The 118,404-nt window shown below is 43.4% G+C and overlaps 6 protein-coding genes across 9 annotated transcripts; 4 read left to right on the plus strand and 2 right to left on the minus strand.

Annotated features, from left to right (window-relative positions):
- Window positions 1–7,151: 7,151 nt before the first annotated feature.
- On the plus strand, window positions 7,152–58,491 carry fam20cb (FAM20C golgi associated secretory pathway kinase b). Its single transcript, XM_034570221.1, has 11 exons — window positions 7,152–8,510; window positions 8,762–8,937; window positions 12,604–12,682; window positions 49,334–49,426; window positions 52,911–53,026; window positions 54,023–54,203; window positions 54,806–54,915; window positions 55,095–55,176; window positions 55,571–55,630; window positions 55,805–55,955; window positions 57,202–58,491. The coding sequence occupies exons 1-11, from the start codon at window positions 8,002–8,004 to the stop codon at window positions 57,316–57,318; spliced, it is 1,674 nt and encodes a 557-aa protein (XP_034426112.1). The 5' UTR covers window positions 7,152–8,001; the 3' UTR covers window positions 57,319–58,491.
- A 333-nt stretch (window positions 58,492–58,824) lies between these two features.
- On the plus strand, window positions 58,825–67,298 carry foxl3 (forkhead box L3). Its single transcript, XM_034570222.1, has 4 exons — window positions 58,825–58,958; window positions 64,222–64,455; window positions 65,674–65,842; window positions 66,102–67,298. Exons 1-4 carry the CDS (start codon window positions 58,951–58,953, stop codon window positions 66,573–66,575), a joined length of 885 nt encoding a protein of 294 aa, XP_034426113.1. The 5' UTR covers window positions 58,825–58,950; the 3' UTR covers window positions 66,576–67,298.
- Window positions 67,299–71,698: 4,400 nt separating this feature from the next.
- Window positions 71,699–85,600, minus strand: tom1l2 (target of myb1 like 2 membrane trafficking protein). Of its 4 annotated transcripts, XM_034569856.1 has the most exons (16): window positions 85,479–85,600; window positions 84,937–85,021; window positions 84,150–84,228; window positions 83,663–83,812; window positions 82,464–82,598; window positions 82,191–82,337; window positions 81,875–81,991; window positions 81,581–81,714; window positions 81,360–81,411; window positions 79,784–79,792; window positions 78,919–79,087; window positions 77,566–77,692; window positions 77,100–77,178; window positions 75,897–75,956; window positions 74,226–74,271; window positions 71,699–74,114 (listed from the first exon to the last, which is right to left on the minus strand). In XM_034569856.1, exons 1-16 carry the CDS (start codon window positions 85,528–85,530, stop codon window positions 73,966–73,968), a joined length of 1,590 nt encoding a protein of 529 aa, XP_034425747.1. In that variant the 5' UTR covers window positions 85,531–85,600; the 3' UTR covers window positions 71,699–73,965. The 4 variants fall into 4 exon arrangements, with proteins under 4 accessions (XP_034425747.1, XP_034425748.1, XP_034425749.1 ...); XM_034569857.1 differs by lacking the exon at window positions 79,784–79,792; XM_034569858.1 differs by lacking the exon at window positions 75,897–75,956.
- A 337-nt stretch (window positions 85,601–85,937) lies between these two features.
- Window positions 85,938–90,034, minus strand: atpaf2 (ATP synthase mitochondrial F1 complex assembly factor 2). The gene is made up of 8 exons (XM_034569862.1): window positions 89,653–90,034; window positions 89,514–89,558; window positions 89,230–89,378; window positions 88,471–88,568; window positions 88,078–88,158; window positions 87,837–87,949; window positions 87,577–87,692; window positions 85,938–86,937 (listed from the first exon to the last, which is right to left on the minus strand). The coding sequence occupies exons 1-8, from the start codon at window positions 89,750–89,752 to the stop codon at window positions 86,800–86,802; spliced, it is 840 nt and encodes a 279-aa protein (XP_034425753.1). The 5' UTR covers window positions 89,753–90,034; the 3' UTR covers window positions 85,938–86,799.
- Window positions 90,035–90,134: 100 nt separating this feature from the next.
- On the plus strand, window positions 90,135–95,339 carry LOC117752509 (glucose-induced degradation protein 4 homolog). The gene is made up of 6 exons (XM_034569861.1): window positions 90,135–90,598; window positions 91,059–91,118; window positions 92,302–92,409; window positions 92,497–92,598; window positions 92,695–92,825; window positions 93,837–95,339. Exons 1-6 carry the CDS (start codon window positions 90,209–90,211, stop codon window positions 93,898–93,900), a joined length of 855 nt encoding a protein of 284 aa, XP_034425752.1. The 5' UTR covers window positions 90,135–90,208; the 3' UTR covers window positions 93,901–95,339.
- A 10,625-nt stretch (window positions 95,340–105,964) lies between these two features.
- LOC117752508 (NADPH oxidase organizer 1-like) lies at window positions 105,965–108,759 on the plus strand. Its single transcript, XM_034569860.1, has 8 exons — window positions 105,965–106,083; window positions 106,189–106,269; window positions 106,365–106,437; window positions 106,732–106,915; window positions 107,024–107,226; window positions 107,326–107,442; window positions 107,715–107,832; window positions 108,040–108,759. The coding sequence occupies exons 1-8, from the start codon at window positions 106,006–106,008 to the stop codon at window positions 108,695–108,697; spliced, it is 1,512 nt and encodes a 503-aa protein (XP_034425751.1). The 5' UTR covers window positions 105,965–106,005; the 3' UTR covers window positions 108,698–108,759.
- Window positions 108,760–118,404: the final 9,645 nt, after the last annotated feature.

The raw sequence follows: 118,404 nt of genomic DNA on the forward strand, positions 1-118,404 counted from the left end.
CTAGCAGCACGGCTCCAGGGATCGCAGTTGGCTTTGGTCAGTCCACGGTCCACCAATTTGGTCCAGACTGAAAAATCTCAAAAACTATCCAATGGATTGCCGTGTTTTTATTTTCTTGGGACATTTGTGGTTCCCAGAAAATGAATCACACAGACTTTGTTGATACCCTTTTCTTTTACCCTGATGCCACCAACAATGTTTTTTCCCTGCTTGACAGATTGGCGCAAACATTTTCATTAAGATAATCATGGTTCCAAGATGCTGAACCATATATTATAGCCATACCTGGATTTTTCCTAATTTGTGACTTTTTTTGTGGAATGTCTCAACAACTATTGAACGGAGTTCTATATTTCCATGGAATTTGATACAGATATCCATGGTCCCCAGAGGATAAACCCTGATGACTTTGGTGGCACCATGAGTTGATGGCTCCGCTAGAAACGTCTGAATCGATTGCTATTAAATTTGATAAAAATGTTCTCATCCCGCTGAAGATGAATTCTCATAAATCCCTTAACTTTTCATCTGGTGCCATCTTTGATGTAATTTTGATATTCACTGGCAACCTGTCGTGGGTGAACCCCGCCTCTCGCCCAATGTCAGCTGGGATTGGTTACCTGTGACCTCCCAAAAGGATAAGCAGTATAGAAAAGGGATGGATTAACTTTGGTTTTCATAAAATCATCAAACTAGCATAAAATATGGATGATGGATATTTTTAATAATCAACCCACTGTGATTTTTCCTAATGAGAAAAAAAAACCAGCCCATTTAATTCACAGTTTGTCACATTTTGTAGATAAACTAATAATAACTTAGAACCACTAATCTGTTAAGAGATGAAAAGATGTTTTTTTAAGCCTCCAGGCATTATCACACAAAACAATGAACTCTGTGTGAATATTGCGTTTTATCTAAATGAGATGGCAATTATTTTTATAAACAACTTCCATCCCTCTGCAAGTGGAAACAAAGTGCAGATCACAAAGAAAACATGCATCTCTCTCACGCACCCCGAAAATGCAATCAAATAGAATGTCAGCGTTGCTTTGTGCCGGCACCCTCAAGTGATAATTGTGCAAACAAAAATCGCATCATTCATTCAAACATTATAGGAAAATAGATGAGAAGGGACGAACAAAGGGGGATGACAAAAGAATGCAAACAGTATTAAGAACAACAAAAGCAGAACAGCTTTGGGTGCGAGCGATTCAGTGGGAAGTCTGGGGATTCGAAAATGCCACTTGGTCTCCCGCAACTGTGGAATATTTTTACACAAGTGATTTTCACGGCAGTATAAATATGTTGGGCTCCCTGAACTGAGCAACCGTCGATGGGTGGCGAGGAGGGGCTGAAAGAGGAGGAGGAGGAGGAGGGTCAAGGAGATGGAGGAGCAGTGAGTGCGGCGTGAGGCTTATTGGGGCCAACAGAGGGCATTGTTATCTGTAATATCCATTCAAATGTGCCGTATCAGATGCAGCGAGTGTGGCGCTGCTCAGGGATGGAAATTAGTCTTGTTCCCCACTCGGCCCTGGTCACGCCAAGGGCAAATTCAGACAAACGAATTTACTCAGACAATACATATGGAGCGCTGACAATACAGAGGGATGTATGAACTGCGGAGAGAGCGGGGGGATGTGAAGCAGAGAGGTCCACGCCTCAGTTCAACTTCCGACCTGCTCTAGCTCTTTCCTTTTTCTTGAAATGCTAAACAACTGTCAGCATTTTATTTCTGTGCAGCTTCAGGGTGACTTTCACATTTTAACATGGTACATTTCTAAAGCCGTTTAGGCTTTGCCCACTGCTGCCATGGTTACAACTGATGCTAAAATCATAGCTGAATCTCACATGATAATGATTGTTGATCTGTGTATTGTTATTGTCGTATATTTTCCTCCTACTTCTAATGGAGCTTGATGCAGTCCTACTTGAGACTGGAAGTTAGAGAGAAGTTGCTGTCAGACGTGAACTCCAGATATTCTCCTGAAATGATCAAGAGGGGCTGTCTGCACGCAAACGTCTGAGTCAGTTGTTTTGGACATTCTCTGTATTTTCTGATAATTATCAGACGTCACCCCTTCCCGAACGCTGAGATTTTTCTGCTGTTGTAAACGCGCCTCACCAAAACACTCTCCTTTTGCATTCTTCGTATGTGAAGCTCAAAGTTCAATGACCTTTTCAAAAGAGTTCACAAGCTTGCACTGAGCTGTCATATCTTCTTGATTCTTCGAAAAGTGAAAAAGCTCAGCCGGTAAAAAAAAAGCAAGCAAACCTGTTTGGCCTTTCCTGGTATTAAAAAATGATAGGTACAAGAAGAGATAATGGTGTTTTGTTGTAGAAACATAAGGGAATGACTGTCCGACACTTATTCTCATCACAGAGTAGAGTGTGCTATGATGTAAAATATCATGTAACAAAACTGAAATTTGTCTTTTGTTGTTTTCATTCCAACTCAAATCACATGTGGCTCTGAGACTTTGAACAGTTGCCGACCTCACCTGTCACAGTGTGAGTGCAGATAGGAACACGGATATGGTGCTATCTTGCTATCGCCCTGTGATATCTCACCGGGAGACACAGTGAAGTGTAGAGGACATAAATCTTATGTATTTATGACCTGTGCTGTAGTCAGCTATCTGTTATGGTGCCCCCCCCCCCCCCCCCCCCCCCCCTCCATCTTCTGATCTTGTCTGTGCAAGGTGCTTTGAACGCTGTTGTCAGGTGGGATATCGGCGGATGGTGTTTCTCAATCAGTCGGTTATGTCACTCTTTTGAAAAAAAAAAAAAACATGGTCATGGAGGATATGCATGCTGCAGACAAAGGGCGAAATTTGACACAGGAAATCCCTGAGACGGATCCTTTTTGTCTGTGGCCCCTTTTGTTTTCTCATGCTGTGCGTTGTCATGATGGCCCTTGTTTTTCCTGCCCAGTAACAGAATGAGATTATTAATTTGGAGTCGCAAATTGTCATCTCACAACAGTCCGCTTCTATTAGTACATCTGAAATGCTGATGTCATTTGACAGCATGAGAGAGAGAGAGAGAGAGAGAGAGAGAAAGACAATGAGAAAGAGAAAGACAATGAGGGAGAGAGAGAGAGAGAGAGAGAGAGAGAGAGAGAGAGAGAGAGAAACAATCGAGCAGCCCGAGAAATTCCTCCTGAAAGGCTCAGCTACAATTGCACAAGACAGGCCTTGTGAGGAGCCATTGACCCATCGACTGCTGTGATCCATGTCTGACTGACATCAATACACATTCATCTCTGCTTGTTTCACCTCAGGCTAGTAGGCCACAGGGTACGGTGGCTGGCATGAGATCTGGACAGGCAACAAGCATCACTTTGTCTTCCACACTCGCACTATCACTGACATCTAACACCAGAGGAGGCAACCCCATGGACATTTTGCTTTGTTGGGAATTAGTCACTGTTAAAAGGCCCCCGAAATGTCAATGGTCAGTGTATCTTCTGTGGGTAAACCCTCCATTACGCAGTGATTCAGAGGGGAAAAGGTTGTGGGTGGGGCGGGTACTTCCTCCAGTAGAAATACAACAATCCTTTCTTGTATGTGTGACACACAAAAGACCAAGTTTGACACCTGATGCTTCTTTCTGGAATGAGCCGCTCACTTCCCGCTCACTGTACCGACACACACTTGTTAGAGCCTGAGATTAGCCAAGATCTCCACATTCTCAACTGATGTTTTGTTCCAGTTGGTTAATCTGCCGGTGAAAAAGGTTTATTTTACAGATACGGTATTAACTCTTGAATGTTGAATGAGCATCTTTAAATGTCGAAATAAACTTGTTTGTCTCAGTTCGTGATGCGATGTGATGCTCTGCTCGTATTTACATTTATAGGACAGGCTGGGCTGTTCCTGCTGCCCTCTCTCTCTCCCCCCTCTCCTCCGCCACAAGCGCAATGCATGATGGTAGATACTGCTCGGTTAGTGACCATCGATTGTGCACTATTTTTTCATGATGCATTACGGGAAACAATGAGTGCACTATATAGGGTATAATGTATATATGTGTCTCAATGTGACAGCACCTAAACTAACTAACCTTAATATTTAATACATGATTACCAGTCATGATAAACAGAGCACTGACCCACTTGACATGTGAATTAAGAAGTGTGGTTTCCCAAGCACTGGCAATACAACAAGAAAACCAAAGCAAAGTAAAAAAAAGAAAGTTATTGAAAAAATAGAATTTGAATCAAACTGGAAGGCATACGCATGCTGGTTGCAAGAAGAACATTTGAGGGACAGAATCCACAAACTAGAAGCTGATCTGGACGACCACAACCACAGCCAGCACCATCATCATCATCTGCCCAAAAGGCGCAGCCAGATTCACCTCAGCTCCACCCGAAGCTTAGCAGCATGAAAGGAGAGGCATGAGGGATCAAGCAGGAAAGCAGACCCCCACTGTTCGTCTCCTCTGATGCTACAGCAGCAAGACCACCAGGAACATGGCACCATCTTCAGGCAGGATACAGCTGTACTCGCCCTAGCTGCTGAACATCTTGAATATATCCTTATCAGTGGAGAATTCCAAACATTGCTCTCAACTCTGATAACAACACCCTCACACAAGAAGCTAAGCACAAATTGAACAAATTGGTTTAAAATTTGTGAAGAACCAGGGCTGATATGAATAAAAGCTTTTCCTACTGTGTTGATAAAATTGAGAGCAATGGTAAAAAAAAAAACACAAGTGGTTTTAAACCCTCTCATACTGCACTTGTCAGAAAGCTCGACATCAGGAAAGACAACATCCCACAGTAACTTAGTGTGAAGATGAAATTGTGTTGTTGAAACCCTGTCCTCTTCTACCGCAGCTTTCGGCAAGGCTGTCTTAACCGGAGAGCTGTAGAGAAGAGGATTCACACTTTGGAACCAAGTGACTTTATTGTGGTAAGGGACCCTAGGAGGAAGAACTGAAGAGCATGCAGGTGGGAAGGATCATTTCAGATACTGTTAACCATAGAAACGGCAGTGTAGCAACTATGTGGATTCATGCCAACAATCACAATGGGTTCCCAAACCATTAAACGTCATCTCACCAGAGAGGCACCAATGACTAAGCGTTCAACACACAATTAGAGACACTGAACTTCCACCTGCTCGGAACTTGGCGTGTGGGGGAGGGGTAGAGAGACCGCCCTAGGTGCTTGAGGGCGGGAGAGAGGTGACCTCATTGTGAGAATGGCAGAAGACGATTTGAGGAGACATCCACGGCACCCCCTCAGACACCAGGTAGCACACGGAGAGAAACCTGCTCTGCTCCTGCTTGCTGTCATCATTATCCTAACTCTTCTATTGTATATGAGACATATCTTGCAACACCCTAAACATCAGCAACACCCCTGGGGCCAAAACCAGAACAACAAGAGAACTATTTTATGCTCAGCCTGAAGCCCTGACCTAAAGACGACACCCAGCTGTGCTGTCAGTGGTGAGGAAAGAGACCAGTGTGAGCTGTTGTGTTTGTACACAGCTCCCCCGTGGAGTTGGCACCGCGCTGCCCCGCGAGGTCAAGCCCACTGACTGTCTCGGGAGAATTGAGGGGCCCGTCATGACAGCAAATCTCACAAGGCAAACTGGCACTGTTTATTTCACCATGCACATATATAAACGAGAAACCTGACCGCCCCATGAGCAATGGTTTTCCCGCCCCAAGAAGGAATCTGCCACATCATCTACAAACTGCACACTCCGGAAATTCCAGATGACATGACTGGTTAACCTGCTTTCTCCCGCCTAATGATCTGCTGCACAAAGACAAAAGCAAGGAGTCTCCAACTTCCAAGGGACGGGGTGTGTGGAGCCTGTTGACAGCATGTGGGTGGAAATTGGCCAGTCTGTGCAACAGCCAGAGAAAAACACCTGCCCACCAGAGGAATGGTCCCCACTGTGGTGTGAGGAAATCAACGTTTGAGTTGATTATTTTTGTTTAACTGTAATCAGGTGAAATTGTGATGGTTTTTCATTAAAACAATACTTCTAATGTTAGTGATAATAATAATGCGTGATGATGATATATTATTTTCCTGAGTATGCTAGCTTTTGATAAGTTTTACCTACGTTTTAATTACGCTACTACGTAGTAAAGGAGTATAATATATAGTAATGAAAGGTTTTTATGAGCATTGAATGTGTACTGGGGATTTCTAGATCCTATGTATCCGGCTGTATCACAGGGACCAGACTTTCCACTACTTTATGCAGATATCAAGTTCCTATAAAACATCAGTCAATGTCCAAAGATAGGACAAGATGACCTGTAAGACACGTCTCACTGTGAAGAGGGCATGCAACTCAGCATTTGGTACCATGTGATCCAAACCAGCAGGTATAAAACACCTGATATGTCCTGTTCCTTGTGCTCATTTGTGCATCTCGACCGGCGTTGACTGGAAACTGCCCCCACTGTAATCACAGACAGGATGACAATCACTCATGCATGTCCCATATGCTATGAAACATAAGAAGTTTATTCCCTGTATCTGCTGCCTATTAACATCCACTAAGAAGCGTGGCTGCAGGCATGATGCTGTGCCAATTAGCAGTCAAAAAGAAGCCTCCCTCCCCTGGCTGCATGTTGGAGATGGCTGTGTTTGGCTTTCATGGTAATCTGTGTGCTTGCATGAGCTCCATATAGGTTAGAGGTCAGCTGGAGAGCAGCATGAAAGGTCAGCTTATTTCCCTGCTACACGAAGAGCTCAGTGCTGAAAGGCGCTTTGTGGTTTTCATTTCATGCAGCCCTTTAAACATTATTGAAGATGTAATTGCTGCTGAGTGGCAGCGGCGCAGGATGGAACTGGATCCTCAGACTGATGAGCGCTCTAATAGGCCTGTCTAATGTATCATCGATGGATCGACTGTCGTCCCGGAGGAGACGTTTCAGAGGGATTCCAGCAGATGAAGGAAAGAAAAAAACCCACCACACGGCGTTGATGCTGCGTGTGAGCCAGACTGAAAAATGTTGGCCGGTGAAAAGACGCCCTCTTCTTGCGCGGCCGGGATGTGCAGGGGAGGATTTCAGTCCGAGATGAGCACAGACGAGCGGTTATGCGCTTCACATGGTCGCAGTGTCTCTCTCTCTCCCTCTCCCCCCCTCAGCCAATGTGCGCACGGTGACGCTGCGCAAAGGCAGGATCTAGTCCCGACTGCGCCGTCGTATTTAACACACCCACCCAGATCCACACATGCTACAAGAGGTGCTGTTCTCTCACACCGCTGCACTCCTGGAGGCTGCCTGGCCCCGCGGGGAGGATTCCTGTCTCCTGTTACCCGATGTGCGCTTTCTCATCCCGCTGGCTCGCGTCGGGTGATTAGCTGCGGCCAGATGTGACAGAATTACGCATCCCGCCGAGGATCGCCGAGGTGGATGAGAGCGCACACGTCGGCTACTTTGCGGGGACTTTCCCTAAAAAACAGTTTATTGCGAAGAGCTGCACTCCCCGTACAATTCTATCCCACGTCCCAGCTGGTGCGCTGCTGCTGCCGCCGCGCTCCCCCTCTCGGGATCGGGGCTGGACGGTGAGACCTCTGCGCGCAGTCGGACCTCCCGGACACACGCGTTTAATGGATCCATTTCCTCAGCTGGTTTCGGACCGTACTCACTTGTTCTGCACAATATCCGGTGGTCGACGGGAGCGGCTGTTTGAGAAGAATGTGGTTTGCGCCAATCCAGCGCTGGTGTGAACCCACTCGACCTGCTCTACCTGGACACTCGCGGGTGGTTTTTGCGCTCCTGAACCAGCGCCCGGACACGCGCGCGCACTGAGCACAACTCGGATGTTGAAGATCCAAAGGCTGAACACTGAATCCTCCACTCAAGACGGCAAGTGAAGATGGCTCCTACGTGTTTAATGTATATTTCATTAGATTGGCGTCCAGTCTAATCAACATCATCAGCGATGTAGTCAGCCTGTTCATCTGCGTGCTGATCATTTGCAGTAAGTACTCACATCTGCTCAAACGGGAGACCATGAAGATGATCCTCCTGCGCAAATTCCGGGTTCTGATCCTCATGGTGTTCCTCATCGCATGCTCCATGCACATAATGATAGACTTGCTACCAAAGCTGGAGAGGCACGGCAACAGCGGCTGCTCCTGCTCCCACACGCCGAGCGAGGAGCCCCAGAGCTGGGGGAAGCAGCAGGGCTGGCCCAACAAGCACACCCTGCGGATCCTCCAGGACTTCAGCAACGAGCCCAGCTCCAACGTGTCCTCCCACTCCCTGGAGAAGATCCCGGTCACGGGCGACAAAACGCAGGCTCTCCGGCGGCTGGAGCTCCACGGGCTGCGCGGTGACAGGAAGAGACAGTTCATCCAGGACGCGGCCAAGAACATGCCGGTGAAGGGTTCAAGGTTGCTGGCTCTCTATGAGCACCCCTTATATAAAAGAGCCCTGCCGCCTCTGACAGACGAGGACACGCTGTTCAACGTCAACACGGACATCAGATTTGACCCCAAAGCAGCAGAGGATCAGGCATGGTAAAAAACCTGAAGCATTTCCCAGCCAGCCTCTCACCCACGATTAAACATTTTATAATTTGTCTAAAAAGCCAAACATCACATGAGAGGGCTTACAGCTCTGCCCAATCACATTAGTCTGTGTTTATGTGCTGACAACACCTGTCACTCTTTACACAAAAACCTGAAAATCCTCTCTTTCTTTTTCTCCCCCCCCCCCCCCCCCCCCCCCCCCCATTCTTTCTTATCTCACTCCTCCTCTTCTCATCCAGGAATACTGAAGGCAACGTAGATGAGTTTAGCCCCACAGGGGAGCTGACAGCAGAGTCCTACCCTAACTGGCTCCGCTTCCACATTGGGATTAATCGATACGAGCTGTACTCCAGACACAACCCGGTCATCGATGCCCTCCTGAAGGACCTGGTCACCCAGAGGATCACCAGTGTGGGTGAGTCATGAGCAAAAGAACAAAACAACAGATGGGGTGACTCAATGGCGGCAGCAGCAGCAGCCGCCAACAGGAGAGTTTGGGTGCACAGATGGAGGGTCAAACTTACACACGTCTTTTGGTCACACTCAAATCAAACCTAACCTTAAGGTGTGTTGAGCTTTAAAGATGATCGTAGATACTTTGCAATGACACTCGGACAGATCACTTGCCTGCAGACGCACACAGACATTAGTTTTGCTCACGGATTGAACCTGGGCCATATTGGCTGTACAGTCATTAGGGGACAGAAGAGAGGTCAAAGTACGAGAAAGGACGTCAACAAAGTTGCCAGATTTGACTTGATGCCAAGTTGCCCAATCGGATCTCAGAGTAGAACAATCTTAAATATTTCTATAGAAAAAAAGACTTTCAACTTCATGTTTTTAAACATCTCAAGTGGGTCACAAATATCTGTTTTTAGACTTCAATAAACAGACTTTATTAGGTTTGTTCGGTGGTGCTAAAAAAGGCATTTAGTCCTTCACACCCTCCATGTTACAGCGTGAGGCTGAATAGAAGTAACCAAAACCACGGTTACAGGAATAAAATAGTGTCTTAAATGTAAAATGGTCATCATTTGCGAGAGCAGGCATGAGACTTTTAAAAGGTTTCTGTTACACAGCAACGATTTAGTAATCGAATGACTATGTAAAAAGGAATTGAAGCTATTTAACTAAGTGCCCTGTTAGCCTCAGTGGTAATACCTGGAGAGGAGAAGGAGCCTGCTCATTCGAATAAGACGCAGCCCAGGTCGGTGGAAAACAGTCCAATTTGGCAGCACTGAGCGTCAGTTTAAGAGTAAGCCAAAGAGGAATATTTGCACGTAACATGCAGGAACACAGTCTACGAGTCCAGAGGGACAGGAAAGCCTGCTCAGTGATGGACAAGTGTGTTCCTCTCCGCCACAGACACAGATGATATAAACACTCGCCTAACCACAACACGCAAGAATGCACGAAGATGGAAGTCAGCTGCAGGCTATCGTACGACAGCGCTGACTCTGATCAGCCTGCACACTCCTGCCGAACGAGTCTGCAGGAATAAGAGGTGCCGCTGCAGAATGCATCAAGCTGTAGATAACACCTTGTTCTCAATGCAAATCACACAGCTACTGTACATTGGGGTTTGATTCATATCAAATTCGGGGACTTTTATTTGAATTGACAAGCGCACAGCAAATCTAGCTTTCGACAGAAAACGCCACAAAGCCTTTGCTGCAAGTGCAGGTGGATACCTGACGACGGCAATAATCCACCCTGGGGCGTTTATATGGAATCTATTTCTGCTTTTTTTTCTCTCTCTGGGGAGATTGTCTTCCTTTTTGGCTCCGTCCAGCTCCCACATTCCAAGAGTGCTTGTCGACTCAAGGTCTCGCATCTGGCACTCTCTGTAAAAAGTGATTGCAGATTTCAGATTTATCTGCCAATGACAAAACTGTTACTGGCCCGTAGCAAAGATTAAATACTTATCGGGGGGAGCAGGATTAACTGTTTGTAGAACTACCTGTGCTGCCTTGGTCACTTCGACAAAGACTTTCTCCCTTTCTTTTTCTGTCCTTTCTGCTCAAGAACTTCTCTGTTTTTCCCAGATTTGCTCCCTCGTCTGTCGGCCTCGGTGGGTAGAGGAAGCAGCTCTGCAGCGTCTCTAGCCAGCTAAATACATGGTGGCTCAGTAATTACAGAGCCTTAACACAGGCCTGGGGCAGAATACCAATAGAAGCCAACAGCAGTCAGTTATTATCTAAACTTAAGGATAGGACTGCTTGGATGTATTTTGTACTAAAACCTCTTTTGACCAATGTTCATCAATGGAGACATAGTGTGCAGCAGCCGCGGCAGCAGATATGATAGGCACGTAAGATTTGAACAAATGTTTTGCTTACTGTGAGTGGAGGTTAAAATGATACATTAATTTTCATGATCTTTGAACTGCCGCTCCACATGCATGAGTTCCTATCGAGTAAATTTAAATGACCCTTTTATTTGAAACGTCTCTAAACCTCCCCGTGAACACAGTCCCCAGCAGGTGAGGGCAGGCGGACATTGATCCTTTCCTCTTGTAATTTTTTTCTCTGTAAACATTTGGCTTGTCCCCGTGATTCCCATATGTAGAAAATAAATGAGAGAATTGATCGAGAGGGTCGTTCTTTGGCAAAAGGCCACCGAAACGCCGTTTCCAATCGATCAGTTGAAGAAATAACAGGCGCAGATTGTTTTAGCTCTGTGTAGTCCTCGCCCCGGCACTGAGCCCATGCAGTCCCGCGAGTGCCTTTAGACGGCATTAGTATGTTCAAAAAGGGACGCAACATGAAGGACAGAGGGATGATTAGAAACACAAAAAGACAGAGAGCGAGAGAGAGCGAGAGAGAGTGAGACATCGGCGCCCCAGAGAATTCACACAGAGAGAGTAAACAGCGGAGGAACAGAGAGCGACGGTCGAGCACTCGCTGTCCTTCACCCTCTCTGTTTCCCTTCCCATCAAACAAACACTGTGACATCAGTACTCGGTCTTTTCAGACTGCAAGCACACACAAATACAGACATATGGACAAACACGCATCTATGCACACACACACACAAGCTCACATTCACAACAGTGCGCTTCATTTAACCGGGCAAAGGGAAATCGATTGTCTAGGCATCAGGTGTGCCTTGACATGTCAGTGTCAGTCAATATTTCATTCAACGAAACTATGGAAGCCTGCGAGCAGATTAGTGTTAGCCGGCTCACGGTGTTTGTTTTGCTTTGATTCCAGCTTAAGTGGGTATTTTCTAGAAATAGATGGAGCCACACTAATAATGAATCATTAAGTTGTTATGAAAGGAATCAATGGGGGGTCGCTGCATACCCTGCGTGCGCATTGTTTATACTATGAACACACATTCTATATTTGCCCTGCCACACTTTCATAATGATACTTTTTTTTTAACACTAACCTTGCATTTTGAGCCGTTGATTCATTTCAGAGCTGCTGTACATTGGTCTTTGTTGCTCACTCGCTCTCACACACAAACATATTGACATTACAGTCAGACTGACCAGTAGCAGCACTGGGAGAAATCGCGCCCCCGCATCGGTGGCCCATCTCGGCTTGCTGGTTAGAATCAACACACAACTTCAGAACACATTCACATTGGGTTTAGAGAATTTGTGAAGGTTACATTTTTATTGTTTTCTGATATTGTATAGCTATTCATTTCCGTGTAATTTCTGTGTATCTTGTTAATTTGTTTTAGAGTGAAGTTGCGTTAGATTTTTTGTGTTGGACAGAGCTACAGTTCCAGATTAACTGAACTCCAAACCTGAGCGGGCAAACAAATCACTGGTAGAAAAAAGGGACGGCAGCTGCTTGTTTTATTTATTAGTTTATTGATATAATTCAGGAAGTGTTTTTTAATTACTGAGATAAAATGTCGTATGATTGTTATGAATGTCAAAGGTCAGATTGGCTAACCAGCTACTAGGTAATACCTAGCGTCCAAACCTTTGTGAAACTAAAACTCATCTCCAGTGGAACCATTTTTATCAGTCACTGTTAGTTTACGAGCTATGTGAAGTTTTGCACTAACAGTAAATGCATTGTATATATTGTTAATAACAGTCTTATCTGTTTGACTCCGACAGCGATGAAGTCTGGAGGCACTCAGCTGAAGCTCATCATGACCTTCCAGAACTACGGCCAGGCTCTGTTCAAACCTATGAAGTAAGTTATTTTGCTCTTCAGCAAAAAATGCATTTTATGCTTCACATGTGTTAAGTGATAGTTTCCTCGAGCAGCGTTTTCCTCGGGTTAAACTGCCCTCACTTCTCGCCTGCTCCACCAGGCAGGGTGCCTGTGTCGGGTTCGCCCTCTTTAAACAAAAGGCAATCTCTTTTGCATCGCGTTAAACCTTGTGTGCCATTTCAGCATAAAACTCCAACCATGCAGCCTTCGACTGACTTCCTTTCTCGCATCCCACCAACTACTCATTCTCCACACAACATCAATCTCATTTCCTCATTCTCCTCTCTGGCTATATCAAATTGCTTTCATTTCAGCACAATCATGATATCAGACTGACGGCCTGACACCGTTCTGCTGTGTCAGAGCCAAACGTTAAACAGGCATTTCACCTCGCGGTGCTTTCAGGTGACACATCACATCCTTCAGTCGCCCCGTTGGAGGTCGCCGGCCCTCGGGCTCCGGCGACTTTCCTTTTATGACTGATTCATCTGATCAATTTTCAGTGTTTTGAGGTTAAAACTTCTTGTCAGCTAAATGTCACAGCCTTGTAGTCAGCACCTGATTTGGCTGATCCTACAGCCTGTGATGCTCTTAACACAAATCACAATGAGTTTGTGGTTCTGAATTGAACTTTCATTGGATGGATTACCTCCAAATGTTGTTGCTACAGGCATCTAGCTCTTTATAATTGTGATATAAGAACATCCAACCAGTGAACTAAAGCATATCATGAATGTCTCACATAAAGAGGTGAAGAGCGGTGAAAACAACACGTTCCTGTTCTACCTAAGCCTACCCCTGCGCACCTTGTAATACATATTGGCTTAACTGGTAGAGGAGATAAGTCTCCCCAGTGGTAAAAAATACCCCGGTAGATACTGTGAAATATTTGATTAATTCACTTGTTCTTTATCCACGCTGTCATATTTAGAAGATAAGACATCCCAAGAGGAGTGCTCTTTGCTTCTAATCCCTTCTCGATTGGTGGATTTAAATGTCACCCGTCCTTTGTTATGGTGATTGTAATTTAATTGTGGGTTAATGGTTTTCTACACAGGCTGTTGTCTGGCCCCTGCATGTAGGCATGGAGAGCGGGGTTAAGCCTGTGGATGATAGGTAGTGAGGTTTTCAGTGGGAGGAAAGGCTATTTAGAGACTGGTGTAATTACCGCTTCAATCGTACCACACTAAGTCAGGCCAGACGCAACAAGCCTGAAATCATGCTGACAGGCCGAGGAAGAGGAGAGATGAGAACGAGGCGAGAGGAGGGTTAAAGATTGGAAAGAGGGGAGGTCTGCAGTGCGAGGGAGGAGGGAGGAGAGGTGAGAGGCCAAGGACCGGAGGAGATGGCGAGGGGGAAGGAAGAGAGACAGACGAGGAGACTCAGGCGGAGAGTGTTGTCAATACACGCACAGAGTCAAAATCCACAGATTATCTCGGTGCACTGCCTCGAATTTGAACCCAGACGGAAATGCGAAATGACATTTTCTGAGAAAAGCATGGGGTGATGGGTTTGGATGTAAATCTGTTGCTTGACAGTTGTGGTTGTCAGAGCCGCCGTGATGTTTGATAATCCCAAAAAACAGCAAGAGCGAGTGGGGGGGCTTTCTCATTCCCTGTTGCTTGAATGCACTTGACTTTAACAAAGTAGGGCAACCCATGCTGGCGTGTGTGTGTGTGTGTGTGTGTGTGTGTGTGTGTGTGTGTGTGTGTGTGTGTGTGTGTGTGTGTGTGTGTGTGTGTGTGTGTGTGTGTGTGTGTGTGTGTGTGTGTGTGTGTGTGTGTGTGTGTGTGTGTGTGTGTGTGTGTGTGTTCATTTGGACTCTAATCAAGGTCTTGACAGATTTGCACATTCATTGTCATTCCAGCTATATACATCATTGCAGAGATCACACACACCTGTACGCATGCACCCACGCACGCACACACACACACACACGCACCCACACACACACACACGCACACACGCACACACGCACACACACACACACACACACACACACACGCACACACACACACACACGCACACACACGCACACACACTTAACACCCAACATCATCCCCTCGTTGCCAAATCTGCTGGTGTGTTTCTGCATGGTGCATCAAAGAGACAGAGGCTGAGAGATCAAAGACTTCTCCGGCTGTGCTCTTCTGCTCGGCTCCTCTCAACTCTAATGCAAATGTGTGCCAGGCAATCAGGCAGCGAGGGGGAGGCAGGCAGGGAGGCATGCATGCGGTGTCTGGCTAACCATCGACCCTCCAACCTTCCATATCTGTGGAAACCTGGACTCTCGCTCCTCCGCTCTACCTGGTTATCGGCCCCGCTGTCTCTTTCACGTTCTTAGTACTCTCCATCATTCAACCTCGCTCTCTGCAACTCTGTCTGTTTGTTTTTCTCTCGCGCAAGGTCTTTACTGAACAGCACAGATGAAGAAATCCATTAACAGGCTTGCCCTATCGATTCTTCAGGTATTCTCTCTTCTTTCTTTTGCTCTACCTCTCAGAGAGAGAGAGAAGAAGAGAGAGTGATACTCAGATACTACAGTCAGTGATGTTGTTTAGTGATGGCGTGGTTCCTCTTTATGTGTCTGCAAAGCCTCACACACCTTAGCATGATGTATAGGAGATTTAATCAGCTTCTGCTCTATTGAGACACCACAAAATGGCTCACAATACCTGTCCACTATGATGTAACATAGATGAATCAGCCCATTGAACTGCTGTCTGCGGTTCACTTTTCCAGACATGGAATAAACACAGTCTTAACAGGTCTAATCTAACTCAAGGCCTGTTGGGCAACGTTTCTGAAGACTACAGTCCATGTGAGATCAGAGAGACTTACTGGGATGGGCCCAAAAATCCCAGTTGAGTCCCAGCCCTGTGTTGCATAAGCAGACAGTTGAAAAACATTATATCCTGAATAATACCCAGTTTGATGACTAAGCACAATTATCATCTTCGTCATCCTCTGCATCCTGTTATGCTTATGGCCGGGACTGAATTGCAGCATTTCCATAATTTATTCTTTTATTCCCATTAACAAACGCTTTGCACTGTCAAGTTTGGGCCATTTTCTAAACATGTGTGTGCGTTAAAAACATGGTCTTCAAATATACGCCTGTGGAAGTCAAGGTACAGGGGCTCAGCTTGTGAAGATGCGGCTTTTTCTTCTGAATCAGCGTGTAATGAAATGACCATGTCATCTGCGTGCATTTGGATATGAACAGGCAGAAGATAGATTATCTCTTTAAACACTGAACTAGAATTACTGCCTCATGATTATTTATATGTATGTCTCCACCAATCAGTGAAGTCACAGTTTAAATCCATGTCTGTCCAAACTCATGTTATATCTGTAGTGAAGCCATAAAAGGAAGGAAAGTTCCTAAGTCACAGCCAAATGTGATTTATGGGGTCACAGGGACCTTGACCTTGGACCACCAAAATCGAATCAGTTCTGTCAGGCCAAGAGAATGTTTGTGTCAAACATTAAGATATTACCTTAACTTAAAAGCGTGATGCTTCCGGCCACAGCTCTCGCCGACTCGGAGGCATAAAACAGGAATAAGTAGTCAAGAAATACTCTTGTTGTTCTTGTAAATGTTGTTCAGTGTGAGTCGAGTAGTGCCCCTAGTTGTCCCTGTCTGGTTATGTATGAGATAGAGATAAGGCAGAATCCAGTGTTGCCTGAAAGGTGAAACTCTAAAGCCTTGTGTGCTGCTAATGAAGCTTAACACTACTGCCAGTGCACAATGTTTGATCTTGGATTGATCGTGCTGAAAGTCCCCCTCAGTTTTAACTCACATTGGCTAACTGGATGCTATGTAGCAAAAAAGAGTCACAACTGTGGCCATCACCAATTAAAAAAGAAGCACTACAAGGTGGAGTGGTAGCCCATAGCAGCGCTCTGTAGCCCTGAAGAAAGAAAGTGTTCCCTTTGAAAAGGTACAGTCCCTCTGGGAGGACCACTCCAGCAACAAGACATTTTGTACCTTCAAAAGCTTACCCTCAAGTTCAAATAATACCACATATATATATATATAGTGCACCTATTGCTGTCAGAAATGTCCATGTTCCTTTTAGTGCAAATAAAGAGGTGCACATATAAAAACTTAAGGACAACTAGGGACCTTTGTTACAATCACCTGCAGATATAGAGCCGCTGTACGGTATGTTTGAGTCCCAGCTGTAGTATTGTACTTGCTGAGCACTTTGAACCTGAGTGTCTTGGTTGTGAAAACAATCTTTTACTTTTTCCGTCCGTCTTTGTCTCTTCCTGCCGTTATGGCTTTGTGCCGCTCTGAGCTGGAGAAGCATGATTGTAACATTTGCAGTGAAATTAGTCTCCGAGCACACAAAGCCCATTAGCTGACGAGCGCGGATGATCGACGAAGGGAAGGCGCGATGATTGATATAATGATGGTCTTCCGTTTCTTCTTGCTTCTGCTTAATTGTATCGCTTGTCAATCAGACGACTCTTGGTTCAGTCACATGGGAGCGTTTCACAAATTAGATATCTGCTCTTTCCGCTGCCCCTCCCCTCCGAGCGATCCATATCGGTGCCGCGTCGGGTCCCTGAGTAATTTTTGATTGACACATCGGGGAGACAAGAGACGGGAGGCACATAATGTCACATCGTTTGTGTCAATAACATATTGACGGGAGCGCAAATAACAGCCTGGAGAAAATGTCTGTATTAAATGTGAAATATGAGTGGGAAATTGGCTGCATATAAGTGTTGATGCCGTTTCATTAAGCGGCTTCAGCTGTGGGAGGTGAAAGAATAAGATTGAGGGAGCTTTGTGTGAAGCCAGGGTGGGCATGTCTTAACAAAAAGCCTTATTATCCTTGTCTAAATTTGCCTTTGAACGAGGCAAACAATAAACACTGGGAGACTGATGAGAAAAGGACAATCCAGCCCTTGTTCCTGTATGTTGCCAGGCAAAATGGACGTCAAAAATACTAACCTCTCTGTGGACGGGGCCTCTGTTTTCCCCGTCATTCTTTATATATATATTTTGCTGGGTTGGTATGTCGGTTGTCAGCTTGTCTGCATTCTGTGCTTGTTTACTGTGTGATGTTGTATTCACAAGGTCTTCTGTGCCTGTGCTGCGACTTTGAGTCAGAAAATAAAGGGATGAACCGCCTCAGGACAAGTCATTCAGAGCGCAGATGATGAGTGTGTCTCTGTTTGGAAAATACAGGACATTCACAACAGCACAGTGGCAGAGCTGAGGGCCACGGCACCACGTTAACCCTCACGCTGCCGGCCCACGTACCTGGAAATAATGCAACACACACATCAGCGGCCGCAGTGAACCGTGGCATAAAGCCTTATAACACTATCACGTGGACATGTGCAGTTCGTATAGTAATTACAATCTATACTGTACACGCTTGCGGCATTAAAGTAGGTAGCACATCAGTGAAATCCACAGTCAATGCATTTGCATGGATTACATGCTTTTAATTCAAGGAAAGTTTACATCTAATATAAGCTGTTTTTATGCGTGCTCACATTACACCCCTATGTGCACAAATTAACGTAATATTCAGAATGTATTGAAAAAGAACTGGGACACGTCAACTCTCGGCAATCCTCCAACTATCACAGTCCAGTTTCTCTTAATCAAAAGGCGTGTTTACGTTGACTGCATAATACAACGCAGCGTGCACGTGCTCCGCTTCTCAAACCCAGGAACTGTGAATAATAGCCGAATATTATAATCGCTTGTAAAAAGCATTTACTGACCTCAGGAAACGTCTCTGTTCGGTTCTTTTCTGCACCACCACCTGGCTCCTGCTCGCTGGAAGAACCAGTTGAATAATTAATCTAAAATTACAGCCACTGTGAGACGTGTGATTTAGCAGCGTAGCTCTCTGCTTAATGTTCTGGCTGTTTCCCCTGCGCTATAATTGTTTCACCGGGGTATTATTGTCTGCCCTACAGTTTGTGCCGACGCAGAAATTAAAGTGTTTACGGCATATTTGTGTTCAAGTGCTCAGTTTAAAAGAACTGCTCACACAAGCGCATGAGTGCAAGCGGGTACATGCACACACACACACATCAGTCATCACATGTAGTAAAGATGAGATTTGCAATAGCTGAACATATATTTCCGTGTGCAGCAGAGTGAAACATATAATCAAATGGAGCCCTCAGGCCTGGTAATCTGACCCCCTTACTGTCTTCTCTGCAGAGACTGTGACACACTGCTGGTGCACCAGGGATCATGTAGAGCACATCTGCACTGTTTTCACCCAATACAGCGTGTGCTGGCCTGGCTGTTCCCAGCATGTACAGAGAGAAATGAAGATTTTAAAAAAAAGTGGTGAAATCCACCCACATGCTACCGAACCTCCATCATATAATACTATCAGCACTTTTGACTGAGGCTGGATACCAAGCTAAGAACACCTCTATTCATCGCGGATAAATAGGTGAAAAGAAGAGAGGTGTGCACTTGCAGAGCACTGTTGCTAGGGGATGCTGAAATGACAGCCGTGTCAGGGAAACCTTGGAGAAGTAGACAGATTTAAATTGGGCTGGACTCACATTATGGAACATTGTTAACCCTGCACATTTTGATTCTCTCGAGATGGTCTATATTGTAAAAGGTTGTCTGCTACCAAAAAGGTCAGGGCCCTGAACGTGGACTTATACAGTTCCTATGAAAAGCGTTTGCATTTGCATTGCACTGCTAGTTCACAGCAATGGTTATTGTATTTCCATAAACAGATTATGCATGTGAATACGCAGACTCAGGAGGCGGGGGACAAGGGCTTCCTGGTTTGCGTTTCTAGTTCGACCAATCACGTCTGAGCAAGCTTTGGTTGCCTGCACGTAAACAGTCCATGTGGAGAGCACGGTGGAAACACATTGACCGAAATGCATCAGCTTTTCAGTTGAACTGCGTTCATATGCAGATAGCTGTGAATAGAAATTAGCCAAAAATGTTGTCTGGACCTAAAACTCCTATAAAAAGTATGACTGTTTCTTGTGCGGCAAACTCAAGTCTTTTCCCAGATAATCCACTAAGCCCCAAAATATTGGCCATTGCCCCCAGAGGCTAATTCAGATGATTGCTGATGGGCTCTTACATCGCTACATAACAAAACTCTTATAGATGAAAAACATAATTCTCTCAATCCATGGTTTTACAGGACAAAAATATCTCCCGTTAGCTTCCTGTATTTTTCTTACTGCAGATGGACTATTTAGTAATTGAAAATAAAGGCTAAACTGACTCACCCTGATTATAATCTCTTAATATGGGGTCTGAAGTTGTCGTGGTAATGGACAGCAAGCGGTGCAGACCTATGGCGCACTATGCTATAGGAAAAACATGCTATGAGCACTTAGTGACAGAAGCTTATGCAACTAATCTATGGTCCAGTGGGAATAGAAAAGAAAACAAAGCTCCACATAAGGAAGGAGCTCACTGTAATAATCTGTTAATGTATTGTTGGCGTTCTGCCATCCCCAGTAATCAGCCATCATGATTTATGTAGAATGTAGATATTAGTAAGCCAGTGATGTTTTCCCCAGGAATGTATTCTAACGCTCGGTGCCATTTTTAATCAGTGTAGTTGATTAGCATAATCATTAAGTTTGACATGTCTGTAAGATGCCGGCATCGACTTCTCTCCTTTCTATTTCCTTGAGACTTTTTTCTGCTTTTGAAAAAAAACCCCCTCCACATCAGCATCCATTCATCTCAGGACTTCCCAGCGCTGCACTGCTGTCGCTGCAAGTGAGATCTCAGCGTGCATGTGTGTGCGAGTGTGCGAGCAACCTCTCACGACTTTCGACACGCGGCACTCCAAACTGTCACGGCATTCATACTGCAGTTGCCTAGGAGACAGAAAGTGGTGATATTTTTTGTTTTTGCATGCTGATCTATGTGTATTTGTGTGTGTGAGTGTGTGTGTGTGAGTGTGTACGTGTGTTTGTGCTCATGTGCCCGTGCATATGATACTGCTCGCTCGGGCCTTTCCAGGAGCAGAAATGTCTTGACGATACTATCAGTCAACTGCCCCCTTCAGGTAAATGTTATCAGCTCTAATGTTGTGTTGGAGGAACGATAACACAGTGTTGCAGCCAGCAGAAATGACAGAGCCAGAATCCAATCTGCATATCAAAGCCTCGGCTAAATTCCTCTGCCATCTGTGTGTGTGTGTGTGTGTGTGTGTGCACGCTTGTGTGTATGCGCCCGAGCGAATGCCAGAGCTTCACACACACTTGCACACACATGCGTGCAATTCAGATGCGTGCAGTCTCACAGGCAAGTCGTTCCCGGGTCGTCATAGATAGACTCCTTCATTGTTTCTCAGAAATAATAAAAAAAAGAAGCTTAATTACTCGCCCGTCAACATTTCAGAAAAACCTGATCCAGCTCTGTGTTTCTTTGGGAACGTGGGCTTTGATACCATCTGTCATCTTGTCTCTTTGCCTCGGAGGAGCCGTCAGTCAAAGGCACGCTCTAGTCTCTGCCTGGACACAGTGCACCTCGACAGATGATGTGACAATCACCGCAGACATTGAATCATCGGGGCTGCCGTCCTCATTGAAGAGAGACGAGGCGCGGAGGGTGTTTCATAACTGGAAATGAGCCTTTTATGTCTTCTCAGCGTCAATGAACAAAGGGAGAGCGGGACGGTGTCACGTGTCCCCGTGTTTATTATCACCCACTCCAGTTAAGTGGAATCACCAGCTGCTTTACATGCAAAATATCCACGAGGCCAAAAATGAGCATTACGGGAAATATATGAAGCTTTTCACACATTTCGCTGCGTGATCACACCGCGCGCCGTCTTTTTTTTGGCAGCTTCATTACATTCTTACTTGTCGGTCATTCACTCTCACGATGCATAACACAAACAAACCAGGTCTTGTAAACAAAACTCACACTGACTCACAATGCTCCGGTTTGCTGGACGGCGTTTTGGAAACCTGTCATCTTACGAGGTTAGACATTTTTGGCAGCAGGGCGAATCTAAATAAATCCAACCGCAGCCCCTTTAACATTTGGCCAAAAAGCATGGACCCATTTACTTGCTGAGCTGTTTATACCAGTTTAGGAGCATGTGAAGAAATAACAGAGCCCCGACGGCTGTTTGTTTTGCTCAGCTGCCGGCTATCAGATGTCAACATCCGTCTTCGTGTACCATTCAAACCTCGCGTTTTCTGGGTTGCTCCCTGCAGCTGGCCTACATTTTCACTTTTCACTTCTTAAAAACAGCCCAGCACTTCTCTTGGAAGAAACATTTTCACTGGTCTATGTCTGGTTATTTGAGTCTTAAAGTTCAGGCCAAAAATATTGCTCCAAACAGGTTCGGGGTGAAGGTCCCACTATTTTCAATAATCCGGAGCTGTTTTCAGACATGAACTCAACAGAAAATATACAGAGATTTGAGTCCAAACACATATGAACAACGCAGCAGGAGATGGGTCAGGGTCAGACACGGGGACAGGGACATTTCCAGTACTTTCAGGACGCCAGGGTAGATCATGTATTTGTTGTTGTTGTAGGTTTTTCTCTTTTACTGAAGATTGACACCAACATCAGCCTTTATCGTCAAAACTTGTCAAGTCTTGTTGTCTTTCTAAGTTGACATCCTTGCCAGCCTCTTCTACTGGTATGGCACCGCTTTTTCATCTTGAAATATTTGTTATTCCTCCAGTTTTGCGTCCGTCGTTTGTTTGAAACTTCATCAACACGCTGCTTTATTCTCTCATGGGCTCTCGCTAACATTTTCCTGACATTTTGCTCAGGGGCCTGTGTGAAAAGCTCCGGAAAATTTGCATTCTCATATGCAGTCGCTCTAGAAAATTTCAGGAAAATGTCCAGAGTTCAGTGGGACAATGTGATTTGATTTAGCAGTGAAGCAGGAGTGCACTGCATGGTGCAAACATATACCTTCAAGAAGTCAGTGCTTTTTCAAGTAAGAGCGAAGTCCTGGGGAAACAGCTGTGCTCTGTGGTTCATGTAAAAGACACTGAATTTGTTTCGCTGCCACAAAGAGACGCCGCTTTAGTTTTACTGAAGTATCAAGTGCTTTTATAGTTCGGTGGCACTTCGGGTCTGGTCTGCAGAGCTGAAGTTTCCTCCCGTGATCCTCCTCCTTTCTTTCTGTCTTTACCTTCACTCGCCATTAAAGCTCCCGCTCTCTTCTCAACTGTCCCCACGGCAGAAAGTGATCCCTTTTATAAGCTGCAGTTAGTGTCAGGGAAAACACCTTGGGGGGATCATTAGACTGTAATGAAGCAGGAGGTAAAACACCATGTTCACCCGTCGCTCTCCAACATTCCTGATTGTCAGGTTTAATTATAGCACTGCGAGGTCTTTGGGCGTTTCTTTACTGCATTTATCTCATTTCTTCAACTCACCCTCCACCTCTCCCTTTCCAACAGACGGACACTTGGTCTAATTAGGCTCCCTCTTCCCCCCCAAAGAGTCGGCCCGCTCAGGGAGGCATTCCGGAACGTGGCATTATGAGGGCATGTTGTGATATGTAATTAGCAAACAGCAGAGAGGCGACTGGGGTTACGGAGGGAAAGAGGTTGTGTGAACCACAGCTGTCAGCACTCTGGTTATGGTATAGATGCGGATTAAACAGCATCTGTTCCACACTGGACGAATGCTTCATGAGCTTGATTAAAGTAGAAAGCTCTGCTCTTACAATTCAATGTCCCCCCCCCCCCCCCCCCCCGAGCCTGACCAGTGACGTCCTCCTCGCTGGAAAAAGAGGATGTTGGATAGTCAAAACAACTGAGGCAACCAACCTCAGATGGGGAGATTAAAAAGCCACCCATAACGGCCAAGTCTCAACATGAACTGCTGCCTCACATGAGTGGAAAAAGGTTGGGATGTGCTGCACCAGAGTGAGGCTCTGCACTCAAACAGCACCGGTTGTCTTAGAAATTCACATAATTTTTAAACGATGACAGCATGTAATTTGTTTCACTGGGGTTGTGCTGCTTAAGTGGCACAATAATATACTCAGACTGCGTTGGCTATTTCTTATTGCAGCATTTTAATGTGCTCTATTGGCACGGAATGCAAATGTACTCACTGCTGAAACAAAAACATTAAGTAACAGATTATAATTGACTTAAAGAGCAACTGTTATGCGGTGTGACAGAAATGACATCAAACACAGCGATGCTGTGTTTTATTCTCACTGTAACAAAATAGATTACTCAAGAGTGTAAAATAAACATATTCTTTCATTGTGAATCACTTATTTTTTTGACATTGTCGCAATTAAGATATTTTTCATGTGTGCAAACACTTATTAAAGTTGTTTCCACTGATGTTTGGCCACTGGGGGGCAGCACGACAATCTGTAAACTGCAGGCTGTGTATAAAGATGGACGACATGACAGCTCCCCAAAAGTGAAGCCTGAAGCTTCTCGAGCACCCCCTGCTGGCAGACCGCAGTATAGGTCCCACCTCATCCATGTTAGTGGATGGGACGTGGGCCGTGCTAAAAAGTATGCGTCAAATCTCTGTACTACTTTTAAGTTTGGTTTACTTGCAACTGGTCGAGCGCATGTATCGTTGGGACCACGCTACCACAGCTCCATCACCTGATCGCTACTGCAGAGACTCTGGCTCCAAATGAGAAAGTTAGCAGCGTCTTTTTTTGGTCCCCATACCAACACATGAGACAAATATGTTAGATAATAATTATGGGTTTGTAACAGCAAGCGAGACCTTTCTAATCATTATTTATGAAATTATTAGTAAAATATCTAAATAGATTAGTGCAGCTTTGAATGTTGCGCAATTAATCATCTAGGACAATACAGTATAATATAGATTTCCTCATTATTTTTACAAAGATATTGTCACATAAACTTGCAAAACACTCAACATCAACATCAGAGCCAGTTGCAGCTTTAAAAAAAAACGTACAAAGTGACACCAATATTATTTGAATGCTTTTTGTGTGTGTGTTTTGGCCGTCATATAGCATCTCCCCAGCCCCACAGATTATTAATGTCAGTGGAGTGTGGATAAAGAAAGGATAAAGAAACGACCATACGGTTGGGCTCACCAAGGGATTATGATTTGTTGTTGTTTGCACAAAAAAAAAAAAAAGAGAGAGGGAGGAGAAGTGACTTCAGCATTGTTGGGCCCAGCAAGGAGAAAGCAGCTTGGCAAAATGGCACGGATTAGTGTGCTGGGAGAGCGCACTTCCCTCCCAACTGCGATGCTGTCCCTGTGTGTTCAGTTAAGTCAGCATGGGGTGGGTGGGGGAGCAGGGGAGGGAGGAGAGCGGGGAGCATTTGGGCTGTTTGTCCAGCGCTTATTCAAATATGAGCTTTGGAGTCTCAGTTCTTGTCCAAGCACGAGCTATCTCCAGAGCGGGGGGGCGTGGCTGCCTCGTCATTCAGGGTAATGATCCGCTGAAGTCGTAGCCCCGAGTGCGGTACACCTTTATTTCCCCACGTCCTCCCCCTAATTCCACGCTCATGAACAGCTCAAGCACGCGGCGCGCTTAAACATGCAGCACGCACCACCCTGAATATAAGAGTGCACCTCATAATTTATCAGACAGACTGAAGAGGGGCTTTCACATCTGTCGTACCATTTAAGGAGACATTAAAAGCAGTTTGTCTGAGCTCTCGGCCAATATACCCCCCCCCACCCCTTCATTCTGCAGAGCAGAAATGGAGGAGCTGCAGTTAAGTGCAACAGACTTCTGAATAAAAACACATATTAAATATTACACAGATCTTGTGTTGGGGGGGTGGGGGGGTACAGGGTTAGTTACTGCCGCTCGCTGCATTCAAACAGTTTTTTTTCGCACAGCAGAAGAGACACTGGAATGTTACAGTTGGATTTGCTGCTTCGTTCTCTTGATGGAAAACAGCAACTTGTCGATGGCCGGGTCGCCGCTGCACTTTTCTCCCTCTTTACTTGCAGTTTCTTGGCAAAGACATTTTACTGCATGTCACTGATGCTGACAGCCATCAATATACAAAGGACAAAAAACGTCCTTTGTATACTGCCCTCGCAGGATTGTAATTAACATTCAATCCAAATGAAATTACCAACCCCAGTTTATAGGACTTGGCAATACAGCGAAGTCAATAATAATCGCAACATAATTTTGATCAATATCAATTTTAAAAATGGCCCAATAATGCGATATAAAGCTCATGCATTGTGTGAGCACAGGGAGGAGGTATAACACATAATTGACTTGTACAATGTTTTGCTGTTTTTTGTCATTCTCAGCTCTTAAAGAAGAGTTTAAAACCAGAACCGTCACTGGCAAGAATCGGTCTTTAAACTTAAATGAATGATTCATGTGACATTCACGTGAAATCTTTGCTATAATTTTTCACCCAGCCCTACTTGAAACACTACTGACATGCCCGTGTGTACACTGCAACAGGCATTTGATCAGTGTGATTACTCCTCCTGACCTTGCTGATAGTGAATAGATCCCTCACTAATAGAATTTCCATGTTCACAGGCTAATTAGCGCTTTCATATCTTTGGTAGGATAAATCTGCGAGTATGAGCCCATATAAAGTATCCCACATCAGTTCCTTTTATCAGCACCTTTTATCTCTCCTTTCTTCTCCCCCCTCATTCTTCATCTTCCTCCCTTCTGTTTTATTTCCCCGCTCACCTCTCTTGTAACCCTCCGTTGGCCATTTCCTGTTTCCCTCTGTCCCTTTTCTCTACCCTCCGTCACTCCTTTTCACCATCACCCCGTCTTACCCCCAGCCACACATCTCAATCCCTTGGTCTTGTGAGAATAGAAAGCGAGAGGAGAGCGCAGCACTCACTCGCTCCTTACAAGACCCTCATCTTCTCATTTTCTCCGGATATGATATGAGGAATTCAGCCGAGAGATGCAGGCTCGCTGTGCAACACACTGTCCCTCCCCTCCTCTCCTCTCCTCTTCTCTCCTCTCCTCTCCTGTGAGTTTCTTTCTTCCCTCACATCCCTGGAAAATCTGAATCTGACATTTATTGTTCCTCTTCTCGCAAAACTTGTTTTTCCCTGCTCATAAAGCCTCCCAGACAGGCCACATAAAAGCTTAACAAGGTCCGTTTTGTATTGTACTTTCCAGCGGCGTCCATCCATTTGGCCTCCACCTATATTTGTGAGGTTATAATGGTGGTGCAATAAAAAAAGAGGATGGCTCCTCTGAGGTTGGAGGGGAAAGATACACCCTTTACCTTCATTTACTGCTCTTATGTAACAGAAGTGACTCATGCTGTTACTGATATCTGATCACGTGTGCTGGTGAATGTTTTGCTTTTAAATTTTTCCTGGCCACCTCAATGTTTGTTCCTCTTTCCCTCCTTCTGCCTCTATCCACCCGTCGGCCTCTTTTTCACTGTGTTTCCAGTGTGGAGCTTTACCTCACTCCCGCTGCACCCTTGCCATGCTAGTCCCATGGCTACAGGGTTTCCATGTGTGTATTTATAGTGTATTTATAGGTGCACGGCCTTATTTTCTATCTGCTTATCAACAGCCACCATGTACCCCACCCACCAATTTACCAGACACTGCCCTGGGATTTCAGGACGCCACAGGCCGTGGCTGCAGTCGCTCACAGCTCACCAGACCTTGATGTTTGTCCTCCCCTGTCTCTCATCTGCTGCTTTTTATAAAAGTGTCCTGAAATCACTTGATTCCTGTTTTTTTGGTCTTTTCACCACACGTTTTTTTAAAAATAATTTTCTCTGTCTTTTACCCTCTCTCTCCGCTAACCCACTTGTTTGACTCTCATCAGTCAGTCGTCTCACATAAGCAGTTTTTAGACATGAACTCCTTTGCCTTCCACATGTTTGTCAAAAACTCTTGAATCTCTGTGTCTCTCCAATTTGATATCTTCAGCAGCATCTATGTGTGGGACACCTCCTTTTCATTCAGAGATATTTGTATTCTCTGTCTTTTTACATTCGTTTTACATCAGTCACGTGTACGAAATGTAATTTACACGCCCCCCTCACGCACAGGGAATTCTCCAGATATTATCCTGCTGTATTCTCACATGGGCAGGTAAACTCCAGAGAAAGTCCAGAGCAACTGACTCGGACATTTGCGTTCTCACATACAGATCCCTCTGTTCAGTGCGTGTGTGAAAGCAGCTGTAGAGCGAGTGCTCATCCGCTGCCACTCAGTGGTTTCCTCCAGCAGCACCAGTAGAAAAACCTGCTGTAACACTCCTCGCCTTTGCTCTTTGTCACGTGTGTATTACTTTAGCTGTGAGCTGTGAACTGTAATCCGTGGAGATTTGAGTGTCATGAATCATCCACGCTGGCCGGTCACTCACCACGTTGCCAAATCACATCCGGGCCCATTTTACGTCTGTGTTCCTTCATTTGCAACAACGTGTGAGTCTAGACTGAAGTCACACAGAAGCGCACAAGTTGGGTCCTGTTCCAGTGGCATGCAACTGCCTTCTAAGCCAGGCGGCAAACAGCGTAATTACACTAATTGTCTCAGCAATAAATTTCAATCCAGACATGAAAGAATTTGGGGGGGGGTTACATTGCTAATTGCTCTCATAGTTTCGCAGCCCATGTTCAGAGACAAGACACAGGCTTAATGTGCAGTGGTGAAGGGTAATTTTAAGTTAGAGTCGATTAAAGTAGCTCTCAAGTTGAGGCCCAGTTAAATGAAATTGCGCACAGCAGCCACAGGATTGAAAAAAAAGGCACCTTGGTTGTTTTGTAGTGAGCCGGGTGACGCAGAGACAGAGACAGACAGAGAGCGACAGGGTGGGCAGACGGATGAGGCGCTGCCTGGCAGAATGGGACACTTCCACTGGATTTAATGGGGTGTTATACGCATGTATGAATGGTTTATCTTCTCACGTCTAATTCAGCGCCGCTCCGTTCTCATTGTCAGTCGTTGTGAATGAGGCGAGGCACTACAGGTGAATATGAGGGGGGAACAAGCGCTTTCGTCCTAATGACATTTTATAAGTTCAACATCCCCACTTGTTTGACATATTATACTTCCTCTAATCAGGTTAGTGAATATATCATAAAAAATGCACGACTTTGTATTTGTGGATGTTTTATTTTAGCAACAATACAACAGTTTCTGTAAGAATAGGAATTGTTCATTTGGGAAATATAATCACCAGGTCTCTAGACACGAATATCTATATCAGAACCGCGCAGACAGACAGGATATGTCGGGAGAGACAGGAGGGGAAGTACATGAGTCGAGCCACATGGGCATTTACGCCTACGCTCGTGCGCCCAACACCCAGGCCACCCAACTCTTCCCCGACTCTGTCATAAATCTCAAGATACAGCCACAATACAATTAGCTTAGCTGAGCATAAAGATGCTTAGGGCCTGGTTCGGTTTAGAGGTAAGACAAAACAAAATATCTCTGAGGATTAGAGGCAATACAAGATGTTTTTGATGGCTGATTTTGTTTAGTTTTTCTTGATACAGAGCAGATAATATTATATATTAATGAATTTCCACCACACTGGATGGGGGATGGGGACTGAACCTACAGCATAGGAAGACCTCTAGACTATAGGTAAAGATGGACGACATGATGGCTCGTCAAACGTAAAGCGAAAGCATCTTGATCGCCATCTAGTGGCTGGTTGCAGTAAAGGTCATAAATTCCACCTCCTCCATGTTAGAAAATGGGACAAGGGCCAAACCCCAAACTTGAAAAGTTGAAAAAAAAGAAATCTCGATAATTTTTGTTTTGTCATTTGTTAGTTCTTAACACACTGATGTTTGTTCAAGTGTTTATTTTTGCGGGTAAGTTTGGTTTTAGTTAGTAATTTGATGCGATAAAATCGAGGGGGAAACATCATGATTGACAGCTGAGACTGACTCACGATTGGCCGAGCATGTGTATCTGCAGGCACTCGCTACCGTAGCTTCATTCTCAAAAGCTACTGCACATTCTCCAAATGTGCTAGATGGCAGCATTCATATCAGATCAATAAATTGTTGAGTTCATAGGACCACTTCCTTTTTTATTTCATATTTCTACTATAAGAACTAGACAATCATGTGCAGGATGGTTCGGCCTTGGTGTATGTGCGTTATAGAGTTTTACCTGTGGTGCTGTACATTTACCAGCCATCCGTGATAGAAACGTGTCGAGAGAAGATTTAATTATTTAGCAGCCGCACATTACAACCTCTGTGGTTCTTAACTCAGGCTCCCACATTAAAAACCAGTCAGCCATGATCTGAGATGGCCCGATCTGCTGCATTAATCATTTCCAACTCCAGCTTATGCTGATTCAAAGATAGCAACTTTTTTGTCTCCAAATTATCTCTCTTTACAAATCAGTACTCTCACCCTCACCAGCATCTTTGTGATTTTTTTTTTTAACTCTCTTTCAAGTCCAAAGCCACAGGAAATGAGGAAAATCCATTAGCTTGGTGGTTTTAGCCCCCTCCACTCTGTACTTTAGCTTGGTCCTGCCCCGTGGGCCTGCATGACAAGGGCAGAGGAAATGGCCGGGCATTAATGGCAGCTTTGATTACTCTCCTGTCACTAATGTAGCCAACATGAAACACAAGAAGAGGAGAGGGATGACTTCAGCCTCAATCAGAGGCAATCTGATGGCATCTACATGCAGCCAGGCCATACTTACTGTGCCATTTGGAGCACACACACACACACACACAAAGGCTCCGGGGAGTTACAATATTCAGTCACTGCATACCTCCAAGCACACAACTCTCATCCGTATGTCTGGATAATGATTAGTTGCTGGGGAGATTACACAATCTTTGCTCTCATCTCTGTCCTTGATCTGCCGTCTAAGTCAGAGGGCTCGCTGTGCTGCTGTTGGCTGGAGGTTGTTAGTGTTGTCGGCTGCTGGGAGCAGGAGAGATGTATAGTGTGAAACTCCATATGGACGTAAAGCCACACGTAGGTGTGACAGCCAGTGGTACAACTTGCTTTAAAAGCTGGAGAAACTGGAGGTGGAGTAAAATGAATGCTCACATTGTGTTGAGTCTGGACAGCAGTTTGTTTTTGTGAAAGTGTGTGCCCAGTTTTGAATGAGTTTCCATGGTGCACCTTTGTGCATATGAATTAAATGGACGAGACAAGACATGTTTCTGCCGAATTCATGTGTCTGCTGTCTCCATAATAAAATCTTTGACTGTGCCTTAAGAGAGAGGATGGTAAAAAGTAAAAAGTGAGTTTTCTAAGGCCAGCTCATAAGGCTATGTGAACCAAACTAGCAACTTTACAAATTTCACAATTTTAATTTGGACTGGACAAAACAGGATACTGTTTGTTACCATGAGCTCTAGAATATCGCAGTGGACATTTTTCACAATTTTCCTACATTTAATGTGTTGTTCACAAGGAAATTGGTGAAAATGTGAAGGTAAGTCCTGGCTCTGCCCCTTTGTCCAAATCAGTGCAACATTTAATGGATTCCTTCTTGGCACACGTCCCATCCTTACACTAAAAACACTTTTTGCGTAATCCTGCTGTCAAACAAATAAACCAACCAATATACCAACAAATGAACGGGGCAAAAACATAACCTCCTTGACTCAGATAATTGTTCACAATTACCATGTCACGCACTAATGTAAACTATTAACATTTTTAAAATTTCTTTGATTATTGTTATTTCTCAGTTTCGGTTCGGGATGTAATTTATCAGCTCGACAGCTGTGGTGCAGCAGCTCTGCCCACCGATGCTAATCTCAGCCAATGAGATTAGCTCTGCCTTTATCAAGGCTCTGGCTCCTTGAAACGTTTGGATAATTACATTTCCAATTTGCCATATGCACGTCCCCAAGCACAGTGGTTTGTCATAAAAACCCTGATCATGTGCCGAACTGTTATCCTCCCAGTTCAGAGCAGGAGTCTGCGCTCAGTGGAGTTGTCTGTGAACTTGAGTCATAAAAGAGCAGCGTGGTAGTCTACGGTGTGATACTATTAAATTCAAACTAAATTTAAATTCAAATGGCTTTGCTCCGTCCATTTTGTAGATAAAATATGATGATGTCTGATGTGGAAAAATACCTGTCGTATCAGTCACACATAATGGCTTCAGTATGGAAGAACACACTGTCCTCTCCCTAATGGAGATGCTGGGATTTGCCTTCTTTGCCCACACATGCGGGAAATCCTCCCAGCACGCGGGGTTGATGAATGGAAAGTCAAGAGCAAAACACAAAGCTGTCTTCTAAACAGCAGCAAGCTCGCACTTTGCAGGGAGGAAACTGGACTCAGCACACCTGCTGCGACCAGACTCCTTCCTGTTGAGTGTAATCGCTTAACCAGCCGTCATTTTGTGAGGAAGTGTGTTTGTGAATTCTTATTTTACACTCAAATGATACGATAACATACGAGCAATTGCTTTGCACGTAGGGCCATATTTTAATTTGACTGCTTGGAATTGAAGCACATTTAGGAAAGGAATGTTCCTCAAGCAATAAACGCTCTGTAAATGCATTTTAAATCATTTTAATAACTTAATGACTGAGTTAATAAAGGGAGACAGGACACCAGTGCATTATAAACTATTAAAGCAAACCAGTGTTTCCTGACTGCTCAGCCTCAGACGTTCTTCTGGTGGAACACACACACTCTTTACCCACATCAAAGAGACCTGTGTGTGTGTGTGTGTGTGTGTGTGTGTGTGTGTGTGTGTGTGTGTGTGTGTGTGTGTGTGTGTGTGTGTGTGTGTGTGTGTGTGTGTGTGTGTGTGTGTGTGTGTGTGTGTGTGTGTGTGTGTGTGTGTGTGTGTGTGTGTGTGTGTGTGTGTGTGTGTGTGTGTGTGTGTGTGTGTGTCAGAATGCTGGTAGCTTTTGTGTGTGTGTGAATGATTTGAAACTCCACTTTTCCACCTGCTCACTCAGCGTCAAACTGGAAATAGACTCGCCTGCAGTTCACATCTCCCTCCGTCTCTTTCTTTCTCACTCTCGCCTGATCCCTAATCACAGATGTGGATGTGACTCCCGTGGTTGCTCTTACCCCCCCCGTGCCTGGCAGTTCATTTAGTGTCAGCCGCGGCCCTATTGACTGGGAGGCTGCACGATGCCTACAACATATGTCCTCGCGACTGCCGCGCTCCTCTGCAAGTGAATCGGCTCTCAACAGAAACATTGCTGCCATTCTCTGCTCCCTTTCATTCCCTGCTCATAATTCTATTAGCGCATCCTATTCAGGAATGGCCCGATAAGTCCGCGACACAATGAGCGGCGCGATGGAGAGGCTCTTGTGGGGTTTGGACGGCGCTGGCCTGTGTGGTGTTCCACAGAGCCCTGTCTTTGTTCTCGCCAGTGCAGCTTCTAGTGGCGGCTGCTGCTGGTACAGTAAGCTGCGGTCTATCAGCTCTGAGAGCGGCTTGATGAGCTTAGGAAAGGCCCGTGTCTTTTCCGGGGCTTTCATGCGCCGTGTTTGATGCCGCAAATGGCCCGACGTGGCATCTTGTGTTTGTTTTTGTCACTAAAATGCATTTGCAGACACATAATTGAGCAAACCTAGTGACACATGTGCAAATGCAATAGCACACGCACACTCGGCGACACACTTAATCACACTGACTCGTCTCTGCCGCCTCGGGGGAATATGCGTGTTGGTGCTTTTGTGCGTGTTTGTGTGTGTGAGTGGGCCTCTCAAAGGAAGATTAATATGGCCCATGTCTGTCTGCACTGTGTGGTTGTGCCATTAAGCTGTGTCTAACAGAGAGAGATAATCTGGGCTGGACAGTGTCTGGCATCAAGATTTTCTGACCTGGTCATCATTACTGCCCAGCCTTCACTCCTCTCCCCTCCTGAGGTTCCCGTGGTTTATGTGAGCGAGGCCTGGTCACTTTATATGAACAGCGAAGAGACCAAAACAAAGATGCAGTGAAGGTTTGATGGATGAGTCGAATCTTAGAGGGAAAGGAGAAGGCAGATTTCCGGCAGGCTCAGTACAAAGAACTCAGGATACTACTCATGTTACTACAAAACAAACTGCATCATCGCACCCGTCTTGTTGCAGAGTCGCCCCCCCCCCGTCATCCCTCATGAGTCCTGTTTGTGTTTTTACTCCTCCCTGGTCTGCTCCTCCTCCTCTCCATGAATTCCTCTCATTCCTCCTCTCCCGCTCTCACCTCGCTCCCCTCTGCATCTGGTCCATCAGGATGTAAGATGGGCCTTCTCTGTAATACCGTCTAATAAATCCACTGCACGCTACGAGAGCAAAAGGGGCGGATGAAGGGATTGAGGGGAGAAAAGAAGGGAAACTGTGACAAGGCGGTGGGCGGCCATGAATAATGAAAAAAGCGCGCAGGACTCACGCTGTCCCGTCAGGCCCGGCAATCCTCCTGTGCTGTTTTGGTAAGAGGCAGACGGAGGCTGCGAGGGAGAGGGAGATAGAGGCGGAGAAGAATGGGCCCGAGAGGTGAGCGGATGGAAGTGCGCTACGTGCTCTGAGAGCTGAGGGCAGAAGCTGAGGAGAGCGGAGCAGCTGATAATGAGCAGTAATTGTTGTTCAGTCGGGGGGGAAAAAAAGTCCACTTGGTTGGAGGTTGATTTTAATGTTCTCGTGTATTTACATTGGAGAGTTTCTCCCGTTTCTCCTGTTCACCCCTGTGTTTGCCTTTAACACTTTATATTACATTTTACCTGAACACAACACACGTCTATTTTAACTAGTTGTTATATTCATTGTAGATATCTGGCAAAAATTGTTTCAAAAGATCCTCACATCGTCCCCCGAATATATACGGTTTATTTAAATTTTAGAGAAAGAAAATCAACAAAGTCTGATGATTATGAATCAACAAATGTTTGTCCTCTTTGCTGGGGAAGTCAAGCTGTTCATTTGTTTTGGACATTTAATAATTTCAGAATAATTTCTTATTTATTTTGTATCATATTTTCACCCATGCAATTCAAACCAAACTGTGGTAGATAAGGACACTTCGTCCTTTGCTGTAATGTGAAAGACATGAAAATTAAACATGCAGATAGGGATGATGGAGATGCTTCCGTTTTGACTGTTGCCATGGTAATTGATATCAGTATTTGAATACTGCGTTCTTAATGGGCTGTTTTGCTTGGCCTGTGGTAATGCTGGTTGCAACTTTCTTTTCTGAAACTGCACAACTGCAGTATTTGATCTGAAGCAAGTAAACACCCGCTGCAGGACTCAGTCCACAGAACCATGAAGCTGCTCCGCCGCTGCTGCACAAAGAGCTGTTCATGTTTATTCAAAGTTCAGTGAATATTCAGTACACAGAATCCCGAATCCATGATGTTCAATTCACATATGACCACACGACAGGCTTACAAGTTTCAACAACGCTCGCAAGATGTCATAAAAGTCAAGTGTCCGGAGTATATTTGAGAAGAGGAAGCCCTAAAATCTGAGTGCCAGTTATGCCAAAGGAAACTGGTTAGTCACAAAACTTCAGTGAGTTCAGCAAATTACCTGAAAACCGTAAGTAACAGCGTTGTCCACTCCCCTCCCTACGATTTAAAGTCCCTCGGATTTCATTTGATCGCTCAAAAGTGGACATAACTTGAAATGAAAATGAAGCGGGATGGAGCTGTCGAGGACTTGGCCTCCACTTCCCCGCTTTGTCAGATCCGGGGAGGAAGGTCAGAAGAGAAATGAATATATTAGACCTCAGCCACATTAGTAATAGGGCAACTTTTTTTTAATAAAGGTCTTTCGCTGACTGAGATCCAAATATACACCTCTGACCCATGATATTGGGTACATTGGAATAGGTGGGGTCATCCTGTCACTCAAAGTCAAATTTCATTGAATAAAGTTGTGTACATGTCCCTGATATCAAGATGAGTCGTATAAAAATTGCATTTGCTTCATAAAAAAAGAAAAGAGATGGATTTTAGTTTAAAATATACAAATATAAATGTAGTAAAACAGCATTTAAACGTTAGACATCGTCTTAGATATAACATTTACACACAGTTTGTCTGATTGCAGCCAAACTGCCCGAAATGAACTTTTTTGCATAATACCCAGCTAATGAGGGATTATGATCTTGTGAAGGTTTGAATATTCATTTGCATTTTAATCGCGGGCTGCGTGGACTGAATGAGAAAACATGCAAATGCATGAAGCCTTGTTACCTGACCAACAAGGCACCCAGTGAGGACCTGACACATCTGCACTGTAAATACAGAGCTGCAGAAGCAGGCTTCCCTCCGCACACTTGACTGCCCTGGGGAACGAGAGAGCAAAAGAGAAGGTGAAACAGACAAAAAGCAAGAGAACGAGCGGCCATGGCGGTGCTGTAAAAGAACGGCCCTGGATGTAGTTACACGAAGGCCGGGGCCGTAAGCTTTTGTGGCTGCACACTGGAGAGGAAAGCTCAGTGTAGGTGAGTGAGCTCACAGACGATGGAGAAAATTGCAGTTGAGTGTTGAGCAAGAAAGGGCCAATTACACACGCTGAGAAACTTACGAGACAAATTCCTCCCCTCTTAGGATTACACTTCCAGCGGCAATGGGAATCCTTCTTTAATTATTCATCCCAAAAATGCTCAGCTATGTCATAATACATATATTTGAAAGGAATCATTTAGAAGAACACTTTCATCAGATATCAAGCATCGAAGATCATACACATCTTGTAGTCGGTCATATTTTACATTTTGCATATAAGGATAGAAAATGATTGTTTTTGCAGTTGACCAGACTATGGCCTGCGTGTATTTTTTGATGAATGGGTTATTGCCTTCCACAACTAACCTTTAACCCCAAGGCGTCCACCTGCATCTCATTATAGCCAACAATAGCAATCGTTTTTCTAACCCCACCACAGTTCCATGGAGGAGCTGCTCAATTCCAATTATACTGCAGTGATTGCAATGGCGTCACAAAGGCCTACAAAGGCTGCTCAGTGGCGCACGACCGCAGACACACACACACACACTGGAGAGAAAGAGTGGCTGGCTATTGTTGATGCAAGGAGAATTCCGAGAGGCTACATCAATCTTGTCATCAAAAATCAACATGCTTGTTAGTCTGTGTCTCCGTGTTTGTGTGTGTAAGCTCGGTTGGTCCTGGGTGTGCGTTCGGGGTGTGTGTGTGTGTGTGTGTGTTCAGAAATGAGATTCACCTTTTGGTCTGAGCGAGGTTTTACTGGACTGTGGGTCGATAGATCAATGTTGAGTGGAAGGCACACACTCAGCAGAGCCAGAATAGCTCTGAAAAGGCCACGGCAATCAGTCTCCGCCGAGCCTGTCCCCTAATCATCCAGTCGAGATTCTCATTCTGAATGGAGGCTATTTTTATGAAATGACACTTGAAGTGATTCCAATGAAGTCGAATATGCGGCAATTGCAGATATGGATAATTGAATATGATGATGCATTTGGTGTCTGTCTTAAATGTCTGATTGTTTATTGTGGAGTGTGGGACATGTATGTTACCGCAGCAGGTCGGACTCAAAGTCAGTCGAACAGCAATCAGAGGCAGAGGGCAGCAGATATAATCTCAGTGCTTGACTTGAACCCAAAGAGGCAGAGCCAAAACCACAGATCACGAGCTGCCAAGGCCGACTGGCAAATAAATAACTCTGATCACAAACGGCTAGCAGTCGCCGAGCCAGTGGGGCTTCATGATAATATTGTAGCTATCGTTCTCTCCCCCATTCTGCCTCAGAGCAAATGTTTGTTCGACCAAAGCAAAGCATTACTGACTGCATTTCTTCATCTGCATTTGTTATCATCGCAGCTTTAATTCTAGTGGTTTCATTTATAGATGTTTTGATTGTGTTTTGTTGTCACAATTTGTAAAAAAAAAACAATGAATCACATCGTTAATGAAACACTGATGAAACATTATCCTTAACATCCGCTGTTAGCATTGTTATTATAAGCATGTCAGCACTTAGCTCATACGGCGGTGTGCTTGCATTGCTGCTAGCATTGTTTTGATAAACAGAAGGGCTCACTGCATTTCAAACTACTTTTAAACTAAGGAGTAACTGTTTACTAAATAGAAAATGCTAGCTATTATATAAGCACCTCCACGGCAAAACCATAGATGTATATAGAAAAAAGAATAAACATCTCCATCGCCACCTGGTGGCTCGCTGCAGTATAAGGTCAGTAATGCCAACACCTTCATAGTGGATGGGACATGGAACAAAAAAAACATATAGTACGCGTCAAATAAAGATTGTATGCTCTTTCATGTAGTTCTTATCACATTGAATTGTTTTTCAGGTAAGTTTGGTTTTAATTAGTTATTTAATGCCACAAAATGGGGTTGACACATCATGTTTGACAGCTTAGCCTGACTCGCGATTGCTTGAGTGTGTAAATCAGCAGGACCTTGCTACTGTGGCTCCATCAACCTATCGCCACTGTGCAGACTCTGGCACCAAATCCCCAATATGGCATTGTTTGTATCAGGTTTATTTTGGCTTCATATCTGCATAGTGGTGACATGTGTCGTCCATCTCTACAGTCTATGGGCAAAACCTCCACAATCAAACCAAAGCATGAAGTTGTGTTGCATACATGTAATGCGATTATTTGGTCAATACGTGGCCCTGCGTGCAACACTGTGAGGCAGCTCGTGTGAGCCGACCGACGGTGGCACCGCTTCACCGATGTCGTCCGTTTGAAAGCTGAAGGAATTCTGCAGATTAAGCATCATCTTTTATGTTGTGTGGTAAAATTCATCATCTCCTCTTCCCACTCAGCGGGACGCACACGTGTGTAATCCACCTCTTCTTTAGAAATGGAGATTAGAAAACAGTTTGTCCTCTTATATGGGAATTCAACTACACATGTTTACGCTTCTGTTAGCCTTCGAGATTTAGGTTCAATCTTCTGCAATGTTTTTATCGTGACTTCATGTTTTATTTCCTGGTGTGGTGCGTGGAAATTGGATTTCCCCTCCTCGTGGGAAAACTCGGAAATATTTGAATTGCTAAGCAGAGAGGTTTTCATCTATCCATCTATTTGCATGAATTGCATTTATGTATTTCTTTCATCCTCTCCTTAAACCTTTCTTCCATCGATTCTTGCCGCTTCACACTCGACTCTGTAGGCTCCATCCATCCGGCCATCTATCCTTGCCTCATTCTGTCCATCCTTTCCAGTCCAAGACGGAAGAAATGGCATTAGGCGTTTTGCAGTGCTTAATTGCATTCCCAAACTCAGCTTTTAATCAAAGGCAATTTAATTAACTTGGAGCCCTCCCTGAATTCTTGCTGGCTTTGATGCCTTTGGAACTAAACAAGAAATGATTGGATATTTCCAAGACATATTTCCCAGCACTGGAAGGATGACTCACTGCTTGTTTTCTGGTCTATTCAAATCACAAGAAACATATTGGGGGGGGAAAGGAATTCAAGCCTTGAATGTCTTTTTTTGAGCGGGAGATCCAAATGGAGACAGAGATGAAGAGAGGGAGCGACAGACAGAGTTAGAAGGGCAGTTTTTTTTTCTAATAAAGAAAGACTTATTGGGACAGTGAGGAAGATAGAGGTGCTGAGATGTGGGGTGGTATCAGAACATGTACTGTTGGAAAGAGGCATCCTGTTCTGAGATAAGGAGATCGAACTGGCTGTCAGAGGCGGCAGTATATCTGTCTCAGATTATGTTGAGATGATGGCTTCATCTTTATGGCCTGTTTATCTGCACAGGATATTTACAGGATGACATGACAACAGCTCAGGCAAGAGGAGAGGAAGAGGAGGCCGGATGGAGCGTTGTAGCTGCTGGGATGTAACTGTGCACTCTGCCTCCACGCGTGTGTGTGTGTACTGTATTTACACACTCCTGCCTCTCCGGGATTAATACAAAGGAAATGACAATGCAAATCCTTGCTGACTTAAACTAATTGTCCGCACATTTCACCTTTCGGTCCCTTGTCTCTTGCCATCATCTCAAAACCCTCTCAGTGATAATCTAGAACGTCCCTCTTCCAGCGTCTCCCTCCTCCTTCTCCTGTAACAGCTAACACTCGTCATGGTGTCTTGCCACACGCTCTAATAGCCGTGTTTTGCTCAGTGATTTTCATTTAGGACTTTTCTTTGCTTAAGCACAGGCCTCTTTGAAGTGGCTCCAGATAGAGTAAATAAAATAGTCTGCTGTGTTCCGAAGGCATTGGCTATTTATTCAGGATGGCTGCATTTACATGGTGCTGGCCCTGAGGAAACAGAGGCTGAACTTAAAACAGGATGAAGTAAAAAACATTAAAAAAATCCTTTCTGATGCATAATTCATTATATTGACATTGTTTTTATTCATACACATTGTGATGTATGTGAATCATGGTTGTGTTTATGAATTGGTCTCGGAGGGGAGCAGCGTTTAACATGAATGCACATGTAGTTTTTCATGTAGATTAGAATCAGGCTGTTAAATGGGTTTTGCAGTGTGTGTGTGTGTGTGTGTGTGTGTGTGTGTGTGTGTGTGTGTGTGTGTGTGTGTGTGTGTGTGTGTGTGTGTGTGTGTGTGTGTGTGTGTGTGTGTGTGTGTGTCCATGTGTGTGCATGTGTTTTACTCTACTTTCCAGCTCATACTTTCACTTGCCATTGTGTATCTATGTCTCCTTGTGTGTTGACTATGTATGCAGCTTTGTGGCTTTCTCCTTTTTATTCTGTGTTCATCATGATCTGTCTCTCTCTCTGTGTGTGTGTGTGTGTGTGTGTGTGTGTGTGTGTGTGTGTGTGTGTGTGTGTGTGTGTGTGTGTGTGTGTGTGTGTGTGTGTGTGTGTGCATCAGTGTGTCAGAGAGAGAGAGAGAGAGAGAGAGAGAAAGAGAGAGAGAGGGAGCTTTGCTGGAAGGAAACAGCTGTCTCTCTGTATGTCAGGCCTGGGATCTGAAGAGGTAGGGGACTAAAAGGAGGAGGAGGACGAGCACTGCAGGGCCTGGGGAACAATGACAGCCATCACACTTAGAAACTGCAACTCACACAACCCAAGCCACATGCAGAGGGACGACACACACACACACACACACACACACACACACACACACACACACACACCTGGATCGCAGTGTGAAGGTTACTTTGACAGCCCCTGGGTGTTTGTGGTGAGCTAGTTAAAAATCCTGAGTGAAATTTTTTACCACTTGACTCATTATGCCTGCACACACATACAGTTTGACCTGATGGGCTTTTGAAAGCCGATGCTGTTATTTTTTGATTTGGACTCTGTTTTATGTTTGTCTGTTTTTGTTTTAAAATCTTCAGGCTTTTCTTTGGTTTTCTAATTGTCGGTGCAGAAAGAACAAGCTCTTCAACTAACGCAGTCCAGAGACTGTTTATAAAGATGGACGACATGACAGCCCCCCTCAACTGAAGGCAAAGTGTCTCCCCCATGTTAGTGGATGGGTTATGGACCAAACCAAAAAGACAAAATACACGATGAATAAAAAGTTCTCAAAGATGGTTTCTGCCATTTTAGGTAGCCCGTATCACACTGATGCAGGATTTCTCATTAAATATGTAGCTATAGCGGCCCACCATATTCTAATTTAGTTTTTACTGTCCATGCAGACAGTTAGACCTCATGGTTGCAGTTTTGCTCGTACCCACAAGTGGCATTTCTCTCTCTTACACAAGATCTTGTCTTTCACTCTTTAGTCTTTGTACCTGTTACTCGGAATCCCGTTTGCATGAGAGCAATTTTTGTGTATGTGCAGCCCTGGTACCACCATAGATTGAATTTAAACGATGCTGAAATATGTCCAAGTGCTCATTTTTTCCACCAAGTTTGTTTTAAATAGATATTTGATATAAAAATGGATTGAAATGATATGATTGGCAGCTGAGACTGACTCACGATTGGTCGAGTTCATCGGCGGGACCTTGCTATGGCTCCATCCCTTGATCGCTACTACGCAGACTCTGGGTCTAAATATTTTGGCTTCATTTATGGATAGTGGGAGGAAGTGGGGACGCATCATCCATATTTATATACAGTCTATAACTGAGCCTTCGAATTGCTAAAGAAAACAATTTATATTTACATTTATATGACAGGTTTTCATGTTGTCTTTTAATTTGTTTGTGGTCGGGGAGAAACCTCCTTAATAGGCTAATTCTCCCCTGTAATAAAAAAAATATTCTCCTGTATATCCTTTCACACACAGACACACACACACACAAACACACACACACACACACACTCAAAATGTCATCTCCGCGTACACCTGCTTATACAGTTACAAAATACCCTCTCACGCTTTGCCATTTGCGTGCCAGATCCTCATCGCGGGCATGAGATGACAGCGGAGCGTTACGGCAGCGAACGACCAGTAAACGCTAACACGCATTGTCAGATGCAAACGTGCAGGTACGCTCGCTCTCATATGCTTGTGAACGGCTTTTTTTCCCTTGATTTATTAAATGTCATTGCTCAAAAGGTCAACCTTCACACACGTTATGCTTGAGATAAAACAATGCACCGCCTCCGCTCATCCCCAGTCTCCCTGTGGTGGTGATGGGGATGTTTTTCTTTCCTATTTGACCCCTAGGTGGGAATCGCTATCTTACGCTCTCATGCATTTAAGGCTCACCTGCTTCTCCGCAGCTCAGCAGCCCCCTCTTGAGGTTTGCGGTAAATGTATTTATATAGCACTTTTCTAGTCTTGATGGCCACTCAAAGCGTTTTACAGTACAGTTGTTAGTTTTTTTATACACACACATTCATACCTGTATGAAGCACTTTTTTCTATGAGGGGCAATTTGCGGTTCAGTATCTTGCCCAAGGACACTTCGGCGTGCGGATGGGGAAGACCGGGATCGAACCGCCGACCTTCTAGTTGGAGGACGTTTAAAAATCTCTTTCAAGCTGTTCTCTGTGCGTGTGTGTACGCGTGCATGTACAGTACAATTTGATACTATGGGTTTGTGTATCTGTGTGTGTGTGTGTGTGAGCGTACACGCGCTTTGCCGTGCCCATGGGTTTGACAGATGATGTGTGACAAGTGTGTGGAGTCAGCCCTTTGGTGGGAACCCGCTGGGGCTGGAAGATGCCCTTGTCCTTTTATATTTTACAGCATATCTTTTTTACTCCTCCGCTCTGCTTCCCCCCCCCGCCCGCTCCGTGGCCTACGACCATAGTTATAGGCTCGCGGTGATCGATTGGCAGTTTGACTTTGAAACTACATAAAACATCCTCTCCCTCGCTACGCCCAGATGCTCCGTGGCACGGTGACACCCGGGTTATTAACTATCACGTCGGATAAGCTAGTCCCTCTTATTATAAAGTCAAAGGCAACAACATTTTGACGATGTTTCGTTTCCATAATTCAAAAGAAACAGAACTGTGGAGCGGGGTACAAGAGCCGCGAGCGGGCGCCATTCAAGCGTGAGCAGGTTGGACAGTGAAAAACATGCGAAGCGAGAGTAAATCAAACCCACACTGTACTCCGGATTCATTTGTGTGGAAGGAATTCACAGTTAAATGCTTTGTGCATAATGTGGTGCCGTCTTCATAATGAATGACTTGTAGTCACTGAGATGCAACATTGCTGTCTTACAAAAGGGAAACAAGGATTTGTGGTGTGAGCTCCCAGAAATGCTGGAAGGATTTTCTATATCTTAGGCAGGATGAGGCAGGAGGACAGATTTTAGATACGGAGATGCAAAGTGAAGAGACATCTTGCTCATGTTTACAATTTTGTTAAATATACATGTGCCACAGCTAACAAATTGACACTAAGCCATATACATTCTTTTGTTAGTAGCTGTAATTATGGAGAGAAGAGAGAGGTAAAGGTGTACATGCAGTTCACTCATTAATAGGAGTGCTTCTCATTCTGTTAATACAATATTCTTTTCTGTGACTTGGCAGAGAGCCTATTAAAATCTGTGAAAACAAAAGTTTGGGCTTGTAGACTAAATTATAAAAAATGAAGTCACAAAACTGGGGCAAGGAGTTTGCAGGCATTTACCAGGCAGTGGAACTCTAATAAAATATGCTAACAAACTGCATTATGGGGGAAGTAGGACCCAGCATGTTTGAAGGTTTAAAAGCAACTTAAAGTCGTAATATTTTGGTCTCTGCGGCTTCAATTTGGAGCTCTCTTCTTAAAATCTCACCCATGCATGTCTCTCAACTATGTGAAAAAAAAGCAGCTCTCCTTTCACTGTGAAATGTCAGAATTTACCCAGAAATCCCGCAAGTGTATCAGCGAACTGCACGCTGCAAACATTTACATGTTTCACTATCCTGGTCGGTCTGTGATGATTTTTATGCCGAAGGGACGAGAGATGTAAACTTGCTGCTGCGTGGGAGTGTGTGTTTCCGTTGCAGCCGATCAATGAATGCAAGAAAGTGACCAGAATTTTTTTTGAACAAACATAAATCTGAAAAGTGTTTTTCTTATTTTTGCAGCTCGAGGCAAAAAAAAACGATTTTCCGATCTGATGTCAATACCAGGGCAAAAGGAAATGCCTCTTATATTATTTCCCCTCCTGTCTCCCTCCCTCTCTCCTGCTGCTGATGCAGAGGTCAGCTGTGTGCTGTTTGCTCAGGTAGATTTTCCAGATGCACCGCTCTAATTCACCTTTATATTCTCACACTGCTGTGTGTTTGCTGCTCTAGACCTCTGCTGCCCCGGTGGCTGCTGGGGCCCCTTTGGAGCAGGGAGCAGAGCCAAGAAACTGTCTGGCCACCCAGTGTAAACTATCTGTTTACAGCGGGGGCCAGGGTCACTGTGGGCGCGCTCGGCCCAGCACATCTCACCTGCAGCCGATGATAAAGGATCTGATGTCGGTGCAGACAGACGGACCGCGGTGGCGCCACCGAAGCTCCTTCAAAAATATACAGTTTCTCCCCGTGCTCACAGAACAACTTTTGTCAGTTCTACTGTGCCTCGCGGATGAGCGGAGGCAACGTGTGCTCCTCCTGGCAGCTCGCCAAGCGGGATCTCTATTCAGCATAAATCCGCTGTGGATTTGTAAATATTTTAAAAGTTAAGCTCGACCAGGCAGTCCAAAGCGAAAGGAGGGAGTTAGCTCTTGAGCAACCAACGTCTCTGCCCTCCTCTCTGTTTCCTCTGAGCTTAGTGCACGCTGTCTACTCAAACATTCAGAGGCCGCGTGGTTGTGCATTTATGTATGTTTCCTCTGCCTCTCGCCGAAACAACGGGCCTCCAATGGTTTCCTTCATCAGAACCTGCTCAGATTTGCCTGGACACAGGTGCTGCTGTTGGAGGCCTCGGACACACTGTTACGTAACGTCTGTGACAGCTGCATGTTTGTTAGTTCAAAGAACAGCTAATAGACATTGACCGTAGTTTGCCCCTGGTTATTCTCCCTGTTTAACAGCAGCACCTTTGTCACATTGATCTCCCTTCCTCTCCTCCCTCACTTCCCTTTCTTCTACTTGTCCTCTGTCCCGGACAGGACGTGGGAGGGGGGGTGTCATGCCATGCTCTAAATATCTTTATTGACATTTCAATTGGATGTGGATCATTGTAATTATCCAGGCTTCCTGCTTCCTGGCTGGCATTCATTGAGAGGAGAGCATCGGTGCAGCCACGTCTCGAGCAGGCCCACACGCACAGGCACTTCTCTCTCAAACCACTAATATCATCATTGACTGTTCCTTAAAGACACAAAACATGAACACCGAACACATTTCACTGAGACGTGTTTTTGGGATCATATCGGAGCTTTGGGATCGAAACGCGGACAAAGCAGCGTATTGTGCTGTTTTCCCCATATGGAGACAGCAATGTAGCAGGACTATGTAAAGTATGCTTGTGGAGTTCTATAAGGCTGAATGACCGTGAATCACTGCACCAGTGTTTGGTCGTACTTATCCTTCAAGGAACCTCCATGACTACGCTCCTGTATGGTCAGTGTGGTCATGAAATACTGAAATACTGTTAGACTCCAATATCAGACAATTTGTCTCAGTTTTATCCTCCTGAGAAAAGCTTTTCTTTATTTTAATATAAAATATTATCTCAGAAAGTGCTGGAATCCAGATGTCAAAGGATGGGTTTCATAAGAACATCCTAAATCTTGATGTAATAATAGAACTTACAGTTTTTGCTTGATGGCGTTCATCTTTTACATCATCCAGCAGGTTTTAACACAATTATTTATAGATTTATGCATATAGTGAAGCACTATAATCTTAAGGTATAATTTGACATTTTGTGAAACACACTTATTCACTATCTTGCTGGGAGTTAAATGAGAAGATTAATACCACTCTCAGTCTTAGTCTCAGTCTAATCATGAAGCTATAGCTGGCAGGCAACTAGTATAGCTTAGCATAAAGACTGGAGACAGATGGAAACTGTTAGCATTGCTCTGCCCGAAGGTAACAAAATCTGAAATCTGTTAACAAGCACCTCTTAAGCTCAGTGATTAAGACACCATCACTTAACACGACTTCTCCATTGGTCGTCTGTTCACACCGTTAGGAGGTAGAGAGGGTCGTCCACGAACCAAAAATTCGCTGGTTTGATCCCCAGCACCTCTAGTCTGTATCTGAAGTGTACGGCAGAAAAAAGCTCTGCCTAAATAAGTTGTTTTAGTGAATTTTCCGTGAACTTCACTTAAATCCTTTCACCTCACACTCACCTTACTTCTAAAAGTTGAACCCAAACTTTTACGGCTTTACTGATACATCAGTGATTCATCCATCCGAGACTAATTCTTCCGACATTTGGCGGGAAATAAATTCAGGCCCTGACTTTGCGCAAATGTCCCCATCAATAAAACAGTTGTAGTCACTTCATATTCCGCACTCAATGATATTGTCCCGTTGGTGTAAATAGACACCGCTCTCCGCTTTCAAAGTCAGCGTCATTTTTCCTTGAAGTGGAGCGAGACCTGCGTCCCTGAAGCAAGGCTACATCCAGGAGAGGAGACGCGATACAATCAACAGACAGCGCTCGGCCTTTACTGGCAGAGAGCCCGTCACGGCCGCTCAGGAGTGAGGGATGAGCCGGGGCCAGGGGGAGAGAGCGGGGAAAAGGGAAACATAAAAGGAGGACTAGGTTACCCTCACGTACAGTTTGTGTTAAATTTTGATGTTGATCATAGTTGTCGGCAGAGAAAATTGGAGCTAAGAACCTTTCTAATGAGCTGATGGCGTATCTGGGATTTTTCTAAATCAGGGTCCCCAATTTACACAGTGGGTCCAATTACATGTCCAACGTCCATGCACACTCCCCTGATTCATTAAGGGGAACATTTAAGTCATTCCTTGTTTACTGTGAGCTCTATAGATTTGAGGAAAGCAACATATATTTTAATTCAGTTTTCAAGCACATTCTGTATTTCATACATTAGAATTGTTAGTAAGTGACTATTTTATACAAAAAACACACTACTGACAGGACAGGGGCACTTCAGGGGCCAATCAGACTTCAGCATGGGCCCAGTGCCCCCCTGGCCCCGCCCCTGGGCCCACCCCTGTTATTCAAAACTATTTGAATCCAACATTTATCACCCTTATCATACTTTTCTGCTTACTTTAGTCCAACGGGTCTCCCCATTTGTACAGTAAGCGGCTGTCTGTCACGCGGCGAGATTCAGCGAAAGACACAATGCGAGTGATAAAGAGAGGAGGAAATTGAGGAGTTTTCAGCGGATGAGTGTGTTTCTGGGCTCCGTGTTGGGTTAGTTAATGACGGTGCAAATGTCAGCCACACAGCTGTGGAGGCGCAATCAGCCAGCCAGCTGAGGAAGGGATCGGAGGATGGAAAGGAGCGAGAGAGAGAGAGAGAGAAAGAGAAAAGGAGTGAGGCAGACAGATATAAAGTATTAAGGCCGTGGATGCACAGAAGAAAAGCAGAGAAAACAGTTCTGCATGAGGGAAGAGGGAGAAGCAGAGGAGGTGAGATAGAGGACTTTGAGTGAAATAAACAGCGAGAGGCATCCGGAGGGAATAGAGAGAGAGAGAGAGAGGAGGAGAGACGGAGAAGTTGCCAAGATAGTTTCCATTCTTCTCATCCTCCCTCGCTGTAACAGAAATGGCAGAGGCTGCGGTCCAAATCATTACACACTGCCTTCCTGGAAAGTATTTACTGTTGTCAATAAAAAAAAAAAAGCAAAGAAGCCAGTGTGGATAAAAGGAAGAATGACTACAAATATGCAGCTCCTCTGTAGAAAGATTGCGAGCTGATGATGGACCGCGCTGCTCCCCTTGTCCCCCTTCAAAGACATTTACATATTTGAAATACCCAGCACCTATTCAGGGAGTCTTTTCACCTCCACTTCTTTTGACTTCGCCTTTCTCTTTTTTTTTTTACCCCAGCCGCCCTGTCTGCACTGCACCGTCCTGGCCCGTGTTCCACCAGCTCTGGAATTTAAGCCTTTAAGAGCCTCTTTTCCCTCCAGTAAGAGCTTTAAGGCAGAATGTGTGAGAAAAGCAGTTTTTTGGGGGGGGGGGGGTGGGATCAGAGCCGGACAGAAATAGGTACAGATCGAGAACAGGAGTGGACGCTTCAGGAGGAAGTCTTTGACCTTGACTCGTCCCCTCTCTGTCTTTGTTGTCCCACAAAACAACTCAGTCGAGGGCTTTTTTCCCTGCGAGGCAAGGACACTTCACTTTATCGTGCCTTGGTTATTGCTCACAAATGCTGTTGGCAGTATCAGGTGTAGAGCCGGGCTGCTGTTTGAGTGACACTCAAAAGTGAAGATGTCACATTGTGCCAATGTCAATGTGTATTTTGTGAGCTGTTTATATTCTAGTTTACTACTTCGGGCTTGTTTTATGGTGTTTATTGTGTTTTTTACACTCGTGGGAGTTTGAACTGTCTCTGTCATGTGCCTTGTCTGCTCTGTTATCCGTTTCTAATTTCTACATAAGTGGACAATACAGATTTTCTATTCTATATACAGGAATAACTAGAATTCCTTCACCAAGGACCAACAGTCCCTTAAATTTAATCAAATGTCATCAAATGGATGATTTGTTTTCGTCAAGATCAACGATGTAATCCCTGGGAAAATGGAAACGGTTGAAAAACACTGTATCTCGCAACATTTCTTACATCGGCTCTCTTATCCTGACATGCACCAAAATGTAATGGGTTCTCTACTGACACATGCCGCAATCGTTCTGTCAAGTTTGGTGGTAATCCGTCCAGTGGTTTCAGTGTAATCCTGCTTACAAACAAACAAACATACAGACGGACAGGGGGTGAGAACATAACCTCTTTGGCGGAGGTAATGAATTCTTGTTAGTGTGAGATCTGCTGCTCTATGCGTTGCTGGAAATTAAGACCCACATACCTCAAATTAAATCAGTTTATTATAAAATTATTGGTCAATTAATGGTTGATTCAAAGAAAATAAAGCCACCATTGATATTGATGTCATATTTAAAGCAAAACTGACAAAAACATCTCTTAAACTGTGATTTATTCCCTCTGGTTTTACTTTATTTCTTGAATATATTTGGCTTTTGGACTGCTAGTCTGAAAAATACATGTAATTTGAAGACATGTCTTTGGGTTTTCTACTGTTTTCGGATGTTCTAAAGCTTTATCAATCAATTGAGGATATAATTGGAACATCAATCTATAAGGAGGATAAAGGGTGGTAGCTGCTCTATGTTCTCATGTCGCGCTGTGAGGTTAACACTGTTCCTTTAGCATATTGCTGACTGTCGGCTTTGCGCTGCAGTTATATCAAACCTCTAAGCCTTTTTTTCCTTTTGTTGCTCACGCAGGCAGACCCGGGAGCAGGAGACGCCGCCAGACTTCTTCTACTTCTCTGACTTTGAGAGGCACAACGCTGAGGTCGCTGCCTTCCATCTGGACAAGTAGGTGAAAATAAGCCTGTTCAGTGGATATGTGTGTGTGAGTGTGTGTGTGTGTGTGTAGTACAATTTTAAGGAACTAATGATGATAGTTTGGCACACGAAGCTAAATGAAGGTTAACTAAACGAAAACAGCAATTTCAGTTAAATAGTTAAATAAAGTAGAATCATTTTACATTATTGAACTAATCATTAATGTAATAAATTAAATAATCAAATTACAAATAATAAATAATGAGATGTAATAATCAAATAATTCTTCTTCCCTCCGTCCTGGAGGGCCGGCATCCTGCAGGTTTCTGTTCCTCCCTGATTGCAAACGTGCTTCTTTCTGTGTCAGCTCATTAACCTCCCAGGAGGAGCACAGGCCCTGGAGAGCTCAGCAGAGCTGCAGGGCCAGAGCTCGGTACCTGTGTGCGACAGTAAAGCTTTATGATATGTGTCCCCTCCTGTGTAGTAACACTGATACAGTATGTGTGTGCACGCCCAACTGAGAGCAGACCCATTTCTCCTCTTTGCCGTCAGAGCGCTTGAGATTTTCCGCGCCCTTACTTGTAGATGCTCGTCTCCTCTCCGCCGCGGCCATCCCTCAGAAGCTCGTCTCTCTTTCAAACGCAGCGAGCGCTGTGAGCCGGGCCCGTACAGTAGAGGCTGCGAGCTCCGAGAGACCATGAGTCATAGAGAATAAATGCCTCCCTCCCGCAGCTAGCATCTGACTGAACAATGACTGCAGCCTCCTTGCTTTGCTAACCGCCACACTCTCTGACTTCACTGCCTTTGCAAGGCTAACCCTTTATGGCCGGGCCTGCCCGCCTGCCGGAGAGACTTTAATGGAAAGAGAAAAAGCTCATGAGGCTCCCTGATCGACGACAGAAAGCAATGAGTCTCAGCAGCGGCGTCGCTGTTAAAGTCAAGGTGACGCCACCGTGGCTCCGTGTAATTGTGAGCAGAGGGATTGTGTTGTAGTGAATGCTGGTGACACAAGATGATACTGAGGTCACACACGCACACACGCACACACACACACACACACACACACACACACACACACACACACAAAGGGCCAACAGAGGATAGGGATGTTGAATCTGCTTTCGCTTCAGGCAAAATGACACAGTTCACCAGCAATTGCATTAGCAGCAGCTTTCTATACACCAGTCTGCTACACATCTGGTCCTCCTCTGTACACACACACACACACACACACATGCAAACGCGCTCACACACTCCAGGCATATGTGTGGGTTAAGGCGAAGAGGAGGAAACCAAAGGCATGAAAGGCCCTGTGCCCATTCTAAATATAAGCCAGGCAGGGTTTGCCAAAAGCAGCGCTTTATTTTTTTTCCCCTTATTTTGTCTGTTCTAAATTAGAGCCTGGCTACAGAGCTGCTGGTGCAGAGGCTGAGGCTACACTGCCTCCCAGGGGGCCCACAGACACACACAGGCTCTTTTCAAAGCAGCACCACTCGCACAGACGTGTGCACAAATACCCACAGAGACACACTGTCTTTTATTGTATAGGCTGCACAGCTTTAGGCTTCATTAATTAAATGATTAGATTGAAATGGGAAGTGCACTTGGCTGCATTAGGTAGCCAGCAAATGTGCAGACAATACAAGGCACAATATCACCTTAAAATAGTAAATCATATCGCTCCAAATCCATGACACCCACTGGGGTCTTATGCACTTTACAGCAGGGTTGGATGCTCAGTCTTAGCCGGCCTCTCTGTCCCACTCTGAATGTAACACAAGTTTCTAACGGCCAGTGTGGGAATAAGGTTTATGAAAGAATCTGAGGGGAGCCGTCTTCCTTTTTACAGCAGCAGGCCCAGCAGGCCCGACGCTGCTCTACAGCGCTCCATCCTGCGTCCTTCTATCTGTTTGACAGCGAGGAAGAAAGACACATGACTCTGTGCGTCTGTCTCACTTCACCCGTCGCCACCATACTCGATGGCATCATTTGTACCACGGGCTCTCGATTAATGGCCGACCCCCTTTTCGCTATTTCTCCCTTTCTCCACCTTGTTTTCCCCACGTCTTGCTCGCTCAGTTCTCACTCCCCTGCCTCCATCTTTAATCTCAGCCTCTCCTCCTGTGTCTCTCTGCCCTCGGGCCGTGGCCATTAGGTGTTGTCAGGGGCATCAATTTTTAAAGAGGCCGAGCTGAAGTTGTAGCTGCATGGGATTGACGACAGGGGGCTACACATGCATAAAATAGGCATGTGGCACGCACACGGGATGACAGCCACGCTATCTTTCATTAAACAAGCCGACTTTTCTTCACCTCTTTTCCCTCCCTCCATCTCCATGCCCATAAATATTCAAATAATGCAAACACAATATCACAATATGCTCCAGAAGTAGAACATAGATGTAAATTCCCAACATGGGCAAACTTTATACCATGAAGGACCATAAAGCAGGAACCTATGTGTGGAAGTTAAAATATGTGTCTGGTGTAAAATCACAGCCAAATACAAACCACCGGGAGCCTATACCACCATGTCATGGAGTTGACATTACTTGTGTCACAGTGCCCCCTGTTGTCAGTGACAGGGACTTTCCATCTCTGGGGAAATTTTGTTTTTTCCCACATTAACAAATGGATTGTCCTTGTAGTTGTTGTTCAGTACTTTAAAAAACTATTTTTAATTTAAAGAAAATACATCAAGCAAAGCAAGTTTCATGGTTAGAGCCGATAATTAAAAAACACAGATGCATCATTATCCTGATATTTTGACATCTACTGTGATTATGTTACTAATGTGTAGATGTGTCATTTTGAGGCAAACCTCACTGGCTTCTGGAAATGTTGGCAACATTTCATCATTAAAAGAATGTCTAGTCAGCTATTGGAAAAATCCTGTTTGATTTGTACTCATGGGAGTTACTTTGATACTGATCAAAAATTTAAAACAAAAGGTTTTTACTGCAAATTCTGGAAGTTTAAGCTCTTTTTTTTAATTTGTATACATGAATTCCATTTTGTTTGGTGTAGTTTTATTTATTTAGCTCCAAATCACAGCATACATCATCTCAAAGCACCTTACAATATTACAAAGAGAAACCCAGCGCCCACAATGATATAAACTCCTTTTAAACCGCAGACAGATCCAGACTGAGAGTAGGAGGCAGTCTGCCCTGTTAGACAGAGGAGAGACCAGAGTGTCAGCACAGGTTGTTATAGTGGTGTGATATACTGTATATATGGATGAGGAGAACAGAGAAGTTCTCTGTGTGTCGTGGGAGTTCCTCGAGCCGCCGTGGTCTATATTTGTTTGTGATAACAGAGATATTGATCGCCTGTGAAGGTGTAGGTCACACTGAACAAAAAGATGTGTTAATCATTTCTGATTAGTTCATATTTAGCTGAGACTCCACAGAGGGGGTTAGTGCTTCTCCTGCACTCCCCTGGAAGTTTGAAAAAACCTCTGCTCTGCACCGAAGGCAGAAGGTAACCCCTCAGTGTTTGTCTCCGTCCTGCAGGATCCTGGACTTCCGCCGCGTGCCCCCTGTGGCCGGCAGGCTGGTGAACATGACGAAGGAGATCAGAGACGTCACGCGAGACAAGAAACTCTGGAGGACCTTCTTCATCTCACCAGGTAATGATGGCTTTCAGAGACAAACCCAGAAGAAAATAAACTTGAACCCGATTTTTCATACACCCACCAATTCAAATCAGTTCTACACCTTTTAATTTTGTGCAACACAAACAGTGGGGAACACTCAGTGCTAGGGGCATTTGCAAAACAGTATAAATATAACAAATATATGTTTAATTTGCTTTCATAGTTAAATTACAGCTCAATATTTATTTTATTTGCAGTCAGCGCTGGTTTTCCAATTGGTTAAATACTATAATATGCTGCCTGTGCTTGTTAGATAGTTAGAGAGCACAATAGTCTTTGACTGTGTTTATATTCTTACTTATGGTTATGCCTGTGTAGTATGTTTGAAGTACCTTTTCAAAGTTTTTCATTTTGTATTTGAGGAGGAAAACATTTTGAAACCAAGCACCTGGACGACAGAGTTTTGTTGAAGCACGCATCAGCTCTATGTTCCTGTACTCTATAGGCATTTTCAAGAAACAGATGGAGCCACACTCCACACTATGATGATCTTAAGCAATAATAAAATGATCTCAGCTCAGTCCCCCGTTTCTTGCAGACACTACAGTCCAGCAAGAATAATGGTTTCCTGCTCATTATGTCGAGCAGAGCTTCTTCAGGGCCCTGAGTTCCCGGGATATCCATTTGCATGGGATTAGTATTATCAGGGGTCTTTAGCTTGCACCAGAGTGCTACAGTTAATTAGGGATGCAACTTTTTACCTTGCATATCATACAGAGGGGGAATTCTCAGAGGATTCAAATTACAGACAATTTCAGCAATTAATACAAGTCCCTGAATGTCCCCAGGTGGTTTGAATCGTGTTCAAAGAGGGTGTTCGGTATAAATTCCTTCGAGGACAGAAAGAGAGTAGTCCCATTTTGATTGTTTAACTCTCAGTAGAATAATAGATTTGATTCAAAGGATGTCAGTCTGTAGTGGGTCAACGAAGCAGCGACAAACAACGTGTGTTTCCTCTTCGATTCTCAGCCAACAACGTGTGTTTCTACGGAGAGTGTTCGTACTACTGCTCCACCGAGCACGCTCTGTGCGGGAAACCGGACCAGATCGAGGGATCCCTGGCGGCCTTCCTCCCGGACCTGGCCCTCGCCAAACGCAAGACCTGGAGGAACCCGTGGAGACGCTCCTACCACAAACGCAAGAAGGCAGAGTAAGAGATCCGTCCTGCGCTTTTAGACAGAGCTGCGTTTACTGACACTCAATAGAAGCAGGCGCAGTGGAGGCCTGTGGCACCGGAGGGTATTTATTACACTCACTGACGATTACCGGCGGCAATAACTCAAGATTGATTGATTGAAGAGAGCAGAGCAAGAGATCTGTGTGTCAATATCCAGGGGCTGAAAGGGCTAAAAAATAAAAAAAGAACAAATAAAGAGATAAAGGAATTAATAATAAATAAAGAAAATAAATACATAACTAAATAATTGTATAAATACCTAAATAAATAAAAACACAAATATATAGATTTATCATCACAGAGCTGTATTTATTTTGTGTGTATTCAATTATTTATTTCAGCCTTTATTTATTCAAGTATTTATTATTTATTTGGTTATTTATATTTTATTGAGTCGTTTATTCGTTTTTTTATTTATTTAAATTTTGGCAATTTTTTTCCCTGCATATTAAAAAGCTGACTGACATCAAAATACAGTAACACAGACTGTGCACATCTGTTCATGCAAGAAAGCACTTGGAATTCTAGTAAATGTAAAATGTTGACACTCAGTGTTTGTTTGTTTGTTTCTTCAGGTGGGAGGTGGACCCAGATTACTGCGAGGAGGTCAAACAGACGCCACCGTACGACAGCGGGACGAGGCTGCTGGACATCATGGACATGACCATCTTTGACTTCCTCATGGGTGAGTCAGCACGTCTCACGTGGTTTAACTACAGATCCAAACTGTGAATTTCCTCTAGTGCTGAATAATTTATATATATGCAGTATATGTATATACAGTATATGCAGTATGTAACATATAAGTAGCCACATTACACACACATTAACACACTTTGTTGTTTTACCTATATTCTAATACAGGAAACATGGACCGCCACCATTATGAGACATTTGAAAAGTTTGGAAATGAGACTTTCATCATCCATCTGGACAACGGCCGAGGGTACGTCCCACACTGTCATGTGATTTGTCTTTAAGAGCGCTGCAGCTTTCCTGCTTCTACTGCAGGACACGAAGATGATGTCCAATATCTAATCAAGCAAAGGATTTCCTGAATAAATGCATGTGATCTCTGTGTGCACTGATGCTAACTTTATAACAAAAGAAACTCACTAACCTTAATGTGTTGGGTGAGTTATGGATGCATCACTTTAATCGATTAAATATCTAACTGATATTGTACTTCAGATGCATATACAGTACATATATCTACAATATGTCAGGGGGTAAAACTGAGCATTTTGAAATGAAGGTTCTATTATTCCTTTGCATAGACAGAAAAAAATCATTAGTGTGATCTTATACGTTACATAAAATTTATCTGTTTGTCATTCCAGCTTTGGGAAGCACTCCCACGATGAGATTTCCATCCTGGTGCCGTTGACCCAGTGCTGCAGGTGAGGCCCTCTGAGGGAGTATGGCAGCGTACAGGAGACATAAAGAAAGCTCCATGTGAAGCTTTTTACCCCCCCCCCCCCCCAGAGTAAAATAAAAGCAGGATTCGCATTTGTGATATGTTGTATGCACATGATCAGTTTTGCAGAGCCTATAAAGCCGCTCTCTTTCTGCAGGGTCAGGAAGTCGACCCACTTGCGTCTGCAGCTGCTGGCTAAGGAAGAATACAAGCTGTCCACGCTCATGGCAGAATCCCTGGTGAGGGACCGGCTCAGTCCCATCCTCATCCTGCCGCATCTGGAGGCCATGGACCGACGAATACGCCAGGTCAGTGCGTCATACTCATTCTGTAATGTGCCTGTACAATGTTTTTTTTATTTTTATTTTGATCAATAAATTAGAGCTGAAATAACGAGTCTACTGATTAATTGATTTACTTTTTTTTTAAGAACTACAAAAAAAGAGTCTCTAAAGAAGACCTCTGGGAAATTGTTTTGACATGTTTCACATATTTCTTATATTTTAAGACCAAACAATCAATCAGTTAATCAGGAAATCAAGAAAAGGGGTTGGCAGACGAACTAGATTGGCGCTCAGAAGAGCTCATACCTCCACCAAGGCCCAACAGTTCATGAATCATCCCCTGGGAAATCAGGGAAAATGTCAAAAAAAGTTAAAGAAAGTGATTAAAAATCTAGATCTGCACCAAAATGTTATGACTTCTTCCTTTAACAATACCGTATCATTCCCCCAAGTTTTGTGGAAATCCCTCCTTTCCTTTTCCTGTAATCTTGCTGACAAACAACAGACGGGTGAAAATTCCAGACGTAATGATTGTTAGTTGAACTTTAAAGGAATTGTTCAACATACTAGGGAATATGCTTAGCCTTTTTTTAACTTAGCTTAGCACAAACACTGCCAACAGGGGGAAACAGCTAGCCAGAAGTGACAGAATTCACCCACCCAAACCTCGAAAAAACAACAAACTGACTCTTTTACAACAAACTTAACAAACATGACATAATGTGTTAATTAATGAGGTTTAAAGGTGCCGGTACGTGACTCTTTTCCCACTGTGGCTGTCCACAGCGGAAATAGAGTGCAGCCTGATGTTAAAGGGAAGCTGTTCTGCTAAGACCGAATGTAAAAAAAGAAAATGGAAATCTCGTCCAGTGAAGGCAATATTGCAAAAATGTTTTTTTTTGTTGTTTGCACCTTGTTTATACGTTATTTATTTCTTTGTATTGATGTATCATGATTATCCTTTGGGTGTTCATAGACTATTTAAATAGACTCATAGACTATTCCGCTGTGGCTGTCCACAGCAGAAAAAGAGTCACATACCGGCACCTTTAAACCTCATTAATTAGAGCTAGTTCAGCTCTGTAGCTGAACTAGCTCTATGCACTCTGAACTTAACGGCTGCTTACTGTGCAGGCAAGAGCGTGGCATAAATCGTCTCATTGAATTTCGCCACTCAGTGTGTCTTTTAAAGAGGCCGTTAAGTGCCAGGAGCCTGTTTGACCTCTGATGGGGACAAAACAATAAAAAAAGACTTGTCTCGTGTCACCAGGTGCTGAATGTGCTGTCAGAGTGCATCGAGAAGGAGGGCTACAGCTACGTGATGGAGGACGACCTCCAGGGGGACAGGGGGAAAGACCACGTTCACGCCGGCCCGCGGCGGAGGTAGCTGTCCGGGGGGTGGGGGGCCCTGGATGGAACTGAACACTTGGAGATAGGAGGCTGGACGGAGCAGATCCAGCCTTTGTTTTTAAACTGAACTGGCTTCCTGTTACACAGATGAGCTCCATCTGTGCTGAATTCCTCAGAGGGCTCGGTTTGTGCTGAACTGACAGAGGAAGCCCACCTGCCTGAGATTTAAAAAAAAAAACACGCGGCGTGGAAGTAGAGGCCTGCTGGAAAGGACTGGACTTTGACGAACCAAGCTCGAGACGCAGGCGAGGAACGCAGCGGAGAATCTGGGCTCCGCGCGGAACAGAAACCATTCCACATCACCCAGACTCCTTAAAGTGTCCAACCCTGACTGTAGTGTAGGAGAGCATCACCGCACCACGGCAGACCCCAGCACCCACTGGCCCACCGCAGCATTACCAAACCAGTCTCGCAAGAGACGCCTTCTCTCTGTCTTGTCCGGGACCCTTTGTTTGAATTCAGTGAATTCTGAGGGACTTGTGGAGAACCTCCTGACCCTCCCCCCTCAACACAAGCTGAGTCACGTGTTTCTAAGTATCGTTGGTATTTCGAGTGTTTCAGTTCACGGAGGAGGAGGAGGTCAACTTCCTGTTGTCTTAATTATCGAAATGACGTTTTGATTTTTCGCTGCAGAATGTTTTATTGCGTTGCGTTTTTTTTTTTTTTTTTATATATTCTATTTCTGCTGAGCTGTTTCAGCTCCTACCATTGGTATTGGAGAAGGAAATATTTGATTGGAGTGCAGGTTTACTCCTGGATTTGATTAATTTTGCCCATAAATGTCCTTGAGAGAGTATTTATTAAAATCCATATTTATTGTTTGAGGTTTTCTGTCAATAAGAGCTGTTGAATTGACATCAGAGAGGTGTACTTCTTCATTTGTCCAATAGAGGGCAAACTGAGCATGTGCAAAAGTAGCGACCAGGTCTGTGCCTGTCAGTAAAATGACCCCTCTCCATATTTCAACCCGTTTCCAAATATCAAACCTGATTTCAAATTGTTTTCTAGTCACCATGAGAAAGATTCAGAAGAGCGAGTCTGTGCCTCTGTTTACAACATTTAATCCAAACTACTGTTCTTTTCTGTTTCTATTTCTTTCCACTCAACTGACAGGAGGTGACGTTTCTGGTACCACGAGCCAAATGTGACCCTAAAAGTTTTTATATTTTTGTTTTCTTTGTAATATATTTGATGTCCAGATGTTGCTGTTGTGGAGAGATTATTTTTCAGGATGTAAATTTCATTCATCGCCAACAGCAGACGGGCGAACTGTTGGCGTCAGTGATTCAGTCGCCGGCTGAAAGTTAATATATACAGTAGGAAAAATCTAGTGCCTGTGCAATGATAGAAATACTTGAATGTCTGGTTTCACAGTGGAAAGGTTCGAGCTTCTCCCAGGTACGAGATAAGACCCTGAGGTCTACGTGTGTGTGTGTGTGTGTGTGTGTGTGTGTGTGTGTGTGTGTGTGTGTGTGTGTGTGTGTGTGTGTGTGTGTGTGTGTGTGTGTGTGTGTGTGTGAATGTGTGTGTGTGTGCTGACTTCATCTGTCTCCATGAGGGTTTTATTCTACAGTCTAAGTTTCCATCGTCCTGTGTCAGGTGAGCGTGGATGGACGTGTGTGTGGGGGGGGGGGATCCATGGAGAACCTTTAGATGATCTGCTTTTTCTTTTCATCACACTCATCGTTTCTGTGGATTTTATTGTTCATTTCTTTGCATCATGGTTAAAAGTGCAATAAAACAAAAATGAGCAGAATAACATAGTGTCTCTCATGTTTTCTTCAGCAGGAGAATTACATGAGTGTGTGTAGGTGTGTTTTAAGGTTATTTAAGAGATGATAACGGCCATTGATTTCAACATCTTACAACCTGCAGCCAATGTGATATTTGAGATTTATTTCAATCTGTAATTGTCTGTAAACTTATCCAGTTAAGTTCTTATTTGACCCTGTTTGACCTCGTCTGGTGACCTGAGCCTCCTCCTTCATTCAACTGTTCAACTGCTCCTCCAGTCTCATGGAATCCAGTCTGATACAAGCTCCCAGTGATCACAGCTCACACACTTTCAGGGATTTACATGAATATATAGAAAATAATAATAGCTTGAATTTATAAAGCCCCTCTCAAGAGACCCAAGGACGCTCTACATATGTCCACGAGGAAAAAAAAGAAGAAAAAAGAAAAAGGTAATTGGCACAAAACAGGATAGAGATAAACAGCACTAATGGCAGAATGGTCAAAAAGTATATCTGACATTGAAATTCGAGGATCTGGCCCTGATCCAGATCCACACCAGAATTTCCTTCACTGACTCACATCCTTCCACCAAGTTTCATCCTAATCTTTCCAGCAGTTATTGTGTAACTAACAAAGAAAAAAGGTAATAATATCTCCACCAAGTTTAAATTAATCATAACAAGAATATTCATCATAATTATTTCCCTAATGGCACCTTTCTGAACACCCGAGGAAACCTATTAATACACCGAATGTAACAGGAATTATTTAGGTTGAACCACAGGATCAAATTGCAGAGGGTTGACAGAACAGGACGAGGATCTATTTGGTAAACTGATGTTTTAATCAATGTTCTCATTTCAAAATGTTGCATATTTCCTTTAACAGTCTTTGTTTTACCAGTCTTATGTTTATGTATCTTTTTTGAGGAGTCATTAGATGTAAAGCATCAGGTCATATTGTTAATTAAAGATTTTATATATTTTTTTATACTTGTGTGAAAAAATGTAAAGATATGTTATATAAACATTTTTAAATTATATTAAAAAATAACTTAGCCTAGAATAATAATGTGCTGTCTGATTTACATGTTATGAATATGCAAATATTTGACTTAAAAACTTTAAACAGCCGAGCACAAGATTTGTCTTTATCAATTTCAGTCTCAGTGTGAGTTCACTGGACACTCACACAAGTTCCCTCATCAGACTTCTGAACCTCGACTCATCCCCGAAACCGCAAAATCATTGACACAGGTTTAAAACAGACACAGAAACATGTTCCACGCTCAAAAGGTAAATGTGAAAAACTCTTTATAGTGTCAGAAATTAAACATTAAACACAGAATTTAAGTGAAGCAACAATGAGCAAAACACATTTTTTTTAGCGGAGGTGGACTTTAATCTGACCCACGATCAAATATCTAATGACTGGATTCCCGGAAACAAAAGTTTTAGCTTTTCCAAAGAAAAACGGACGAGAACTAATGTCACCCAACCATCTGAGGGAAATTATTCAAATTCAAACAGGATTTATTTAGCCAGCTTGGAATAGATACACAACCAACTACAACGTGCTATCAGCTCTGACCAAGATAAACACAACAGACCCATTAAGGCAGAATTGTTGGTATATACTCAGGTGATCCGAGGCCTGTTCAGGACGTCTGGTCTGTGGCGCTCCGGTGTAATCTGACGGTGGCCCACAGTGAGGATGGCTGCACAGTGCAGTGCAAACGGCCCTCAGCCCCTGCAGCTCTGTGCACGAGCATATTTACAGCTCCCAACGCACTGTTGTGTTTTGATAACCTTTCCTCGCAGAACAGCCCCCAGAAAAGCTACTTGGTTGGTTTACGTAAACACACGTACACACACACGGCAGGCTATGAATGGAGGAAGCAATGTGTGAGACAACCATCAGAGGGACAGAGAGTGACCAGAGGAGAACCGAGGGCTGTAATCAGTGAGGCCGGCCGCAGACAGGACGCCAGAGGAAGCCTCGTCATGGGAGCGAGACAAGAGGCTCTTATCAGATCTGAGTTCAAACCAGCCTGATACTGTGACCTCCTCCTCTCCTCCTCTCCTCCTCTCCTCTGCACTGCTGCTCTGTGTTGATCCCTCTCACTCTTTCATATAAGAATCTGTCCTTCTTGGAACGGGACAGGACAGAGAACTTGTTTAAGTCTGTCCTCTTGATCTGTGGCTAGGTGTTTCAGTGATGTTGAACTCAGAGGTGGAATTATTCAGGTCCTTTAATTCTAATAAAAGTAGGAATTCCATGTTGGAAAAATGCTTCATTACAAGTAAATATCTTGTATTGGAAACACGTATTATCAGCAAGATATAGAACATAGAACATGTTATCAAATGTAATGAAATTTAAAGCGAAATTTCTTTATAGCAGAGAACAAACTTCGTACATTTCAGAATCACACACATTATTAATTTCAGAAAACAGTTGAATAACAGGCTGCACCCAAGGCCTCTGTAAAGCAAAGGAACAACATGTTACAATTTAAATGAATTGAATTTATTTGTGTAACACCAAAACACAACAGACATAACCTCAAGGCCTTTTAAATAGTGAGGTTGAGACCTTGTCAAATGTGAGTTTAAAAAAAATGTATTTTATATATAAAAAAGAAAAGGTTGATATTGGTGTTTGACGTTGCAGTTATAGAGCATTGACCCATTAGGCCTCCAGGACGTCTCCAATTGGTAAAAATACTGGATCCTACACTTCCCATAATGCAACATGATATCATCATTCCCTAGATCCTTCCTGTTTTCAAAATGCACTTGTCTTACAAACTTTAAAGGTTGAAAAATGTGACATATATATATAAATATATATATATAATGATGAAAGAAGGACACAGAGAGCAGTGATGCCAGACAAGTTCTTGTACTTCATGATGTGGTGCAGTTTTAATGAAGCCACTTAAACTCTGAGCCTGCACCTAAAATTGAGCACAGCATTGACCTTTTAGCTGCTTCATTACCCCATCAGAAACAAACAGAGCGCCGCTTTAATGTCTCCATGTCGCACCAGTGTTCAGCCTCTGTTCACGTCTCCCCTTCTGCACCGGCGGGGCCACACACAGAGGCCCGGCAGACCCCGGGCTGTTTCCCCGGCCTCCGTCGCCCCACAGGAGGCCTCCGATTGCCCTGTTAAGAGCCCTTCAAAATACACATCCCCCTGTTTTATAGACACGGAAACAATTTATGGCTATTATAGAGCATTATAGATAGCATCTCCAAAACTTCCCGTTGTTGACTAAACGTCTGCCAGAGTGGATACACACACACCCCAAAGAGTTAACAGGGAGAAAAAGACAACAAAGATGCAAAGGATCTTGTTTGTTGGTTTGGGCTGAGCTGTTTTAAGTACAGTTGGAGAGATTAGGCTATAAAAAGAAGCAGAATAACACATGAAGGCGGCCTGCGGGCACGGCGAGACCACCCAGAATCCCGCTGGAGGAGGAGGAGGAGGAGGAGGAGGAGGAGGAGCTACTGTGAAAGCAGACTAGTTGAGTCCAGGTCGCTCTGCTAAATGTATCATTGAATACATCACTGAGGCTATAGATTGAAATATTTAGTTATTTTTCAGGGAAATTGTGTCCATGCTGTTGAACTGTATTCTGGGAAATGTAGTTTTTGGTATAAGAGCTAACATTTTTTAGATTACACAGACACAGGAAGAGCATGCTAACTCCACACAGAAAGACCCCAGCAGGGATTTGAACCAACAGTGCAAACCACCTTACCACTGCGCCGCCCCAACTATTCTTTTATTTATTTATTGTATTTTGCATACACTACTTAACATGAATGTTACCATTTGATGCATTTTACCACACAAGGCTAATTATCACATTATCACCTGCAGTCCACTGGCAAGTCACAATTAACACACACAGTGACATAATAGCAAACAAAACAAAACCTCACACGCACACACCCACACACTTCCATCATGAATTAGTGTCACATCAGGCGATACTGGATCTGAGAATGGTCTGAATATATCCTTCATTCATCTGTAAACACAGACTGATGTTAGAAATCTAAATCAGAACAGCTCCTGCTCAGCCTGAACACACCAACAGTTTGATCCAGCCCACAATCATTCTGATGCACTGAGGCCACATGTTCTGCACGTGAGCACTTCCTGTCTGCGAGACTTCACATTTTTACTCCGCACTTTGGAGAGAAAGAAGGATTTTACTGAGTGTAACAGCTGAGGGTGTGGCTGAATAACGCTTTTTATTTTACTTTGACCGTTCAGCACTAAAGAGAAACCTACAATGTTTCAGGGAATATTCCAGACATTCATTCAGAAGGATTTCTTTCCTTTTCTGCAACGTATTTAAAAAATAAATTAATTTACACTAGTTGCCCATAACAATGAATATAAATGTCAAATTTCTACTCATCATTTTTAAAGCAATAAATGGCCTCGCTCCTAAATACATCAAGGGCATATTAACCCCTCTGTGGGTCACTGGGTCTTTCCTGTTAAAGTCCTGAGACTGTGGAATCATACATATTGACATCAGACAGGCAACCTCCTTAGTGTCTTTCAAATATCTTCTTAAAACATATTTTTTTATTGTGAAGCTTTTATAAATGTTTGATTTATAGATATACTGTTTTTATTATGTGTGTAACTTCATTTGATTCTGTTTTATGAGCTGGTTTTCTTTCTCTTGTTTTGATTTGTGTTCTCTTAATTGTTTATGTGTATTATTATTATTATTATGATTATTTTATTACAATTTATCAGTACCAAGTGCAGGATCTGGCCTTAAAAGAGAGCAATTTCATGGTGTAAAATTGTAGGAAAAGGTTTTAAGTTCTTTTTTCCAACACTTAAAATATGTAGAAAGTAGATTCCTTTTAAAGATTAGATTTTAATTCAAAACTGTCCAGCATTTTTGGTGCTAAAAGGAGTAGACTAGGCACTGAAATAAAAAAAATCTTGACCAAAATATGAAATTCATGTGGATGGCAAAAATACAAGCTCAAGAGTTCACGGAGCTCAGAGAGGGGGGGTCCTGAGACCTGCAGCTGGGACGAGGAGGGGAGAGGGGGGCTGGAGGGGCAGCCGTCATTAGCTCTGTGTGTGAGTGTGTGTGTGTGAGTGTGTGTGTGTGTGTGTGTGTGTGTCAGCTGAGCAGAGCAGCAGGAGAGAGGTGTTGCTGCTGGGCTCAGGCCGGGACAGTCAGAGGAGCCACAGCAGCCGAGTTCACACGTCCTCACAGTGGAGAAATGTTTGACAACGCTCACTACCCCTTCAACTGCTTCAACTACGATGGGGACGGATACCCTTCGTCCAGCACTGACGAGGACAAGAAGATGTGCAGACCTGCGTACAGGTACGGAGGATTTCACTTCTCCTTTCTTTCTTCTGTAACGTTTGCTGAGCCTCTACTTTACCTTCACTTTACTTCACTTCACTTTACCCACTAGTGCAGATAAACACATTTAATAGGCCCTGTGTATCAGTAGTTTAATCATGAGCGTAACATACTTTTTATCTTTTAATTTGGTAAAGGAGAACATAGAGATTTTGGGTGTCAGCTTATGTCAGTTTTACCAGATCACGTTTCCCCTTTTCCACCCACTACAATTCATGATATCATTTCAGTATTTTGTATTTTATTTCTTAAAACAATAACCAAAGCTTTGAGTCTTATATTGGCAGTCATCCCTCTTCAATAATTCTTTTACCATACAGTAAATAATGAGTAATTTCACTTTCTTTTGCTGTTTGTTTTTCATTTTGTTTTAATTATAATTTAATTTGTTATAATTGTAGATTTTTGTAACAGTAAATACATAAAGTAAAGCTTACTTTACTGTGACTATAGACACATCAATCAAGCTAAAGTTAAATTCAAAATAATTTTCTAAATATTTCATCCTCATTAATTTTGCCCCAGTGTTTTGGCTCTGTTTGATACATAGAAAAAACTCATCGTTGTTTTGTCACTTACTTCATGAATTATCCTAATTTTATACAAATTGCTACTGAACACAATTTGAGCTGATGACATTTTCAGAAATCTGTTATAGAAAATCCTGCATTACTTCTACTTGCTGTTCTCAGACACACGGTTACAGTCGATGGATTTACACTCGCTCTCTGTTTGTGCCTGGTGTTGACAGCTGATTTTACACAGCATCTTTTAATCCTTGTAATGAAATTAAATCTGTTTAAATTACTGTTATTTTACAACAGCTTGTTCATAGGGTCTGGTGTTCTGGAACGTATAATGATATCAAACATTTCTTTGTAAATCACTTGATTTAAAAATATTAAAATTGACAAATTTGTCCAACAACTTGTATATATGTAGATTTAAAAGCCTATTAAATATTTATATATTAATGCATACCATATGTAACATATGTAACATAAAACATTTCTTCATAATAAGTGGTAGCCTTCAAATTGTGTCATCTTTAGAAAATTGAGAAATTTGTTATTTGTGTTTTTCAAAAAACTGTGTTTTGGTCAAGAAAAATTATTCATGAAAAAAACAAGGGTTCAGATCCTGTAGCTGATGACCTTGTTCATGTCTGTGTCACAGCTACATCGCTCTGATCGCCATGGCGATCCAGCAGAGCCCCGAGCAGCGTGTCACTCTGTCGGGAATCTACGAGTTCATCATGAAGAGGTTTCCGTACTATCGCTCCAACCAGAGAGCCTGGCAGAACTCCATCAGACACAACCTGTCTCTCAACAGCTGCTTCATCAAGGTGAGGACTCCTGGGGCACCCTGGGAAATCAGATCTGTTTAACATGATGTTCAAGTGTTTTAATGGCTAATGAAAGAAATGTGGCCAAAAGACCTTTTATACCTCATGAATTAATATTAATTAATCTTAAGTTTATTTCCCCTTTTTATCTGTTCATCAGCAGAGATGTAATACAATTGTTTTATAATGTTCTTTTTTCCTTTAGACAGTAATAATAATGTTTTCTTCATTAATACGTTTTTGTTTTTTATTTCTCCAGGTTCCTCGGACAGAGGGCAATGAGAAGGGGAAGGGAAACTACTGGACTTTTGCCACTGGCTGTGAATCCATGCTCGACCTCTTTGAAAATGGAAACTTTCGGCGTCGCCGGCGCAGGAGGAACATGAAAATCGGCCTCCGTGATTCTGGAGAAACCCCTTTCCACCCTCTGGAAAGCCACAACAATCGACACGTACCCGCAGCCCGGCACCCAGAATCTGACTCCACCCTCTGCCCTTTGAACCCTGACAGGCCGAGGCCGGGTCCACAGCAGAACCCCCTCGTCCCAAACCCCACCCAGCAGGGGAAACCCGAGTCGGAGATCAAGTTTAGCATTGACTACATCCTGTCCACTCCAGATCCACCCCTACCTGGGTTCAGATCCTCCCACGGCCCCGTGCACATAGGGCCCACAGGGCCGCCATTACATGTTCTGGAGTCCCAGCAAATGAACCTGCACTTCTGGACTCTGTGAGAACATGAGAGGAAAGAAACAAAGAGACTAAACTGACGACTTGTCCAAAACTGGGAGGTTTAAGGACATCCAAAGACAAGAGAGATTCCACGAGGGGAATTTTACAGACTTTAAAATATACATGAGGAACAAATAAAGAGGTACAGTACGGTGGGATCAAGTCATCATGCTGTCAGAGTTCAAATGTGAACAATACAGTGGAGTGTTCATGTTGTTATTAAACTGTTAGTGCAGTGTCCAGTGCTGACGTAGACTGTAGGTTTACGGTAATCTATATATATATAAATGTATATATATGTAAATACACAGGAGCTGTGAGGATGATGTGTTTAAAATATTTGTGAAGCTAACTCCATATGTTTTATTGGATTTATTGATTTATCTTCAGGTCACATGAAGTTCTTCATAAACAAAGAGTTTATGTTCATGTCCGTGTCGTCACATCATTGTCCCCTGTTCATTTGGTCTTTAGAATTTAAACTATTCTGATAATAATGATTTTATCAGGAAAAAAAAAGACAAAAATCTGCTTTGTTGCTGCTTAAAACTTTATTCAACTGAAACTAAAACATTACTAGAATGCCAAGAAAGTCAGTAACTCAATTCAATTCAATTTATTTGTATAGCGCCTAATCAACAAATATGACATGTTTAAGTCAACACCTTAAAAGTAAAGCCCAACAGTCTCCTCAGAGTCAATCAAGCTGCACCAAATTTCACATACTCATCGATCTGTGAAATCAGTGAAAAAGTTTGTAAAAAAAATTTGATAAATACAAAGAGATCTTATCTTACAATGTTGAAGAAAATTATAAAAGATTCCTGGATTCACTCTCTAATCTGGATCCAAACCAAAATGTCTTCCCTGACCCACACCTCATCTTCTTCACCAAGTTTTGTGGAAGTAGTTTTTTCATAATCCTGCTCACAAACAAACAAAACAAACAAACAAACAAACTGTCTGAAGACGTCACCTCCTTGGCTGAGGTAAATATAGACCTTCAGAACTAAATCCATTTCCACACAACAATATATAAACATATTACACATCACACAGGTCAGAGCCTTTGTTGACGGTGTTACCTGTGTTTTCTACCACTAGTATTTTCTTTAAAAAAGGCCTATTCCAACTGAATTCAATTATTCCAATCCCCCCCCCCCCCCCTCCCCCACCTCCCACATTTTGCAAATTCTTTTCATTGACCTTTCAAATTCCTGATTGACTGACACTTAAATTTCTAATCCCGTCAGGCCTCATTACAACGAACTGTATTCACACACTTAGAGAGAAGCCGAACCGAACGGAGGCCTGTAACGTTTCCTGCTGCCTGTGCGAGGGGGGGAGATCAATCATGGCGTGCGCCCGAGCTGCTGAAGGGACATTTTTCAATTTAACCTTTATATTATGTCTTGACTACATCAGAGGAGTTTCAACACACTTAACATGAGTGGCATTTAATATAGCACAACACTTGCAAGGTGAGGCCGAAATGTGACCTTATTTAAATACAGAGCCCCCCCCCCCCCCGCCAAGCAGCCTCAACAGCAGCAGCCCCTCCCCCCCAACAAACACACACACACACACACACACACGAACCCCAGACGCAATTATAATTAAACACACCTTATGCCTCCTTTGCAAATGCCCCTCATCGATCTGTGGGTTTTTAACATTCATATGTGAACTGCCCCCCAGCAAACGTCTGTGGCAGCACAAGCGTTTATGGATCAGTAAGTTTCCATTAACAAAGTTGTTGATGTTGAATAGCCGGGCCGCCGCCGCCGCCGCCATGATGCCGTGGATATATTTGGGTAAATTAACTTAGCATAAAGTGCTCTGAGGCTGCGGGGTCTTTTGAGGCAGCTAAAGAGAAAGCAAGGCAGCAAGTGAGGCCCCCCCCCCCCAAAAAGTCAATGCACATATTATGCTGTCAGAGAATGTGTGAAAGTGTAGCTACTAGCGCAGTTTACCAATGAACGTCCTCCATTAAATTACCATATCCTCATCCGGTTAGTTTCATTCCAGCTAATCCCCCCTACCATCTTCTCCCACTTGTTTATAATTACACACACAATATCATTTCCCATTTATCGGAGTGTGGAGTCGTGTTTTGTTGTTTGAGACTTCATTACGCTCGCCGGGTAAAATGAGCAGCTCAGGGCGAGAAACAGCGGAAGTGCAGGTGGAGGAAATTGGGAAAGCGTTGATCTGCAACGTTAATATAAAATAAATCATAAACACAAACAGGTGATTTAATTTTCGCTGCTTGTTTTTGGCGGGCGGCTGAGGCTGTGGTGAGGATTATGGGATGGAGATAAATATTAGCGTGTTGTTTTTTTGGGTTCTAATGAGAATGTATCTGTGTAATTCGACTGTTTGCTCGGGCCCGAGGTCGGAGGAGGTGAATAATCTCAACGTTATCACTACGAGCGACCGGCTAATGAAGATCGGTGAAATAGCCCCGGGCCTCTGACGTACATGCATCTCTGCCCTTTGCCATTTCTGTGGCGCGAGCTGCAGGTGAAGCCTGAGCGCACTTTAACGCTGGAATATGCTTTTGTTTTTTTTAAATGGCTTCCAGTGCATATATATATGTGTGTGTGTGTGTGTGTGTGTGTGTCAGTAATGAGAAAATCAACACAGCATGTCAATCAATGCAAGTTGGAAGATGTTGACTGTTGGAGGGACGTCCCTCCCAGGAACACAGAGGCAGTGGAGGTGACGAGAAGAGAGAGAACAAAGGGGGAAATGGGCAGTTTAATAAAAGGGGAAAAGGGGGTTTGACATTCAAAAGGTAAAATAAAACTCAGAGATCTGCCAGAGAGATGTTTAAATTTGTCACATCTCATTTCGTAAACATGCCACCTTCAGTAAAGTTTTAGAAAAGAGGTTGAGCCGTGATTTGACCCTTTACTCATATTGTTTAATGCCCCCTGCACCGGAAACCTACAGAGAACTTTTGCAAAGGCACAAATATATACGATTACACATGACAGGAATAGTATACAATGCATTGTAATCTATTACTTAATAATTACTATAGGGTTCGATCGACACCTTTCTGGTGAGTCCCAGCATCATATACCTATATACTGACAACTGAAATATTAAAAACAGGTCTGTATTTGTCTAAAAAATGTAAAAGTAATTCCCATAAACAGCCGGGTACTGTCGTTTTTTAGATACAAAGATGTAAATGGTGTGTAATACTCTCAGTTGTGGATTATTACACATTTAATTTTAATAGACATTTGATGCATTACAATCTCAGTGTCAGGACAATGGCCAAAATGTATATTGTGCTTTTTCTAGTCTTGACTCAAATTCATCCATTCACACACAGATTCACTCAGTGCATCTATATGGATCAAACCGCCCACCCTCTGGTTAGAGGACGACCCGCTCTACCTCCTGAGCCACAGCCGTATGTGGTCTCCACAGAGAATGAACTACAGTGACTGTGTTCAGACTAATAAAGGAATTATGTCACAAAGTGTAATAGATATTTAATAACAGTGGAGCTCTATGAAACAGAATAAACCTTATAATAAAAAAAAGATGTTCTGTTTAATATGTCACAGAAAAACAAGTCCAAGCAGATTAAAATACACAAGTGAGATTTTGTTTTAATATTGAATCACTTCAGTAATGAAGCTGAACATCATCCATCATGGTACAGGTCTGTTTTCAAATCCAGATGTTGTTGGAGATTCAGCTTCAGAGGTCAACATCACACAACATCTCAACAACCGAACACACACAAACACAGTAAGTTATAGAAGAATGAATCACACTTGTCGATGCTGTCGATGGTGGAGTTGGTGTTGAGGCCAAGGTCTGTGTTGCAGAGCAGATCCATTGCACTGACTCAGCTTGAAATGCAATGCAACTACAATGCACCACAGCCCAGAGCAGCATGTCCACGCACGCTGGATACACTTCGTCCAGGAGGGTTGTTGTGTTTCCTACAGTATTTCTGTGGTTCAAGTTGCTGAATGATGCTTTTTCCACACACGCTGACCTCTGACACGTGTCGTCAGGCTCTGTAATCCAACCAGCAGGGTGCGCTAACTGACTGCTTCTGGACAGGGGGACACACACACACACACACACACACACACACACACACACACACACACACACACACACACACACACACACACACACTGACAAAGACACACACCAGGGTGGTGGATAAAGCCTGAGAAAATGTGGATCCTCCAATTTTCTCCCCTCTGGTGATTATTAATCCGACCCTGATCCAACAGCTCCTCTGTAACAGACGTTATAATGCGACAGTTAATGTGACGCTCATCAGAATTTAAGTCTCATTTGTATTTGAAGAGGAAAACAGTCATAGAAATCCTTTTGATCTTATGTGTAACTGTATCATCAGCATCATTGTTTAAACATATAGTAGTTGTTGTTGCACATTGTGACACGAACACTAACATTACCCAGTCTCGTGCCAACAAGCAGCAGATGGTGCTTCTGCCACAGGCAAAAAAATATATAGTTTTTTCTGATTTAGCACCATATTGGAATATTTTCTTCTATCAATGCAGCATACATCATATTAACAAAGACCACGTTTCTATACAGCCACAACTTGTTAGTTTGTATCTCAATTCTCCTCGGTGATCAAACTGAAAACATAAAAGCATTTCATTTACCTCTTATAGAGAAATCCACCAGCTCTTTTGTGCAATACGACTTTCAAGAAATAATCGAGCTACGGACTCATGCTGCATCAAAACAGGGATCCTGTGTACTGGTGGGTTCCAGTCTACTGTCCGACAGACACACCCCTCTTTCTTTTTGACCGGGAAAACGCTCCAGTGACTGAGGCAGAATGTGAGGGGCCATGTTGTGGGATGAGGCGATTCCTGACGACCAATGGGGAAGCCACTGGTGTGGGGCCCACAGGCCTCAAGAGAGAGGTGGTAGCAGGGGGGCTACAGTAAATGAAAAGGGTTTACTATAGGACAGCCTCAGCTATTACCATCTGAAGGGGGACCCAGTAAGAAGGGTGGTATGACTGGAGCGGTGGCCGGGCATCGTGGGGGAGAGAACAGCAGTCTCTTGAAAATAAGACGAGAGAAATGAAGACAAAACACGAGACTGCGGATCACACACTGCTAATGTTTTATTAGAGTTCATGCATAAGTCCAACAACACAAAGAGAAATGACAGATGAGGCAACGGAGGAAAGTTGCAGTCACACAGCACAGCCGCCCCTTTTCAAGCATCTTGTTATATTATCCAGTGACAAACAAAGAAACACACTGTTCCTCTGTAATTCAGGGCTGAGATGACTCTCAGCTACCGCTACGCTGAGATTCAGTTACAAATCACAGACTGAGCTCAAACTGAAATAACCGCAGGGCGCTTTTTCGAACAGGACAGTGACGACATGTATTTGAGATAAAAACGTTTCTGCTGACACCCACATGTTTAACACTAAAATACGAGAAGGGAAGCTTCCCTTTGAAAATGTGCAACGTTGATGCTTCGTCGAAAGTGTCCAGAGTAGGCGGGAACACGTCTGCTTTGTCGTGTGCTACTCGTCGATTTAAAAAACATGTATCCTTCATGAGATAAAATGAGAAGAACCGGTGTGATGCTCTCGCGGCGTTTACGTTTACTGCGTTGACACAATCAACCCACCCACAAAACCAATGAACATGACAAAGATACATTAGCCAGCAGCAATGTATAAAACGGAAACCAGGACTCCATAAAACCAACTAAAAGATCATTTCAGATCATTCCCAGTTTTCCTTTTCGACAATGAATCGATTTAAAATACTGATCTGAAAAATAAGCAGTGCTGGACATAATATTTCTACACCTCCGCTGATGTATTTCTCATTACTTGCATCTGGTTAAGCGTTTTGCTGATTCACAGCGCAGGTTGAAAGGTAACACAGCCGTCAGAGTGCATGCTTGTTTTCAGCTTGTTACGATTGTGTAACATGATGCATTTACTATTGTCAAAGGAGTAAAATGTCTCATTTGTGGGCGCTGCGTCTGCGGTGAGCTCATTTCTGAAAACAAATGTCACGTTGAAAGGTCAGGCCTTTTGAGATGCTGGCGAGATGAAACAAAGGAGAAATTCACAAAGAAAAATATATGTGCAAACAGCTTTTGTAGTGTGACACTGACTTCTCATGACATCCCTTACACATATAAAGCTGTGGATTCTGGGTAAAAGTGCGCGGACACGCTTGTTATCCAGAAATTTCCTTCCACATCCACAAGTTTGGTCCCTTACATACAGCATCATCTCCTCAGGCACCAGCAACGCAGACTGGGAACCCGTTTTAAAACATTCAACGACACAAAAATATCTTTGTATCCATCTTCAGCATACGGATGTTTACATCAAGAAGAACTGTCCAGCAGACGGAAACAACAGCAGCTTCACACTCGTAAAATCTCAGCAAAATAATCTCAATAAATCTGTTTTCCCGCCGACGCGTCGTCAAACCTTTGCGGTTACATTTGTAAAAGGTGAAATCTACAACAAGCTTTAAAAGGAAAACAACACATTTGTCAGTTTGTTTGCGCAATGATACTGATCACAAAACTAAAGTCCCTTCTTCATCTTTCTGATTTAGAGTTTTTAAATTATACTATTCCCTTTTTTTGTGCCCAGTGAGGCACATCCCTATTGTCAGAGCAGCTGCGAACATAAACCCTTTTCAAAAATCTACATTAAATCCACGTCTCTTTCATACATATTGTAGCTTAAATATACACACAACTAATAAACTTGACATTTGTCATTTACAGATTTACAATCCAACTTAGACGGACTTGCAAAGGTACTGATACAAACACCAAAACAATATCTGTATATGGAGGCTCGGTGCTTCTGCCTTTAAAGAGCAATTCTGCAAAAACAACCGTAATGCTTCTGTTGGGGGGGGGGGGTCTTTTAATCCGTAAAAACTGAAATGATCAAGGTTGGTTGGTCTTAATTCATGCTTTGAAGGCTTGGTAAGGAAATGGGTCTCCTACTTATGGCCATGACTCTTTTTTTTTTTTTTTTTTTAGAAAACTCTACATGTCATCATCAGGATTAGCCGCGACATGAAGCTCTGCAGTCCACAGCAGGCGGAGGGAGATTCTTCACGCATAAAGATGGAGGAATAAGCAGGCGGCCTCATTGCCTCTGACATCATTTGGGTGAGATCCAAAATTAACTGAGAGCAAGAATAATTCCTTTTTTCGTTTTTTTTTTTTACAAGGACAGCACAGATCTGTGTAGTGTAACTGAAGTGTGTATCAGGTGGATGTGTTTTAACGTCAGGTCAGTCTGTCCTCGGGTGATGCTGCTCAGCTGGTCGGGGGAGGGGGGGCAATCGAGGGTCAGAGGTTGAAGGTCTACATGGCAAACAAAGCGTCCTCTGGCCGGTCTGCCTTCTTGCGGCTAGGGGTTCCCTGCCCGGCGCCCGGGTCACCACTGGGGGGCGACGGTAGGCTGGGCGTCACCTCTGCAGCTTTGGCTCTTTCCTCGAGGAACTTGTCGAACTCTTGAGGATAGAATATGAACAAAAGGAATAAAACAAGAGGAAGTAAGTTAGTGAGTGGAACCCCCCCCCCCCCCCCAGGAAACTGAGAAAAGGAGATATGTGTTGACTGACCTTCACTTGTCACACCTTCCTCGCCTTCCTCACCTTCATCTCCTATCTGTTGGGGGGGGGGGGACATAGTTACACTCTGTCAAACTTATTTCACAGCAAAGCACCAAAAACCAAGAGGAACTCTCATCCTGTGCATGTGACTCAAAACCACTAAATTCAACAAACACACACACACACACACACACACACACACACACAGCTCAGGATATAGTTTTAATCATGACACTCACCAGTTTTTATTACAATACAAGGAGCCACTTACCTGCTGTACCACTTTGTATTGATGCCCAATTAAATAACAAAAAATGAATACCCAAACAAATAAACCAGTTATCTCCCAAACAAAAAAGTTGCATTTCACCAATTAGTAATGCAACACAGTAAAATGAGCATGAAGTCATGTGATCATTTATTGTGAACCAGGGGCAGTTAATCACACATCCTGTCTTTAACTGCGTCACATTACAAATCTGTAATAAATCTCTAATTTGGTACAATTTAGGATAAAGCTAATAAACTAAACACCTCTAACAGTAGAAGGAACTTTATTCTTGATTGTCAGAGATGAAAGCAGACGGATAGTAAGACAACCTGATTAGACAGGTACATCTTTAACTAAATAAAATCGCGGAAAAGTTAAAAAAACAAATCGTAATCAAATTCAAAAAGCGAAAACTTTCATATGCTCAAGATTCATTACACATGAAGTGAAAATTTTCAACTTTTCTTGTTTTAATTTAGGTGATTATGGCTTTAAATATTTCCCAAGATTAATCAAAAACAGGACATATACAGAAATGTCCAACTTCTGAAAAGTATGTTATGTTAGGCACTCAGCACTTGTCGGAGGTCGGAGCTCCTCTAGCACAGATTACTGCTCTCCTCATTCCAAGTAAGATGCTTCTGACGTTGTCTCTGGTTCAGGATTGGTTTAATCATAGTTATGCAACAGTTGTAGTCAATCACCTGAAGACTGTCTGTGCGTGGTGGCTCTTGATGCACTGACTCCAGCCTCAGTCCACTCCACGTGAAGCTCCCCCAAATTCTTGACAATGACAATCTTCTAAAGGCTGCAGTCATCCCTGTTCCTCGTGCAGCTGTTCCTACCACATATTTCCCTTCCAGTCAACTGTCCCTGAATATGCTTTGATACAGCACTCTGCAAACAGCCAGCTCTTTTAGCAATGACGTTCTTTACTGAACTAGAATAAGAGATATGCAGTATTTATTCTGTGTTAATAGTAATTTCCTCAAACTCTAAATTAAATATTCGGAATATTTTGAGATGTGTTTTGTTTGAGTTGTAGGCTGTATTTATCAAAATAAAAAAAATGCTTGAAACATTTTACTTTACATGTAATGAGTCTAGGATATTAGATTATCAGTTACTTAAATACCTGAGGAAAACTATTGACATTTTACACAATATTCTTTTAGATGCACCTGCAGACACTTTTCTGTTCCAAGACCTTATGCTCATTTCACAACATTTATACATGACAAGGTTAGTTTGCCCCCACAACAAACTGTTAGTGACTTAAAGGTGATAAGGATGTTAAATGAATGTAATTAAAGCAACTTTAGAAAAAGGATAAGTGGATGCAACAACGTAAAAAAGGAAAGAGAGAAAACTGCAGGCAGAAATAAAAAAAAAAATCAGGATGGGCTCACCACGTCTGTACACAGCCACTCCTCTATGTCATCCATGACAGAGGACTGGCCGCCGACACCCTACACAGCAGCAGCGAGGCCGCCACAAGTGAGAACAGAAAAAACAAAAAAACCACCCCAAACACAACAGAACAAATGACTTAAATGAAGTGTTAACTCAAATACAACTTAAGGAAGTAAAGTATTGTCTGAGGAAACAAAACAACAAAGAAACGGGTAATCAATATTTGTGAAGGGTGTGGCACATCACGCACACATAGGAGCAGGTTGGATAAAAGAAAACAACCCACTAAAAACAAGTGTCCTGTTGGGTATTGGAGCACACACACACAGTCCGATGTGTTTCCTTCCATACTTGATTGCTCAGTTTCACTATGCGTGAAAACAGCTTCATGACGAGCTCACAAACAACTGACAAGACAAAATGTGGCAGTCCTGCTAGTAATGCTGCTGAAACTACGTATAAAGATGGACGACACATTTTGAAACGCTTTCGACCAATCGGGAGTCAGTCTCAGCTGTTTATCCCGACGCTTCACCGTGTTTTTATGGCATCAAACAACAAACAAAACAAAAAACACTGTGATAACAACTACCTAAAACAAGAGAATCCATGTTTGAGAAAAAACCTATTTGACTTGTTTGTTTGGTCCATGTCCCCATGCACTAGTGCTTGGATACCCGAACCAAGACCATCAGGACTCAGACCAGTTTTGAAATGATGATTGGGTTCGAGTTTGGTCACTTTGACTGGGTTATATACAGGATTTTTTTCACTCCACGTGCCTGTAATCGTGCCCGTTTGTTTCGGCTAATTTTCTCTCTGGCTCGGTCGGGTCCGGACAGCAAATTGCCGTGCCCGCCACACTCTAGCATCCACAACCATGGGGGCGATGGGGTTTTAATACCTATACTGCAGCCATCCACCAGATGATTTTACTTTGAAGAGGCTGTCATGTCATCCGTCTCTATATACAGCTATATACATATATACATATATATGGTTCTACAACTTGGGATGTTTAGCAGCATCCTGCTTCTAGAGGCAGCAGTTAAAGCACGTGAGAAGACATCTGCAACGTGATGGTATAGCTCGTCAGGCCGTCATACACCACACATTCACAAACACACTTCAGATGTTGGCTGAGTGGTTATGAAAATACAGAGTGACTGTTTAAGACCAGACTGGACTTATAGACTCACCCCTCCTGCAGTCGGCTGTAGGACGTCCAGAGTGGGAGGAAGGCTGCTAGGGGGGGCGTGGCTGTCTTCTGCTGTGGTACTGAGACGAGACAGACAGAGGACTTTGTAGTAGTGTTTGGAACTTGCTTTGCCACTTTAAACAATCAATTGAGTCATTGATCAAAAGAAAACTGATCTGAAACAGATTTTCTGATAATCTATTAATTGTTGAAGCCATTTTCTAAGCAAAGAGTTTATGATTCCAGCTTCTTCTCCAGTGTGAGAAAGTAGTTGAAACTGATGGACACTGTTTTTTACTGTAAATCAAATGATTAATAAAGGTAAAAATCTGAAGGTTGATTTGCAATACAAAATTATTATTATTCTAAGCTTTCAAAATAACAGTGGGGTTTCAGAGGCCGATACTTAATTTACACTTTGCATCTAAAGCAGCACAAACTGTACATTTTAAATCTCTGATGCTTACATCTTGCGTGGTTCCGACATAGCTCCAGTCCTGGTTTGAGCGAACACATCAAAGTCGTCCTGAGCAGGAGGAGGCTTACAGCTGGTCAGAGAGCTCAGGGTACTGCTCACACTGTCTGCACCCATGTCTGGAGGGGAGAAAACACACTGGATTGTCATGTAACCCCTGCAGCGTGAAACACAAAGTACAAATTGTACATAACTTTTAATATAAATTCCACAGAGGCTTTGTAACTGTATCAAAACAAGAGTCAGGGAGACAGTTAGCGAGGCTCTGTCCAAAGATCAAAACACACGCCTACCAACAAGACCTAATTACCAGGCTGTATCTTGTGTGTTTAATCTATACACAAAGCATAATGACAAGTTGTGGATTTGTGGAGGCTTAAGAGCAGGGACCTGTCTGGAGTTCTGAACTTTGGTAACGCTTCTCTCTGCTCCAGTCATTTTCTAAAGCCTCTTTTGCACTGGTCAAAAAACCACTAACTCCCACTAACATCTAGCTTTGAACTGCAATAGGAATGGACACAATCTGCATTCACCGCCAGGTCAAATGACTCCGCATACGAAGAAATGCGTATTTAATCAGCTCTGGCTCTGATTGGCAGTGATGGAAACACAACACCTGGGTGAATGCGCTAATTTCCTCGTCCTATGCTATATTTTGGCAGTTTAGATGCTCTGCTGCACTTGTGCTGTCCTGGCATGACGTTATAATGTTCATTGAGCTCTGGGGGGTTGGCGTGTAAATAGACGTGAATGTTTGTGTACTTTTTTCACATATTCATATTGTGCAAGATGCTACACTGTCAAGACAGCGAGGTGACATCAAACATGACCGGGGGAAAAAAACAGAGGAAAAGGAGTCAATTGACTTTTTCTTAGAGGAGATTAGGTGTGTTTAAAAATCGACATATACCTGCTAATTTTGGTGTTAAAGAGGTACAAGGTGAGCTAGCTCTATAGTTAAGGCAGTCAAACAACTTGTCTGACTATCGACAAGAAATAAAAACATGTCTGTGCTTCCAAAAAGGTGGAACTGTTCCTTTAATCCAGTTATGTAAGTGAAATTAACCAACCTTCTAAACCATCTTGTCTGACAGTCTCCATTCAATTATAGCATAAGGGGACAGACCTTCATTATTATATTACTAACTTGCCATCGGGCTAATTTCATAAAGCCGCTCATCTTGGTGTGATTCAACCAAACAACCACCATTTACCTACTACTGTTATTAAAAGCTATAAAGCCACCCACTCGAGATCATCACAATATGCTGAATGAGAAGGAGAGCATCGTTTCTGGAGTCTCAAACTGAACATTTGTCTAATGGCTGAGGTAGGATGTGCATACCAAGACCAGCCAGGCGGGAGGCCAAGGTGGCTGGCGAGGACGGCCTTACTGCAGGGGCAGTGATGGTGGCAGGCAGGCTGGTGGGGGCTGTGCTGGGCATGTTGCTGACCACCGCCGGGGAGCCTGGGCCGAGGTCAATCAGGTTATCCTCTGTGGCCTCACTGAGGACCTGGTGAAGGAGGAGTGATGAGACACACTTACGGCTCTTGTGTCATGTAGAAGCAGAGAGAAGGATTTAGTGTTAACGAAAGGCGGGATTATACAGTACATTGTGGTCTATATGAAATAAATGATGGCATAGTGCATAAGAAGTACACACGTGTTGGTTAGCTACAGGAGAGCATGAAAATGTCTGTGATTGAAGGCAACAGGAAATTAAATTACTTTCTGAAAAACTGTTTCTTAAGGGGCTCCAAGATACTGTTTTACATACAAATACCACATGTTTGGTATTTGCTTAGAAGAAATTCTCCTTTTATTTCTGATTTGTTGTCAGTTATTAGAGATGCACCGAAAGCACTGGTCATCTTTTTAAAAAACTAATATCCCCTTAAGAAGGTAGAAATCCAGCAGGGAGGGAGGGAGGGGGGGGGGGGACTAAATCTTTGGGTTCTGGAGGTTCTGCTCTACCAAGATCAGTCTGCAAATCTCAAACCCAGATCATTTGAGATAATGCAAACACAACATGACAGTGACACTGTCAGTCTACCTCCAGGTTCATCATATCATTGGCTATAGGGGCTGCAGAATCAAAACATGCCATATGGGGTGAAAGATACTACGCTGGGCCCATATTATTTAACTATGTTTCAACGGTAGCTGTTGGGTGACACTGGTCATTTAGGGACAATATTTTCATACTTGCCTGTCTCAGCTAGCCACAGACACAGAAGAACAGAAAAGAACAGAAAGGAAGAGACAGTGAATACCATTGACATGTGCAGGGACACAATGTAATGGCATAACTATGGGCGATATACTGTGCCAGATTAATGGGAAACCCAAGAGCCTCCAAGAGCACAGTCTTGCTTCATGCTTTTCATTTTATTTCTGGTAGACCCTGTTGAGACCTGGCATCAACATCCATCCTGATAGATCTGATCACAAGTGGTCAGCTCTAAGTTCAGGTCTGAACGCACCCAAATGCACCATCTATGTGTCCTGAGATCCGATCACTCACACCACAGGAGGTGGTCTGGGACGCATGTGGCCACATAATTTTCGCTGTGTGACTGCAAATGCATCCTGGACCACATATGATTGACGCGCCGACTCAGCTGACATCCCAATCTGACCCAATACAATTTCACAATGAATGAAGTCTTTTTTTACGCTTCTCAGTGTCCATACGTTGATTTGTCTGTGGCCACAAACCCGATATCAACACAGATCGCCACATAATGACTGATACTTTGCTTAAATGTGTCAAATCTTAGCAAATAGTAGAGCTGCATTGAATCATTCAATCCCTCTTGACCCCACTCGCTCTTTCTGTTCATCTCTGGCTTGCAGCGACAAACACACACACACACACGCACGTATGAGATCCAATCACAAGTTGTCACAGGAGGCACATTCAGGACGCAATTTAAAACCAGGTGTGAACAGACGGACTTGGCGCAGACCACTTGTGATCTCTCAGGACGGATGTTAATACCAAGTCTAAACAGGGCCTAGCTGAAAAGATTTGAATCAGTGTTATCAAGTATTAAAGCGGTAATCAGGTAAAACCACATGAAATTGAGGGAAGGTGAAGCAAAGAAAGATGCTGCTGTTAGCAGCTGCAAGCATGTGACTCATGGAAGCAAGAAGTAAAACCTAGCTGCTGATAAAAGTTGTTCTCAATCTAGATTTAGATTTTGTATGGTTTGTTGACAGATCAGTTTGAAACCTCGGAAGACAGAAATGGACGCTCATAAAGCGTCAGAAAACAGAGAGGGGGCAACTGTTTAAAGGTTATGAATAACTCTCAGCTTCAAACAGTGCTTTCACATGTAAAGCCTTCTTTATTTTTGGAGAATAGCACCCAGCCATCTCCAAAGCTGTGACTAGACTGGACGCTGAAGTGCATTGACACAGTGAATGTTTCCCCCTGCTGGACAGGACTCGAATACAACAAGCCTGATTTGAATGTCTTACAAAAAGTAACATTAATGTCGCAACGGAAAACATTTTGGAACGTGGCACATTCGAAATATAATAATAAAAGTAAATGCATGTATGCCTTTGCTTGGGTTTCCATTTAATTAGGTACATTGTGTAAATTGCTGATGGTTAACCACAGACATTGTAAAGCCTTAGCAATAATGTAACATGCATGGACACACTACTAACAGTGAAAGGTGTGGGCAAGAAAGAAAAGAAAATAACATACAGAACATACAGACAGGTAATCCAGGAATTTGAAGAGTAAAACAAACATTAGGCGTTTCCCCACTCACCCCGTTGTTGACACTCTGAGCAGAAGACCTCCCAGACCTAAACCTCTCATACCTGAGGCAAAGACAAGATGACATGAAAGAGAAGAATGAGAAATTCTTCAGTTTATCTGACCAAATAAGAGCAAACATGCAGTGCTGTCAGGAAAAAGAACAGTTTGGGTGTGTGTAATTTTGGCCTCCTGCCCCTGCCCTTGTACGTGTGCTCATCAGCTTTTCCGAACCTTTCGTAACGTAAGAAAATGTTGTTGAGGTCGTCGTTGACGTGCAGCAGCTCCTCAGTCACAGATTCGTTGGAAACACAGGAGATGAGCTCCATTATTCTCTGCTGCATGGATCTGCAAGTCCTGTTCAGCTCCTAAGAACGTACAAACACACAGACGCATGATGGTCTCAGGTTATGGTTTTCTTACAGTTTGTACTAGTCTGTTCAAACAAAAAATATCCAGCTTTTATATTTGCTTATTTATACACTTCAGGATATAGACACAGACAGACACACATAAGTGGTTCCTTGCCTGTAGTAACTCATAGTCTGAAGCATCCTCCTGTCCTGGGACCATCTCGGTCAACATCTCTGACATCACCTTAGTGTTTCCACGAACGATGTCCAACTCGCTGCGCAGCTGGCAAATCTGGAGGACACACAGACACATTTATCCATCTGTCTGTCTGACCAGTGGGTGGAAAACTAAATTAGGCTGATTTTAACTCACTAAAATGTATAATTGCATTGGGGAGGAAGAAGTGTGGGAAATCAGAGTAGTTGAAATAAGTAGCCAAAAAGTAGAGGATGAATGGTTCAAATAGCAATAGCTTCTAATAACTCTGCACCTGTTCAGATGTAGGATTGATGGATCCAGAGGGGAGAATGTTGGGGACCTGAGGCTCAGTGTAGGCTGGCGGGACAGCTTGCGGTGTGGGCTGAGGGGGGTCGCTGTACTTCTGTAAGGTGGAGTCCCCCTCTGGAGCAGTTGCAGACTAGAAACAACAGAGAGAGAGTTAATATAAATAACAGAGTGTGAGAGGTTAATTAGAAGGATTATCTTACGATACTTAGACTTCGCATATGAGCGGAGGTAAGCTGCTTAATGAAATGCCTCCTACCCGCAGAGGTGTGTGTATAGGCGACAGAGTCTCCAGGTCTGACATGGGGAACTCGATGCCTTTCCTTTTTAGCTCCTCGTAGACTTGAACCACCCCTGTGAGGTCTGGACTGCTCCTGAATGCATCCGCCCATGCCTGAAGAAGGCAAAGAAAAGAGTTAAAAGAAAAGAGATGGAAAAAAAAAACAGGGATACAGGGAGGACCTTTATAGCTAACAAAGCAAAGGGATGTCAGAATAGTAAATCAGGCCTATTCTCTGATCATTTTTGTTCGTCTGCCTTGAATGCCGTCAGTCAGCCAACCACAAAGCACTTGGCAGCTCTTTCAGCAGTGGAGAGGCTAACGCTACACTGGAACACAATAATAGCTCAAGCACAAGCCACACTTCTAAAAAACTTAGTTCAAATGGACTTTGAGGCTACTTTAAACTGCACAGCCCATTTGATCTAAATAAAAATCTCTACAGAAGCTTCCTTCTTTTGATTGAAAGCAAAATAAAAACCGTGCAAAAGTAATACTCTAACTGTGGCTTGAGGCTTTGTTTTTGAATATTTTAACTGTGAACCTTTGCTCACTTTTATAAACACATTAACGCAGGAGAGATGAGACAGTGAGGGAGCTGCACAACACAACCACAGTCGTCTAACTGGACGATACGCATCTTGCTAAAGGATGCATCAACTGTGTGTGCGCATGTGTGTTGCTCGAAAAATGTTCCCACACAATTGTCCCAGATGACCCTTGTGACATAAACTTGTCTAATGATGAGACAAACAACAACTACAGTCTCTCTCCCCTCTCCCACAGGTACTGTTAGCTCCCCTGCTGGATCAAGGCTGCAGCTGTAGACACATGGTTCCCATGGTGGAAATATGAGCAGTCCACATGAGCCTCGCAAGGTAACATGAGCTGTGGCAGGTAACTGGATGCTGCTCCTGGCTGAAGCCCTGGAGACATTGTACTTTACCTGAGGCTCATCCTGAGGATGATAAGCAACCTACGGAACTTCTTCATAGGTACATTAGTAACAGTAATGCTAAAATAACAAAAACATGTCAGTTCTCACTCACTGACTCAAGTTTCCCCCGCAGCAATTAAAAAAGAAAAATAGACTAGATATCCGTGAGATGAATAATGTACTAAGATCAATGACATGCACAGGCTGTGCAGGCATGACTCAATATTGCTTGATATCTTACCTGAATCAGGGCGAGTACTTTATCTTGAACGATTGTCGGTGGGTTGTTTTTAGGGGAGATGATTTTAACAAGCACACCATCAACAAAGTCCCTGCTGGTGATTAGAGCATGAAAACGATGGCCGCAGTTCTTCACACACGTCTCCAGCACCTGGTGGATGCAGAAAACAGAATGATTTAAGAGCATGCTAATGTCAGGCAAACCGTTGCCCATACACCATTACAGTCATGCAAATAGTTTGACAACCCAGGCCGAGTGGAGAGGATCCAGTGGATTGCAAAACCTCAATGCAAATTGTGAGTTAAAAATCAAGCTGCCCTGAGTGATTTGCACTACACAATATCACATTGTGTGAGAGGGATGACAAACTGTAACACACTACGCCTGATTGTGATAATAGGAGAATTAGACAAAATGAATAATATTTTTAATACTTTAGAATTAGTAAATAGGTGTACGAGTCTTCCTCTTGCCACTTTACACTCACCGTTAAAGTCAACATCACTTCTCTATAGTTCCTGTTGCCATTCAGCCTCTTCTTCACTGCTCTAATGGCATCTTTTGGCCTGTACACACACACACACAACCAAATGTAAAGACACACATTAAACACACAAGTATAGAATAGCATATTATGCACAGAGCATTTTAATGGGCCGATGAGACATATGAAGCAGAACAAAATAAATGACTGAGGCGATAATGGCCAAAGACTTCCTGAATGGCAGTCTAATCACCACGTTGAGGCACACGTCAATGATTCTTTCCTTTTCCTCATCTCTGGATCGCCACTGTGACCACTCTTCTGGCCGACACAAATGATTAACACTTTTATTCTTTTACTGCTCCTAACAGATGACATCAGCGCCCGAGTAAACGGGCGTATGACAGCCCTCGCATTCCTCTGCGACAATAAAGAAGTAGAGTCAGGAATCTTTTTATAGACTGCTGCTGGGGTGCAGTACATTGCAGCAGTCTGGACCCACCAAAGCCTGTTTACAAGCTGCTAACCAAACATGAGCTGGACTTCACACAGCAGCTCGAAACACACAGTACAAGGTTACCGGGGCAGGGAGATAAGCAGGGAGCTCTTGCATTCATCCACCTCACACAGCCAGAGCCAGAGCAGAGGACTGGAGTGACACTGACATGTGGAGGATGCAGCAGCAATGCATTGTGTGTGATCAGAGCAGGAACAAGGAAGAGAACCTGTTCATGAGTTAATCAATAACATGCAGGGATCAGGTATCCTCTGGTTTTCTCTGGTTACTCACCCATCCTCTGTTTCATTGATGATGTCGCATATTTCCATGTTGAGGGTCCAGTCTTCATTCTGCAAGGAGCCATCAGTGGCTCTCTCTGCAACACACACACGCACACACACACACACACACATGACAGCGGTTGAGAAGACAACCTGTGAAGACGTTTCAGCAAAAGCAAAGCAGCCCAATTACATGACGATGACCGGTGGCTAGGCAGCTGTTAGCTAACTTAGTAATTAGCTAACCTTTAAGATGTAGCAGGTCACTGTGCTGGCTGATGTTTTCAGCGCTAAACTAAGAAGTGACGGCGTCAGAAAACGGAGCATTACAGCGACAACGGCTCAATGACAGCAGGTAACGACGTAACTACTGGTTAGCTTAGGCGGCTAACGGTGGCTCTCCAGCTGTATACAACTCATTCAGGGACGTTAGCATGCTCAAGCTAGCAATGACCGTAAGCGGCTATTTAGCCCCAAAAACAGCCGCGTCTCTGGGACACACGCACGTCGAGCTGCACGCACAGTCGTCCCTTAAACGTGTAGGTACATTACCGATGCAGTGCCCCACCGGGGTACTGTAAGGATTTCCCAGAAGGAACTCCATCTTGCTCGACAACAAACAAGTCAGTCCATGGGCTGATGTGAGGAGAGCGATACATGAGGAAAAGACTGGAAAACCCCGCCCACCGAGCAGCCGGATTGGCCGGGAAATCCTGACCTTTAGCGTGATTGGACAGATGGAGCATCCATCACGGGAGCAGGGCGATTGTAAATAAAAGGCACCAAAGGTTGCGTCCATAAAAGTGAAGCGGTTATTATATGGCTCAAGAGCTTATTCTGATATACAGATAATGCGGACATAGACCATGCACTTTTAGTTTTTTTATTGTGATGGGACATCTGTTCAAATGGTTAGTCTTTTCTAAGTTTTAATACCCATTAAACTCTAGGAACATATATTGCTTCGAAGTGGTGGAAAGGAATCGGCCAAACATGAGTCAGACAATGTCGTTCTTTTATACACTAGGATTTATTTTAACTGTAAAAGATACAGAGCTTTGAGATTTGCACACGAAAAGTTACTACAGGATGAGGATGGAGTCCAATTTTTTCCAGTACTGTGCAGATGATAACGATGACCAGGATTTTTCAATACGGCGTTAGTCTCTCATCTTGTTATCACACTGAAAATGTGTTTGATGTGCTGTGAACAAAAACATGAATCCTGGAGTGAAATGTATACGTCATGTCCTCTACCCATACGTCTTCTCTCACCTGAATCTTCTGAACCTATTCTTCCTTTTGTGAATGCATCTGACCCGGACAATCTCCAGCTGCTTTCCTCATATGTGAAAAGCAAAACTTGAGTTCATGTCTTTACAAATAGTAGTCTGAATGCAGTATGTTTAACCTATTGCAAGAGGATTTTACTTCATCTACACACAGCACAGTTTGACCCAACATCCTCATATGCACCTTCGAGCATTCAAATGTAGCAAAGAGCAAATAAAGCAGCAGTGGAATTAACATTCCACCACCAAACAGACAACAGCAGTAGTTACCAGTGGCCAAAATGTCACGGATGACTGAGAACCGCCTGGAAACTCTGAGAGGGGTGTCACTCTTGGCAGCTGCCACAAATAAACATGGCAAAAAAGACAGCCAGTATGATGTGCTGGAGTGAGATGACTCTGTTACAGATCACAGACAGAACGGCTGTCACTGCTAAACAGAACAAAGAGGATGCATGGTGTCTGTCTGCATGGATGTAGAATCATGAATCACGGATAAACGTTTGAACTCTGGGTGATCTCGGATTGAGGGCAGATTTGCTGTGTGCCCCTTAGAGTTTTTGTATTTGCGCTCATCCTTCTCAGTCCTGCATGAGTTTTCTCTTGACAGTTGAACTTTCAGATGAGAGGTGAACAAAAAGAACTCCTGCAGCGGTCCGTGCCCTCAGCTCATACGTGTCGTAGTCATGCGCCCACTCTACGTTTCCCCAACTCTGAATCTGTGTGGGAGAAAGAAAAAGGAGGATAAATAGAAATATAGAATGGCATAAACTATCCAAAATACTTTTAAGATCCATACATTATTTCCCAAGAAACTGACCAAAATGTGGGAAAAATGCCCTATCTTGAAATGTTATGGAACGTGATAAAAATGTCTGTATCCACTGCACCAAAATGTAACAACTTCTTCCGTGGCCCCTGCCTCATTCCTCTACTGAGTTTGGTAAACTTTGTGTAAAAAAAAACAATCCTTGGTGAAAATGTACCCTCTATGGGGAAGGAACAACCAATGACTGTCAGCAGAAGGGTCTGTCTTATTCTTTCTCAGCTGCAACCCTGAAGCTGCTACATGAAATACAAGATTACAAAATCATGACCACTAGCAAGGTCAGCCTCTACACTGCATTGTACGTCTAATGCTACAGGTCCTGATTTCATGAGAATCACTATGAAAACACAAGAGGGTGCTGTTTCTCTCAAGACCATATGAAGAATATATTTTTCTGGCAGTGACAGATCTAGGACACAATGACACTGAATAAAATAGCACAAAAGCAAGTTTCTATTTGTGAGAAGAAGTAATATAAAGTAATATTAACTAAAAGGTTGTTGGAAAAGATCTGGGAGAACAAACCCACCTGGTATTCCTCCTCCAGTCTGGAGAGCAGCACCGCCTGCTCCACACTCAGATGTCTGTCAATCATTGCCAGCGACAGCACAACAGACTTCAGCTGTGTGATCACATACTCAAGTCCTGCACAGGAAAAAACATATTACTGCACAGCTCGGCCCTGCTGCTCTTACATCCTATTAAAGTACTATACAAACTATCAATAACTATCACAAATATAACTCTCCTGTCCATTTTTATATTTTATATATTATATAAATATTTCACCTGTCAGAGACCAAAAGTTGTACGATTTCAGGTGTTGCCGGAACGTGTCTTTGGTCTGCTCTGGGATGTCAGGACCCAAAATATTGGACGAGGAGCCGATAGTGACGTTGTATCTGCAAGACAGTTGTGGGAAAATATACAATTAGGAACGAGCTGGTAGAGTACCTTGATTTAACAGTGCTTTACTGGGAAGATTTATTGTCAGTGTTTTTACAATGATAAAAACGAATGTTGCCATTACCTGTTTTCAATCCAGTGCAGCACCGGGTCCCACTCATTCCTCTGTAGCTCAACCAAAGCATTAGGCTCATCTACTCTGTAACTACACAGCAGCACATATGCAACATTAACATTTGAAGTCACAACTCACTGATAACAAATATGTAAATGTATTTCACAAGCAAAGTTGAAACCTCTACACTACGTTTTTACTTGGTTATATTGAGCTTTTATTAAGAGAGTGTTGTTAAAATTAGCTCTGATTGTATATGAATATAAAGAGGAGCAAATATATAATTTGATACAATAAACCTATGGCTTAAATATGGTTGATATAAATAATGGTTATAATTATTATTATCATTATAAAGAAAAACAAAAAAAATCAAACTGAATAAGTGATTGAGTAGTATACCAGACAGTGTCAGTATCCAGAAACTTCAGAGCAGCACTGATCATGGCGTCCTTATTTCGCTCGGTGGGATTGTCCTGAGCTGTGTTGCACAGCGTAGTCTGCAGGAAGAGTAAACAGTTTACCTTTACTAGTTGCGTGAAAAACTAAAAACATGGCAAGAGCTTCAGAGTAAAAAAATATTACTGGCATTATCAATGGGTGTCGGGATCTTATAGCAAAATGTTTCTGTCTCACCCAAATCCTCAAAACCTTCCGAAATGATGTGCCATTACTATCATGTGAACTGACGTATGGTATACTATGGTAACTCAAAATGGGTTAAAAGTTCATATTTATTTTTGAGAGAGAAATTTGATATATTTTAAACCATATATGTGTAATTGAAAATACATTACAACACATTAAAATTTGCTTATTCTGGCATATTCAGGGGATTGAAATGTATGAGTGTGTACAAATTGGTGTGACTTGATTGAATTTAAGAGGACTGCTGGGTCTTGGTGGAGGTTTGTACTCCAATGAGTACTATTCTATTTATCTGTTACAAAATAGTCATGTGTGGCATCTGCTGTGGGAGTTGTGATGGTTTTCTTTCCTTGAAGGTCAACAAGCCTTGGATAATATTTCCTATACATTTTAAAGTTTCCTCTGACATTACTAGATGCAGTCTTCATGTATAAAACTGGGGCCGGGAACTCGGGATGACAAACTAAAGGTTCAGTGTGTAGAATTAAGTGGTGAGTTTGTCAAAGGTCGTACCAGGTGCATAGAGTAGAACTTGAGCGTGTCCCTTTGAGCATCCCACTCGGTTGCCACGGCGATGGCCAGGGCTTCATTGGGCACTGTGAACAACTTCCCTCCAGGAGTTTTCAGTTTCCTTCTGTCCAGGTTGATCTCAAATACACCACCTGCGTGACAAAGGAAAGAGAAGGAACAACTTTAGTGGGCCTTCTTTCATTGTAGCCTTTGTCATGACTTTGAAAATACAACTGACACACACACACACAACTTTAACAACAATAAGAATAAGATCTGACACTTACCTTCACCTTGGGATATGCTGACATCTTGATAAAATTTCTTCCTCTCTGGTTACATCAGAGGAGAGATCATCAGTCAACAGAGTTAAGCTGCGAACCAACAAACAAACAGGCGTCTCGGGCTGCTGTGCATTCCTCTTACCTGATGCTGCAGTGGAGTACAGAGGGAGCTGACTTCCCGGGCACACTTTGCCGAGAGGCTTCCTAACGTGGCTCTGGAGTCTGACCAGGCTCCTCAACATGGTGGCAGCTCGGTGAAGGTGTGAGGATTCTTCAGAAGAAACCAGCGGAGAAGGGAGCAAACAAGCTAGGCTACCTCTGTGTGACTGCAGTTCGTTAGTTATCCACACGTAACATTGTTAGACTACAGTGGTTTTCCGTGTTAGCATTAGCTCTGGTTTATTCTGTACTTGTTAATGGTGCTAAGTCGCTATTTCCCTACCACATATTTCTTCCTAAGCTTTCACACACCAGCTCCTACGTTCAAAACCATGCGTCTGACCTTCTGCGATAGCTTGACAGGTGGAGTGAAACACTGTTAATAGTCGGGAAGTGTAGTTTTTAGCTGCATCTACGCGGTATCACACGTCGAGCAAAAAAACTACACTCGCGTACTCCCATGGAGCCTTCCGCAAATCTCACCAATGAGCGTTGAGAATCTTTGCGTAGTGAACTCAATTGGCCAATGAGAGGGGCGGATGCTGCTTCTACGTCGGCGCGTCGAAGTCCCCTCACTTTTTTTTGGGAGCCTGGTGCCTAGTGAACTAAACTCCGGAGGAATAAGTCGGGGTCTGAGTGTTGGTGGGCTTCACCGCTCCTCCTCCCCGCCGACAGAGCCCATCGCCCGGACGGCCAGTGACCCGCGGTCGGCGCCCCCAGCCAACGAAGCGGGAGCCATGCCAGTCCCCGCCGCATACCTCGGCGAATCCCCCGCCGCGGCCTTCGCATCCTCGGCCTCGCTTGTCCCGCCGCCGCCGATAAACACGCGGCAGCCCGGCGTCGTCACCTCGCTGCTGTACAGCGGCTCCAGGTTCCGGGGCCACCAGAAGAGCAAAGGGAACTCGTACGACGTGGAGGTCGTGTTACAGGTGCGGCTGCCGGGGGGGGGTGGGGGTCGGACATTTTCATGATGCGGGCGAGCTGTCAGGGCGATGTGGCGATCTGTCAAACGGGCGCTGTGGTGACTGACAGCTCTGAAATCAATGGGGCCTGTCGTCGATCAACCCGCCAAGCTAACTGGGACTGTAGCTACAACCAGCAGCCCCGTTTAACCATTAATGCACATTTAATTCACTGATATTATACGTATTTGATTCATTGTTGTTATAAGTAAACACCTCCCTGTTGAGGTTTGATGTGTCTTTGCTGCACCACGTAGCAGGACTCATACAAACATGCATGTTTATGGTTGTTATGTGTGAGAGGATATAAATAGCAAGTGATTATTCCTCTATCGTAGTACAACATCACATAATCCTGCTTCTTGGCTGAACGTCACGGTACAGATGTGTAGTAACACGCTGTTGTTTGTTGTGTTTCCTTTCTAAGCATGTCACCATGGAGGATTCCTACCTGTGTGGCTACCTGAAGATAAAGGGACTGACTGAGGTGAGAGGAGTCATTCTCTGTATTATCAAGCCACAAGCATGAATATTTAAAAGCTGGTTCTGGCCACTGGCTCGTGGTGCCCCCACCCCCCCACCCCCTTTTTTCCCAGCAGACTGGTACAATCTAGCTCCACTCGGTCCTGCTCCGTATTGTGTAGTTTGCATTGTACCGAGAGGATGTCACGTTGGACTCCACAGCAGATCCGAGCACGTTGAAGCTGCCTCACCACCTGGGTGTCTGCTGGTCAACTTGACAGCATCTTTTAATAGTACATGCACAGTCAATGATGACTGTCTCTGCAGGGATGGGGTCAAACTAGGATGATTGGTATGTTCGAATGGGACAGCAGCTCTTCTTACCTGATTCAAATCTTTCTACTTTCACCATTCAATCAATCAATCCATTATCAATACTGCTTATTTTGTAAGTGTCGCAGGGTGGTGGTGGGGGGGCTGGAACCAATCCCAGCCGGGGGAAACCATGAACAGGTCACCAGCGTATGACAGGACTAACACAGAGACAAATAACCACACTCAGATTCACAACTATGTTCAAGTTTATGTTTTTTTCCCCCACATCTTTATTTAAGACTGTGGTCTTTCAGTTTGAGAGCAGGGCTTACTGATTTCACTTGTGATTTTTGTTATGCTTTCACTCTAAACTCTGCGCTTGCATTTAAATAGGACCCTACTTCCTCTGCTCGTGCTCAAACTTTGCGCTTGGACAGATTTCCACGTGTGAAACATCTGCTCTCAGATTTCTCCTTTGCTATTGTATTCCTTTGTGCAACAAGTCTGTCAAAACTCTCCAACCATTAGAACGCCGGGTGGTGTGTTTACAAATAAAATTTACTCACCCTTGTGAGTGTGTTGGCTTCACTTGTTTGAGAGTCCCTTACGAGCTAGTGCAGCCACAATGAGGACGGGACAACTTCATTTTTTGTAGTGCGAGTGCAGAATGTGAATGTGAATTTTTAATCAATAAGTCCTGCTCTCAAACTGGAAGACCACTCTCTTGAATACAGATAAGAACGGAAAAAAAAACACAATTTAAAGTTTCCAATTAACCTAACCCCAATCTTTGAACTGTGTTTTTTCATCTCACTGTGATGCCACCATGCAAAACATAACTATAAATTAATGTCACTAAAATGGTTTATGTACGGTTGTGTTTACGCTCATAGGAATACCCGACTCTGACCACGTTCTTTGCCGGAGAAATCATCAGCAGGAAACGGCCATTTCTCACCAGGAAATGGGATGCAGATGAAGATGTGGATCGTAAGCATTGGGTAAGGCCAAAACTTAATTCAAAATCTCTGCAGAGCTCCACACATGCTGTTTTATTGTGCCATAATCAATATTCATTTTGTGTGAAGGGCAAGTTCCAGGCCTTCTACCAGTATGCAAAGACATTCAACTCAGACGATTTTAACTATGAGGATCTAAAGAACTCGGACTATATTTTCATGAGGTGGAAGGTAAGGTGCTGCCTAAATTAGAGCTCGACCACATGTTCAAGTAAGTGACCCCTGACCCGCAGCTGCTGCTGTTCCTCACCCTGTGCGTCCCCTCAGGAGCAGTTCCTGGTCCCAGACCATACAATCAAAGACATCAGCGGCGCTTCCTTTGCTGGATTCTACTACATCTGCTTCCAGAAATCCACAGCAACGATCGAGGGCTACTACTACCACAGGAGCTCTGAATGGTAACACAGCACAACACTGGTCACTGTGAGGTCAAGTTGATTTTAGTGAAGGAAAACATTTCTGGATCAAATTCCAGTTGTAGACGGACGAGGTTTGCAGCAGCTTCTGTCGGGGTGCACTGGAATAATCTGACTATTGACCTTATTCAGAATAAGTCATTATTGCCATTATGATGTGTACATTAGTTAGTAGTAGAATGTTCCTTTCCAATTCCTGTTTACATGTTACTGACAAAACATTGTCTGATCAAGACTCGCATCAACATTATTTCCTACTACTTGTGTTCACTTGAACCCAGGGCATGTGTGGGTAACTGCCGTACATGTTTATGTCGCAAAATGCTGTGAAAACTCCAATAGGATGTTACACAGTGATTGAGATGTATACACGTCTACATAACGCGACTAAGGTCAGAACACTCCACATGCCTTCATTTGATTATTGCTTATTCTGACATGGCAGTGTCTTATTCCTTAATATAAGAATATAAAAGTGTGAACACGTCTAATGTGGCGTGCTTCCGAACTACTTTATATAACTTTATGTGAATGAAGCCACAATGTGTTGCTTTTGATTGATGTGCTCCTCCTGCCTGGTTATGAGCAAACAGCGGCTAGCGTGTTCTCCATCTTTAGTGTTTTCACTTCAATTAGATGTTTCTTTAGTTTTTTTTCAATTCCCTCTTTGCATAATAGTTTAGCATGTTTTGCTGGTTTTATGCTTTTATAAGAAGAAGAAGAAGCAAGATGTCTTGTTTGCATTTGTCTTAACTTTGATCAAATTACAGACTACAAGCATCTTTTCTCTGTGAATCACTCACGTTTGTGAACACAGTTTGAATCCAGTGTGGGAGTCTGCTCCAAACACTACCAATTAAAGCCATTTACCTGTAATGGGTGTATAACTGAATGTTAGCACTAGATTCCTCCCCCATGGAGGATGTTTTCATCAGCATGTTAAATAGTCGGCCCTTATCTTTTCCTAACATATACCGTGTTGTTGCACTGCAGGTACCAGTCTCTAAACCTCACCCATGTTCCAGAGCACAGTGCAGCCATCTATGAGTTCCGGTGACCCCGGCCGCCATCGTGGATCTTAAATTTTTTTATTTTTTTTATTATTGGACGGACAAAGACTTGCAGCTAAAGCAGAGTTCTGCAGATGCTACTGAGGAGGAAAAGGAGAACAACCAAGGTTGAGAACGTGAGCTTTTGGCGAAGTGCTCGTGTGTTCTCACTCAACGGATGGACAGCTGACTGATCAGTGGACGGGACAAATGAATGTATGCACAGATGAGACGAGAAGGAAGAGCCAGTTCTGCTCCCTGGCTGGAGCTTGTGACGTCGGAACCAGCAGCAGAGACTGGGTGTGGGTCATATCAAATACCCATTTTATCATGTGTTTTAATGTCTGGTTTTAAAAAGACGCTTTGCAAAGCATCTCGAGACACTTTATAAGCTGAGCTGGGAATGTCCCCCTCTTGTTGTTGCAACTAGAAATGTTTCCCAGCTTTCATCCAGCAGATGCAGAATGAGCAACGTAAACACATTCGACGACAGCAGGACAAGGATTCCTCTGAGGAGTCCGCTTTTATATACACAATCCCTCAAGAAGTACAATCATGTCAATTTTGCTTTTCACAATTAGAGCTCTTCCCGTTTGAGGATTGGAGCTTTAATTGACCCATAAGCTACAGTATAATAACAGTATTCTTTTTTTTTTTAACGCTAAGCTGGTATTAGTTTGCCTGCCAAGAGTATGGCCGCAGCGTGGCACCTTTTTTTTAAAGGCTGAAGTGTGAGTGATACACAAAACAAGCTTTTCCCCTGTGTTTCGTCAAACTTTCTTGCGAGATTATTATCACGTGATTGCTGTGGATTTGAATCTATTGAGAATTTGCACAAAGATGGAGTACGCGTTACTAACGCTCGCAGTCGGAATTCTACATTCGCACTCCTCAGTACACAAGCTCCGAGCGTCACGGCGGCAGGTCAAGCTTTTTGACAGTTTTTTAAGTGTTTGGAGCCAAAACAACTACATAGAAGTATTCAGAAAGAAAGTATTTTATTTTGCCCTGCGCTCTGCATTAAACACAGAGCGTATTACTCCCTATGTGTCATTTTAAATTAAGACCCCCCCCCCGCTATCCCTACATTTACACGTCTCCTCGACTATGCAACACTGTCAACATAGCACTCTCCAAACATCAAACCTTCAGATTTCAGAGACAAAAAAGTTTATTCTATTGTTAAAGAGTATATGAAAAATTACAAAAAAAAGAATCTATCTTCATTAAAAGAGGTATTTTTGTTAAATTGCCTATGAAATCACTGTCCTCCCCGATCATGATCCCCTTCCATGTGATGGTGCCATCTTTTTAAACGTTTATCAGAGTTGTATTATAACAGGTCAGAAGTGTGTTTGAGAACAAGCCTGGATTTGATTGATGTGTGACTGTAAAGAATCGATTGCAGATTTGAAAAACAAAAAAAACAATTGGTTTCAAAAACTTTCCCCTGTGTCTTGAATGTCTGACTGACACATTACATACCAAACACATGTCGCATGAATTATTACAAAATGTTCACATTGTCTTTGTGTACAGCTGAGTGGATTTTTTTCAGAATGAGGAGTCAACGGAGGAGCGTTATTGTGGCGTTAGACGGGAACACAGTGGGCGCTGCGATACGGAAGTGCTAGTATTGAGAAAACCCCCTCAAGCTGAATCGGGGAAAGAAATGTATTCCATCCATTTATTCATTATCCATACAGCTTATCCTTTTGGAGATCGAGGGTGGAGCTGAAGCATATTCCAGCTGACATTAAGCGGGAGGTGGGGTACACTGTGGACAGGTCGCCAGTCCATCACAGGGCAGACATACAGCGACAAACGACCATTCACACCCACAATCAATACAGAGTCTCATGTCTACCAATCTGCATGTCTTTGGACTGTGGGAGGAAGCTGGAATCTCAGGAGAAACCCCCCCCCCCACACGCACTCTGGAAGTACTTCACACAGAAAGACCAAGGTGGGATTGGAATTGAGAATGTTTTTTGCTGTGGGGCAACAGTGCCAACCACCACGCTACAGAAATATATAGTGGTCAATGTACTAACACACAATGGTGCAGGTCAAATTGTCATGAAACACAAAGTACAGCTGTGCAGCAGTTACAGGGAACGTCACTAGTTTTGCAGAAATTTAGGGGGAAAAGGTTTGGATAAAATATATATATATACATGCATAATATAAACATTTACCCAATGATTATAATAGCTTGAAAACTAGAATTACAAAAGTGAATACATTTTGTCCTGAGGGTGGCGTGAGTGTGTGCTGCACACTTCCCGGCGAGCCATCCAACAGTTGCTGAGGCATTTCACTCCAAACCACAACTGTCGACCTCACGGTGGCGCCAGAGGGGGGAGTCAGGAGATCACCAGAGCCATTGTGCGCAGATCCACCCAGCAGCAGACGAGGAGATACTGTGCACACGTGTCACTTCAGTGGCACTGGAGGAAAAGTCAGGCGGATTATCAAAGCTGTCAGGATTCATCCTCCCGGCACCATGGATATCTGCGCTAAATTGAATGGCTGCATGTGTGTAATAGCTGCCGAGTATTTGACTGTGTGTCATTTTCGATCTCTGCTGTTAAAATGAAAGAAAGAAGGAAAAAGGGGGATAATCAAAGTCACAACAAGTCCAAGTCACGTCAAGCTAGAATAACAAGAGAGACAAAAAGTGTGTGGTTATTGTGCGTATTTTGTGTAAAGACTGTCTGTGTCACCCGCAGGCCTGAAATGTTGCACTTCTCATTACTGGAATTTCAGTTCTAGGTGTGTACACCAGCTTTCTGAAATAACTGTCACCAAACAGAAACATGACAGGACGTGTGAAGCGTCAGAAGAGTGGCCGCTTTATCACCTTATTGCATGCCCATGTATTGATATCAGAGAAAGAATAAATATCCATTCTCTGATATATTTTAGAGGAATATTTGTTACTGTACAGCAAAGATCACCCCCCCTAAAAATCCGGATCATTATCTGGATCCGCACCAAATTTCACCTGCTCATAGATATCAGCACTCTACATATGGTTGTTTCTTTTCATTAAGATCTCTGCATTATTATCAGGGCTTACGGACACTTGGATGACACCACAGGAGCAGCATGGGGGCATTCAATGTTTTTTTTCTGTTTTTTTTTTTTTAAGTTTAAAGAAGGAGTTACCATTTACTTCAATTGTACTGGATTTGGCTGATTACCCCTGTTTACCCCTGAACGTTCAAAAGTGTTTTGTGGACTCAAACACTTCACCCACATCACCATCAGCATAGTGGTGTGTAGATAATGAGTGGATTTTCATTTTTGGGTGAACTATCCCTTTAAGAAAAGGGTTTTTATCTTCTGTATAAATCCAGACATGTCAGACTAAACTGGGCTTGGTTTTATGTTTTTGAACTTGACTTAACTTTTAAAGGCTTGTTCAGAGGAGTGGTGACATCTGGGAATATTCAAAGCTGACCTTGTTAGCAGGAAAAGGTTACAATACAAATATTTGCAGTGTTACTGTCCGCAGCCAGTTATAATGCACCAAACCGAAGATGTGGTGAACTATCCCTTTATCCCTTTATGTCATTTATACATCATCTCATGCATCATCTCTTGGCACCATGGCACTGATTGGAAGTCAGAACTGAAGCATGTCATCTAAAGGGTTGGATAGCTAACATACTGTACCTGTGATAAATCAGCCAGTGCATCAGCCAAAAACGTGCACAGTTACAGTAATTAACCAAATCACATAACACGTGCACGTGCTTTATTTCCTCAGTCAAGATCATAAAACGTTCTTTGTATTCTTAACAAGTGTAAACAAACCAGTTTTTTTTATCGTGTTCCTTCAAGGAAGGATGCTGATGCTTCCTGTCAACATCAATTTACATTGATAAGGAAAAAGTCCTGAAATGCAATGACCAATTTTTTTATGATAAGCAGACAGACAGTCACTCGGCCCATTATAAGTCAATGGTTAATAGCTTTAACTACTGGATTTTTGCAGGTGAAACTGTGCAAAGTTACCAATGTTGCCACATTTTTGGAATATACTGAACCTTTAAAACATTTAACACTTAACACCTAAGGTGGAATAACTATCAGGAAAGCAGGAGGAGCAAAACGCAAAGGATGGTCCAACAAAAACAAATTCCACAAAAAGAAAAGAAATGAAAAGAAACACAGGGGAACAGGGAAACGCTGGAAGCCACGTGTGATAGAGACAAGCGGAAAACAAAATGACAAGGGAACAAGACGGTCTGACTAAGACAAAGGGAAGCACTTATAGGAAGGCAGAGCTAATTGAACACTGGTGAAACACATTAGAAACAGGTGCAGACATTCACGAGAGCTGGGGAACAGGACAAAGGCAGGAAGTAAATCTGGAGACACACAAAGAGCATAATTCAGTTTAATAGAGCTCATGAGCTCATGACAATAACAAACAATACATTGTTTCAACCCTTTTACTGCAGATTAGAATGAGAAGCGAGGCTATATACTACACGTGCATTAACAAGTTATCACATTCAGTATACTAACATTTAAACTGACCCCTGACACGTCAGCTTTCTTGTTTATTTAGTGAAGTATCTCCACATCTTTTTACCAGATAACCAGACTTCAGATCAGACATTCAAGACATGGCTGCTTGAAATAAATAAATAAATAAGGGGTTTAACCACTCAAAGACGATGTTTGGCAGAATAATAACGACTCTTAAAGTAGAAGATTTGCACAAACTGAAGATCAACAAGGTCATAAAAAAAAAAAATCCAAAATATTGATATGACGTCCCTTGAAACCTTGCATCGCTTCAGTATTTTTGGCAGTGGCTGCTTCATTTGGTGTGACTTACGTTTCACAAAGGGAGTACCAGTAAGGAAAGCAAATGACTTGAACGTGAGGTGCATGTGTCTGTGTTTTTTGTGTATCTACTGACCACACCCTTATTTCCCAACACTGGCCATAGATATACAATCTGCTTTGTTAACCACTTCGCAGCTTCCGTCTTCTTGTGACAACATGTTCACAGAAACTTCACAGAAGCTCCACCTCCTTTTGTGCATGATTAGATGACTGGATAAACCTTTGGTCACGTCTTCAAGGAGGACAGAGCCAAAGAAAAGCTCACTGCTAAAAATAAATCAATCTTTAATGGCAACGAGTCCCAGTTTATGCACTATTTTGCAAGTATAATGGAAAAAAGTTACATCTGCAGCTTCCTTGTAGTGCAGTTTTTAAAGTATACATGAAATCTAACCTAATATCATCAGTATTTTTTTTTTTGTTTGTTTGAAAGCAAGATTATGCAACAAAACATCACCACGAAACTTGGTGGAAGGATGCATGGGTCAGGGAAAGAATCTGTTGATCCGGATAATGTGGATGTGGTTTCATTGGGGCCATATTGGGCCTTGGCGGAGGTTTGCAGCCCACTGAGTACTATTCAAATTTATTTATTTAGCCACATTTTGAACCCCAAAAAATGTTTTTGTGAAATCTTGTTGACAAACAAACAAACATACGGACAGGGGTGAAAAAATAACCTCATTGGCGGAGGAAGTCTAGAATCTTCCAGAGGGTTTTAAGTACCACTACTAACAAACAAGTCATTAAGACCCATTTACATTTCTGCACATTTTCTTTTGCAGCGCCTCCTGAAGAATTAGACGGTGTTTGTCAGGGGCTGTAAACTGTGCTTGATGTCACGTCCTCGTGTGTTTGGCCGGTGGTTAGTGTTTTTTCCCCCCCTCTCAGTTGTCCTAATCCACCAATCTCAGCTTCTCCTTATGTAAGAGCTGTGGTTTGATATGCTAATAAAATATTTCAAACACTTGTATTTGAATGCCTTTCTTCGTCATGACAGATAACATAACAGGGAAGATATTTTGCATTCATTTCCTTGTCCTGGATTGGGGATTTCTGGTATGTGCTGTGGCAGGGAGAGGCAAATGAAAGCTACGGGATGAGCAACACCTATTCTGCTAAATGACGTTTCAATTCAAAGCCGCCTAAACAAAGAGGCGATTGTGAGTCAGGCCAATTCATACCAAATGATGCTGTGTGGTGCTACGTGACAAATCCTGGTGCCTTTTCTTCTCCACTGACAGCCATTGTCAGTTAATCCGATACAAGTCGATCCTTTGCATAGATACATTCTGAACTGATCCTCACAAAAATCTATAAGCCTATACATCATCTCCATGAGATCTTTGTGTTGGGGCCCGGAGGAATGTGCACGTACAAATGGCAGAGGAAAGTTATGACAGAAGCCAGCGGATTCATGAAAAGTAAAAATATGCAGTTACAATTGGATAAATGTTCTGGATATTGAATTTTCACAGGCTTGATCGATCAATATCAAGGCCAATAACGAAGTGCAACAATTGCTGGAACCATTTCCTGTGTGTCCGTATGAGAAAACAACTTTTAACATCAGTTAATGAACTACATGTGCCCAGTGAGCCGCATCCACAGACAGCCTAAAATAAGATGACACACCAACAACTGCAAATCAGCAAATGCACACACCACCATGGAAAGGTATCACCCCCATGCTCAATTAAGTCCTCCACGTAAAACAGGAAAACATGGAGAAGCATCATGAAATAATTAGTCTGAGGAACGTCCTTCAGAGAGTAAAACCCTTGGTGTCTAGCTACACTGACTAAGTGCCGGTCCAGGGAAACCCAGACTGCACTCACAATCTAGCTAAAGCAAGGAATCATCTTTAAAGTGCATCAAAATAGATCAAAATTAGAAAGGATTACATATATGAAAACTCAAATATCAACAGAAAATTCAGTAGCCTAACTTGCAATCATTCATGCAATTTAAAACAGTTAACTTCAATAAGGGATCATATGATCAGTTCCATCGCACCATATAGAGTAATTTAATCATTCCAACATCACACTGAACCAAATTGCTTAAATAACCTGAGCCAATAATAATAAATTCAAGATAAAATGATCAACAAATGATAATAAATGAGTACACTTCCAAATGCAAAACCACAATAAGTCAAACAGCATCGTAAAGAAATCACACAGATTTATTATTATTTATTTCTCACACAAGCTCTATCTAACGACAGAAACAGACATTTGGCAATTTAACCCAAATCCAGGCATTCTGTCGATCTTCATTCGGCTGAAATGTAACAACGCTGCGACGAACCTCGCTGTCAGAGGAGTCATCATCTGTGTCAGAGAAATAGGAGCCTGCTAGACAAGATTATGGAACACATCGCATTGGGAGGTTATCTGAGTCCAACGGTACGTCTTGTACCTGCCGCATTAACGGTCCGCTTGTAACTGCCGCATTTAATCGAGGCAGAAACAAAGGAACAGATGATTATCAGGACCTTGGATTCTATATGAACGGGCCACTCAAGCATATCTAGCTGCACAAAGTTCACAGACAACATATTAGCCTATGGAACTGATTCAACTTTCGCATTCACACTCAGTAAAGAGGACACTGGAATGACCTGACAAGTGTGAAACCTTGAGCCTCTGTACCATTGCACCCAAATCACAGGGTTGAAATGAAGGAGAAATTGCCACTGGAACGTATGGAGCAGATAACAAAGTGAAAAACAACTGTCTCTGCTCATCAGACAGATTTACAGCTGCTGCTGCGCGGCCTTCAGGGCCGAAACAATGTGTGTGTGTGTGTGTGTGTGTGTGTGTGTGTGTGTGTGTGTGTGTGTGTGTGTGTGTGTGTGTGGGGGGGGGGCAGCCTCAGCCTTCTCCAGATAATCTTTTGGCACAGAACGAGAGAAACAGGCAGCGATACATTGCAATTCCATGGATGCAATTATGTGTCTTAATTGTGAAAATGTATTTTTCTGCCAATCAGGACACTGAAGTTTGATCACCGTTGCCACATGAGGGAAAAAATCCATTGAGACGTGTTTGTACTAGCGGCGGATCACAATCTCATTTCTATGCCTGCATTAGCATCCCACACAGTCTGGAATCTAACCCTAACCCTAACCCTCTCAATGCCATCTTTGCATTTCGTGAGCCAGCACTCTGGCATTTCAGCACCAGTCCCATCACCATGTGAGAAATTATGCTCGACATTTGACCATTCACCTTTATTAGCATATCTGCATCCACGGAGAGAACCTTATAAGCTTCTGATTTCCAACCGTTCATAAAAGCCTTTTGGTTTTATCCACGGTGTCAGGGGGCTCTATCTGCCATTTCAGTTCATTCGCCAGGTGTCCATGGTTTCAGCAAAGCTTCATTCCCTCTCATTATATTCTGTTTGCTCCACTCGTTCACCTTTTATTGCTTTAACTCTCATCTCCCTCCTCTGCTCAGCATCATCACTCTTTTTCTTCTCTTTCTCAGCCGTCGTCATGGTGAGCATGTGTGCGCCGGAGACAACCCCCCTTTTTTTCCCCGTTTCTCAGTCATCAGCATCTGGCCCTTGGTCCAGTGCAGCAGCATATTCCACATACTATCAGGGCGTTTTACAGCTCTTTTAGTATCTTGGCCTGAGTTTACTTTTGAAAGGAGTCGACAGGGAACCATTCTTATTTAACTTACTCAGCTGAGCGAGTTTTTACCTGCCCTTCCATGACACTTGGCAGAGGCTTGCTTCTCTGTTCAGTCTGAATATTTGGCTTTATTCGCTTTGGATCTTTTTTACATGAATGCATTTCCAAGGTAAGGGAAGTGTGTTTACATGTTTGCGGCTGTTTTATCCATGTGGGAGCACATTCACACATATATTGATAGTCCCAATTTGAATTTACTCTCCCTGTTTTCACTATTTCAGCCATCATTTTGAACTTTCTAGGGGCGAATGATCCAGCCACCGGCCGTTCACCCTCAGTCCATTCATTCAGCTCACAGGTGAAAGGGAATTTCACAGTACTCTCCTGCTTGTTTTGCAGTAGCTTCGGATGGGATTAAAGGAGCATTTCTTTTAGCTTTCAGTCTTCCTAATTATTTGTTTCACAACTGCCTTTTATTTCCTTTTAGTTTTCTCAGAGCTCTGTAAATCAGTGCCGTAACAGCTCACACACAGTTAAAAGGTAAAAGGTCAGGACTGTCCAGTTTTGTTTATGTACTGAGAAGATGTCAGCACCTGAGTCTGAAGCCACGTGAGGTTTTCCCCCGTTTCAGATTTTTTTGTCCATCTGTCAAGGAAGAGGCACGTGAATTCAGTCAATACACAATATCGTTACTTGGAGCACAGGTAGCAGCAGGAGACTGGATGACGCCAAACAACAAATCTACAGCATTCCTACAGAGGTCTCCATACCCCCTCAGGTCACTTCATGAGGTATAAGACAACACACAAAAAACCTCAAGGGTATTTGGAATATACACGTGTTGCACAATATTTCCCACCCCAACGATTGCTCTGATGATATCTTGTTTAGCCTCTTATTTTTATTTTTTGTATCTTCATAGGTGTTGTATGTATTAAAACAAGATGGCAGATATTAAGCACCTGCGCATTTCAAGCCAAGCAACACCCTGAGGCAGAAGCTTGTTCAGCCTTATGACAAACTCTCAGATACTGACAAAACAATGTGGTTTCTGCTATCCAGTGCAACAGGAATTGCTCAGACCTATACATTGAAGAAACAAAACACAAACACATGGCCCAACATCGAAGAGCCAGTTTTTCAGGTCAGGATTTTACCAGTCATGCTTCCACTTCAAAGGCAAGAGAGACTCTTTTGATGATGGCAATGGCCAGAGAAGATAGATGGACTGAAAGAGGAGTGAGAGAAGAAGAGGAGGTGGTTTAAGACTCCAACCATCAGCCACCTAATTCTCTCCTGGGTTCTCTCCCTAGACAACTCAATACACACTCAACTCTGGTGACCCTAATGACCCACAAAATCACAGGGTTACACCTATCGACAGCCCCTCACACCTTGACCGTAGGCAAGATCACGGGTAGCACTACGGTCAGGACGGAATTATCTGGCAGTCTTGACCAGCTCCTTTTGATGAGCTGGAGATTAAAGCCAGGTTTGCCCCGACATTCCCCAAATGTGAAGCCAAATCATCTTTATTGTCCCCCGTTCCTATGCGTCCTATACATTTTTCTCAAAGATCAGTCATTTGAGGTGCTTACCACATGTGTTCAAGTAAGTCTGTAGTAATGGACAATGCCATGAACAAATGGATGAAGTGGAGATGTGTTGTCCATCGTTACACACATTTGTGTGAGCTAGTAATTGTGTGACTGAGTCCATGAAAGACTTTCAGTGTTTTGCTCCTCCAGACAGAGAAGCAGATCTCATGCACGTGCACACGAGTCTCTTCCTTGACAGATGAACACAAATTCTGAAAAGGGGGAAAACCTCACGTGGCTCCAGACTCAGGTGCTGACATCTTCTCAGGACATAAACAAAACTGGACAGTCCTGACCTTTTACACCGTAACACTGTGTGTGTTTGTGTGTATAATATCTTGGCACCACTTCAGACGAGGACCCTGCATCCACATCCATCTGATGAGTGGCTGGGATAACCCCCTCTGACTCTGGCCCTCTCATGCAGTCCTCACTTTGAAGACACACCTGCTCGCTCCCACAACATGCACATATTTATTTAGTCATTCACAACAGACACACACGTACACACACACACACACACAGCTCTCCACACCAGTTGCTGATAAGGAATATTGCTGCCAGATGACAAGTGTAAAGTGATTGCACGTGCAAAAAAAGTTTTGCTTCTGGGAGTTATGGAGGCAGCACATACCAGAAGGTTATAACAGGAGAGGAGCAGCTGATATTGTAATAAATTCTTGAGAGAATCAAAACATGATTGCTTGCTTCAAAGAAAAAACTTCTATAACTTGTTTTAGACTGGTACATCAAATCAAAATTTTAAAACATTTACCCGTATTATACCACGTTGGATGATTCTAACATTCTGGGAACTTGAAGACCGATACCTCGCTCATGTCTGTATGCTACAGCTGATTCGCTTAGCTTAGCTGCAATGAAAAGTGTAATTGGTGTGTAATTACTGGTTGCTGTGGAATGACTAACGTTTGCCAATGCACATGCACATGCTGCAACTTCCGCTAAACCCCACCTTTCCCTCTTTGTACTATCCGTTTCCTGTCCTTGACGATTTTTCCCGACTCTTTGTACGTGTGCGTGCTTACCTGTTTGTCCGCAAGTGGCAACTCACCTGCATACCTACCTCTTTACGCCGGATGTTCATAATCACACTTTAATGACGCGATAGCTCATAATGTCCCTATGAAATGACAAGCATATGTCAGTAGTTCTCCGATAGTGAATCCCTTGGCTACACTTCCACGGGGTCCGTAAAAAGTTGACGGAATCGTCCATTAAAATTGTCATCAATATATGATGTTGACATAATGAAAATATTTTTAACACGTCTTGTTTCTTTTCAAGACATTATCCTCCGCCAACGAGGTTATGTTTCACCCTTGTTGGTTATTGGTTTGTTATTTTTGTAAGCAAGATTACACATAAACAAAATTTCCACAAAACAACAAAGCGTGGGTCAGGGACGAACCCAGTGAATTTTGGTAAAGTGGGGACTGTTCAGCCTTGGTGAAAGTATGTAATCTACTGAGTGCTGATCTATAAAGTAGGAAAACATAGGCTAGGTCAAATCATTCCAAGCCTGTCCGGCCTGAACCAACTCAACCATAACACCAGCCGAGACCAGCTAAAGTAAGCAGCATATAAAAAGCTGGTCCATGCTGTTTTTGTTTCCGGCAGTGAGGACATACTGTCTTGTATAATTTTTTAAAAAACAGTGCCCTAGGCATTACCAAACATCTTTTTGATTTGCACGTTTGCACATGTTTAATTACACTAGGCTATTCATCGGGGACTTTTTCCAGTTTTACTGCATTCCCTCCTGCAGTCTGTGATGAACACTGTGTGTATTCAATAAAACCACCCGCAGTCACAGCACAGCTACTGGTGTAGGACACACCCTTTTGGATGCTGCAGCCCTCAGGTGTTTTAGGGCCGCCTCCTTCAGCCCGCCCCCTCTCTGTGGATCCTATATTAACCGCAGGTTGACAGGACTAAGAGACACCTCTTCCTTCCATCCTGCAAGCTGAGAAAAGAAGACTCTCATGATGACTCAGGATCAGCGCTTTGTGATCAGCGCCCGCATCATTGGAGCCGTCCACAGGGACACACCAAAACTCAAGGTGAGTTTTTTACAATAACAATATTAATAATTTATTTTATTTCAGCTGATAATTTGATAATGTATCTGTTACAATACAAAACAACTTTTTCTTTTAACTCCACAGATGTTCATGATATGTCTGCTGTGGTCTGATGGGGCTGAGGTGATAATCTACAGATCTTTCCAGGATTTCAAGAACTTTCATGTAAGAATAATCAATAAGTCAGAAGTAGTACATGTTTTGTAGTATATACTATAAGTGTATTATATGAATATGTATTTATCTTTTATTACAAACAGAGGCAGCTGAAAAAGAGATTTCCTCACATGAACCCTTTTCGGAAAAACAACAGAGTGATCCCCAAATTTCAAGGTAAGATTATTATTATTATTATTAAAAAATGTTTTTATTACAAATATCTGCTGAGGCCTTATCATCTCCTTCATCACCTCACGGATCTAAATCTGCAATGATTTGTCCTCATAACATCCTGATGTGATGTGCCCATCTTTATTTTTGCTTCGAGAAAAAGTATGCGAGGATTTAGAAAAGGCCTAGAAATAATATTTAGTTATTAATAAGAGAATGCTTATATATACGGTTCTGATGCTCATCTCTCTGACAGCAAATGCAATTATTTTGAACAATTTCTTCTCCTTTCTACAGGAAAGGCCAGGAAGAGCAGCCTGCAGCAGAAAGGTTCCAGGCGATCTATCCAGCGCATGAAGTTTTTGGAGAGCTACTGCGAGAAACTGCTCAAGTGCGACCAGACGGTGACTCAGAGCTCAGAGGTCACGCAGTTCTTCATGCCCAAAGACCACGACCTGCAGCCTGACTTCACCAAGAACAGGTAGCTTGTGTTGTAGTGCAGCTTTCAAGTTCAGTTCGGTTGCATTTCAGGATCTCCTCCGATTACCAGATAGCAAATTGTTCTAAAGGTGACTCCTCTCTCACACAGCGTCATGATCATGCTGTCTGATGATCTGCCTGATGAATCCGGTAGTGGAGTTTCCACTCGCCAGCCTGCAGGCATTGTCAGCCAGCCGTTGGTCACCCAGACGCACCGCTGCGTGGCCGCCTACGAGACGAAGGACACCAACAATCGTCCATTTAAGGTCGCTGTGGACGAGAAGCTGGATGTACTGATCAAAGACCCTGCAGGTGAGTGCTTGAACTGAGAATGCATTTTATTGAAGCACCTTATTATCCGGTATCAAACATTCCTCTCTAAACTGTGAGCTTCTGCTTTTCTCTCTCCAGGCTGGTGGATGGTGGAAAACGAGGAGAAGCGCCTGGCCTGGTTTCCTGCTCCCTATCTGGAGCTATGGGATGCAGAGGATGATGATGATGTTGACGACGCCAGATTCCAGCTGGGAGGTGAGATATTTTAGTGTGTAAATCACACATACTGTACATAGCGTACGCAACTGCTCATCAGCCTAATTTACACCTTTACATACTTGACATTCCCATGAGAACTAGTTGTTACAAAGAGCACAAGGTGAACTTTTTAACCATTGAAAGTTACTCGTGTGTCTTCTCTTCCACCAAACATCTGTGCTTTGTCTTTTAAAAAAGACTATTTGTGTGTTTGTCCTCATTCATTAAAGACTGTGGCAGATTTTCTCTAACTCATTTTTTACTTTTAGGTTCCCTGTATTGTGCGGTGAGGAATTACTCCACTAAGAAGGAGGATGAGGTGTCTGTGCCCATTGGCTCCGTGGTGGAGGTGCTGAGGAAGTCTGACAACGGCTGGTGGCTCATCAGGTACCCCTGCGTTCTTGTCTGTCATTGCACTGCAAACAATTCACCGTGACACACATTGAAGGAAAATGATAAAACATCTCAATGTCTTTATATTTTCAATCAATTCACTCCCAGGTTAAAAATTAAATTGTTGTTTCGTCTGCAGACCGCTACATTCTGATTAAGGGTTCATAATAAATTCTCTTTTCCTTGCAATCCTCTGTCCAGATTCAATGGCAAGGCAGGTTACATCCCCTCCATGTACCTGAGGCCATACAACAACCCACGTACTGGCCTCTTCAACTTGCAGAGGAAGATGCATAGCTCTACTCTCAACCTGGCATCCAGCAGTGCACCTCAGGCCTCTTATTCACCCGGCACCAACCCAGAATGGGATTCTGCAGGTCAGTACAGAGGGCAGACCCCCGCGCCTGGGCGGTTCCACAAGTCCCAATCTCTGGACGTCCTGTCTGAGACCTTGTCGCAGCCACAGATGGAGAGGGACGCTCTGACCTCAGACGGGCGCGTGCGCAAAACGAGCATCGCCAGCACCGAGTCCAGCCTGTCCGGCTTCTCCTTGAGCAGCGGATCCAGCCACTCGGACAGCTCCACTAGCCCCACCGCAGCCTCACGCCAGCCTAACGTCGGGGACAGTGGGCACAGTAGCCCTGAGCTCAGCCTGTCCGATGGCCGCAGCTTCAGCATTAGCTCCGAGGGCTCTCGATCGATCGGATCCGACGGCAGCGAGGGAGCTCCGAGGGTCCCGCCCAGACCCAAGACTGATGAGATCCTGACCCGCTGCACCACCATGACCCGCAAAGCAGCCCTGGCCTCCCAGAGCCAGCTTCGAATTCAGCCACAGGCCAATCAAAGCCACCGTCGCTGACAGTTTACAAAACAAAGACTGATGTATCTATGTATTTCCTGTTTATTGAAACATTTTTGATTTTATTAGAGATATATGCACTTTGAAGAGACAGATTCCAACAAACAATGATCAAATTGAGCATGTTGTTGAATATTTGACTAATGTATTTGACTAATGTAGCTTCAATGAAGCACTGTAAGGAGCAAGTAAAAACGAATTGTTATACAGTATTACAATATTTCCTCTAGCTTTAAGCTTGAATAAAACAATAATCAAGCAATGTGATGAAGTTGAAGAGATTACATATTTACACACTATATTGTTTACCTTTTTTCTCTTTACCAACAGTAAAACAGAAAATATATTGTATACCTTCTCTTTGAGGTATCATTCCTAGCAATACCTTAACTTTTTAACTAAACATTAAAAGTTTATATACTGCTTACGAATACTTTCTGCTGATGGACAATTGTGAACATACTGCGTTTGACAAGTGAAGTTCTTTTGATCAACTTCCATATGTGCCGGGTGTGGTGAAGGAGCTGTGCAGTATGTGCTGCATTACAGCTTGTAAGAGTTCACAGTTCATCCTCACAACATGTATGTCTAACACTAACAGCTCAATAAAGTCTAATTTGCATTAAAATGTATTCAAGAGTATTTTTTGAATGTAGAATCCCTGCTGGAGGCTGACTTTCAGTTATTACATGCATCCATTATCTATACAGCTCGATGATGACGATCGACAACCAACAGCCATTCAGACTCACATCCTTTGAGCAATATAAAGTCTCCGTTCAACCTAAACGGCATGTGTTTGGACTGTGGGAGGAAGCCGGGGTAGATATTCAGAGGAAACCCAAGCAAACATGCAAACTCCAAAACACTGCAGCAGTGAGGTGACACTGCAGCTGTGGATCAGGATAGATACATGAATACATTGCATTTACCATTCACCACAAATCACTGCACCACTCTGGTGCCAGTTCAGTTTTTTCCGACATACCTATAAGGTGGTGGACAGTCAGAGAGACAGTAGCACCATTATGTTTCTAAAAGGGTCTAAATTTAAAATGTAACAGGTCCTTGTGGTAACAAGTGACTTTTCATCTCTGGTCACATTCGGGCGTTTTGCTATTTGGTAACAAAATTATTATTCAGGTGTGTGCGTGTGTGCATGTGCATGTGCATGTGCAAACGTTAGTCATTCCACAGCAACCAGTAATTACACACCAATTACACTTTTCATTGCAGCTAAGCTAATCAGCTGTAGCATACAGACATGAGCGAGGTATCAGTCTTCAATCAGTATCGGTCTTCAAGTTCCCAGAATGTTAGAATCATCCAACATGGTATAATACGGGTAAATGTTTAAAAATTTTTGATTTGATGTACCAGTCTAAAACAAGTTATAGAATTTTTTCTTTTAAGTCAAATATAAACTGATTCACCCTCGTGTAATAGTTTGTCTTTGCGGGAGAACATGTCAGATGGGGAACAGGCAGGGGCTGATGCTGTATCAAAGACAACACAATATTGTGAGCAGCCATATTAGAGTTGGATGGCAAAACATGAAATAAATTAAAAGCATAAGAGGGGCGATGCGTGCCTTGTTATGATGTATATTCTACAATCAGGACGTTTTTATACCATTTTATCATGATGCCATTCATACCGTATGATGAAGAATCATTGGTTACTCAAAATAAACTGTAGATTGTGTCTCTGATTAATTAAGTGAATGCATTGCTATAATATTTTATGCTGTTTTCTGACTTCATAGCGACGCCATGATGATGTCAAATGATCATAAACTATTTTTCAATATATATAAGCTTTGGGTCGTGCATATCTATAGCCCTATAGGAAGCATAGATACCTGGAAAAATGCATATTTGAATTATCAGTGACGGCATTTTCTTACTTCTTCATTCTTAATCCTTTGAGATGCACTCCCAAGTAATATTCCAACCAAGTGTGATGAATATCTCTCCGTCTGTAGCGGAGTTATTTTGTCTATGTTCACACACTCACACACACACACACACACAAAAGTGAAAAAAATAGCCTGTGTGTCGGTAATAATAGGGTTGAAAAACAACTTGTTAGAGGAGCTGTCATTCACAAGCAATGATACTTGATCTTCACTGACAGGAGGTAATTCTATCCTGTGAAAATACTTTGATGTAAGAGAGTATGTTCCTGTCATCATAATATGTGTTTACGATTCACGGAGAGGGAAATGTGACAGCAGCATGATGTAAGTGCAAGGTGTGTCTCTTTAACACTTACACACACGCACGCACGCACACACACACACACACACACACACACACACACACACACACACACACACACACACACACACACAGCTGTGTTCCACGACTATGAGGAAGTTACATTGATTTTATATTTCAAATTTATTATATCATAATTATCATGACAGTAAATGACGATACAGGGACTTGCTTTTTTTGACCATGGTAAAGAATCCCCTATAATTTGTATCGGGGATTTAGGCCCCCACAACAAGAGTAAAACCTACACCACACTGAGTCATTTGAAAAAGAAAGAAATCCCAGTTTTGCAGCAGATGCAAATTACAGATACTGCAGTATTACCATTTCCTGGTCTTTTCATGTAACACATAAACACATAAAAGTGACAGAGGTTCACAGTGTAATGAGTGATGTGTGTGTACTCCAGTTATTCCAATTCTGGCCAATTCCAGAAAGTCCCAGCTTACCTTAAGTATCACACACAGGAGCGCACGTACACACATAAAAACACCCACACAAACCCACTTACATAAACAAACCGGGTTGTAAATAGTGTGGCGTTTCCCCTAACATTATCCTTTCCCATCAGCAGCACCGTTCTGACCAATGATTCACCTCAGAGTTCCTTGTTGTGTCTATAAAAGCAATAACTCCTTTCTTTGAGGTGATGACCATCCCTTCTCAAGTAAATACTGACTTACTGATATTCTTAAATGTGTCATATCTCGTTTTTCATTTCATCGCACATTAACTTTGAAGACAAATGAGGGTTTAGAGTGACAGGCAGTTTGCACGCCAGTTATCAGCCGAGTGATAAGCGGGGAAAGCTCAAAGTACTTTGAGCAGAAGCTGAATCACACAGTTCTGCTCTGAGGGAGGAGAAGCAGCAAAAACCTCCACTTAACTGTTTATCAGTTATTACCCACATGTCACGAACCCTGACAAATAAGTTAAAGCAAAATCCACTTCTCTGACTCAGACACCAAATGTGAGTAAACAAGGCACAACTTGTAAGCTCTCAGAAAATGATGAAGTTGTGAATCAATTGGACTCTGCTTGTGAACATGATTAACAAGACCCAATGTGAAGGCAGCAAAAGATGAAGCAAACAGCCCAGCAGCTAAAACAGGTGGATTTGTCAAATGATGTCTAATGTTTGACTCACAGCTTCCACAACTGTTTCCACACACTAGTTGTGTCCCATTTCAGGGGCTGCAACCTTCGGGGGCTGCATTTGAAGACCGATTGCGTCACAACTGCGCAACTGGACTGTCCCATTTCGAAAGGCTCCTTCAAATTTGCCTTGCACTCACAAGCAAGGAAGGATCCAACGGGTGGATCCTTCTCTGGCCAACCTATCCCACGATCCATTGTGCACCACTGACAAAGCTAAGGAGCCAGCTATCGAGGTGGCTGAGCTGCAGCAAGTGCAAAGTAGCTCATGCAATGGTAAAAGCCGGTGATGCAAATAGGAAATGCTTTGCAGACCAGATCATTTCATTTGCGTTCAGCCTTCGCGGTGAGAACGTGGATGTTTTTTTATTGACCAGATCAAGCCTCTTGCCTCTGCTTTTGGCGCTGTCAACAGGGATTATGTTTGACTAATAGGAGATTAAGAGCTTAAAGTTTGAGAAGAATCATCGGGTGTTTTCACACCTGAAAGTCCGAAACCAGGTCCAACCCAAGATTAGTTTTGTTTTCACAGTAAGGGACCGGACTGAAAATGACATATGCACGTCCTGATTCATTCATTCTTGACATGAATTGGTTTCTAGATGGGTGTGGGTTTGACATTGGTGTGTTACCAATTCGCTGGGTAGTAGTGTTTTTGTTTGAATGGAGAAAATGAATGAACCAGTTAATTTAGTTCATTTCATTGCCAATTAATGTCATTATGGTATTACAACCAGGATCACCAACTCCAGTTTGAATGCACCAAATTAACATCCTTGTCTTTCAAACATTAAGTTGTCGGAGGCAAACCACTTCCTTTTCTTCTTCAATTTTTTTAAAGTAGGCTAAACCTCCCATTCGACTCTAGGCACCGCAAGTAAAACTGCACTTTGGTCTATCAGGATAATACAATAGAAGCTCTTTGGAGATATGATGGGACTTGGCCGTTAAGGGCTTTGTATGCAAGGAGAAGGATTTTAAACTGGATTTTACTGGGAGCCAAGGCAGAGAAACTAATGATAGAATAACAATGGCATAAGACTGGAGATGAAAAGTCAGGAGATTACCAAAGTAAGCACCATCTCTATACGGACTCACTTGCTATAGCTGGGGAAGTGAAATGAAAAAAGGGAGAGAAAATGGAGAAAGGCAAAATCTGAGTATAAGTTAAATATTACCTGTGACTCAGATTCTTTGAATTCCCCTTTATGAATAATTGTTTAGATCACAAAAGATCAACTGATTATATTTAACCTACACAAACACAGGGAGAACACGCAAACTCCTGTGATGGAAATCTGGAAATACAAGAGGCTGGAAACACCAAAGTTATCTACGTGTATTTTAATAGGGGCTTTCTGCAGAAAGGATCAACACAGAGAGTCACAAGGATCTCAGAGTGAAGATGGAGAACAGCCAAATACAGGGATCTTATACAGGAGAACTGAGGGCTGTCTCTCTGAACCAATCCAGACTGGTTCTGTAGGCGCAGCTAGAGAGAGGAATCTAAACACAAACAACTGATTTACATGTGTTTTCTAAGGAGATAAGCAGACATACATTCCATTCTTTGGAGGGTAAATAAGTGGCTAAAGGGTCTGGCAGTTTTCAGGTCAACACAGTTCAGACCATAAAACAGCTCAGGTCATAAAGCATTTGGACAGCTTGTATATATGTAGATACAGGTCATAAAAGTCTTTAGACAAGGCTGCAAAAACTTACTTTCCAAATACAAATAGTTTGTCAACCATACTTAGTTCATTTTTCTACTACACTCCACACAGAAAGACCCCAGCCGAACCAGGTTTCAAACCAGAAACCTTCTTGCTATGAGGCAACAGTGCTACCACGCCTCTGTGCTGCCCCACAAATATATATAAAAGAAAAGTCTTCTCTCCAAGGCTTCTTTAAATACAGCGTCATGCCTGAAGAAGAGTCTTTATCTAGTGTGACCACGGGCCGCAAGGATGAGCTGCACAAAACAGTCCAAAAATCTTTTTGACGGTAATTCACAGTGATGCAACACCATCATGAGCGCACGAAATAGCCCTGTTCTCCGCCATCAGCGCTGATTGGTGTGAGTGTTTTGTGAAAGGGTTCAACACGAGCAGCAAACTGAAGCCTCCCAGCTACAGAGTGTGGGGAGAGAGTAAAAACTGTCCTGAATGTCCAGGGTGGACAGAGAGAGTCGGGAATAGCACTGGGACAGAAGGACGGTGCAAACTGGTGACATCCAACCTCTGTGTGGATCAACAGTTTTTTGTCATGCATGTTCTCTTATTTAATCAAATGGGTTAGTTAGGGATATGTTTGGATTTTGAAAAGAAAAAGCTCTCCTCAGTGTCTTTCATATGTTGAAACCCTGTCTTCTAAAAGTGATGTGTCTTTCTTGATTATTAACAGATACATTTTACTAACAAACATAATCACTCAAGAGTTAACTAATGAACTTGTCAGCTATTTTTAGATTTACTCCATGTTAGATCAAGTCAACATCACCCTTTTTATTTTCAGTCGACTAATCTGTCGACATTTTAGCTTCATCCCGGTCAAAGACAAATATTTCAGTCTCGTTTTAATTGTGGCCATGAGCTTAGAGACACATCAACATTTATCATAAAGCGCAACAAACTTATATAGGTCAGTCAGACAACTCAAGTTCAAACATTTATTGCAGCAGTAGAACAGGTTTAGTGTTTGGCGTTTAGGCTCCAACTTAGTCACTCCCCCAAAACAGCCCGTGTGAACAGCCAGGCGGCTGCGTGCTGGAGAACGGCGCTGCGCTGCCTCGCAGCGGCGCTTCCGCGTCCGGTGTACCCCGGCGTAACTACTGTAACCCGGCGTAACTACTGTAACCCGGCGTACAGTAGAGCTGAACACTGCGGAAGTCTTCCACACAGCTGGCAGTGTGGAAGACCGCTGCGAGGCAGCGCAGCGCCGTTCTCAAGCGCGCAGCCGCCTGGCTGTTCACACGGGACGAGCATTTCTCCGCGCTGGTCAGCCTGTATATATAAGGTCAGCCCGCGATTCTGCTTTCTCCGCTTGTTGTTGTACCCGTTGAATGTCGGGGTTCGGGGGTTACAGTAGCGCTGAACACTGCGGAAGTCTTCCACACTGCTGGCTGTGTGGCGCTGACACAAATTCCAGCTCACGCACGGGAGAGCGAGCGGTCGCTCCCGAGCAGCTGCTGCAGCCTCCCAGTCCCAACGATCCAGACAAATGCCACATGTGAGTGAATCGCGGGCTGACCAGCGGAGAAATGCTCGTCCCGTGTGAACAACCCGGCTGCGTGCTTGGGAACGGCGCTGCGCTGCCTCGCAGTCTCGCTGCCTCCGGTGTAAACCCGGCGTAGCGAGTGTGGGGGGACGGGGGGGATGAGGTGGGGGGTGGGCCAAGACCATGTAGGGAGACTTCCAGTTCCTTGTTACGACACAATACACAGGAAGCGCAATCGAGTCGCTCAAGCATGACGTTTCTGACTTAGAGGAACTATAACAAAACGCGCGAGTGTTTTTTCCCCAGAGTTTTTGGGTTGGTAGACATGCCAGATACCCACATTAACCTGTAGAAGCACTAACAAAGTGGAATTTGCATGCTATGTCCCCTTTAACAGATAATAAATCTCAACACATCTTAATAATTGAACAGTTTTAGAATCACTTTCTTCCCCTCTTATATCCCACTCCCCCACTTTGTTCGTCTGTTTCTCTCCCTTTCTCCGTCTCACTCCTGTTTCTCAACTTTCTCCGTCTCACTCCTGTTTCTCAACTTTCTCCGTCTCACTCCTGTTTCTCCACTTTCTCCATCTCACTCCTGTTTCTCCACTTTCTCCGTCTCACTCCTGTTTCTCCACTTTCTCCGTCTCACTCCTGTTTCTCTCCCTTTCTCCGTCTCACTCCTGTTTCTCAACTTTCTCCGTCTCACTCCTGTTTCTCCACTTTCTCCGTCTCACTCCTGTTTCTCAACTTTCTCCGTCTCACTCCTGTTTCTCCACTTTCTCCATCTCACTCCTGTTTCTCCACTTTCTCCGTCTCACTCCTGTTTCTCCACTTTCTCCGTCTCACTCCTGTTTCTCTCCCTTTCTCCGTCTCACTCCTGTTTCTCAACTTTCTCCGTCTCACTCCTGTTTCTCCACTTTCTCCGTCTCACTCCTGTTTCTCAACTTTCTCCGTCTCACTCCTGTTTCTCCACTTTCTCCGTCTCACTCCTGTTTCTCTCCCTTTCTCCGTCTCACTCCTGTTTCTCAACTTTCTCCGTCTCACTCCTGTTTCTCCACTTTCTCCGTCTCACTCCTGTTTCTCTCCCTTTCTCCGTCTCACTCCTGTTTCTCCACTTTCTCCGTCTCACTCCTGTTTCTCAACTTTCTCCGTCTCACTCCTCTGTTTCTCCACTTTCTCCGTCTCACTCCTGTTTCTCCACTTTCTCCGTCTCACTCCTGTTTCTCAACTTTCTCCGTCTCACTCCTGTTTCTCCACTTTCTCCGTCTCACTCCTGTTTCTCTCCCTTTCTCCGTCTCACTCCTGTTTCTCCACTTTCTCCGTCTCACTCCTGTTTCTCAACTTTCTCCGTCTCACTCCTCTGTTTCTCCACTTTCTCCGTCTCACTCCTGTTTCTCCACTTTCTCCGTCTCACTCCTGTTTCTCAACTTTCTCCGTCTCACTCCTGTTTCTCCACTTTCTCCGTCTCACTCCTGTTTCTCAACTTTCTCCGTCTCACTCCTGTTTCTCCACTTTCTCCATCTCACTCCTGTTTCTCCACTTTCTCCGTCTCACTCCTGTTTCTCCACTTTCTCCGTCTCACTCCTGTTTCTCTCCCTTTCTCCGTCTCACTCCTGTTTCTCAACTTTCTCCGTCTCACTCCTGTTTCTCCACTTTCTCCGTCTCACTCCTGTTTCTCAACTTTCTCCGTCTCACTCCTGTTTCTCCACTTTCTCCGTCTCACTCCTGTTTCTCTCCCTTTCTCCGTCTCACTCCTGTTTCTCAACTTTCTCCGTCTCACTCCTGTTTCTCCACTTTCTCCGTCTCACTCCTGTTTCTCTCCCTTTCTCCGTCTCACTCCTGTTTCTCCACTTTCTCCGTCTCACTCCTGTTTCTCAACTTTCTCCGTCTCACTCCTCTGTTTCTCCACTTTCTCCGTCTCACTCCTGTTTCTCCACTTTCTCCGTCTCACTCCTCTGTTTCTCCACTTTCTCCGTCTCACTCCTGTTTCTCCACTTTCTCCGTCTCACTCCTGTTTCTCAACTTTCTCCGTCTCACTCCTGTTTCTCAACTTTCTCCGTCTCACTCCTGTTTCTCCACTTTCTCCGTCTCACTCCTGTTTCTCCACTTTCTCCGTCTCACTCCTCTGTTTCTCCACTTTCTCCGTCTCACTCCTGTTTCTCCACTTTCTCCGTCTCACTCCTGTTTCTCAACTTTCTCCGTCTCACTCCTGTTTCTCTCCACTTTCTCCGTCTCACTCCTCTGTATCTCTCCCTTTGTTTTCTCTCCCTGTATCTCTATCTGTCTTTTTCTTTCTACCGTCTTCTCACGTGTAACTTGCCTCTAACTCTCTCATCTGTCTGCACTGTAGAGTCGCAATGTTTACCGCCTGGAATGCACAGACTTGATTGGCTGAGTAGTATCACGTGGGATGGCTTAACTCGCATGCAATTGGTCTGTGCGTTTCTCATCCGCTAAACCACTACCGTAAAGACTACAAAAGCTGCGCCGGTTACAAATAGAAGCGCCCCGTCAGGTTTTAAATCATAACCTTCTGTTTTGGCTGTAGGTCCGGGTCCGTACGGGACGGCTTCTGGGTCCGGACCCGGACCGCGGTCCGCCTGTTAGTGACCTCTGTTATAAAAGATTTCATACTGTTGATTATTTCCACAGTGGAATAATTATATTCACTGAAGGAAGGAATTAGCATCTCACGACCGGCCTGTCAAACATAGACCGAGGGCCCTGAGTAATGAACCGTACTGCAAATAACTCAACTGTTCCATGAACACTCACGTCACATCACACACTCACATACACCCTCCCACACACTGTCGCATTTCTTTCCCGCAACAGGAATTATGTTCAAGACGTTTTTCTGTCCTCATTTTGTCAAACTGTTTCCTCCCTTAATAAGTCAATCTTTGTTGTGATTATCTATTAATGGCTGTATTTTCATCACTTTGCTCCTCTATTTTTTACCTCATGCTGAAACTAATTCTGTTCAGGCTGAACCTTATTTAATATTCTACTTTCAGAGGCTTTCAGGTGTCAAGGCTCAAGCACTTGCTAAATG

Source organism: Hippoglossus hippoglossus, chromosome 19 (assembly GCF_009819705.1).
Source record: "Hippoglossus hippoglossus isolate fHipHip1 chromosome 19, fHipHip1.pri, whole genome shotgun sequence".
Taxonomy (NCBI): domain Eukaryota; kingdom Metazoa; phylum Chordata; class Actinopteri; order Pleuronectiformes; family Pleuronectidae; genus Hippoglossus; species Hippoglossus hippoglossus.

Coding starts and splice junctions, on each gene's coding strand:
- fam20cb (XM_034570221.1), top strand. CDS start 8,002: ATGAAGATGATCCTCCTGCGCAAATTCCGGGTTCTGATCCTCATGGTG. Junction 53,027..54,022: donor GACCTTCTTCATCTCACCAG/GTAATGATGGCT, acceptor TTCGATTCTCAG/CCAACAACGTGTGTTTCTAC. Junction 55,956..57,201: donor TGGACCGACGAATACGCCAG/GTCAGTGCGTCA, acceptor TCGTGTCACCAG/GTGCTGAATGTGCTGTCAGA.
- foxl3 (XM_034570222.1), top strand. Junction 64,456..65,673: donor ATGTGCAGACCTGCGTACAG/GTACGGAGGATT, acceptor TCTGTGTCACAG/CTACATCGCTCTGATCGCCA. Junction 65,843..66,101: donor TCAACAGCTGCTTCATCAAG/GTGAGGACTCCT, acceptor TTATTTCTCCAG/GTTCCTCGGACAGAGGGCAA.
- tom1l2 (XM_034569856.1), bottom strand. CDS start 85,530: ATGGAGTTCCTTCTGGGAAATCCTTACAGTACCCCGGTGGGGCACTGC. Junction 81,715..81,874: donor CAGACTATGAGTTACTACAG/GCAAGGAACCAC, acceptor GTACGTTCTTAG/GAGCTGAACAGGACTTGCAG. Junction 81,412..81,580: donor ATTTTCTTACGTTACGAAAG/GTTCGGAAAAGC, acceptor TCTTTGCCTCAG/GTATGAGAGGTTTAGGTCTG.
- atpaf2 (XM_034569862.1), bottom strand. CDS start 89,752: ATGTTGAGGAGCCTGGTCAGACTCCAGAGCCACGTTAGGAAGCCTCTC. Junction 87,950..88,077: donor CTGCACTGGATTGAAAACAG/GTAATGGCAACA, acceptor ACTGTCTTGCAG/ATACAACGTCACTATCGGCT. Junction 86,938..87,576: donor GACTGGAGGAGGAATACCAG/GTGGGTTTGTTC, acceptor TCTCCCACACAG/ATTCAGAGTTGGGGAAACGT.
- LOC117752509 (XM_034569861.1), top strand. CDS start 90,209: ATGCTGCTTCTACGTCGGCGCGTCGAAGTCCCCTCACTTTTTTTTGGG. Junction 90,599..91,058: donor ACGTGGAGGTCGTGTTACAG/GTGCGGCTGCCG, acceptor TTCCTTTCTAAG/CATGTCACCATGGAGGATTC. Junction 92,826..93,836: donor TACCACAGGAGCTCTGAATG/GTAACACAGCAC, acceptor GTTGCACTGCAG/GTACCAGTCTCTAAACCTCA.
- LOC117752508 (XM_034569860.1), top strand. CDS start 106,006: ATGATGACTCAGGATCAGCGCTTTGTGATCAGCGCCCGCATCATTGGA. Junction 107,227..107,325: donor ACTGATCAAAGACCCTGCAG/GTGAGTGCTTGA, acceptor TTCTCTCTCCAG/GCTGGTGGATGGTGGAAAAC. Junction 107,833..108,039: donor AACGGCTGGTGGCTCATCAG/GTACCCCTGCGT, acceptor TCCTCTGTCCAG/ATTCAATGGCAAGGCAGGTT.